This window comes from Leopardus geoffroyi, chromosome B4 (genome assembly GCF_018350155.1).
Source record: "Leopardus geoffroyi isolate Oge1 chromosome B4, O.geoffroyi_Oge1_pat1.0, whole genome shotgun sequence".
NCBI classification, from domain to species: domain Eukaryota; kingdom Metazoa; phylum Chordata; class Mammalia; order Carnivora; family Felidae; genus Leopardus; species Leopardus geoffroyi.
Genome location: NC_059341.1, coordinates 94,713,977 through 94,835,478, shown reverse-complemented (window position 1 = coordinate 94,835,478; position 121,502 = coordinate 94,713,977). Strand labels below are relative to the sequence as shown.

General features: G+C 39.5%; 2 protein-coding genes, 1 long non-coding RNA gene and 1 pseudogene across 5 annotated transcripts; 2 read left to right on the top strand and 2 right to left on the bottom strand.

The window, feature by feature from the left end:
* Nucleotides 1-20,360: 20,360 nt before the first annotated feature.
* On the bottom strand, nucleotides 20,361-85,278 carry YEATS4 (YEATS domain containing 4). 3 transcript variants are annotated; one of them, XM_045464827.1, is made up of 8 exons: nucleotides 84,957-85,266; nucleotides 82,137-82,256; nucleotides 80,984-81,050; nucleotides 80,783-80,877; nucleotides 75,722-75,814; nucleotides 75,546-75,633; nucleotides 26,260-26,308; nucleotides 20,361-20,520 (listed from the first exon to the last, which is right to left on the bottom strand). In XM_045464827.1, the coding sequence occupies exons 1-8, from the start codon at nucleotides 85,005-85,007 to the stop codon at nucleotides 20,430-20,432; spliced, it is 654 nt and encodes a 217-aa protein (XP_045320783.1). In that variant the 5' UTR covers nucleotides 85,008-85,266; the 3' UTR covers nucleotides 20,361-20,429. The 3 variants fall into 3 exon arrangements, with proteins under 3 accessions (XP_045320783.1, XP_045320784.1, XP_045320782.1); XM_045464828.1 differs by lacking the exons at nucleotides 20,361-20,520; nucleotides 26,260-26,308 and adding an exon at nucleotides 45,017-45,354; XM_045464826.1 differs by lacking the exons at nucleotides 20,361-20,520; nucleotides 26,260-26,308 and adding an exon at nucleotides 63,750-64,412 and having other exon boundaries at nucleotides 84,957-85,278.
* Nucleotides 85,279-85,290: 12 nt separating this feature from the next.
* Nucleotides 85,291-104,027, top strand: LOC123591063. The gene is made up of 3 exons (XR_006709099.1): nucleotides 85,291-85,373; nucleotides 85,963-86,042; nucleotides 102,566-104,027. It is a non-coding gene; the product is annotated as an uncharacterized LOC123591063 (long non-coding RNA).
* Nucleotides 95,944-101,411, bottom strand: LYZ (lysozyme). The gene is made up of 4 exons (XM_045464830.1): nucleotides 101,224-101,411; nucleotides 99,072-99,236; nucleotides 97,349-97,427; nucleotides 95,944-96,233 (listed from the first exon to the last, which is right to left on the bottom strand). Exons 1-4 carry the CDS (start codon nucleotides 101,357-101,359, stop codon nucleotides 96,167-96,169), a joined length of 447 nt encoding a protein of 148 aa, XP_045320786.1. The 5' UTR covers nucleotides 101,360-101,411; the 3' UTR covers nucleotides 95,944-96,166.
* Nucleotides 104,028-117,804: 13,777 nt separating the features above from the next.
* Nucleotides 117,805-119,010, top strand: LOC123590705 (annotated as a pseudogene).
* The last annotated feature ends 2,492 nt before the right edge of the window (nucleotides 119,011-121,502 follow it).

The window sequence follows — 121,502 nt, the reverse complement described above, 5'->3', positions numbered from 1 at the left end:
TTTCCACCAAGGAGCTTATAGGGACAGTGAGAGGAAACCTGATCGCAGACTTTGTTTGTCAGGCTCTCGCAGGACGCTAGAGGTCTGTCGCCCAACCTAGTTTATCTAACTAGTAAGTGGTGCAGTCAGGATTTGAATGTGGGTCTGTCTCCTCAGATACTTTTCACTACTTTGCCAGTGGTTCTCAAACTGATAAGTGCATCAAAATTACCCAGAGATCTTGATAAAGCACAGATTGCTGGGGCCCCACCCCTAGAATTTCACTTAACCACACACAGCTAGTGCTTCTCCAGAGATGTAGCCCCTGGACTAGCTACATCAACATCAACATTGTCTGTAAACTTGTTACAAATGCAAATTATTAGGCCCCACTCCAGACCTTGTGAATCAGAGACTCTGGGGTGGGTTCCAGCAATTTGTGTTATAACAGGCCTTGCAGGTTACTCTGATACATTCTCAAGTTATAGAAACACTGCACTCCACTCTCTTGTCTTCCACATTCTCTCTCTCTCTCTCTCTCTCTCTCTCTCTCTCTCTCTCTCTTTTTCTAATGATCCACAACAGGAATAACTCTAGTGAAGCAAAAGTTCTCCCATTGGATTAAATGATGTGTTGAAACACTTTTATTTATGTTTGCTCTCAAAGGGAGATGAGGCTAGAAAAAAATTAGTATTCTTGGAGGATTCTTTTTTGATTACTTTAAATCTGTGCTGAAATTTAACCAGATAATACTGGGTTAGGGGAGGAACTAATCTTATTTGGGAACTACTCTGTGGCAGGGCTTTACACGCATTTTCTAAATCAGTCTTCACTCTACTAATACGAGGTTTTATGGTCTTCAATTTTACAGAAGAGAAAAACTGAGACCTAGGTGAAATGATTGACTTAAGGCCACATTGTTATTAAGGGGCAGAAATCTGGATTGTTCCAACAAAGATTTCTCTAATTGCAAAACTCCTGCTCTCTCCACTCCGTGGCAGGAGCTTGGAGAACCAAATTCCAGTGTGGGCTCCGCCACCCAAACTATGCAACATTGAGTAAGCGATTTAATCTCTATTTCAATTTCTCCATCTATAAATAATGTTATCATAAATCTTCCCCTCCCACACTGGAATGTTAGAACAAATGAGGAAATAAAAGTATAAGCACTTTGAGCTTTTTGAAGAAAAAGAGTAAAAAGGCAAGTTGTTATAGTATTGTATATTTAGCCAAGTGTTGCTATGTGAGCCTGAGCATTGAAACTTTCCTGGTTATCTGCTGATTCACACATAACAGGTTCAAAGGCTATATTTGATGCCAAAGAAAAAGTTGTTTGACTTCATTTGTCAATGTCTCCTAGAAGGTAAAGAAGATGACAGGATTGTGTGTGTCCCTTTCAAACATTACAGGGAATCTCTCACCAGGTGTAGGTTCCAGGTTGTTGCCAAATTGCTGGCCCACCCTCATTTTAGAGATCTTTCTTCCAAACCCCTTTCTTCTCCCCATCATAGGAATCCCTCCACCCTCCTGCCTCCACCCACTAGGCAAAGATTTAAAATTCCTTTGTATTATGTAGAAGGATTTAGCTCTCAGTCCTCCTCTCGGGCCAGACTCCAGGCCTATCTTTGTTGACAGAATCACCAGGTTGCACAAACCGGGGGGTACCATTCATAAAGAATACAACCTGAATGGTGCTCAAGGGGGTGCCAGCTGCCCAAGCCACAGTAGGAATGGTCCCCCTGGAACCGTGCAAGGCTTGGCTCTGGCTTTGTATAGCTCCCACCCCCAAAATGCATTAAGGTGTTTTGTGAAACAATAGAGCCATCTACTTGGGTGTCCACTGGTTGCCAAGCCTTCAAATAATGGGGTTCTTTGTTTTTTATTTATTTTAATGTAGACCTGATCAAGTACTTAACTCACCGGGCTTCAGTCCTGGGTTCCACACTCTGCTACGCATTTGTCACTCTCTTCTGTGAGGTTTGTAAAGACTGTCATATTTTGTCTTCCTCGCCTTTTATTCATGCCTTAGCACAAGTGCTTGGAAAGCATTTGCTGATTTGAATAAAAGCACAGTGTACTTGTATATATGTGCTAGTATAATGGGCAGATATTTGACAGAGGGCCCTTAAAGGTGTTGTTTGACCCACAGACTTTTGTACTAAGAAATAAATTAGGTCAAATTTTTTTAAAATAAGAACTACCATGTAAAATAAAAATCCCAATTGCTGGTGTCTCTTGAAACGTAGATACTCTGGCAGACCGAATGTGCATCCCACAAAGTGTCAGTGTCTTTAGCTCAGACACAGCTCCTTATTCAGGTGGTACATGAGTTGGCCTCACACACGTGAAATCGTCATGGAAGGCACTGAGCTTGAGCCACTGGTGTGTGGGGTCATATGGATGTTTTGGAAAAACAAGTATAGAGGTTTGCCTTGTAGATTTTACATGCGCTCATAACTATTTATTGCAATGTATTTGGGGGCAATTTTAAATTGTTTTTCTGGGATAGAAAATTGTGGGGTACCATGTTGTACCATTTCTAAACAAGCCAGGCAAATGGAGACATCAAATTATAGATATCATTACCACCAACATTTTAATGGCGTTGTAGCTAATGTTACTTGTCAACAGCTTTGGAAATTGAAAAGAAAAATAATATCAAATACTTAAATAAGCTTCACGATAACTAACTTAATGGAGTGTGATCATCTTTCCCCCCCCCCAACCCCCGCCCAGCTGGAGAGACACAAGAATAGCTAGTTCTAGCAAGTAATGGCGCCAGGATTAGAACCCAGGCAGTCTAACTTCACAGACATGGTCTTAACCACTAAATTAATATTTATTGAGCCTTTCCCGTGTGCTACAGCCATGACTGCCTCCCAACTGAAAGAGACTACCAGATTTATGGAAGAGCGCCTGGTATCTTCCTGGTTTTTAATAGGCACTATAATAAATGTACACAGAACCTTCTCATCTCTCTCTGCCTTCCATCCCAAGTCATGTTGATATGTTTATTATCTTCAGTTTGAAGTGTATAAACTGTCAGAAATCTAAAACTTCTTTTAATTCCAATATAATTCTTGCACAAACCCTTTGTTTTTATTGCAAGTTATCACGAACAAAAGATATCTTTCAAAAACAATGGAAGCAATTTGAAGCAATATAATATGGACACTGGAAACCCGTATCTGTAGTTAAATTGTGCTCGTATGGAGAAATGGGAGACAGCAAGGTTGAATTTGAGCAAAAATGTCACATTGACACAAATGCAGTCAAAGTCCAAAAATGAAAAAGAAAATATTCAAAAATCGAGGGCCTAAAAGGGAATGGTCATCAAATTTTAGCATATTTTACATTGAATTTTTGTTGTTGTTACATTGAATTTTTAATTAAACATCAAAAACAAATATTGGAACCGACACCTCCCTTTAAAAGGTTTCAAGAATTAAGCTTCTGTTGTTGTCCAGATCGGGCCATTCAGTGAGTCTCTGGAATTTAAGAGGTTGCATTCTACCTTCACTCTTTCTTATGCAGATGTGGCCCGGTTGACTCTACCTCAATTTCTCTTTCTGCAAAATATGCACAGTAAGTGCATCTTGTACCATAGAGATGTGGTGAGACATAGCTAATAAATGATTATAAAGCACAGTTCTTTGAAGTATAAAGCACTGCATAATTACTAAATACTATAATAATGATCCTCATAATAATAGTAATTTTCAACCAACACATCAACCAGACCCAGATGCTTTTAGTCACCTCCCAATTAGGCAAAAGTGTATGTGCCACCTATGAAATAAAGTAAAAATTGTACACTACAGACTAGCTCCACCCCCTTCTTCTTTCCTATGCAGAATGTGAAGTCAGGCTAACAGAGACCTGTCTCAGTGACAGTGCCTGCTAGCTGTATGACCCAGCTTGCACAAGACAGTGAAATCTCTCCAGTCTCTACTCCTTCAACTGTAAAATGACGGTGACAACAGTGCCCACCTCACAAGATCATTGTGAGAGTTCAAGCAGCGAATACACGGACAGCTGTGCACCAGTGCCCGGCAACTGAAAGAGTGCAATGAATGGCCGTGGTGCTAGGGGCTGAGAAGGACTAATAGTGGGTAGCTGTCCAACCACGTTGCCGAATGGAAGAAAGAAAAGTCAACAGGGGCGCCTGGGTGGCTCAGTGGGTTAAGTGTCTGACTTTGGCTCAGGTCGTGATCTCGAGGTTGGTGAGCTCAAGCCCCGCCTTGGGCTCCTCACTCTCTCTCTCCCTGCCTCCCTCTCTCTCTCGGCCCCTCATGGGATTCTCTCTCCCTCTCTCTCCCTCCCTTGTTCACTCGCACTCTCTCTCTCAAAAATAAATAAATAAATACATCCATACATACAATATAATACAATTCAATACACTCAGTTTGGAAGATGATTTGAGGTTCCCTCCAGATTTCCAGATTATGAGAACACATATGAAATATAAGCACTTAAAAAAAAATTTTTTTAATGCTTTATTTATTTTTGAGACAAAAAGAGAGAGTGTGTGTATGAGCAGGAGAGGGGCAGAGAGAGAGAAAGACTCAGAATCCAAAGCAGGCTTCAGGCTCTGAGCTGTCAGCACAGAGCCGCACGGGGGGCTTGAACCCACGAACTGTAAGATCGTGACCTGAGCCGAAGTCAGACTGAGTCAACCGACTGAGCCACCCAGGCACCCCTGAAATATAAGCATTTCAATATTAAAATTTGGTAGCAAAATAAAAGTTGAGAGGAAGATGTGGTAGAATATACATACATATATATATATATATATATATATATATATATATATATATATACTATAATATATATCATACATATATAATGGGATATTACACAGCCATAAAAACGCATAAAAGAATGATATTGTGCCAATTATAACAACATGGATGGAACCAGAAGGTATTAAGCTAAGTGAAATAAGTCAGACTGAGAAAGACAAATACCATACGATTTCACTTGTATGTGGCATCTAAACAAAACAAATGTATAAACAAACCAAAAAAAGCAGAACCAGACCTGTAAATGTAGAGAACCAATTGATGGTTGGCAGGTTGGCAAAGGGGAGGGGTATGGGGAGACGGGCAAAATGGGTGAAGGGGAAAGGGAGATACAGGCTCCCAGTTATGGAATGAAGAAGTCATGGGAATAAAAGGCAAAACAGAAGAAATGTAGTCAATGATATTATAATAGCACTGTATGGTGACACAAGGTAGCTGCATTTTTTGTGAGTATAGCAGTGTAACATATAGATTTATCAAATCACTATTTTGTATGCCTGAAACCAATATAACATTGTGAGTCAGCTACACTCAAATTTTAAAAATTTAAAAAGTAAGAGGTGAGGCGTTTTGCTTTTCCAATGTGTTTGTTTATTTTAATAATTGTACATGAAATAAATGACTACATTTTGTGTATAAATGATGAGAGGAAAAAAGAGTAAAATGGAAAAAGCACAATGCTCTGCGTTCCCCAGCCCACTCCTCACCACAGGTGGAACCACTGTTAATGATTTGGTATTCTTTCCAGACCTTTCTCGGTGCCTTTACATTCATGCAAACAAAACAGAATTGCCCGATAGGCAGATGAAGCACATAACAAACCAGGACCAAAAAAAAAAAAAAAAAAAAAGGTGAAAAGACTTTGACATTTTTACAAATGCATCGATTTTAAAAATCAGAATTTGTCGGGACTTCCTTACACCTAATTAATTTTTAGCATGGTTTTAATCTTAAAGTAAATAATAGGGATGTTATTTCATATGTACCAGAAGCTTCTTTAGTGCTCAGGACCTTTCTTAAGATCTTAATCCAAGCTTGCTTTATAAGTATATACACACCTATATTTTATAGAACATAAATATAATCGTATTGTTTTGCAACTTGTTTTAGTTGTGTGTGTGATTTTAAACACTGTGACATTTACTTACTGGCAACCCAAATAAGAAGGAACTTTTTCCACATCTGTCATTTTACTCCCCCAAGAACTATCCCTGTATAAGGGCTTTATGGAACAATTCGAGTTTCAAAAGCTTTCTTTCTTGGTAAAGCAAATTTTATTTTCCATCACATTTTCAAGCCAATGTAATACAATCCTTTTTTAATCTCCTCAGAGTGTATGATGGAGAGAAATCCTGCCGACCAGGAGTTTTCTAAATGGTGACTGTGGAGAGATGCCAAGGAAATCAAAGGGTGCCAAGGGCAGAATCCTCAAGTTGCTCTCTAAACCAACAGAAATTCGTTTAGAAGCTGGATTTTACTGAGGTAGGAAGCATTTCACCTACAAAGATAGAGCACATGTGGAGACTGTATTTGGGACCCGAGAATAAAGAAGAAAAATAAAGCTACATTGTACTTCAGGAGACCTTAAGAGGAGAACATTCCCTGAAGAGAAGACTAATGACCTTTTGTGAAGGAAGAAAGAATGCTGAAGCAACAGTTTATAACTACATGTATTTAAAATGTTTCCCTTATAGTAAATTAACTGCTGAAATTTTATTCCTTCAATAAGCTCAAAGCACTTAGAAGTTACAAACTTCTCTGTAAAGAGAGAGATCAAATAGATAGATATAGATATAGATATAGATATAGATATAGATATAGATATAGATATAGATATATAGGTATACTTGAAATAACCCTGGCTCTAAACAAACATTTATTACACACTTACTGTGAACAAGAAAGACATAGGGGGTCTGGTGATACTAAGAACTCTAGTCACAGAACCTGTCCTCTAAGAATCAAAATGCCAGTTGGAGACATGTTACAGACTCATACAGGAGGAACGACAACGGTGCAAAACATCCTGGGGTAAATGCTAAATGAATAATAGAACCACGAATCTTTGTAGACCTCTTCCTTCCTTTGTGGTCTTAGGACCAAGTAAGAGGTGGAGCTTAAATAGTATCTTAAAGGATTTGTAGAAATTATAGGAAAAAGAGGGAAATGAAAAGGATCCCGAGCTTTCAAGAAGGAGAAATAGAAAAGCACAGAGCACATTCAGAAGACTGTGAACAGCTCCTTCTACAGTTAAAAACAAAAACTTTGGGTAAGCAGGTTGGGCCTGTAGTCTGAAGGGTGCTGACTACTAAATTAAGATATGTTGGGGCGCCTGGGTGGCTCAGTCGGTTAAGCGTTCGACTTCGGCTCAGGTCATGATCTCACACTTTGTGAGTTCGAGCCCTGTGTCAGGCTCTGTGCTGGCAGCTTGGAGCCTGAAGCCTGTTTCAGATTCTGTGTCTCCTTCTCTTTCTGCCCCTCCCCAACTTGTGCTCTGTCTATGTCTCTCAATAAATAAATAAATGTAAAAAAAAAAAAAAAGATATGTGGACATTATCTTTTTTAGGCAAAGAACTTAGGTAAAGAAGATTCTCTCAGGCAAGAATCAAAGCTGGTTTCTCCACTGTGAAGCAGTATAATCAAAGTACACTTAAAAAATAAAATAAAATAAAATAAAATAAAATAAAATAAAATAAAATAAAATAAAATAGAGGCGCCTAGGTGGCTTAGTCAATTGAGCAAATGACTCTTGATTTTGGCTCAGGTCATGACCCCAGGGTCGTGGGATCAAGCATCATGTCAAACTCCATGCTGAGCATGGAGCCTAGTTGGGATTCTTTCTCTCTCTCCCTCTGCTCCTCCCCTGCTCCTGTTCTCTCTCTCTCTCTCTCTCTCTCTCTCTCTCTCTCTCTTTCTCTCAAAAAAAAATTTTTTTTGATTAATTAAATCAAATTAAATTAACAGCACAGGAAACAACAAACGTTGGCTAGGATGCAGAGAGAGGGGAACCCTCTTACACTGTTAATGGGAATGTAAACTGGTACAGCCGCTCTAGAAAACAGTATGGAGGTTCCTCAAAAAGTTAAAAGTAGGACTACCCTACCACCCAGCAATTTCACTACTAGATATTTACCCAAAGTATACAAAAATACTGATTTGACGGGGTACATCTACCTCAATGTTTATAGCAGCATTATCAACAGCAGCCAAACTATGGAAAGAGCCCAAATGTCCACTGACTGAGGAATGAATAAATAAAATGTCACACACACACACACACACACACACACACACACACACACACACGAATATTACTCAGCCATCAAAAACAATGAAATCTTGCCATTTGCAACAAAGTGGATAGAGCTAGAATGTGTTATGCTAAGCGAAATAAGTCAATCAAAGAAAGAAAAATACCACATGATTTCACTCATAAGTGAAATTTAAGAAACAAAACAGATGAATATTTGAGAAGAGAAAAAAAGAGAGAGAGAGAGAGAAAAGAGAGGGAAACCCACCATAACAGACTCTTAATGATAGAGAATAAACTGTGGGTTGATGGAGGGAAGTAGGTAGGGATGGGCCAGATGGGTGATGGGAATTAAGGAGGGCACTTGATGTGATGAACACTCGGGTTATCTGTAAGTGATGAATCACTGAATTGTGCTCCTAAAACCAATACTGCTCTGTATGTTAACTAAAACTTAAATTTTAAAAAAAAAAATTTTAAGTGAGAGATATTTGCAAAGCAGGGAAAAGCGTAAAAAATAAAATAAAAGTCACCTGGAAATCTACCATCCAGAAATATGTTACACTTTTATGTTACATTATAGCATTTTTTTTCTGGTCACATATTTGTGCGTATACGTATGTACGTTTGTGTGTAAATTGGGGTTATTCTTTATTAACTCAACATGATTTCGTAAGTATTTTCTTATTAAAAATCATAGCTGCACTGTATGTCATCATATAAATGGAATATATTCTACCTACCCAATTTTCCATGTTTCATCTGGGCACAAAAATCTATTACTCATCCAAGGCTGATTGGAGTAAGGATAAACTGAGAGTGGGAAGAACAGCTACCTCTGCCCAGTAGAGGGCAACTTATATAAATTAAGGCATAGTCACACTCTAAAAGAGTTTCTTATATTACAGTATAACTATTACTTCAAAGAATGATGCCACTCCTTGTATCCTATCCTAGAGTGGTCTCTTGGATATATTTTCTCTTCTCCCCAAGCCCCTTAATTTGGAGTGTCCCAGAACTCAATTCTCTCTTCTCCCCCATCTACATTTATTTCCTCCCTTGGCGATCTCATCCTGACCCGAAGGATTTAAATGTTGTCTATGTGCTAACCACCTGTGGAAAGGAAGGGTATTCTATGTTCAGGGGTGGATACAAGTTTTCTGAAAAAGAATTCAAAATTGTAAATAAAATATGCCTGCTCCACTCCAATGTTATCCAATAGGAGACATTACAAATATAAAATGTGGTGCCCTGCTCTGGGAGGGGTCCCAGAGATGAGGGACCTTGAAGCTGGGCGTATGCTGTAGCCTGAGCAAGGGCCTGGAGTCAGGAGCAGAATGATATGAGGAAGGAATCGGTAAGGGGAGAATACTATCTCAAAGTCAGGGGATGGGGTAGGTGGGGAAAAAATCACCCATCAATTTGGGCAATTTGTTCTTTGACCTCTATTCATTCGGATGTCTACAGAACAATAATCTGAAATATTCATTTGATTCGGCTTCCTAAAAAATGGTACGTTACTCATTGTAAAAGGGGGAAGGGAAAGAGAGAGTTTCTGTGGGCTAATTAACAAAATAAAGGCTCCTGAGATAGCAAGCAAATGTCTGTGATTCTTTATTTCCAATATCATCTCTACATCAAATTTTCTCTCACTGTTTCTCCTGCAAGCTCTGCTTTTCGGCACAGAACACGCTCTGCTAAAATTTGCAAAGAATTCTTTCTTTCCACATTGAAAAGGCCTGGCTACTTTGATATGACTGTAGTTTGCCCCCCGTTATACACGAGTACAAACATGTAAAAATATTTCTGCCTCTCTCCAATCTATAGAAAACCATTTTGGGGTCTTGAAAACAGTCTCTTTACAGATGGGAGAGAATGTGAGAGAAATGCCCTCAGTGTGCTGGCTAAAAACTGCAGTGTCTGCCCAGCACTGTGCTGCCTCTCATAACAGGGGATGCTCTGCTGAATGAGCCCTTGTATGTCCAAATTCAAAAACGTCTTGTTTGCTCCAGTTGAACAAAGCTCTCACAGACAGTGGGATCTGCAGGGTAGCCACCAAGTGTGTTAAACCAATGTTCCCTCCACCACACTGCCGAATAGTTTATCGTAATGGCAGTTCTCACCTTCATGTATAGAGCCCGGTGTTCGCGTTGCCGTCCTGCACAGAGCTCCCACTGACTTCAAAGGAAATGACATAGAACAGAACCCCATGGTGTAAGGAGAAACAGGCAGCATCTGATCAGAATCAGGCCATATTTTTCTTTTCATTCTCTCTGTATAAATGGCTAAATTTATATACAGAATATTTAAAGGCCACCTTTCACTTCAGCAGTTTATGAATTGTCAGACGTACATACACTTATTAGGGAGCTCAACACTGAACTGCTTATGTGGGAGGGATAGGGAGGGGGTGTTATAGAGAAATCCATCCCAATCCCACATTCTTCTTGGTCTACAAGACAGTCCCACCCCCTCAGAGACCAAAGTGATTGGGTCTAGCTTAGTGGCTTGTTTAACTTAAAGCTGGCCTTAAGGCAAACCTTAATGAAAAAGAAGGCTTAAGAGGCAGAAGAGAAAAAGAAGAGAGGGAGACGGAGGAGGAAGGAGAAAAAGAGGTGAAACAAAAAAGGATGTTTATTGAATCCCTGGATAGGGGAGTCTTTTTCTAAACTTAAAACTAAGGGGAGGACGGGGCACCTGGGTGGCTCAGTCGGTTAAGCATCTGACTTCGGCTCAGGTCATGATCTCATGAGTTCAAGCCCTGCATTGGGCTCTGTTCAGACAGTTCAGAGCCTGGAGCTTGCTTCGGATTCGGTGTCTCCCTCTCTCTCTGCCCCTCCCCTGCTCACACTCTGTCTGTCTCTCTCTTCCTCAAAAATAAATAAACAAAAAAAAAAATTTTTTTTAACTAAGGAGAGGAGGAGTCATTAAAGAATAATAAATTTAACTATAAAAATAGAAAATTTCCACATGTCAAATATCAAAATAAGATAGATTTAAATGGCAAATAAAAAACTAGGTAAAATATTGGTGACAACTTAAATAGGTAAAGGATTAATATTCTCCTGAATTTATAAAGAACTCAGGAAACCTGATTCAAAAAAAGAAAAGCACTCCCACAGCTAATATCACATTTAATGGGAAAAACCTGAAAGCTTTTCCTCTAAGATCAGGAACAAGAGAAAGACGTCCACTCTTACCACTTTTATTCAACACAGTACTGGAAGTCCTAGCCAGAGCAATCAGACAAGAAAAATAAATAAAAGGCTTCCAAATTGGTAGAGAAGAAGTAAAACTGTCACAATTTGCAGATGACATGATACTATATAGAAAACCCCAAACATTCCACCAAAAACTAGTAGAACTAATAAATGAATTAAGTAAAGTTGCAGGATACAACTAATATACAGAAATCTGTTGTGTGTCTATACACTAATAATGAAGTAACAGAAAAAGAAATTAAGAAAACAATTCATTTACAATTGCATCAAAAAGAATAAAATATCTGGGACAAATTTAACCAAAACAACAACAACAACAACACTAAAATTCACATAGAATAAACAAAAGGTTCATACAATTCACAGAAACATAAATTAAAATGACTAATAAACATTTGAAAAATGTTCAGGGTTACTTACTAATAATCAATAAAAGCAGTGAAATAAAAAATACTTTCCCTTCAAATTGGTAAATATGAAAAATGAAATTATATATTGTAGTCTTCTCAGATTTAAACAATAATCAGAAAACGTGGCTCTTCAAAAATGCCTTTTCAAAACAGCAACAACAAATAAAATACGAAAGACTATACATATTAAGATGTGCAGAACCTAAATTAAAAAACTCAACTCCCTTCCTGGGCAGAAGAGCCTCATGAGAGACAGGGCCTGCTCAAGGAGGGTATCTTAGCCTAAAAAATGTCAGGAAATTAGCTACCCACCAGGAGATCAAGCAAATCAGTAGAATACTGAGGATAATAATAGGCAAGTTTCTCACTGTGAGAGAAGAGTAGTATAAATAGAGATGGGGTAAGGCTAGAATGAGCCCAGTGGTACTGGACTGGGAGTGGACCGTGTCAATGCAAACACATGGTTTTCAATATAGGTAGATAGATACAGAAATAAATAGCGATGTAAATGTGTGTGTTTATATATGTATACAAGAGTATGTATGTAAATACATATTTCTGTGCATAGGTATATGCATACATGTATTTCCTAGCTCAGTGCAATGAGAAGGGCAGGGAGAAGGGGCACTCTGGTAACTGATTAACTGATCTAGTGCCTAGATCCTGCTTTCTAAATTGTACCATCTCTTCTCCACATAGGCTTTGTTCTTTGGAGAGCACATCCATTTCCTAAGGCTTCATTGTGAAGCCTATACTTATATGTCAAGATGAGACCTTTCACCTAATCTCCAGATATTCAATGTTTTCAACATATTCCAACTGCTAACGTGACTTCTCTACTTTGTTGTCTCATAAACATTTCAAACAACGTAGTCAAAATAGAATGTTTAATTTCCCTGTGTCCTCCCTAAGGGATTCCTCCCCGTTGTCCCAATCTCTGTAAATAATAACACTATTCACTCAGTCACTGAAGTTGGAGGCCTGGGAGTCATCCTAATCTCCTCCCTTTCCCTCACCCTTCATAGTCTACCCATCAGCAAGTTCAAATTTTCTACTTCCAAATTATACCTTGAATTAATTCCTTTGTCCTCATCTCTACTTATGACTATGCTAGTTTAAGCTACCATTCTCCCCCTCCTAGATTTCTGCAATAGCTTTCTAACTAGTCCCTCTACATCCATGGGAACCTTCTTACATTCCACTATCAACATAGCCAGAATGAACTCTTAAAATATCATTGAAGCATGCCTTTCTTCTCCTCAAAACCCTTAAAAGACTTCTTTGATTTTCCAGCCCATTAGAACAAATCCGAGTGCCTAGCTATGGCCAAAAAGACCCTGCATGATCTGGCTACCTTCATACCATTTACCTTATCCCATCAATTAAAACTCTGCAGTCAAAGTTTCTAGAACACACCAAGCTCTTTTCTGTTTTGGGAGTTTTGCATTCGCTCTTCCTTCTGCTTGCCATGTTCTTCTTATAGTTTTTCACATGATTGGTTCTTTCTCAATCTTTTTTTTTAATGTTTATTTATCTATTTTAAGAGAGAGCATGAGGGGGAGAGGGGCAGAGAAAGAGGGAGAGAGAATCCAAAGCAGGTTCCAAGCTGTCAGTGGAGAGCCCAACACAGGGCTTGATCCCATAATTGTGAGACCATGACCTGAGCTAAGATTAAGAGTTGGATGCCTAACCAACTGAGCTACCCAGGCATCTTGGCTCCTTACGATTCTTTAGTTCTTAGCTTAAATATGAGTTACTCAATGCAGAATTTCTTGGCCATCCTATCTAAGTAGGACCCTCTATTATTCCTTATCACAGCCAACTATTTCTATTCTTCCTAACACAGGCTGCAATTGTTTTATTTATTTATTTATTTAGTTAGTTAGTTAGTTTTATTGCCTATCACTAGAGTATAAGCTGTGTGAAGGGAGTGATCTTGTCATTCCTGTTTTCTCTTTTATTCCCATACCCCAGCATGGTATCTGCTATATATCACATAATTGAAAATATTCTATCAAACTGAAAAAGAACTGTAAAAATTTACTACATGTTAGATGAAAAAGAATTCAGAATTAGAACACAAAATTCCCTCAACTGGCTTATAGCCTAGAAGGGAAGTAAATAAGCAATTTCAATTCTACATGATTAGTACTATCATAGGGAAAGTTTCATATAGCAGAGGTCCCTAATCTGAGCTCAAGGCCGATCACAAAAGGCTCGCTGGAGGTTGTGACATTGTAGTGAAACCTGCTGGATAGATGAGTTAGTCATCAAAGACGTAGTGAGGTTGGACAGAGGCAAAGAATAGCATGTGCCTGGAAATAAGCCAGACCTTGGCATATTCAGGAAGCTAAATGCCTTAGGGCTGGAGAGCAGAGATGAGAGTGAAGAGAACGAATGGCAAGAGACGAAGCTACAGAAATAAACCTCATTAAACAGTTTTTACTTCATCTTGAGGGAGTGGGATGGTTACTGGAAGGTTCTATGCAGGGAGTGACATGACCGATTTTGTGTAAAACAAAGGCCATTTTGACCACAGAATACATAATGGAATTCAAGACCAGCCAGAGCTAGGGGGCTATGGCAGCAACCTAGGTGAAAGTTGCAGGATGATAGTGACCAAAACTAGGGCAGTAGTAATGGGAAAATAAAAAATAAGACCAAAAAAAAGACAGACTTGAAGGCTATTTAAAAGATGGCAGTGGAAGAAATTGGCAATTCAATAAGTAATTTGATAAATGATGTGGGGACAAATGGTTAGATAGTTGGAGGAAGACTTAGAGCTCTACTTCAAAACTGCATCAAAATACACTCCAGATCGACGAAATATTTACATTTAAAAAATGAAATTATGAAACTGTCAGATTTCTGGTCAAAATAACACTTGGATACACCCCATCTCTTCCAAACTTACCCACCAATTCCATGATCAACCATTATGTACCTTCCCTTATATACATCTTAAACTACCTTATCCCTTTAAGTTTATTTATTTATTTTGATAGAAAGAGAAACAGAGAGAGAAGCAGAGGGAGAGGAAGAGAGAGAATCCCAAGCAGGCTCTGGGCTGTCAGCATGGAGCCTGATGTGGGGTTCCATCCCACAAACCGTGAGATATGACCTGAGCCGAAACCAAGAACCAAACGTTTAACCAACTGAGCCACCCTTGTCCTTTCTTTAACATGATAAATTCTAGTTAAATCTAACCTTCTGCCTGTTTGTCATCTGGATAAATCCAATTCTCCACTTAACTCACATCTCTGCTGCTGACTGCGGGTGGAGAAAAACACACACACACACACACACACACACACACACACACACACACACAACTATCACCAACTATCACCAATCTCAACTAGGCCCTTGATGTTACTTACCAACAATCATTATTGTTCCCGAGTGCATTCAGTCTCCCATTCTTCTAGACACTCATACTTTCTTCTAATTTTCAAACTCTGACAACTTCTTTCTATCCTCACTCTCAACTGATGATTTGCATCTCATTTAGCTGAAAAACAGAAGAAGCAATCAGAAAAGAATTACCATATGTTCCTCCCATAACATCTACTCACCTATCTGCCAGGTGTTGATATGAACAGACTGTCTGTGGTCCAAATGAAAACCAGTCCTCTATTGTCCACTAGACCTCACCTCCTCCAGCCTATTTAGGGACCTCAGTACAGCAATTGTCTACTTTCTCTCTGGTATTAGTTTTTTCCTCTCTACTGGATCTTTCTTACCATTATGAAACTATGGCTTTATTTACCCCATCTTAATTTTTTTTAATATTTATTTATTTTTTTGAAGGAAAGAGAGACAGAGTGTGAGTGGGGGAGGGGCAGAGAGAGAGGGAGAGACAGAATCTGAAGCAGGCTCCAGGCTCTGAGCTGTCAGCACAAAGCCCAACGTGGGGCTGGAGCTCATGAGCCGTGAGATCATGACCTGAGCTGAAGTCGGAGGCTTAAATGACTGAACCACCCAGGCACCCTTATTTATCCCATCTTAAAAAAAAAAAAAAAATTACTACTAACCTCATTTTCCCTTCCAGTTATCCTTCATTTCCTTTCTTCTCCTTCAGCAAAAGTCCTTGAAAGAGTAGCCTGCCTGTATTGGCTATTTCTAACTTCTCTCCTCCCACTCTCTCTTGAATCCACATTGATCAAGTTTTTGCCCCTCATCATGTCACCAGTTCTCTTGTCGAGATTACCAAAGATTTCCATGTGGCTAAATCGAATGGTCAATATCAGCCCTCACCTTGCTTGACCTATTAGCAATGTACGACCCAGCTGCTCCCTCCCTCTTTCTTCAGACCCTTTCTTTACTTGACTTCCAACCTGGTTTTCTCCCCGCCTTAGTATTTGCTTCTGCTCAGTCTCTTGTGTTGTTTTTTCCTTATCTCCCTGACCTCTGAACATTGAAATATCTCAGTCTTTGGATTTCTTCTCTTCAATGTCTACACTCACTTTGTGGTAGATTGAATTATGGTTTACAACAATTTGCTCCCTCCCTTCTATGAAGATTGTACATTCACACTTTTGGATTTTCCTTGAAATTCCTCTTCAGTACACAGTATACATCTTTGTCTCATCGTAGGACGGGGCTATGAGTGGAATGGAATGGAAGCATATGGTCTATGCCACATACAAAGAGAAGCTTTAAATTTAATTGCATTGTTTAGTTTGGCCCCTCTTGCTTCTGCCCTTTGCCACAAGTATGGCATGTGCCAGATAGTGGCTGTTTCTTCAGCTTAGGGCTCAAATTAGATTACTCTTGAATCAGACGTAGCTGGCTTGCAGCCTAGAGTGGAGCTGTAATCAATCTGTCACCCATATTTAACAAGAGCAAGAAGTAAGTGTTACTGTAATCCACTGAGATTTAGGGGTTGTTTGTTACAACAATGATGTTGACGAATAAAACTCCCTTTAAATTCTCCTGAATGCCTGGCTCATATGTTCAGTGGCCAACTGGGCATCTCCATTTGAATGTCTGTCTTATAGGGCAACTCAAACTCAACAGGTCCAAAAATGAGCTTCTGATTTTTTCTACCAAATCTGGTCTTCTTGAACTTTTTTCATTATTAACTATTAAAAACTCAAACTTTAAAAAACCCCCTAAAGTCATCCTTGATTTTTCACTTTTGCCCAATTTATCTACAAATCTTGTTAATTCTACTTTCAAAATAAATCCAGATTTAGGGCACCTGGATGGCTCAGTGATTCAGCTCAGGTCATGATCTCACGGTTTGTGAGTTCCAGTCTCACACTGGGCTCTGTGCTGACAGTGCAGAGCCTGCTTGGGATTCTTTCTCTCTCCCTCTCTCTCTGCCCCTCCCCTGTTCACTTTCTATATGCCTCTCTCAAAATAAATAAATAAACATTAGAAAAAAATCTAGATTCTGAAACCTTCTCACCACCTTTACCGTTATCACCTTAGCCTGCGCTATTATAATTTTTGCTTGTTTAATGCTATTGCCATACCAATCCCACCAGTGGGTTGCCACCCTTGTTTTCTTCATCCACAGTCTCAGGTCCTAAGTATCTCTAGAGAAAGTTCCTCTAGAGTAGAAAAACAAAAATTAGGGGCGCCTGGGTGGCTCAGTCGGTTAAGCATCCGACTTTGGCTCAGGTCATGATCTCACGGTCTGTGAGTTCGAGCCCCACGTCGGGCTTTGTGCTGACAGCTCAGAGCCTGGAGCCTGCTTCAGATTCTGTGTCTCCTCTCTCTGCCCTTCCCCAACTTGTGCTCTGTCTCTCTATGTCTCTCAAAAAATAAATAAATGTAAAAATTAAAAAATATATTAAAAAAAAAAAGAAAAACAAAAATTAATCAGTAACTACCCGACAAATACTACCCAACCTCAGGTGGGTCACAATTACTCATAAGATGTCTTTTAATTTTTCTTATCACTTCTTACCGCCCCAGTATCACCTCGGTGCAAGCCACCATGATTTTTCACCTAGATTACTTTGGAAGCCACTCAGTTTATTCCTGCTCTTGTCCTCCATAGTGGGCCTCTTAAAACAGGGCACCTGGCTGGCTCAGTTGGTAGAGCATGCAACTCTTGATCTCAGGGTTGTGGGTTTGAGTCCCACATTGGGTGTACAGATTACTTAAAAGAAATAAAATCTATACATAAATAAGTAATAAAATAAATAAAACTGTAATTATGTCAAATTGTGCCACTTCTTTGCTCAAACCTTTCCTTTCTTCAAATGGATTACCATCTTACCGAGATTAAAAGTCAAGTGCTTGTAATGGTCTACAATACCTTTTTTTAAAATTAATTACTTAATTTTTGAAGGGGAGAGAGAGAGAGCACAAGTGAGTGACGAGAAGAGAAAAAAGAGAGAGAGAGAAACGGGGCTCACCCGAAGTGGGGCTTGTGCTCACTCAAAGCAGGGCTCCTGCTCACCAGATGTGGGACTCGAACTCACGAACCACGAGATCATGACCTGAGCTGAAGTCAGATGATTAACCGACCGAGCCACCCAGGTGCCCGGTCTACAACATCTTTTACATTCTGCACACACACCTTCCTTACCTTACTGCTCAAATATCCTCTTTTATGACTCATTTTTCTCATTCATCTTTGGCCACACTGGCCTCCTTGCTTTTCCCTGCATAAACCATTTATGCTCAAACTGCAGGGCCCTTGCATTTGTTGTTCTCTTTATCTAAGATGCTCTTCCACCAAATATCTCTATGGTCTGTTTCCTCACCTTTTTCAGGTTTTACTCAAATGTCAGTCTCTCAGTGAAGTCTTCCTTGACCATCCTATTTTAAGTTGTAGCCTTCCGCAGAATCCCCTAGACCCCTTCACTGCTTTATTTCTGCCTGTAACATTTATCACGGGGTATGTAAAAATCTAATAAATATACCATAAACTTTGCCTATTTATTATTTTTTTAATTAAAAAAAAATTTAACGTTTATTTTTGAGAGACAGTGACAGAGCATGAACAGGGGAGGGGCACAGAGAGAGGGAGACACAGAATCCGAGCTGTCAGCACAGAGCCAGGTATGGGGCTCAAACTCACAAACCACAAGATCATGAGCTGAAGTCGGACGCTTATCCGACTGAGCCACCCGGGCGCCCCAAACTTTGCTTATATGTTGTGTTTATTGTTTGTCTCCCTATTCTAGAATGGATGCCTGATGAACTAAGAGTTTTTTTGGTCTGCCTTGTTGAGAGCTATATCCTCTGAGCACACTAAGTGCTCAGTAAATATTTGTTGAGAGAATCAGTGTAACTAACAAAGTGTAATACCCAGATTATATAAAGTGCTCTTACATGTCAAAGAAAACACAAAACAACCAACTGAAACATTAACCAAGGGTACGAATAATGACCTCACAGAAGAAACACATTAATCCACAAACATAAGAAAAGGGACTCAATCTCAAGTGATCAGTGAATTAAGCAGGATGAGATATCTTTTCATAGCCATCAGGTTGTCAAAAACTTTAAAAGCCTCACAATGCTAAGCACTGGCAAGGATGGGAGCATCAGTCACTCTCACACACCTGCTGGTACAACTTTGGAGATTTGAAGTATCCAGTAAAGACTGGAAATATATATACCCTTTACCCAGCAATTCCAGTCCTAGATATAAACTCAAGAAGTGCTAACAAGTCTTTTTTATGAGCGACATGTAAGAGACTGTGTATGTCAGCAATGTTAATAATGGCCCTAAACTAGAAACTCAAAAGTCCATTAAGAGAAGAATAAAAACATAAATTTGACACATGAAAACAATGGAGCATTTTATAGCAATAAAAACGAGTGAACTATAGCCAAATACAAAATGAAGACTAGATTCCTGACCTACAGAAACTGTGAGATAATAATCGTTTATGAGATAATGTTTATCGTGACCAGCCATGAAGTTTGAGAGTAATGTGATATACAGAAATAAATAAGTAATACAAAAATGGTGGTATTGGAAGGGTTTATTAGAATTACGTAGGAGAGTTTGTAAAATTATTGATACCTGCACTCTGGTATGCTGGTATGTCTCACAAATCGTCCACGGGACATGGGAGAATATCCTATCACTCAGATGTGTCTATGGAACAGTTTGAAAATCATCTAAGAGATCTGAAAAGGTTGTTATTTCTTTGTCCTCCCAAAACGCTAATAAAAATGAGAATTAAAAAATTGCAACCATTAGGGGGTCTGGGTGGCTCGGTTGGTTGAGCGTCCAACTCTTGATCTCGGCTCAGGTCATGATCTTATTGGGTTCAAGCCCCGCATCGAGCTCTGTGCTGACAGCGCGGAGCCTCACTGAATTTCTCCCTCTCTGTCCCTCCCTGACTCCCATGTGCACGCACTCTCTCTCTCTCAAAAATAAATAAACATTTAAAAAATTATAACCATTAAGTACAACAGAATGTAAAATGAGGCAATAGTAGATGAGTGATAGCAACAAAATCTTCAGATGAAAAGCATGTGGAGAAGTAGTAACTGTTGGGCTTTACCTTCTCCATCCTGCAACGTGCCTGCAGAGTGGGGAGCCCAGGAGAAACATTCTGATTCCTGTCACAGAACCTTAGAGGTCTCAGGTGTGTTTCCCTTTACTGCCCTTGCCATAGTGTGGTAGAATCCACGGATTGTCTTGATCAACAACTATTCTAATGCTTCTTGTGTGCAGAGGCTGGCCAGAAAGTTAAAAAAAAAAAATGCAAACTGCTTTACATCTAGTTTTCAAGATATGAATTAAGGTCCAAAAATGAAATGCACTTGCATTAGATCTGGAAACTAGAAATTAGGTGGAGGCCATCTTCTTGTTCCTTTGACTGTTGCTTCTGGCCAGCATGGATACGGAGTCAATGAGTTTTTCTGCCAAATTCTTGGTCCTAGATTTGAGAATATGGAGAGACAACTTCAATGGTAGTTTCATAAGCCTTGGAACACAGATACCAAATTTAGTCTGTTTCATAACTCAGCCCCCTGAAGGCCTAGCCTAGCCTTCTCCCCAAGCTCTTCCAATGAATTTGGAAGCTTCTTATTAGTTGAATTAAATCTCTCTCTGATGAAAAAAAATTTAGATTGGCTTCTGTTTCCTTTAATGAACCATGACTGACATATTCATTCTGATAGAATAAAGGATGTTTACAATCTGGAGAGGTGCCAAAAATGGTACTAAAATATCTCTCCATGGATTATTTGCTGATTGCAAGTGAAAAAAAAAAAAGTAACTTAACAGCGGGGAGATCTGGCTGTTGCCTCCTTAACCCAGTAATAAATGTTAGTGTCACTAAAAGTGAGACAATCAAAAGTATGTGCCTAAAATGTGATGCAATATAAAATACATAGCACTAGTTATGAATATTCCCGACAAAAATGTTTAACTTGAATTGAAATCAGCCTTTATATCTCATCTCCAGTTCACAGGAAATATAGGGTAGATGAACATGTTAAATGACACTAAAAAAGAAACAATCAGGCAAGTCCAAAAAGTGAGACAAAGCTTAGGACAATGGACTCAATTCCGCAATTCAATGACATAAAAAAGAGGGTGGGGACAACATGGGGCTCGAACTTAAAACCCCAAGATCAAGAGTTTCATGCTCTACCGACTGAGCCAGCCAGGTGCCCCCTTTACTTTTCATTATATTAGAAAATTATTGGAAAACTAAAAATAAATTTAGTGGTAGAAGAAAAGACAGTGATGAGCAGTAGCTTGAGGCAGTAACTGAGTCAAGGTTGCTTTTATGATGGACATGTTTGTAAGCTGAAGGTGAAGGAGAAAATACAGACAGAGAGGGAGGAACTGATGGAGCAAAGTCAAGAAGTGGGACAGAATGGATTATAAGGACATGTGAAGAGTTTAGACCCAGAAAAGATGATCACACCCATTTCTCTCAGGACGAAAAATAATGAGTGGGAGATGAGAGTGTTCTAGAGCGGAGACAGCCAAACAAAAATAGCCTTCCACTGGAGGAAGGCTAAGGAGAGACCAAGGATAATGATGGTGGGTTTGGGGACTTCAGGAGAACAAGAAAGTTCTGGAAATGATGCTGGGTAAATTCTGTAGGGATGCATTTCTGAAGAGAGGTGTTACTCAGATGAAGTTAGAGAGCATCCATTTATAGTGAAACAAATCAGCATGATTTTATGATTTCCTTCAGGCATGCTCATCAACCTGGGAATGGAAGAAAAAGCAGAGAAGACTAGATTTGCCCTAAAGTGGAGGAAGTGAAAGTGTGACAGTCCCCAAAATCAAATAGGTGAATGTGGGTGTCTCTAGGTTTTTAGTAAGGCCATATATAACTAGCTGCTTACAGGAAACTCCCTGTATGGAACTTTGAGAAACACTAGAAGAGTATTAACACACTAGGACAAGAAAGGCTGAAAGGGACAGGAAGTCATGTTTGCTGTGAAGGATGGTGCAATCGGAGTGAAGACGTGGGACAAGTAGAGGGAATGAAAAGTTGTAGTCAAGACAGGAATCACAGAGGGTGAAAGTTTGGAGAATATAAAGTTCCAAGTGGTGTTGAGGTCCCAGATAAGGACACAGAGATGTGTAACTGCAGTAGAAACTAGTTGGCGAAGTTATTAGATGAAAATGAACATGGATGGGTGGGTGCTTGGGTGGCTCAGTCAGTTGAGCATCTGACTCTTGGTTTTGGCTCAGGTCATGATCTCACAAGTCATGGGATCGAGCTCTGAGTCAGGCTTGGAGTCTGCTTGGGACTCTCTCGCTGTCTCTCTGCTTCTCCTCCACTTGCACGTGCACACATATGTGCACACACACGTGCTCTCTCTCTCTCTCTTTCTCTCTCAAAATAAATAGGTGAACTTTAAAAAAAAAAAAAAGAGGGGCGCCTGGGTGGCGCAGTCGGTTAAGCGTCCGACTTCAGCCAGGTCACGATCTCGCGGTCCGTGAGTTCGAGCCCCGCGTCAGGCTCTGGGCTGATGGCTCGGAGCCTGGAGCCTGTTTCCGATTCTGTGTCTCCCTCTCTCTCTGCCCCTCCCCCGTTCATGCTCTGTCTCTCTCTGTCCCCAAAATAAATAAACGTTGAAAAAAAAATTTAAAAAAAAAAAAAAAAAGAAGGAAAATGAACATGGATGTGGTACACAACTTCTAAGAGCCCCCGAACATCCCCACTTCTGTTACTCACACCCTTGTAGAATCCTCTCCCTTTGACTGGACCTATTGACTTACTTTTAACAAATAAAATAAGGCAAAAATAATGGGCTGCCACTTCTCAGATTAGGTTACAAACGACTCTGGCTTCCATCTTACCTGCCCTCTCTTGCTTTTTCACTCATTTTTTCCATATGAAGCCAGCTGCCATCTTGTAAGCTGTGCAGTGGAGAGACCAACCAGGCAAGGAACTCAGGAAGGCCTCTTTCCAACAGCCCATGAAGACATGAGTCCCAACAACAACCACATGAGTGAGTCTCGAGTGACTCCTCCCCAGCCAAGCTTTAGATGACTGAAGCCCAGCTTCACTGCAGCCTATGAGAGACCCTGAGCAGAGGATCCAGATAAGTCTTGCCCAGATTCCTGATGCACAGAAACCATAAGATAATAAGTGAGGTTTTAGGCCAGTAAGTTGGGGTGGTTTTATACGCAGCCATAGATAACTAATACAATGGATGTGGATGTCTTGAGAATGACAGGAGAGAAGATGGAAAGGAAAAGCATGCAGCCAGGGGCAGTCATCATAAAGATTTAAAGTAGCATCTGGCCAGTTAGCTCAGTTGGTTAGAGCATGGTGCTAACAAAGTAGAGCTTCTCCAACATTAATGAGCATACATATCACTTGTGGGTCATATTAGAACCCAGACTCTGCTTTGGTATTTCTGTAGCCTGATGTGGGCGAAAGGGGGAGTTAGGAGAATCCAAATCAATATGCTTGTGGAAGGGGTCAAACTGTTTACTAAAATAAGCATGCAGGTTGAGGCACACATAAGCCAGGGCCTAAGGTGAGGCCAGGGAATAATGTAAGAAGGATCAGATAAACAGATCAGTCTGGGTGAAAACATAAAGCACTGAGTATTGCCTAAGACTGGCTTTTACGGGTTCCCTGCGGTATAACGTTTGGACAGGTCTCTCATGGTTAGGGAATAGGATTCTCTTCTCTCTGTCTCTCTCTGTCTCTCTTTCTCCCCCCCCCCCCCTTTCTGTCGCTTAATATCTATCTACATCTATTTAGATGTAGACAGGCCATTAGGGTAAATGGAAAAATAATTCATGTATTCATTCATTTAGCAACCCTGAACTGAGCACTTATTACGTACTAGGCTTTGAGGAAACAAAGTAGATGAGAGAGTCCCTGTCCCAGTGATGAAAACAGAAGGGGAGACAGATACATCAAGGATTACCAGAATATGAGGTAATTGGTGCTATAATAAAGGTATGAAAGTTATGGTAGACTGACAGGGTAAGTGATTCATTTTTCCCAAGAACCCAGAGGTAGAAGAAGCTTCAAAGAATAGGTGAGGGGTGGGGGAGCGGGGCAATTAGAGGAGTACACACTGAAGGGAAATCAGAGAATTCTAAGTAGATCATTTTGTAGATAAGTCTCTCTCAGAACCCTTCCTTGTACCAGTAGCTTATGCTCACACAGCAACAGACTTCTAATCTTTGCTTGGTTTCATTTGTGGGAAGAGAACTTGCAAAGCGGCCAACATAAATATTGCCCCACTTGGCTGCTAGATTTCTCATTGTAAATGATTAAATTGATTTTCGGATACAAACCAGACTGCCATCAGTTTGGGATGCAAGAACCTGTTTTTCTTAGGGCCTGAGCAAGTCAGGATAAGCCAAGATTGAGTGATCCAGATGTACAAGGACAGAAAACCCCGAGAATCTTGGAGGGCACTATCTTTTCTGACCTACCAGTCACTCCTCTTCTGTGCACAGTGAATGATAAACCTAAAGAGGACTCAAGTGATGCTACCATTGTTTACTGAAAGTTACAAAAGGCAAATATCGTAAGATTTAGGGTTGGGGTAAGAGCCTTGAAAGAGAGCCAGCGATGTGATGAACACATCTGAACGGAGACTAAATTTGGGGTACTGCAGCCAGCTGTGTGCATCAACAGCAAGCCTCCAGCGCCAAGTTTCTATGCTTTCAGCCCCAGCAAATACCATTAGAGAGAAGAGAGCTCGGTGAACTGTTTCTGGAGCCTCTTTGAAACCGTACATAAGGTCAGTTTGACATCACACGCTAATGTTCTGCTTGATCAAGTCGGACCAGTTTTTCTCTCAGTTAATAGGGCAGTTCTGTCCCTGCTCTGTGATTTCCCACTGGCCTTGAACTGCTTCAGCAGCAGCGAATGATGTAACCACAAGCCAAGTGTGCATATGCGTGTATGAGCACACTCAGTCACGCCACTGGAGGTGGCCGTGCCCCGCCCCCGTTCTGGCTGGAACTGACTCAAACACTGACATCCCAACATAAAACTGTCACCGTGTCCTTAGTCCACCCTCTTGCGTTGAAGTCTTAAGGTTTTAAGTTCCATGTCTCGTTTACTCTTCACAATATACAATTCTATGTGAGAGTCCTCGGAAGAAAATTCCAAAGGCATTATTTTCCCCATTGCGGTTTTTATGCCACACTTAAATAGGAGATCTGATTCACATACGGTGTCAAACGTTTTGTTGCTTTTTTGTTACTGCCTAGTCCTTGTCAGTACACACATGCATGTTTTTACAGAGTTGAAATCAGGGTGTTCATTATCCTGTTTATTCAGTGGATTTCACATTTGCCACCTTTAGACACAGACACTTAGATACACACTCGTGCCTCAGGGTAGACCAGATTCTTATCATTTGAAGTAGGTACAGAGAATTCCAGTGTATTGAGAGGGCAGGATGGCTTAGCCCTGCCCTTTATTATTGGGTTTTGTTTTGTTACCAGTTTTTAATGTTGTGAATAAAGCTGTTACATACATCCTTGTACAAATTACCCATTTTTTCTTTAGGTTGTTAACTTGGAATGTATTCCCCCAAGGAAGGAGCCAATGGGTAAACAGTGAAGAATCACTGAAGGATTATAAGCAGAAGGAGGGCATGTCATATTTTCATCTTTTTTTTTTAATGTTTATTTATTTTTGAGAGAGAGGGAGAGAAGACAAGAGTGGTAGGGGCAGAGAGAGAGGGAAATAGAGCATCCATCGCAGGCTCTGTGCTGACGGCAGAGAGCCCGATGTGGGGCTCGAACTCACCAACCCTGAGATCATGACCTGAGCCAAAGTTGGACACTTAACCCACTGAGTCACCCAGGCGCCCCAGATTTTCATTTTTAAAATATCTGTCCAGTGAGGGTAACACCTACTACAGGGTTACGTGAACACCGAATGAGGTCACGAAGGTGAAAGAAGAGTGAAGAAATTATGCAGACAGATAATTAGGCTCAGAGTTTTCTCAGGAAGTATACCTACCCAAGCCTGAAGACCATCAGTGAATTTAATCACACAATCACACACTCAAAGTGTTTTTCTTGGGTTCTTATTATACCTTTGTATGCTGAGGACAATGCGGTGCCACTGCAGAAGCAGTGGACCCCCACAAATAACCACTAAAAACAGATCCGCTCTTTGTCTCATGGGTAAGTCCCTGTTTCAGGAACCCAAACTGACCTGAGAGGCAGGAAAGTGGCCTCCTCTGAAGCATGACAGCTTCTGTGACCTGATAAAGAAATAGGAGACATTATCTAGTGTAGACATTGGTTTAGGGGACAGCTCCTCACATTTGTCTTCTGTCTTTTCATTTCATCCATTGGCATGCTCTTGTATTGAAGTCCTGGGTTTGCTTCTCTTTCTGCTCTGAAGCACTCAGAATGCCCTGGCTTCAAGCATCTCTGGGCTCTGTTTTCTATCTTGATGGTCTCTTCCGGCCCTTGTGGCTCTGAGGTCAGAGGTTCTGTGGTTCTGTCTACTGTCTGGATGGCAAGGCCTGGTCTGGCTCCAACCTAAGTGTCTTGTTGCCTCAGTAATTCTCACACCACGAATCCCCGGCTCTCTAGGGAAATCTGTCAAAAGGTGGCATCAGAATCACCTGAAAGTATGCTAAAATGCAGGTTCCTGGGTACAGGCCTGCAGAATCAGAATCTCAGAGGTGAAGCCCAAAGAAGCCGGGTTGTCATCATTGGTGTAATAAAAGGCAAACATGTTTCCAATATATATGGTCACTGCCTTAGAGGAGCACCTCTCCCTGCAAATGCCTTTACTCTTTACCTTTCCAGTCATTACCTCTTATTCGTCAAGGTCATGCTTTCTAGAACAGGTCAAACTGGTCACATCAGAGTCACATCAAAGACAACAGGTTCAAATGATAGGATTGGCATCGGAGAGATGCGCAAGAAAGACTTTTTCAGCCCCACTGATTCTCAAGTTGCCTGATCTGCAGTTGCCTAATCTATGCCATGAAGGCTGATGCAAAATGTGACATTAAAAGACCGTCATAGGTTGAACTGCGCCTCTCCTCCCCAACCCCAAGTTCACATGCTGAAGTCCTAACAGCCAGTATCTCAGAATGTGACCTTATTTAGAAATAGGGTGCTTACAGAGGTGATTGGGTAAGATGAGGTAACACTGGAGTCAGGTGAGCCTCTAATCCAATAGGACTGGTGTCTATAAAAAGGGGAAATTTAGACACAAACAGATAAAGCACACAGGGAGAACACCATGTGAACATGAAGGTAAAGACTGAGGTGATGCCTCCATGAGGTAAGAATGCCCAAGGCTGCCAAAAAATTGCCAGAAACCAGAAGTGAAGCATGGGACAGAAGCTCTCTCCCAGCCTTGGGAGGAACCCACACTGCCAACATCTTGATTTCTCTCTTGTAGCTTCCAGAACTGTAAGACAATAAACTTGTGCAGTTAAGCCACTCGGTTTGTGGGACTTTATCATGGGAGCCCTTCGCAAACGAACACAGAGACCTTGGTTCCATTCCTGGCGTGGCCATGGCGACCTCACCACTCTAGCTCCTCTGAGCTGTGCCACGTCATCAGAAAGACAGAAACCACGTTGTGTTCAGCAATGAGATCTGCGTGACAGCTCCTGTGAAGTACTGACTGTCCATGAGATTAGTATTCACCGAACGGCCAATGGGGAAATGCTGTGGGAAGACCATAAAAGAATTCCTTGACTACCAAGAATTATCTTTACTACGTAAAGAGAGCACCAGATATGTAGATGCCTTCAGTTATTCAAAATGTGCAGTTGTTCTCCTCCAAAATGTGCTCCTGTCCAGAGCCCATCCCTCCGCTTGTATACCGGATCTCATCCCTTCTCACCTGGTCAATAACATCATTCGAGCCTTCTCCCCTTTCCTAATTACTCTTTCTTTACCTCCTTACTGAATCCTCTTTTTCTCCCAACTCATTAACGTTGGCATACTTGAAGGCTCAGTCCCTGGACTCTGCTCTATCCACACTCAGTTCCTTAGTGATCTCATTCAGCCTTTGGCTTTAAATACCATCTGTATGTCAACAACTCCCACATTTCAAACTCCAGCCCAGACTTTTCCCCTGACCTCCAGATCTGTATATCCAACAACTTGCTCCACCTGCAGCCTTCTCCATCATAATGGTCATAGGTATCTAACTCATCTTTTTTTTTTTTCTTTCTTACACATCATATCCAACCCATAGCAACTCCAACAGGCTCTAGCCTCAAGTGTTACCCCAAATCGGACTTCTCACCACCTCCACTATTACAACCTAGTCTATGCCACCATTGTCTCTCTTCTTGATGAGTGAAATTGTGTCCTAATTTCTCCCTTTTCACTCTTGTTCTTATATAGTCAGCTTGCAACACAACAGTCAAAGCGATCTGGTTATAAGAGAGAACATGTCCTTCTTTTGCTCTAAACCCTCTAATAGACTCCCATCTCATTCAGAATAAAAATCCTGTAATGTAGAAGTAGCAGTCCCGGGGCACCCAGGTGGCTCAGTCGGCTAAGCGTTTGATTTCAGCTCAGGTCGTGATCTCACAGTTCATGGGTTCGAGTCCTGTGTTGGGCTCTGTGCTGATAGCTCAGAGCTGGGAGCCTGCTTCACATTCTGTGTCTCCCTCTCTCTCTCTCTGCCCCTCCCCTGATCGCACTCTGTCTCTGTCTCTCAAAAGTGAATAAACGTTAAAAAATTTAAAAATAAATAAATAAATAAATAAATAAATAAATAAATAAATAAAAGTAGCAGTCCCTACGGTGGCCTACAGGCTTGCACATGATCAGGTCCTTGTTACTCTCCCCATCTTCCGTGGTCTGCCCCACCCTCCACTTCTCCAGCCACCTCGGCTTCCTGACGTTCTCCAAACATACCAAGCACACTCCTGTGCTGCCATTTCCTTCATCTGGTGTGATCTTTCCCCACATGCTCACTTGGCCAATCCTATCAACTCCTTCAAGTCTTTGCTCAAATGTTACCTTCTCCATAAGGCCTACCCTGACTATTTAAAATCACAACCAGCCCCCAATAGTTTCAGTTCCTCTTATTTTGCTCTTCTTTCTTTTTCCATGACACCAATAGCCTCCTAGCATACATTATATAACTTATTTATTCATTATGTCTATTTCCAACTATCTACCTTTCTGCACCAGAATGCAAGTTCCCAGGAGGGCACGAATCTGTGTTTTGCTCATTGATTTATTTCAATCTCCAAGAACAGTGCCTATCATAGAGTAGGCACTCAATAAATATTTGTTGAATGAATGAGTGAAAGATTAAGAAAATAGGAATTTATATTTCTCTTTAACAAGGGCTCGTCTTATTTTTTGGTGCAAATTCTCACCCTGAATTGAAAGCTAAAGGACTCATCTGTCAAGTTCCCAGTGAGCGGTTTGGCAATTATATCAACTACAGGCAGGTCCTCTTAGGTCGATAGACACCTGAGGCTATTTATTTTATTGGTAAAAGCTTGGTGTGAGAGCATTTTGGTCCAGTTCACGAAAACAGCAGTGTTCTAACCAGCAGCTCCAATAAATCTTACACATTCTTGAGCCCATAAGTCCTGGCCTCTTGCCTCTCTACACATCTATTCATCCAACTAAGAAGAACCTCTTGTTGGAGCACACAGGAGCACTTGATTAGGAAGCGCGATGGGAAGGAACACGATCTTCTTCCTTTTCTACCCCAGGGACAAAACTTTAGAGCAACCAGGTCTTTGCTCAGTATATACAGACTGTGATGAGAAATATTTTGCATCTCTTTCCACACATACTGGATGACTTGCCCAATGTCCAGAGACAGATAAGGTTAATACCTGGAGCCATACACTGATACAGTCTTATTCCAAGGCAAGTTGTGTTTACCTCTGGGATTGTCAGTTACTGCATGACCATCAGAGTCCACAGATATAGTAGACTGAGAGATGATTCATCTGAAAGAGTGTGTTTTCCATAATTTTCCAATTCCAGTCTTCCTATATATACCTCTTGCTTGTCCTTTGCTCCAATCACTACACTAGCAGCTTCCCATAACTGGAACTACGGCTTATTAATTCATGAACTCTGAATCCAGATTGGATGGGTTGAGTCCCAGGATTAGCACATACCAGCTGTATGAGCTTGGACAAGTTATTTAACCTCTCTGTACCTTGATTTTCTAGACTGTTAAATAAGCATAATAATACTACCTGCCTCATCAGATTGTTGTAAGGTTGAAATGAATTTATATCAATATATATCAATATATACAATCACTTAGCTATATATATATATATATATATATATATATATATATATATATATATCACTTAGCCCAACATCTGGCACATAGAAAGTTATGAATATATATAATATCTACATATTCATGTGTGTGTATGTATATGTGTATGTATGTCCTCCTTTATGTTTGTATATATATTTGTGTGTATGTCCTCCTTTATGTAATTAGAAGCGCTTTGCATCTTGGTGAGGGGACAGAAATTATCCAAGATGATCTTTCAGTGCAATCCCTGCATTATAATGATGAATGAGCCAGCTGTTTGCTGAAAAGATTTGAACAATATGTTAGGGAGAAGGATTGAAACCTAATCCCCAGTGTGATTATATTTGCAGATAGGGCTTTTAGGAGTTAGTAAGATAAAATGAGGTCATCAGGTTGGGGTCCTGTATGAAGAGCAAGAGAGGGGAGCCTGGGTGGCTCAGCTGGTTGAGCATCCAACTCTTGATTTCAGCTCAGGTAGTGATCTCAGGATCATGAGATCAAGCTGTGCATCTGGCTCTGTGCTGGCAGCATGGAACCTGCTTGGGACTCTCTCTCTTTCTCTCTGTCCCTCTCCCCTGCTCACACTCTTTTTCTCTCTAAAATAAAAATTTTAAAAAAAAGAGAGAGAGAGAAATTTCTGTGTGTGTGTGTGTGTGTGTGTGTGTGTGTGAGTGTGTGTGTGTGTGTGTGTATGTGCGCACCCACTGAGGAAAGACCATATGAGGACACAGCAAGAAGGCAGCCATCTGCAAGCAAGGAAGAGAGCTCTCATCAAGAATTGAATTGGCCAGCACCTTGATCTTAGATTTTACAACCTACAGAAGTGATAGAAATAAATTTTTGCTGTTTAAGCTATTCAGTCTATAGTATTTTATCACGGTATCCTGAGCAGACTAAAACAAGGACGCATGCCCAGATGATCCCTGATAAAGGGGGTTTGTTGCTGGGATTTGTGGGGCACCATGGGATGTCCTCTGTTTCATGGCAGACATTCTTGGTCACAGAGTTTCCCAGACAGGTTTATCTATAGGCTCATGGAGAAACGAAGCAAGGGCTCAGCATGGATTGGGATATTGCCTACTCTTTGTTTAGTTAGTAGTTGTATTTCCTGGTTGAGGTGATTTGTCATCCTCCAATACAGACTGAGCCCTATTGGGCGGTTTGACACACGAAGCTCTTCTTGGCTTCCTTCTAACTCTCTCATTTCCATGAAACTTGGTTCCAACTGAGTGTGGCTGGAATAGTAGCAGCAGTGGTTTCATATGGTAAGAAATATAAAAACCGTATACAGAACAAACCACTAGAGACCTATTTCCCAGAAAGCGGCTGTGGGACGAGAAGGTACTTGAAAGTTTCAAGGGTCTCCCCCTTGTGTAGGGCCTAGCTCTTTCTATGACAACAAAGCCTGAGAACAGCAATTTTGAGGTAAATTGTCCTATACTACTCCTTGTATTAGTTTTCTAGGGCTGCTGTAATGAAGTACCACAAACTGGGTGGCTTAAAACAACATAATTTATTCTCTCAGCGCCCTGGAAGCCGGATGCCCAAAATGAAGGTGTCGTTAGAGCCATGCTCTCTTTGAAGGATCTAAGGAAGAATTCTTCCTTGGCTTTCCAAACTTCTGGTGGCCCCCAGCGTTCCTTGGCCTGTGTCAGCATAACTCCAATTTCTTCCTACCTTCATCTTCTTACGGCCTTCTCTGTGTGCATTTCTTGTATCCCCTTCTATTCTTTTTTTTTTTAATGTTTATTTATTTTTAAGAGAGAAAGAGACACAGTGAGAGCAGAGGAGGGACAGAGAGAGAGGGAGACACAATCAGAAGCAGGCTTCAAGCTCCAAGCTGTCAGCACAGAACCCTATGTGGGGCTCGAACTCATGAACCGTGAGATCATGACCTGAGCCAAAGTCAGACGCTTAACCAACTGAGCCACCCAAGGCACCTCTATCCACTCTATCCCCTCTATCCCTTCTATTCTTATAAGAACATCAGTCACTGGATTCAAATCCATTTGAATCTCGTATAGCCTCATCTTATCCACATTCTGCAAAAATCCTATTTCCAAATAAGGTTACATTCTGAAGTTCTGAGTAGACATGAATTTTGGGTGGTGGTGGTGGGGACACTATTGAACTCACTATATTGCTTTAGTTAAGATTCTTTAGTTGAAAATTACAGAGAAACACATGAGCCACATTATGCAAGAAAAAAAGAAAAAAAAAGAGAAAGAAGGAAAGAAAGAAAGAAAGAAAGAGAAAGAAAGAAAGAAAGAAAGAAAGAAAGAAAGAAAGAAAGAAAGAAAGAAAGAAAGAAAAAGAAAGAAAAAGAAAGAAAGGAGGATTTTATTTATAGGACACAGGGGTATCTTACAGAATCCCAGGCCAATAAAGCAGTCAGGCCTCAAGAGGAAGAGTCCAGAACTGTGCAGTTATCCAAAGTATTAGTCCTCTCTCTTTCTTACTCTTATCTCAGTTTCCCCTTGCCTCTCAGCTTTGTTCTCTTTCTAGACTGGCTTTTCTGCACCTTCATGCCCTCAGCAGGCAGCAGACGACCAACTCATTACTTCAGAATTTACATTTCTGTTCAAATAATCAGTGCAAATTGGATACATTTGGTCCCAATTCTAAATTCTCAGGAGAGTCTGATTGGCCCATCTAGGATTAGTTGTACAATCCTGGTCCAATCAATTGTGGGTAGATGGGTGGAGTGATGTAGTAAATCCAACTGGGGAATGGGAAGGCAACTCTCAGAGAAAGATGAATCACTGTGAGCTGGGTGGGTAACCCAGAAAAGATCTACATGTGTCTTGTGTTTTATAGCACCAAACAGAGAACAAAATGTTTTTGTGTATAATCTCATTTGATTTGTGCAAATTCATCCAGAGTAGGCATAAGTGGCCTTTTTGCCTATTTTACAGATGTAGAAACAGACTCAGAGAGATGAGATAACTAACCCATAAAGATGGTCACTGTTTGCAACCAGACACAACATTATGTCTTCTGACTCCTGACCTGACCCTTTCATCTCAACCCGAAACACAGAAATGTAACAGCTTTGTAGTTTGTATTGCAACAGAATGTTACTTATGCATAGTTTTATTATCCAAGTTTACAAATGTACTTTCAAAAATAAAACTAGCGACCTGAAGATTATAGCCATTCTACCCCGTCCAACTCTTCCAGTGCTTCCCGCCTCTCATTTCCCTTCTTTCCCTTTCCACCACCCTCAACACTATTCTCCCAGAAAGTCTTCACCAGGATTTAATACACAAAAAGAAAAAGAGAAATCATTTTCCTTTTCACGTTTTAACCCAAACCCTCCTTCTTTGCATTTCATTATTTCCCTCTTACTAAATCTGATGTCCAGTCTATCCACAGTGTTTGGGGAAATGGGAGTTGTTTTGTGTTTCACGGTCCTCTTATTCATTTCTTACATTTTCTCCAATTCAGTCTCCTTCTCATTTTTTTCACTCACTGGATCCCCCAGTCCTGGGGCCTCATAGTAAATGATTTTGCCTTCTGTTTACTGAAACTCCATTAATTACCCGGGCCTTGTTCAATTCCCTTGAACTTTCTGTCTCTATTTTATATTCAGCTTCTTTCCATTATCTCGGGGAAAAATCAATCCTCTTTCTTTAGAGATAAAAGTTTTCTCTCCTAAAGCTGCCTAGAACCATTAACCTCATATAAATCCTTCTTTCTAACACTTCTCTTTAGCTTTCATTTTTAGCTTATCATTTTTTTCCCTAGGGAACAACAACAATCCAAACCTTTGATAGGCCTCGCTGCCCCTTTCTGTCTTTGCAGCCATACTTCTTGAATAAACGGTCTCCGGCCACTCCCTTCAGGTTGTGTTCCTTATTCCTTCCCTTTTTTCAGTCTGGGGTCCCTGTTCCTCTCCATCACCCTGTTGAAACTGCACTTTTAAAAAACGTCTTCCATTTCTCTCCTCACTTTGTTCATGCTTTCATTTAAATAGTCAAACACAGTTTTAAGAGTTGCTTTAACATTCTTGTCTGCTAATTCCATCCATCTTTATCATTTCATGGTCCTTTTGGGGTGATTATTCTTCTGGTTATAGGTTACATGTTCCTGCTTCTTGGCACACTTAGTAAATTTTTGTTGGATGCTGAACATTGTGAGTTTTACATTGTTGAGTATCTGGATTTTGTTGTCTTCCTTTAAAGACTGTTGTGTTTTGTTATGGTAGGAATAAAGGTACTTGATCCTTTGGGGGCTTGTTTTTAAGCCTATTTAGGGTGGACATAAAGGAAACTTTATTTATTTTTTTAATGTTTATTTATTTTTGAGAGAGAGAGAGAGTGCGAGAAGCTGACAAGAAGAGAGAGGAGGCACAGAATCCGAGGCAGTCTCCAGGCTCCAGCTGTCAGCATACAGTCCAACACAGGGCTTGAACCCACGAACTGTGAGATCATAACCTGAGCAAAGTGGGATGCTTAACTGACTGAACCACCCAGGCACCCCTGTAGCCTTTATTCTAGGAATAGTTTAGTAACATTACTAAAGCATGGCCTTTCTAGGGTTACTGTAGAACACTCCTAGTGAGTGATCAGTGAGGCCACTCTTCTCTGCCTAGTCAGAACTTGAGCAGTCCCACTCCTGTGTATGCTCAGGAACAGTTCAGCCCACAGCTCTCCAACCTCTCTTTACCCAAACTGTTGAGTTTCACTGTATTCAGCAGACTCAAAATAAGCCCATACAGACTTCCAGAGCTCTTTTTCTAGGTAGCTTCCTCCTCTCTGCCACCCTGCCCTACAAACTTCCAGCAGCCTCACCTCTCCTGAACTCTGATCTTTGTCTCCTCAACTCAAATAAAATTATTGTGTTTTACATGGAACCCACTTTCCTAATCCATGGCCAGGTAGGTGCCCCAAGGCAGAAAGTCATGGGCATCTGAGGGCTACCTTCTCCAAGGGATCACATTCCCACACTACCTGTTGTCCAAAGTCTGAAAACAGTTGTTTCCTATATTTTGTCTAGTGTCCTAGTTGTTTAAGGTTAATCCCATTTCCAATTATTCAATCATGGCCAGAAGTCGGAGTGTCTGACACTGCTCTTTTGAAGAACACCAGCGATTGCTTCTAAGTAATTCCAAAGGCACTTCCTTATTCTTTTTGTTCTAGTGGCAACATTTGGGTCACTGCCTTCTTAAAATTCTACTCCCTTAGATCATCCTACCTCCCTTAACATTCCTTCCCTATTTGCTATTATCTTCTCTTCTTCAGAGGGCCTGGTGATTAGGTAAGCACAATTATAAAGCAGGTCACAGTTGATGCTAGCAATTTCCAGTTTGATCAGGGAACATAGTTGCAAGTATCTAGGCACTGGTCTCTAGACTAAATCACCACAGTTAGCATATAACAAACATTTGCTGATTGATGTGGGGACCTCTTTACCCTCATTCATTAGTGGGACAGTTAAGAATAAAGCAGGAAAGAATATCCAATGGAATAAAGACAGTCTCTTCAGCAAGTGGTGCTGGGAAAACTGGACAGCAACATGCAGAAAAGTGAACCTGGACCACCTTCTTACACCATACACAAAAGTAAACTCAAAATGGATGAAAGACCTAAGCGTAAGACAGGAAGCCATCAAAATCCTAGAGGAGAAAACAGGCAAAAAGCTCTTTGACCTCGGCCACAGCAACTTCTTACTCAACACGTCCCTGGAGGCAAGGGAAACCAAAGCAAAAATGAACTACTGGGACCTCATCAAGATAAAAAGCTTCTGCACAGGGAAGGAAACAATCAGAAAAACTAAAAGGTGACCAAGGGAATGGGAGAAGATATGCGCAAACGGCATATCAGATAAAGGGTGAGTATCCAAAATCTACCAAGAACTTATCAAACTCAACCCCCAAAAAACAAATAATCCAGTGAAGAAATGGGCAAAAGATATGAATAGACACTTCTCCAAAGAAGACTGACACATGAAAAAAATGCTCAACATCACTCATCATCAGGGAAATACAAATCAAAACCACAATGAGATACCTACCACCTCACACCTGTCAGAATGGCTAACATTAACAACTCGGGCAACAACAGATGTTGGTGAAGATGCTCAGAAAGCAGGTCTCTTTTTGCACTGCTGGTGGAAATGTAAACTGGTGCAGCCACTCTGGAAAACAGTATGGAGGTTCCTCAAAAAATTAAAAATAGAACTATCCTACAACCCAGCAATTGCACTACTAGGTATTTATCCAAGGGATACAGGTAGGCTGTTTCAAAGGGACACATGCACCCCAATGCTTATAGGAGCACTATCAACAATAGCCAAAGAATGGAAAGAGCCCAAATGTCCATCGATGGATGAATGGATAAAGAAGATGTGGTATGTATATATATATATATATATATATATATATATATATATATATATATATACACATACACACACACACACACACACACACACAATGGAGTATTACTCGGCAATCAAAAAGAATGAAATCTTGCCATTTGCAACTACATGGATGGAACTAGAGGGCATTATGCTAAGTGAAATTAGTCAGTTAGAGAAAGACAAATATCATATAACTTCACTCATATGAAGACTTTAAGATACAAAACAGATGAACATAAGGGAAGGGAAGCAAAAAGAATATAAAACCAGGGAGGGGGACAAAACATAAGAGACGCTTAAATATAGAGAACAAAAAGAGGGTTGTTGGAGGGATTGTGGGAGGGGGGGATGGGCTAAATGGGTAAGGGGCTTAAGGAATCTACTCCTGAAATCATTGTTGCACTATATGCTAACTAACTTGGATGTAAATTATAAAAAATAAAGTATAGGGGAAAAAAAGTGACTGTGTTAAATATGTACATATTTCGGTATTAATGCTACTACTTTCCAATCGCAATTGGGAAACATATGCTTGAATAATTTGAGATTCAAATTATCAAGAGGGTAATCTTTGCTAGATTTATTGTTTGTTTTGTTTTGTTTTTGATATGTCCCTTTCAACTTGTACAATTCCTCTTTGGGTTCTTCCCCAACCAGACCCAAAACTTTTTCTTTTTTCCTTTGTATATGTGTTTTTGTCTTGGGTAGCTTAGCAGTATGCTAAAATTTTCAGATTTTGTTTCTTATTTCAGATAAAATTATGTAGGTTAATATCTTTATTGTAAATTGTGTTTTTCATTAACCTTGGCTAATGATTCCAGACCCCTACAGTTAGAGTCATGCATAAATTCAACATGATTATGTTGCCACAGAGACTGAAGCCTCATTTTTCTCCTGAGGACATTTCCATTAATTATATATGACTCCTACATGTATTCGGTATAAAACAAATTAAACTGCATCAAAAAGATGTCTGTGATAAACAGAATAATGATTAAAAAATAATATAGTATTCCACATCTGTCAAAAGAAATTAACTCAGATACTCTGATCACTTGCTGTAGCTTTTACTAATATTAGATGACATTACGATAACCAAACATTAAGCAAAAGTTAATTATGTATCTTTCAATTATTCTTCCAACTGTCTTTCAAGAAACTTGTCAACACAAGCTTGATGCCTTGGGAAATAATGCGACTTTAAAGGAGTCATTATCAAGCTCAGTCTGACAAGTCTGTGTTGAAAATCAAGGACAATTAAATATTTGCTTATCACGGGCATTTAATTTGCTGCCCTTTAGACCTCATTTCACCTTGTTTACGAATGTTTCAAAAATAGACTGATTTTTAAGAACTACTCCTCATGGGGGCGCCTGGGTGGCGCAGTCGGTTAGGCGTCCGACTTCAGCCAGGTCATGATCTCGCGGTCTGTGAGTTCGAGCCCCGCATCAGGCTCTGGGCTGATGGCTCAGAGCCTGGAGCCTGTTTCCGATTCTGTGTCTCCCTCTCTCTCTGCCCCTCCCCCGTTCATGCTCTGTCTCTCTCTGTCCCAAAAATGAATAAACGTTGAAAAAAAAAATTAAAAAAAAAAAAAAAAGAACTACTCCTCATGGATAATGGTTTACTTAAAAAGAGTTTTTACAAATACTGTGCTGTTTGGCATCCCTGGCTACCTATGTTTGAAAGAATTTAAACTGAGGTGGCATCCGTGAATGCACAATAGATTTCAAAAACGCAACAAGAAAACCAATACTGAATAATAGAATCTTTGTCTTAGCCTAAAAAACAATGGTTGAGGCGAGGTATATGCTAATATAACTGGAAAGAAGATACAATCCCAGAGCATCAAGGGTGAGTAAAAAGGATGTCAATCAGGGATGGAGAAATAGTAAATACAAAGTGGCTCATTAGGGCATTGGCTATGGTTTCATGAGAAAACCTGGCGAGTTACTTGGTCAGGCCATATGGAATCATGGTGCCCAGAGTGGTCCATCAAGGAGGAAGGGAGCTAGTTAATGTGCAAGCTCCTCTTCACCTCCTGTCTTTCTTTGGTCAATGTAGACCTCCCAGGGTGATAAGTCCCTTGCACTCCTGGGCTGTGTAACACAAGACCCCTCCAGGCAGCCACCGGGTAAGCCACAGCCTGAGTGAGGCACGGCGCTGCCTCTGAGTCTGGAAGCGGTGGGAGGAGCCAGAGGCTCCATGAGTCAGGTTGAGCTGGCTTGAGACTCCTGGTTCCACTGCAGCTCTTACTGTGTGGGTGTGATGGGGGCCATGCCTGAGATGTTCCTCACACCAGGGGAGGTAAACACCATCAGGACTCTCTATTAGTGAGCAGCTTGAAGGTCAGTGAGGCAAATCTGGAGAAACATACAAAATAGGTCCAATATTTTCTTTATTATTATTCAGGCCCTCTATCTCAAAATTCCACTTAAAACACTTTTTTTTTGAGCATCTGCTATTTGCCAGCCTTTGTGCCAGGGGCACACAGATAAAGAAAACAAGACCCTTGGCCTCATAATTAACTATGGTTTATTTTATTTTTAATTTTTTTAATGTTTGTTTATTTTTGAGAGAAAGAGACAGAGTGTGAGCGGGGGAGGGCAGAGAGAGTGAGAGAAAGAGAGAGAGAGAGAGAGAGAGAGAGAGAGAGGGAGACACAGAATCCAAAGCAGGCTCCAGGCTTTGAGCTGTTGGCACAGAGCCCAATGTAGGGTTCAAACCGGGGGACTGTGAGATTATGATCTGAGCCAAAGTCAGATGCTTAACTGACTGAGCCACCTAGGCACCCCTAATTGTAGTTTGAATACCAAGACATTGGGACTTCATTTATTTAAGTTTGTTTATTTATTTGTTAAGTAATCTCTGCACCCAATGTGGGGCTCAAACTCACCACCCCGAGATCAAGAGTTGCACGCTCTTTTGACTGAGCCAGCCATGTACCCTAAGACACTGGGACTTTTTTTTTTTTAATTTTTTTTTTATTTTTTAAAATTCTTTTAATGTTTATTTATTTTTGAGAGAGAGAGAGAGACAGAGAGACAGAGCATGAGCAGGGGAGGAGCAGAGAGAGAGGGAGACACAGAATCCGAACAGACTTCAGGCTCTGAGCTGTCAGCACAGAGCCCGACACGGGGCTCGAACTCACAAACCGTGAGATCATGACCTGAGCTGAAGCTGGATGCTCAACTGACTGAGCCACCCAGGCGCCCCAAGACACTGGGACTTTAAATGAAAGAAATGAATTCTGTTTAGGAGGGAACAAGTAAAGCTACAATGATGAAAACATGGATGAATGAGGCAGCCTTGTCTAAGTCGGTTGTGACATGTGGAAAGGAAGGGTAAAGACTGGTAAGAGATATACAATACTAACCAACAGTATGCAACATACCTCTTGAACCCAGAAGTAGAACTATACATGAGTGAAGACCTCTAGCAGTTTAGGATCTCTTGCTTCTTAAACTTTCTACTGTGATGGCCACATATAAGGCAATGTGGCAATTAACAAAAAACCCAACTAATCATGATTTAAACCATGAGTGTACCAATTACTGGCTTGTTAAGTTCAAGGCAGGTATCCCAGAGTGGTTTTGGAAACAAAATGGTGTCACCATAGTTGGTTTGCAACCCCGGGAGTTCCCTAGCTGAAATCTGAAACTGGCCCCTGTACACGGGGGCAAGGAGAGACCAAAGAAAGAGGAGGGCCAGTCCAGATTGGTAGGTGGCAATTTTATTTTATTTTATTTTATTTTATTTTATTTTATTTTACTTTATTTTATTTTATTACAGAGAGAGAGAGAGAGGGGAGGGGGGAAAGTGCGAGCAGGGGAGAGGGGCAGAGGGAGAGAGAGAGAATCCCAAGTAGGCTCCATGCTCAGCATGAAGCCCAACTCAGGGCTCAATCTCACGATGCTGGGATCACGACCTGAGCTGAAATGAATACTCGGACACTCAACCAACTGAGCCACCCAGGCGCTCCGGTAGGTGGAAACTTTAGTAAGTGAGGGGGCTTACATATGAGGTTTGTCTTGGACAGTCACAAGATGAATGTATCTCCATGTCCACGCACCAGAATCTTAAAGGTTTGTATACAGAGGCCTATAGAGGTTCAGGCACATACATAGTTCAGATGGTCTCAACAACACATTACTTTCTCAAGGTTCTGTCCTTGAAACGGCTCCAGCTATGGGAACAGTGGACAGAAATCTACACTCCAAGGACAGGGAAGAAGATGGGGAACCTCTGATTGCCCAAGTCCGGTTTGTGGGTCAACCAGTGGTCGCATCCTCTTAATGGCCTCCTCTAACACCAAGAACCCAAGGTCTGTCTTCTGCTCTGCCATCTTCAATTTGTTGCTTTCATCCTTACCTCATACCATTACCTCATAATCTCAAAATAATTGCTGCAGCTCCAAACGTTACATCTTCATAGAACAACATCCAGAAAGAGAGGAACAAAGGGGAAAACTGAAGCTTTCTTCTCAAGCATTTCTTACTTATCAAAGAACTCTTTCCCAGAGGCTCCTTGTAGACATCCTTTTATGCCCTATTAACCTAAAGTGGGTTGCTTGTTCCAGCCCTAGATCAGAGGAGAAAGAGATTAAGCCTGCCATCATTAACTTAAATCCATGGAGATATATCCTCTGTGGCTGAGTACATAACTGCAGATCAAAACTGACCTCCTTCCTGATCTTCATTCTAGTCAGTGTGTTCTTTCTAACAGGCTGATAATGTCACTGTCGTAGAAATCTTTCTGTGGGTTTTCCTTGTCTATAGGGCAGGTCCAAGTTCCATGACCATTCATGTTTCTTCTCAATAACTCTTCAGTTTCATCCTCTCCCACTCTGCCACCAGCAGTCTGTTTCAGACACATGGAAGTAGCTGACATTCCCAGAATGCGCCATGCCTGCTATTACCGCTAGTGTTTTGTATATATTGTCTCTTCTGACTTTCACCATTGCCTTCATAGCAACTACAATTTCTTTTTCTTTTCTTTTTTATTATTTTAATTCCAATGTAGTTAACATACAGTGTTACACTAGTTTCAGGTGTGCAACATAGTGATTCAACGCTTCCATACATCACCCAGTGCTCATCACAATTGCACTCCTTACCCCCCATCACCTATTTCACTCAACCTCCCCACTCCTCCCCTCTCGTGACTATCAGTTTATTCTCTATTATAACTTATTTTTCAAACATAGACTTAAATCCCCTCTCCTCAGAAAGCCTTCCAGGATGTGTCTCCTCTTTTCCCAAAAGCACCCTGTTTGTACCCCTCTGTGACATTGATAGCCTGTGGCAATTATTTATTTCTTCATCTAATTCCTCAACTTGACTGGAAATCCCCAGGGCTTAGCCTAGTGCCCAGAATGCAGAGCCATTTAAAAAGTGCTGGTTAAATGGAAAATCCCTCTAGATGTATGCTATCAACCTCCACCGGGTCTTTATTTGTTTGACTTGTCACCATTGAACCCTAACCCTGTGACTACTGCAAACACTTCCCACCCTCCGATGGCCCAAGGGCAGTCCTTGCCTCCCTTTTCCTCCACCGGTAATCTCAAGGTCTACTTCTTAGAGTTCACTGATGACATTAAATTCAAGGTCCTTAATCTTCCCTTATTTACCTTAAATCTCATTCTCAATATTTAACACTTCTCTCTTACTCTCTTCATCCCTCTCATCTGAAAAGAAAACGTATTTCTTCTTATTGATCTCATGACTTCCACCTCCGCCTTGGACCTCTCTTTCCAGAAAATTCCATCTTCTCTTTGATACCTGCTAGCACTCCAGTCTCTAAAACACCCAGCAGACTGGTTATATCTCAGAAGATTCCTGTCCTCTCATCAATGCCTTCAAACCTAGCAAAGGCTGCTAGTACAGGAGGCTCAAATACGAGCTCAAATACACCCATACAGTGTATAGAAGTGTTTCATTAGACTCACAATATTTTTTAAATTGGAAAATTTCACTTAAAAATAAGTATTTCAGTCTTCTCAAGGAGCCTGTGTGGCTCAGTCAGTTGAGTGTCTGACTTCACTTCAGGTCATGATCTCATGATTCATGAGTTCAGGCCCCACATCGGGCTCTCGGCTGGCAGCACGGAGCCCACATCGGATCCTCTGTCCCCCTCTCTCTCAGTCCCTCTCCTGCTCACTCTCTTTCTCTCAAAAATAAACATTAAAAAAAAATTCAGTCTTCTCTGTGAAGGTCAGATAGCTGGCTGTCTTGGGTCATGCTTTCCATGAGGCAACAATGGCCTGGGCATGGGTGTGTGGTGGGGCCTATGATCACCATATCATCATGGTCTCTTTGCTCACTTCTGTTACCTCTCTAGTCCTTATAAGCATTTGAGTTTGCAATCCCCTGCTAGACTTTTGGTTTTGTTCCTCTTTCAATTGGAGGTGCCTTCTTGAAAGTTGCCAGTGATTTTCCAGTTATGAGATACACGGGTGTTTCCTCCATTCTCATTATCCTTGAACTTTCTGCATCGATCACCTTTCTAGAAACCACACCCAGTCTGGCTTCCTTAGCCCCTCATTTTCCTATTCTCTTAGATGCCTAATGCTGAAGGATTTTGCTGGCTGTTTTCCTTCTGCCCCCTAAATGAAAGCTTTTCCTAAGATGTCTTCCTGGAATTTTCTATCTAAGACACCACTCACCTCCATGGACTCAGTGAATCATGTGGCTTTTGCCACCCATCCCTTTATGTGAAGAGCTTCCAAATTTCTTTGCCTCTAGTGTCTCTTCCTCATGTTCTTTTCACATATTCCCAAAGGTCTGCTGGAAATATCCTTCTGAATGTGCTTCCAGCACCTTAGACTTAATACAACTGAAATGTAATTCATCATCTTGCCTCTCGCCCCCTCCCCCTTGACCAAAACAGGTCCCTCCTGACTAGTTAACTATTGATGGAGTTCTCACAGTGACCCAGGCTGCAAATCACTTTAGTCCTTTCCTTTGACCTCCACCCAAGGTATTTTTCCAGGCCCTAAAAACTCCTTTGCCCTGATGGGGTTCTCATTTGAATAGGCGAGGACAACGCATAAACATGTGACTATCAAGTATGATGAGCAGTAGAGGAATGCGCAAAGTAAGGGAGGATTTAATTCATGGAGGGGAGACTGAGAATAGAAAAGTGGGCCTCAGAGGATGTGACATTTGAATAGGGCACTAAAGGAAGAAGGGTCGGAGAGGAGGGCAGGAGAAATGATTGATGTGGAACTTAAGTCAACTATACTTACAACTTACTGGCGATTCTGATGGTGGTCAAGCAGCCAGGTAGAAGGATTCGCCCACATGTATTTAGATTTGTGTAGGTTTTAGTTTGGTATGAAACAAATAAACGAGAGTTAATTACCACACGAGGATGTATTCTGCCAAGGGAAATAAGTGGGGGGAAACCAACTGAAGTCACTTCAATTCTTGCTTGTTGACTCTCTCCAAAACATACATCACTTTGTTGACAGGTGAATGTTTTAGACTAGCAGTTATTTACTATTGACAGTTAACAAAGAGAGAGAGAGAGAGAGTTGGCAATTAAGACTTGGTGAAGATCAGAAAACTAGTAAAAAGTGCTCTACCCAAGTTGCAAGTGCAATGTCTGCGGTCCAAATCAGACTTAGATTTTGGAACCCTTCCGTCCTCTGACCATGACTTGAACAGCATTACCACCTGCCAAGGCTGAAGTCACTGCTAAAAAGGCTTCCCTAATGCAAGACCTCACCAGAATCTTTGTCCTTTGACCTTTGACCTTCAGTTTCTTCACTAGAACACACAGCTTTATTTGACTGAGATAAACAAAAAAGCCAGCAACTTTAAATATAACTGATTTTATTTGATCACCTTAACTGAAGTCTCTACATGAGAAAAGTTTCCCCATCAGCAGTTTTGTAAAGAGACATCTGGCTTCAAAAGCTTTTATTGCCTTTTTTTTTCTATTGTAAAAATATTAACTCAAGCATTTCTGGGGAGGCATGTAACAAAAATGCCCACATCAGGCTAAGTCCTGCTGGTTTCCACTGAGACTGTTTCCACAATACGTGGCTGCTGTTGTTTTTACAGAAACACCAATAAATAGGCAGTCCTAGAAACACAGCACATGGGTAGTGATCAATAAAATTAAATACTTCTTCATTTTATTTTTTATTTTTTTTAATGTTTATTTTTATTTTTGAGACAGAGAGAGACAGAGCATGAACGGGGGAGGGGCAGAGAGACAGGGAGACACAGAATCGGAAGCAGGCTCCAGGCTCCGAGCCATCAGCCCAGAGCCTGACGCGGGGCTCGAACCCACGGACCGTGAGATCGTGACCTGAGCTGAAGTCGGACGCTTAACCGACTGAGCCACCCAGGCGCCCCTAAATACTTCTTCATTTTAAAGCGAGTCCTAAAACATCATAGAATGACTAGTGGAGAACACCGATAAACAGACTTGGAAAGGATTTACAATCACGGGAGTCTGAGCCTCCTGCCCACTCAGCCTTTATGCATCGGTAAATAGTTGATCATCCTTTCTCATCTGCTCAGAAGCTTTGAAGGCATTCAGTTGAGATCTTGAAAACTGAAGCCCCGACCCAGTTGGGTACTGATCATCCATCTACCAAATGCATTCTTGAAATCAGAATTAAGCGTTGGAGGTCGGTCATCACACAGCGACCTGAGAGGAAAGTAGACTGTCACAGACGCCTTGTGATTTCAAACCCAGACCCTGGTGAAGCCAGCCTGGGTCACCCAGGGGTGGTGGGAGGATTGCACGGAGGTGGGCAGGGAATGTGATTCACTGAGTGTCTTGGGCTGCCCTTTGAACCAAATCAATGGAAGTCTTTCCTTACTTGTGATAAGTGCCTTCGTACACTGATAAGCACCATTTGGAAATCTTCACCATTCTGATAAACATCACTAGGCCAACAGGACTGTTACAGAATTCTGGGTCTTTCCTTGGGGCCAGACACTCACTTTGCAATATGCCTCCTGGGCAAACTCCAGTTCCCTAGCGAGAGGACTGTAAATATTATAAAACTCCGGAGAATTTCTTTTTCTCTTTATTGCTTGCTAGATAACAAATTAAACACATCAGAGGATTGAAAAGTCTCTAAGTTGTTTCTTGCTGTGTTGTTTTGCAGGCAAGAGAACAACTGATTAACCAGGCTGAATCCTTTGTACCTGTTTGCTCTTTGAAGCACAGAGTACAGGTGAGAGTGGGGGCGGCAGAAGCCGAGATGGGATGCAATGGTGCTTTCTACTCTTTTGCCACTTGAGGAGGTGGGACCGTGGGCCCGGGAGATGCCAGGCCTGGAGGATCCAGCTGCCTCTGGCTTCCAAGGCTGGTGTAATGGCTCTGTTCTCACAGAAGTGCTGACAGAACATGACAAATAGGAAACAGATGTGCACTGACCTCCCAAAAAAGTATTTCAAGGCTTCTTAATCTTCATAGGAATCCTTCAGAGTGAGAGATGCCACCTTCAGGCAGTGACGCACATGACAGTTAAAGAAGGGCTGCTGACCCCTCCTATGTTCTCTGTCTCCCACCCTTCCCCCCTCGGCCGAGGCCCTCAGCTGCCTTGCCCTCACAGACCCCAACCCCTCAGAGTCCACTTCACAAGTGGTCACCTCCCTGCCCACATGCTTTTCCCCACCTGTCTCCACACACAGACAGTCTAGGCGTTTATAGATGTACCACCTCTGACCAAGCATTAAGGGCATTTCTCTCCCATTTCTGGATCCGTAGTTACTTTGAAATGGTCCCTGTCACTGGGTCCATTACCAGCTCCAAATACTTCTGTGAGACTAAATACTGATTTGGAACCACTGAGTACACCGACTTTTGCCCATTTAACAACTTAAGTTAGAAATACTAGAATAGAGGGGTACAAAGGCCAACTGGGGAAACAAGTTTCAGGGTACGTGGCTTTGAGGACAAAGTACTGATCTTTCTGCATGTGGGCTCACGCCTTGCACGATACTATGGCTTTTGAGCTGCGCTGCTTATGTTCTTTGCAGATGTCTAGCTGCATCCCGCAAGAATGTGGGTGGACTTCCCAGAGTTTTGCCCTCCCAATGGCTAGAATATTTTGTGGAAGACTTTCTTCCTTGCCAAGTTGTTAGTGTCTCATAAAACAATTTATGGCAACATTTCTCCCAAGAAAGAAAGCCAAGTAAGCGCAAGGCAGTGCAAGCTCATTTCCATTGCTGCCGATGAGCAATCAACTACGTCCCTCCAGTTGATCCCAAATTAGTCTGGTTTCGATGTCTGGGCACTTCTCAGTGGGCCAGACCAGCTCTTACTCTCGAAGTCCAGGGGATTCTCTGCTTGAAAAGTCAATGCGTTCCCTTACTTCTAGACATCATATGCCAAGAATTTCCCATCTTATTTGGAAGTAAATAGAAAGTTCTGGACTAAGGTGGATGGAGTTTGTGGAGCTTAAACATTTATTCTTGTATCATATAAGACTAAACCATTTATCCAATTTTGGGAATAATCAAAATGCACTTTTTATTGGAATGTGGAATTGTTTAGATGTGAGTTTTGTAAATGAATAGAAAATGTCAAATATGCAGTTTGTGTGCATTAGCTCAGTTAAAGTGATAATAATCCTGAGGTGGGTAACATTATGTTAATTTTATAGAATAGATAAATTAAGTTTATAGATGTGAAATAATTCGTGTTAAAGCTAAGAAATGGCAGAGCAGGATTCAGTTAGGTTTGTCTGTAACAGAGGCTCCAAAAGGATTAGATGGAAATGGGGCAGGGGACTTTTCTTGAAGCTGTGTTTGCATAGCCAGCTCATGGCTTTACTTAGTACACTTATTTGGGTTGGATGGAGGGGGTGGTGGAGATCTGGGGTCTTTAGCCTTTCTACAGCAAGCTGCTCCTTGGGCTGTCATTGTTTCTCTGACTCCAAGATCCACTGTCTTTCAATTGATATATTTGCAGCAGGAGATCCCAGGAAGGAAATATTAAAGACAAATGTGCAATTAGTAGACTGTTGATCCACAGATGTATTAATCCAAAGTTGTATTCGCTGCCTGTTTTTCTGGTTCATCCTCTATCACTCCCCCCCTATACACTTGGGAGATCCAACAACACGGTGGGAGTTTTTTCAGTCTTTCCAAGGTCCTGCTTTCTCACTTCTGGGTCTGTCTTTGTACATGATCTTCCCTGTACCTGGGACATTCCCCTCCTCACTCCTGCTTTCTCCTCTCCCTACACCCACCCATCTCCTGGCAAACAGTTAAATCTCAGCTTCGATGTCATCCCCTCTTTCCCATGTCATACTATTATAACCCCCATCATGGCTGCCATTTTTAAGGGAGGCATTCTGGAACACAACCCTATGTGCTTGAATTCTGACTTTGGCCTGATTGTGCAAGTTTGAGCTACTCACTAACCCTCTCGGGATTTGACTTCCCTCACCTTTAACGGGGACAAACAACAGTGGCACCTGAGTTTTAGAAGTTGATCTGGGTTCACTGAGAAAATACCTTTCAACCTTTTAAAGACAACCTGACTTGTAGCAAGCCATCTATCCATGTTAACCATTACCATTGTTTACAGTAATTAGGGAGGGACTGCCACTAGGCTGGTCACCACGGCATCCCAGCGCACATCACAATGCCTACGAATATTTGCAGGACAAATGAATCTCCAGTTGCACAAACATAGCATGTCCACTGCTCCCAACCTCAACCACCATCATCTCTTATCTGAATTCTGAAATAGGATCCTAACCCATGTTCTGCTTCTATCTTTGTTCCCCTCCAGTCCATCCAGGGGGATCTTTTCCAAACTTAAGTCCACTTACACTGTTCTTCCAGTTTCCCATCTCACTTGGAGTAACAACTGAAGCCCTTGCAAAAAGTCCTCCCCTCTGCCGCTCTTCTCTTGCTCACTCAGTTCCAGCCACGGTGGCCTCTTGGGTGCTCCTTGTAATTGCTTTTGCTTTAGAGAGCATACTCTGGCTGTTCCTTCTGCCTGGATCACTTTTCCACAGATAATTGCTAGCTAACTCCATCCTCTCCTTTCTGTCTTGCTCTAATGACACCTTCTCAACAAGGTGAAAATAAATCACCCTATTTAAGATTGCAACTTTATGACATAAAAGAATAATAAATAGAGGGCAGGAGGAAACTTTTGGAAGTGATGGCTCTGTTAAAAGCATAGAGTGGTGATAGTTTCACTGATACATATGTCTCTTCAAACTTAGCAAGTTAACACATTAAATATGTACAGCTTTATGTCAATCACACACCAGTAAAGTGGTTTAAAAAAATAAATAAAGTTGCAACCTTGTCCCTGCTTAACCCCAGGCACTCCCAACCTTGCTTTGCCTTGCTTTAATTTTCTAACTTAACACCTTTTGACTTCACACTTTAGTTAACTTCTTTATTATTACTATGTTTAGTGTTTATGTGCTGACTTTCTCTCTAGAATGCCAGCACCACAAGCACAGGGACCTTTGTTTATTCACTGATATATTCCCAAGTGCTTAGAAAGGTACCTGGCACACAGAAGGCACTTAATAAATATTCTTGAATAAATGGTTACATGTGTATGCATATGCATACCGATCCAGAGTTTCAGTTTATGGTTACTAAGGGTTGGTAAACTCAACAGAGGCGCTGACTCTTCCAGGTGAGAAAAGCAAAGACTTCTCCATTTGCAGTTTTGACATAATGCCCCAGATAGATTTCATCTAAATGGGTCTTTTCAACAAAAGGGGCATTGCACAAAGCCCAGTCTTTGTGCAGCCTCCACACTGTCTTCGGCAGTGTAGATGCTCCGCCCTCTAGGCATGGCCCCGAACATGTGGCCTTGATGGAATGTCCCGATTAGTTACCAGATGTGCCTGAGCAGCTCTGGGGAGCAACTTGTCCGTTCAGATCTCAGCGCAGAAGCGGTTTTCCTGAGCAGTTCAGCTGCTACCTTCTAGGGCTGTCTCTACCCTGCTGCACCTCTACAGAAACTCTCCCTCAAAGTCTTCAGTGTTTTTTCCCTAGTGACTGCGAAGAACAAGCAATAATTTCTTTTTTTTTTAATTTTAAACTTTATTTTTGAGAGACACAGACAGCGTGAGAACGGAGAAAGGTCAGAGAGAGAGAGAGGGAGACACAGAATCTGAAGCAGACTCCAGGCTCTGAGATGTCAGCAGCACAGAGCCCTAGGCGGGCTCAAACCCACCAGCAGCGAGATTATCATCTGAGCCCAAGTCGGATGCTTAACTGAGCCACCCAGGCGCCCCAGCAATAATTTATTTATAATTACAATGGTCATTTTGACTGAATACTTCAGTCCCAATACGACTATTCTGCAGTACATATAATATTTTTTGTCTTATTTATGTGGACTCAATATAAGACATTGTAACAAATAGAAAATCAGGATATAGAATGTGCTGACTCTTGACATGTAAAATTTCCTGATCATTGGAGATGATTTATATGAAATGTCCAGAAAAGGCAAATCTATGCACACAGAAAATGAGTGGCCGTCTGGGGCTGAAGGTGGGAACTGGGGAGTGAATGCAAATGGAGGCAAGGTTTCTTTTGGGAGTGAAGAAAATATTCTAGTATTAGATTGAATGACTCTGTTAATTTACTAAAAATCACTGAATTATACACAAAAGTGGGTGAATCTTATGGTGTGTGTATTGGGTTGCTAGGGGTGCTGTAACAAATACCACAGATTGGGTGGCTTTAAACAACACAAATTTATTTTCTCTTCGTTCTGAGGCCTGGAGTCCAAGATCAAAGTGTGGGCAGGGTCAGGTCCTTCTGAGGGCTGTGAGGGAGGGATCTATTCCAGGCCTCTCTCTTTAGCCTGCAGATGGTCTTCTCATTTTATCTTCATATCATCTTCCCTCTATACATGTCTGTGTCCAAATGTCCTCTTCTTTTAAGGACACCAGCCATATTGGATTAGAGTCTACCCTAATGATCTCCTTTTAATTGAATTACATCTTGAGAGATCTAATCTCGAAATACAGTTCTATTTGGAGATACTGGGGGTTGGAACTTTGACAGAGGAATTTGGGAGGGTACACAATTCAGCCCATGACAATACAGGTGTGCCTTGCAGACACTGCACATTTGGTTCCAGACCACCGCGACATAGCAAGTCAAATGAATTTTTGGTTTCCCAGTGCATATCAAAGTTATGTTTACGCTATGCTATAGGCTATTCAGTGTGCACTAGCATTATGTCCCCAAAAAGCCAAGGCACATACCTTATTTTAAAAATATTGCTAAAAAAATGCTAACCATCATCTAAGCTTCCAGTGAGTTGTAATCTTTTTGCTTGTGCAGGGTCTTACCTCGATGTTCATGGCTGCTGACTGATGAGGTTGGGGTGGCTGCGGCCATTTCTTAAAGTAAGACCACAAAGGGGGCACCTGGCTGGCTTGGTGGAACGTACGACTCTTGATCTCAGGGCTGTGAGTTTGAGCTCCATGTTGGTTGTAGCAATTACTTAAAAATAATAAAGAAATCTTTAAAAAAAAAAAAAAAAAGACCACAATGAAGTCTGCCGCATCAATCAACTCCTCTTTCATAAATGATTTCTCTGTAGCACGTGATGCTGTTTGACAGCATCAACTAAGTTTGTATAATATTCCAAATCCTTCGCTGTCATTTCAACAATCTTCACAGCATCTTCACCAGGAGTAGATTCCACCACTTTCAGGGTGCCTGGGTGGTTCAGTCAGTTAGGCGTCCGACTTCGGCTCAGGTCAAAATCTCTCAGTTTGTAGGTTCGAGCCCTTTGTTGGGCTCTGTGCTGACAGCTCAGAGCCTGGAGCCTGCTTCGGATTCTGTGTTTTCCTCTCTCTCTGCTCCTCCCCAGCTTATGCTCTGTCTCTCTCTCTCTTTCTCAAAAATAAACATTAAAAAAAAAAAAAAACTAAAAAAAAAAAAAAAAAAGAGCACTTTCTTTGCTCATCTGTAAGAAGCAACTCCTCATGTGTTCAAGTTTTATCATAAGATTGCAACAACTCAGTCCCATCTTCAGGCTCCACTTCTCACTCTAGTTCTCTTACTGTTTCTACCACATCTGCAATTTCTTCCTCCACTGAAGTCTTAAACTTTCAATTTATAACAAACACAGTATCTGTGAAGTACAATAAACTAAAGCACAATAAAATGAAATATGCCTGTATGTACATTATACTTCAATAAAGCTGTTTAAAAAATAACGTATTAATTGAGTACTTAGTAGGTCTAGGTACTATCTAAGTACTTTACATGTATCATCTCATTTGATCTTCTCAATGACAGTATGAGGTAAGTATGTTTCTGCCCACTTTAAATTGAGGAAGGAAGGCACAGAGGTTGAATAATTTGCCTGAGGTCACAAAGCCAGTCAGCAATGGAGCCAAGATTCGAACCATGTAGCCCAACTCCAGAGCCCACATTTTTACTCCCTATGCGAATACCTACATGTGCCAGGCACTCAGGCCTTTTAACACCATCCTCCGATCAGTTTCATGATGTCAACTGTATGCAAAAGAAAACTGAAGTTTGGAGAAGTTAAGCACCCTGCCCAAGTTCCACAAGTCTGTGATGGGCTTTCTCCAACACCCAAGCATTTTCTCAATACTATGGTATTTTTAATTATGTGTAACTGTGGCTCACCCTTTTTGATGGGAGACCTCCAGGACAAGAAAAAAGTCTCCCAGCACAATAGATGTTCAATAAATTGTTGTGGAATGAATGAGAACATATTGAAAAGGACTGGTCTGTAGTTTTAACTTCACAGTGATGGATAAAAGAATCTGCTCATGCTGGAGCCTCAAACCTGCAATTCTGGAGACTGACCACTTGGGCTGCAGATCATTTTGCATGGGCAGTTCATGACACAAACTCCAGAAATTACCTCTTGGCTGAATACTTTTGTATGGGGAAATGGGCACACTCACAGTCTGCTGGTGGGAATGCAAACTGGGATGGTCTTTCCATTGGGCAATTGGCAATTGTCAAAAGCCTTAAACATACACACGCGCACACACACACACACACACACACACACCCTTATGTCCTCATAACTCCTTATCCAAGAACTAATAAGTGTTATGAAAAAAATTGGGGACAATCTAAATATCTAATAATAAAAGAATAATTATGGTATAATCAGAATGAAATAATATGCAGTCTTTATTGATGGTGTCGGTTTTATTATTGTTTTAGATAAAGTTCATGCTATATAATATTTAGTAAAACAGAGCAAAAAATAAAACCTGTTACATGGCAGTTCACAGAAAAAGAAATACAAAGAGCCAGTAAGTGTATGAAAAGATACTTATTTTCATTCAGAATGCAGAGAAAAGCAAATCGAAACAATGGAATATTTTTCACCTGTGAGATCGACAAAAAGTTGGCCAGGAGTGTAAACAGGCACTCTAATGTACAATTGTCAATAGTATAAATTGGTGCAAACTTTTGGGAGAAATTTGGGAATAATATTAAAATTAAAAAATGCATATCCCCCTTTTTGACCTAGAAATATTACTTCTAGCAATTTTACTTTGCCCTATAAAAATACATATATATGCAAAGATGTTCATTACAGAACTAACTGTAGTAGCAAAAAACCTGGAAACAAGTTTTCATCAATCGCCAAATGATGAAGTAAATGGTGGAGATTTGTACAGTGAAACATAAGTAAATAGCTCTTAAAGTAAATGCTGTCAACATTCTGTGCTTATTTGCAAAGATATTTACATTAGTCAGGGTCCAGACAGGGACAGGCAAGTGGGAAGGCAAGGCACAGGCAAGTGGGAAGTTGGGATGGCAGGGTCAAGATAATTCTATCTGAGGCCATTTCTTCTACTCTTCTTTTCTTTGTGCATCAATTTCAATCTCTCTCTATAGACCAATTCTCTATTCTCCAGGCATACAGCTGCATCATCTGTAGTTCAAGTACCAATAATGGCTGAGAATAATCCCAGGAGATAATCTGATTCATCCAGATTGGGTTAAGCATCCACCCAAATATAATCATGTCTGGCCAGGGGGAAGGGCCACAGGATTCACCTCTGTGAATGGTGATTGTAGTTCTCAACCAGAGGAGCCTAGGTTGGGGAGATCCTATCTACTACTGACAATATGGCAAGATGGATCGGTACTGATGCCATTTACCAAGGTAGGGAATTTGTGATGGTGAGAAGATCAGAATAGAGGACAATAACTTAAGTTTTGGACATGTTCAACTGAGATGCTCATAGAACATCTAAACCTATTGTCAAGGAGATAGATGAATGTACAGTCCAGAGTTTAGCATGGGAATTTGGGCTGGATATCCTGGCTTGGGACAATTAGCATACAAACAGTATTTGCAGCCAGGGGTAAGTAAGAAAAAAAATATGCTGGTTCAAGATAGAACCATAGAAAATAGAAAATATTTATAGGATTAACAAAGGGAAAGAAGGAACACTAAAGGAAACAGAAAAATTGGCCAAAAGGACTGGTGAAAAAACAAACAGAAAAAAATCACAGAGAGAGGAGGGCAGAGAAGAAAGAGAGAGGAAGTTTCTAGGAAAAGAAAGTGGTCAATTCAGTTAGATAAGATAAACCCTGAAAATGCCCAGTTGGATATGGCCTCAAGGTCTCTGATGATGAGGGCATCAGAGTGAAGGAAGAAACCGAACTGCAGTCAGTTTAGGAGGTTAGGAAATGAATTCCTCAGACTGAATGCCTTTGCAGCTACTCATGAAGCAGGGAGGTGACAAGCCTCGGTAAGATTAAACAGAAGAAATGAGTCATTGTGCTTAAGCTTCACGGTTCTTTTGCAAATCTCTTTTGTATGGGGTAACTTGGGCTAACCTAAGTGGGCTCAGAACATTGACAAAGGCCCAAACTCAGGTTTTTACTTTGAATTCACAGAGCAAATACTAGAGCTCCCTCTTGGGGTTGGCGATTCTTGTACATTCCTAGTCTTGGAAACCCAAGAATAAGCAGACTGTGGCTCTGGGGCTGTATGTGGCCCTCAGCCTGTTTTCCCATGGCCTGGGAACTAAGGATGGTATTGTTTGTTTGTTTGTTTGTTAATGTTCTCAGTGCTTGGAAAAAAAAAATCAAACAAAGGAAAATATTTTATGATGTGGAAATTTTACGAAATTCAAATCTCCGTGTCATTAAATGCACTTTCGTTGGAACACAGTGCTCATTTGTTTAGGGACGGCCGATTTCATGTTACAATAGCAGAATTGAGCAGCAGTGACAGAGAATGTATAGCCGCCAAGGCCTAAACTACTATCTGGCCCTTTTGGATAATGTTTGCAGACCTCTACCATAGAAGACTGGACAGGGCAGTCCTGACACTTTAGATTGCTCTTAGAGAGATAAAAATAGCTTAGTTCTGGTCATCAAACTCAATAAAAACACACTATAAATTTCTAATTTCCCAAAGTCTTAAGTACAGAAACAACCTCGGCATAAGTAGACCCACATGAATGGTACATTTCAGGCCAAAGTCAGTTTTCACCTTTGGCTTATTTGTGCTTGTGATATCTTGGGACACAGCTGGGCAAGACTCTGTGCCTAGCACTGGGACAGGCTAGAGTAGATGAAGAAAAAGCCAAGATCTGCAACTAGAATTGTGCCCTAGTGTGGAATAGACCCAGGGCAGGTCCTAAAAGTTAAGTGACAGAGAACACTAAAAGGCCAGTGATCGTTTATTGAGCACTTCCTGTATGCTAGGCATGTCAAGTGCTTTATATACAATTATCAAGATAAACAAAACCAACTCGCCCTCTTTTGCCAAGAGTGAAAAAAAGTGTGAAGGACAGTAATAGAAGTATATCATACTTTCACAGCAGGATGAATAACAACACAAAAGAGAGGCAAACAAGATACTATGATGGGTCAGAGGAAGTGAGCTTAGTTGGGAGGAGGGAGAGGGAAATTTGGGCCTGGAAGAAAGGAAATATTTTAACAAAGGAAGAAGATGGAAGGTGTAATAGCAGGAGAGTGCAGGGTAGTACATTTGAGGAACAGCATGAAGGTTCTACTGGTTGAAATGGAGGATGTGTGCAAACTAATTTTTTAACTTACAAATTTATTTTCAGTTTGCCATGAAAGCCTTTCTGACTCTGCCCAACAGGGGAGATCTTAGGTTCAGTTACACCTTGACTCACAACTTGACTATAGACCGCATTTGGACACTCAAAAGGCTACAGCCTGGGAACCACAGACGGCCATCAGGACATGGGCATGTGCTCCCAGGAGTCATTGCAGCAGTCCGTTGCGCATGCGCTGCAGATTCAAGGAAGCAAGGTGCCCATCAGGCAAACATAGAAGCTGCCTTGGCTTACAGGCCCTACTCCCTGCAGGAGCCAGTATCTCTTATAACCACTTCCGAGGTATAGTTTCTAGAGTTCCTGTGAAAGACACACCAATTACTTAGAGTCACAGCACTCAGGGAAGTCCAAGGATGTGACTTCCTGCCTGGACTGATTGTTCTCTCACTCCAGACGTTGTTTACCAAACAGAGATCTCCTCCCCCATGCACAGTGTTGCCTGGCGGCATGATTGACGTACTGTCTTTATCACATTGCCTGAGAAACCAAATTCTCAAGCAGAGTCAAATTCTCAAGCAGAGTCAAATTCTCAAGCAGAAAGGGAAAAAGGTTTTGTTAGCCCTTTACTCATCCTCCCCAACATCTACTCCAATGTCACTGCTATCCTCAAAAATAACTTGTTAATTACTTTTCTAAGAATTTACATAAAGTTGTATACACATCGGTAGGCATTTAGTTTATATCCAATTTTTCACTATTACAAACAAGCAATTAACATCCTTCTGTACATAGGAGAGTGTTTCCTAGTAGTGAAATTATTTGATTAAATGATAAATATACAATCCTAATAGATAATATTACACTGCTATTAATACTCTTAATGCACACCAGCAGTGTATGCATGCCAACCCCCCTATTCACTCTTCTGTGACACTGTTTATTAGAAATCTTTAAATTTTGTCTCTACGGTGAATGAGAAATGGTCTTGCATTCATTTACATTCCCCCAATAACAAGCGAGTTTACAGATATTTTCAAATGTTTATTGACCATTTGTATTTTTCATTTGAATTACTTGGTCATATTCTTTGCACATTTTTCTATTGAGTTGACTTTACTGATTTGTGGATAATATACACACACACCCATATCTATATTATTATATATTATATGTATTATATTCTACATATGTGTACTATGTTAGGCAGTGTATACAATATTACATATTATTATATATAATGTTATATGTTATACATATTACTACATATGGCATATATATTGAAATGTTTATATACACATACAAATATTTGGGCATTTTCAGATATATAATGGGAATTATTAATGATTTTTGATCAGGACAGCTTGGTGCTGGGAGGAGTGATTAGGCATTGGGGTTTTGGAGTTAGACCTGAGTCTGCCCAGTTCAAATGCTTTCTAATATGTGTCCTTGGATAAAACACTTAATCTCCTTGAATCTCACTTTTCTAATTTGTAAAATGGGATAATCATATGCATTCACTGAGTTGTCTTCTTTTTAAATTTTTAAAAAATGTTTACTTATTTTTTGAGAGAGAGAGAGAGAGAGAGAGACAAAGTGTGAGTGGGGGAGGGGTAGAGAGAGAGGGAGACACAGAATCTGAAGCAGGCTCCAGGCTCTGAACTGTCAGCACAGAGCCTGACGTGGGGCTTGAATTCACAAACCACGAGATCATGACCTGAGCTGAAGTCGGGCGCTCAACTGACTGAGCCACCCAGGCACTTCATTGGATTGTCTTTAGCTCAGTTTGGGGTCATAAAGTATTCAGTCAATGGTAACACTTAGCATTATTTTTAAAAATTGAAGTGTAATTCACAAACCATAAAGTGTACAAGTCAGTGGCTTTTTATATATTCACAAGGTTGTGCAACCATCACCACTATCCAGTGCCAGATACATTTTCATCACTCCCAAAAGAAATCCTGTATCCAGTTACTCCCTACCCTCAACCCCCATCCCCTGGCAAACCCTAATCACTCTTCTTTTTTTTTTTTTTTTCATTTTAATTTTTTTAAAAAGCTCTATACCCAATGTGGGACTTGAACCCATGACCCCAAGATGAAGTCACGTGCTCTACTAACTAAGCAAGCCAGATGTCCCTAAGCCCTAATCACTTTCTATCTCTGTTTTTGCCTATTACATATATTTCATATAAGTGGAATGATACAATATATGGCCTTTCTGTCTGGCATCTTTCATTCAGCATAATGTCTATATGGTCTATCCATATTGTAACATAACACTTCACTTTTACTGCTGAATAATCCATTGTATTGATATGCCAAATTTGATTTATCCATGCATCAGCTGATGGACACTTGGATTGTTTCTATTTGGGGCTATAATGAATAATACTCATATAAATATTCATGTACAAGTTTTTCCATGGACATATGTTTCCAATTATCTTAGCTATATACCTAGAGGTAGAATTGCTAGGTCACATAGTAACTCTATGTGTAACTTTTTTTTTTTTTTAAGTTTATTTATTTAAGCAATCTGTACACCCAATGCAGGGCTCGAACTCACAACTCCGAAATCAAGAGCCTCACGTTCCACCAACTGAGCCAGTCAAGCACACTTATGTTTAACTTTTTTTTTTTTAAACGCATATTCATTTTTGAAAATTAGAGAAACAGAGCACGAGTGGGGGAGAGGCACAGATAGAGGAAGACGCAGAACCCGAGCAGGCTCCAGGCTGTGACCTGCCAGCACAGAGCCCAACGCAGGGCTCAAACTCATGAACCATGAGATCATGACCTGAGCCAAAGTCGGTTGCTTTCCTGACCAAGCCACCCAGGCACCCTAATGTTAACTTTTTAAGGAACTCCCAAACTATTTCCATCAGAACCCACGCTGATTTACATTCTCATCAGCAATGTGTGAGAGTTTTTCAATTTCTCCACATCCTTGTAAACACTTGCTATTGTCTGTCTCTTCTATGATAGTCATCTTAGTGAAATAATACCTCATGATGGTTCTGATTTGCATTTCTCTAATAACAAATGATGTTGAGCATCTTTTCATGTGCTTATTGGCCATTTATATTTCTTTGGAGAAATGTCTATAGAAATCTTTTGCCCAATTTTTTATTGGTTGTCTTTTTATTACTGAGTTGTAGAAGTTCTTCATATGTTCTGGATACTAGCCTCTTTTCAGATATATGATTTGCAAATATTTTCTCACATCCTGTGGATTGTTTTTTCACTTTCTTGGTAATGTCCTTTGAAGCATAAAGTTTTTTGGTTTTGTTTTTTAGTTTATTTATTTATTTTTTTTTGAGAGAGAGAGCATGAGTGGGGGAGGGACAGAGAGAGAGAAAGAGAGAATCCCAAGTAGGCTCTGCCAGTGTGGAGCTAGACACGGGGCTCGAAACTATGAACCATGAGATCATGACCTGAGCTGAAACCAAGAGTCGGATGCTTAACCAGCTGAGCCACTCAGATGTCCTGAAGCAAAAAGTTTTTAATTATGAAGTCCAACTTATCTATTTTCTCTTTGGCTGCTTGAACTTTAGGTGTTATATTCGCATTTTATTCTTTTTTATTCAATTATAAATAAAATTGTTTTCTTAATTTTATTTTCAGTTCATTGCTAGTGTATAGAAATATAACCAACTTTTGTATATTGATCCTGTATCCTGCAACCCTGATGGATGCATTTATTAGCTCTACTAGTTTGTGTGTGTGTTTATTTCCTGGGATTTTTCTAAGTACAACATCATGTTGTCTGCAAATAGAGATAATTTTATGTCTTCCTTTCTGATCTGGATGCTTTTTATTTCTTTTTCTTGCCTGGTTGCCCTGGCTAGAATCTCCAGCACAATGTTGAATAGATGTGGTCAAAACAAACATCCTTGTCTTGTTCCTGATGTTAGGGGGGAAAAGCATATAGTCCTTCACAATTATTTATAATGTTCACTATGAGTTTTTCTTAAATGCCCTTTATCAGGTTGAGGAAGTTCCTTTATAGTCCTAGTTTGTTGTGTATTTCTATCATAAGAGGGTGTTGGATTTTGGTCAAATGCTTTTTCTGCATTTATTGAGATGACCATGTAGCTTTTATCCTTTATTCTTTTAATTTGGCCAATTTATTAGTTGGCTGGGGTTGCCATGACAAAGTCCCACAGGTTAGGTGGCATAAACAACAGAAAGTTTAATGTGTCATCAGGGTTGGTTTCTTCTGAGGCCTCTCTCCACGGCTTGTAACTGGCTATCTTCTCCCTATGTCTCCACATGGTCTTCCTAAGCTTTTTACAAGGATCCAGCCATACTGAATTAAGATCCACCCTAATGACCTCATTTTGACTTAATTACCCCATTAAAGGCCCTATCTCCAAATACAGTCATATTCTGAAGTACTGGGCATTAGGACTTCAACTTACAACTTTTCAAGAGACACCATTCCACCCCTAACAGCCTGTAATGCAGATTGGTTTTTACATGTTGAACCAACCTTGTATTCCTGGGATAAATCCCACGTGATCATGAGATCACTTACTCCTTTCTATATGTTGCTGGATTCAGTTAGCAAATATTTTGTTGAAAATTTTTACAAACAGCTAGTGTTATTATTCTTTATTCCTACCAAAGTACTTTTACATATGCTATTTCACTTTTCCTTAAACAGAATTCTATGAGGTGGGTAGGATATTCACATTCACTAGTGCAAAATGAAGCTCAGGAAAAGTGAAGTGATTTTCTCCCAATTATAAATTTGCAGTAGTAGATAGTATAGACTGGAATCAAAACTACAGATGGGAAGAACATTAGCGAGATGAAAGAAAGCAGGATTTGGTAAGAACAAAGAGAAACTTTGTATGGCTGGAAGTTAACAGGGTCAATTTGAATGGCATCAGTGATTTCAATGATGTAAGAACTGAGGTCATCTGCTGATGTGCACAATAAGAGTAAATAGACTTGTGGTTTCAATTCATGCATGTAATTAAACCAAGTAGAGATGACAATTCTCATTAATTTTGAGATCATGATTTGACCAGATTAGCTGACGGAGAATAAGCCAAAGTTTTGATGGTAGGGATTTGACTATGTCAGTAACAGTACACCATTCCTTCATTCTTGGAAAGTTAGTTTCCAAGGTGACTGCCAATTCATACAATCTTCTCTAATCCTTGATGGAGTTAGTACCATGACTGTTCAGTCAGAGAATGCTGAATTCAAATTCTATTTCCGGCCCCAACAGATTGTGTGACTTTGAGTCATTTAATTTCTGCAAGACTGTATTCCCTCATCAAATGGAGGAATTGAATTAGATGTTCTCTAAACCCCCTTCCAGTTTTATGACTCTTATTTAGTGAATAAGGGGAGTGGTGATTCAGTTCACTGGAAATTTTTAAACAGCAATGATGAATTCGCTAAGGGTAGACTAAGGAATTACTAAAGAGCAATGAAGCCTAGAGGGTAGAGAGCAGGTAAGCCAGCCTGGGTGGCCAGCGAAAGTGGGAAAGTAAACAGACTGGGGTGGGTGGGGGGAAGGCTACCCAGAGTTAGGAATATCATGGGGCATATTACACAAAGCTACAGGAATCTAGGTGGTCAATTAATTACAAATAACTACAAATAATTAAAAAGCCAGACAAGAGAGTCCAGGCTGGGACAAAACACAAATAAAACCCCTATCGTTAGCCACCTATTTTTACATCAGGATCATGATGTTATTTATCTCAGTTCACTGAATGATGCACTGAAGAGCAAGGATTGAACCTGAGTCTCTCCAGTAGTTTCTGAAGTCCTGGCCCATCAGCTTCTCTAATCATTCACAAGTCATGTTTCATGTCTCTGAACTGTCACATGACACTTCATAATGAACAGGAGGCAATGTTCTGATAATCAAGACATCTGATTTTCCTTTTCACTTAATTTTATTTATTTTTTTAACTTTATTTATTTTGAGAGAGAGAGAGAAAGCCTGGGAGGGGCAAAAAGAGAGGATGAGAGAATCCCAAGCAGACTCCATGCTGTCAGCACAGAGCGAACGTGGGGCTGGAACTCACAAACTGTGAGATCATGACCTGAGCTGAAATCAAGATTCGGACACTTAACCAACTGAGCCACCCAGGCACACCACCCCCCCCCCCCATCTTGTAGAATATTTTCAAAGTTTGTATAATTCTAAACAAATTTTGCCACTTAAAATGTTTAAAGATTTTAAGATGAAATTTCTAATGTCCATTTAAACCATTTTTAAAATGTACAAATCATTGTTTTTGTATACGCACAAGATTGTGTAATCATCACTACTAATTCCAGAACATTTTATCACCCTAAATAGAAATATCCTTCTCCCCATCCCCTGGCAGCAAGTAATCAACTTTCTGTTTTTGCAGATTTGCCTATTTTAGCAATTTCATATAAATGGAATCATACAATATGTGGCTTTTGTGTCCAACTTCTTTCACTTAGCATGTTTTTAAGGTTCCTTCATGATGCAGCAGAATCAGTACTTACTTCCTTCTGGCTGAATAATGTTTCACTGTGTGGATACCATATTTTATTTACTCCTTCATTAGTTGATGGATATTTGGGTTGTTTCCTTTTTGGCTATTATGCATAATTCTGCCATGAACATTAATGTACGAGTTTCTATATGAACATGTTTTCATTTCTCTTGGTTATACACCTAGCACAATTACTGGGTCATTATTGTAACTAAGCTTAACTTTTTGAGGAATTGCCAAACTATTTTCCTAAGTGGCTACATTTTTTTTACATTCCCACCGGCAATATGTATGAGGGTTCATTTCTTCATATTCTCAACAACTTTTTTGTTCTGTTTTGTTTACAATTATAGCCAGTGTGGTGGGTATAAAAGTGGTATCTCATCATGACTGATGGTTCTGATTTGCATTTTTCTAATGATTAATATTGAGCATCTCCTTACGTGCCTAGTGGCTGTTTATATTTCCTTGGAGAAATGTCTATTCAATCCTTTGTCCATTTTAAAATTGCGTTGTCTTTTTGAGTTATAAAAGTTTTCTATATACTCTGGAGAGATCCTACTTGGATTAAAAGCCAACACAGACATAAGAACTGACAGAGGGCAAAGCTGAGCCATGATGGCGTATTTTGCATTCTTGTATTCATCCATGCATAAAGTCAGACTTACCTCCATGAAGCTTAGTTTTTTGAACCAACACATTCTTGGGGCTAATCTGACTAGAATAATGGAGGGGTGATCTTCCATGCCAGGATCACTCAAGTAGAATGGGACTTTTCCTCCATTAGTTTTTCAGGTCAATCCCCAGGCCCTACCCTATACTGTGGGCATTGGGTAGGAAGCAGGGGAAAGATGAATGATGTCTGGCACAATTAGAAGTACCACCTCCAACCCCATAGGGCCTCTGGTGAAAATTTTAAGACTACAGAGACCTTTGCAAAATCTCCATAATGCTTATAAATTCCACAACTTAAAAATAGAGCAACAAAGTAAAAAGTAAGGCAGATAAATACAAAGTATCTAAAAATGCTAAAGTGGGTAAATACAGAAAATACAGAATCCTTGCATTAGGCACAGACATGGTTGCTATTTTTAAGAGCTCTGTAACTAATGTTAATGTTACATGTTTTCCAAGATACTTTCCTACCTACTATTGTCCCTAGGGTGCCTACACAGATCAGCTGACGTGGCCTTAAGTACTAGTGAATGTTCAAATTACATGAGTCCAAAACTAGAGGGTTTGCCACGTGGATCTGAACAGGACAGGCTAAGGAGAAGTGGAGAAATTAGGGGTCATACGTGAAGCTGATGCATAGCTGCTTCCTATGTATCTTTGGAAAATGTAGGAGGGATGAAATATTTTTCTATGTGAAAATGAATGACACTGGGGTAGTTAGGCAGAGTAATACTTAAAATATGATCTTTGCCATCTCCATGCAAAAATGAGTGCCAATAAGAGATGTGTGATCACAGTACTATGGAGATACATTATTGTAGGAAGAGAGCTACAGGTGCTTCATCAAAGAGGAAGAAACACATCAAGAGGCAGACACAAGATCTGTAAACTACATTTATTGAGTACTTACTGGGCAGTGGGCACAACAGATACAAAAGAGTTATTAGGATGGGGACAGGTAAGAACTTAAAAAATTAAATATACATCTTAATTTACCACTAATTCTACCAGGAAAGTACAAAATTTTTACAACTTACACTTTATAATGAAATTGTGATGCTTGTCAAAAGGATAAGCTATACATACAAAGCGAAAAAATTTTTTAAATTGTGCTTAACATCATTAGAATTACCCTAAAATGGGTTGATAAAATGCCTATTCAGCATTCATTCTCATTACACACATATATTTCACTTCCTTAAACACTGCTTGAAAAGTACAAATACTCTGACTTAATTGCTGAGAAATCTGTGGTCAACAACTACATGTGCCGTTTCTCTAAGAAACATCATGGCATGTGCGGTCCATTTCTCCTTTAAAGTCCATCTTATTTTCAGCTTAGCTTACTATCAAGTTCTCTTAGAACTGTTTATATCTCTTTTGTCTGATCATCTTCTTCAAGTTTCCTGATTTCATTTTTTAAACAATTTATAGTTTCACGACTTGCCTTTAATCTCTCCTTAAGCTCTGCGATTTCAAAGCTTGTTTTTTTTTTTGCAGCTTCTAATTTTTCTCTGGTTTTCACTTCAAGTTCTGCAACTAAGGAAAACATTTTTATCGAACTATTTCATTTTTCTCAGATGTCTAAGGTATGTTATAGAGTAATAAATATGGCATTTCCTTAGGTCAGTTTCCATGATAAAAAATATAAACAACTTAAGATATATTACATTAAACATAAGGAGGTGGGTAGAAAGTGTGAACTCTCATGAGAGAAGCTAAGACATTTTCTACAACTAAGAATGAAATTTGGCCACTCACAGTTTAAAATTTACAATTAAGATGTTAAGACATAATGTCCTTGTTTTCCTTTCCATACACAAATTTGGAAATAAGGGGGCATACAATCCAAGAGACATCCAACTAATAAGAAGAGCTAACTAAATACAGTGTTCTGAGGGCACCTGGGTGGCTTAGTCGGTTAAGTGCCTGGCTCCTGATTTCTGCTCAGGTCATGATCTCACAGTCCTGAGATGGAGTCCTACATAGGGCCCTAAGCTCAACGTGGAGGCTGCTTAAGATTCTCCCTCTCCCTCCGCCTCTCCCCAACTTGTGCACATGATCTCTCTCTCAAAAAATAAAAATAAATGTTAAAAAATTAAAAGCAAATAAAGAGGGGTGCCTAGGTGGATCAGTCCACTAAGTTTCCAATTCTTGGTTTCATCTCAGGACATGATCTCATGGTTCCTGAGACTGAGTTCTGTGTTGGGCTCTGTGCTGGCAGTGTGGAGTCTGCTTGGGAGTTTCTCTCTGCCCCTGCACCCCCTCTTGCGTGCGATCTCTCTCTCAAAATAAACATTTAAGAATAAATAAACAGGGGCACCTGGGTGGCTCAGTCAGTTAAGCGTCCTACTGTGGCTCAGATCATGATCTCCTGGTTTGTGAGTTTGAGCCTCACATCGGGTTCTTTGCTGTCAGCACAGAGACTGCTTCGGATCCTCTGTCCCCCTCACTCTCTGTCCTTCCCTCACTGGTTCTCTCTCTCTCAAAATAAATAAACTTAAAAAAAAAAAAAACCACATACATACAGTGTTCTTAATGTACAGGTGAAACATATAAACAAAATCACACTGGTAAAACAAACCTTTATTTTTTTTCTCAAAAAAGACAGCAATAATTCTTAGGTCTAAATTCCAGCTGTACCACTGATTAGCTGTGCCACTCTTAAGTTATTTATTTTTTTCATGCTCTTTTCCTCACTATATTATGATGTATATTATAATAAGACTATAACAAATACCTCATATTATTAAAAAATATTTTAAGTGTAGTTTTTAAAAAGTTTATTTACTTATTTATTTAGAAAGTGTGTACTCGCATGCCAGTGGGGGAGGGCAGACAGACAGGGAGAGAGAGAATCCCAAGCAGGCTCTGTGCTGATAGCCCAGAGCCTGACACAGGGCTCAATCTCATGAACTACTTGCCAGATCATGACCAGGGCCCAAAATCGAAGAGTCAGACACTTAACTGACTGAGCCATCCAGACACCCTTAACTTCTAGTTTTAATTGTTTCATTTATTTTGCGACCTATTTCTTTCTCCCAAACTAGCCTTTGTGGTTTTACAGAAATTCTGGTAGATAATGTGCTCTTAGTTGAGCTTTTCTATTTTCTTGGTGCTTGTGGAATGACTCCTACTGGTATTAATGACCAGCTAGTCAAAGAGGACCTAGCATCTTATGAAGTAGGGTAAGCAGAGCTGTGAACTTCCATTTTTAGTTGATATGTAAACTTTATTCAAACATTTTAAATGAATTAATGTATACAAAGTATCTGGAATACTGCCAGGTACATAAAAAGCCATCCTAACTACCAATATGACAAAGAAACACTAAATGATATCTAAAACATTCTAGCTGACTACATAACAAATTACTAAAGAAAATATCATTACTGTAAAATAGAATACAACTATTTATTATTTTTAATGTTTATTTAATTTTGAAAGAGAGAGAGAGACAGAGCACGAGTGGGAGAGGGGCAGAGAGGGAGACACAGAATCCGAAGCAGGCTCCAGGCTCTGAGCTGTCAGCAGAGCCCAGTATGTGGCTCGAACCCATGAAGAGACCATGACCTGAGCTGAAGTCAGCCGCTTAACTGACAGAGTCACCCAGGTGAATACATCCATTTAAATATTCCATTTGGATAGTGTAGTATTATGTTTTACAAAGAAAAATGCCTACTTTCATCCAACATTTCCATCTTGTGGGCATTTCAGGTAATTGCTGCTGATGGCTATTAAAGCGTAGCTGTACTTTTGATAAGATATCACTGACTGGAAGCAGCACGGTTTGGAAAACCAGGGCAAAAAAGCCCTGTGAAATCAGAAAGACTTCGGTTCGAATATAACCTTGGCCCCTTATTGGTTAAATGCTGATATCACGTAAGTCTCCCTCAATCTGTTTTCTATTTGGTACAGTTAAAACTGTTATTTCTCAGAGGATTTCTGAAAATTAAGTAATAAATGTAAATCACCTAGCACATTAAAAGCATGCAGTAATATTTCTTTATTTTACTCCTGGCTGGGGACTTTCTTTTTGTGATACATTTTGTAATACACATAAAACTTTATATTGGCAAAACAATCCTTACTTTCTTTGTGATTTCTTTCATTGCTTTTATTTTTAAAATTGATTTTGAAAATAGTAGTACCTACACATGACACAAAATAAAAAGGCTGAAAAATGTAGATGATGAAAAAAGGTCTCCTTTCACTCCCTCCCACACCAATCCCACACTGATTATTCCCAGAGATAGTCAGTTGTAGGTTTCTTTGGTATATTTCCAGAAATAATTTGTTCATAGACAAGCACACACCTAAGTGATTTCTTCTCCTCACTCCCAAACAAGTAGTATCAGACTATATATGTACTGCTCTGCACCTTGCTGTTTCACTTAATATTACATCTGAAAGCCTATTCTATATCTTAGAGCTGTCTTATTCTCTTAAAGGCTGTAGACGACCTCACTAAACGGACATACATAATTTATCTGTCCCCTTTGATATGCAGGGTATTTCCATTTTTTCTTTTACAATGGTAAAATGTATGCTGTGCATAATCATTTCAGTATACTTGTGATATAACCAGTACACCTGCAGGATAAATTCCTGTTAAGTATCATTGTTGGGGCAAAGGATGCACGTACTTGTAACTTTGAAGGAATGCCAAGTGACTCTTTTCTATTAATTTATGGGGTGCCTGGGTGGCTCAGTTGAGAGTCCGACTTTGGCTCAAGTCATGATCTCACAGTTCTTGAGTTCGAGCCTTGCATCAGACTCTGTGCTGACAGCCTGGAGCCTGCTTCAGATTCTGTGTCTCTCTCTCTGTCCCTCCCCCACTCACACTCTGTCTCAAAACCAAATAAACATTAAAAAAAAAAAAAAAAAAAAGGTTCTATCAATTTACAATCCCACTAGCATTGTATGTCTGTTTCCCTACTGTTTCAGCTTTTTGGTCTCAGTTACTCTGAAAGGTTAAAAATGGTATTTCAGAGTAATTTTAATTTGTATTTCTCTTTTACCACTAAGGCTGACCACTAATCTCCCTCTTCCTTTTTATGAATTATGTTTTACCTTTGCTAATTTTTCTATCACATTACTGGCCTTTTTAAAAAATTGAGGTATAACTGACATGTTAGCATCAGGTGTAGAACATAATGATTTCACATTTGTATATGCTGCAAAATGATCATCACAGTAAATCTGGTTAACATCTGTCACCATAGTTACAAAAATTTTCTTTCCTATGATAACTTCTAAGATCTCTTAGCAACTTTCAAATATGCAATACAATATTGCTAACTACAGTTTCCGTGCTGTACATTACATCCCCATGACTTTATTTTGTAACTGGAAGTTTGTGCCTTTTCACCCATGCAGCCATTTCACCAACCTCCCACTCTTGACTCCAACAACCACCAATTCATTCTCCGCATCTATGAGCTTAGTTTTTGTTTTTTAATTCCATATATGAGATCATTTGGCATTTGTCTTTCTCTAACTTATTTCACTTAGCATAATGTCCTCAAGGTCCTTCCATGTTGTCACAAAAATGGCAAGATTTCCTTTTTTTTTTTTTTACGGTTGAATAATATTCCACTGTATATATATTCCGCTGTGTATACCTTTGCTTTATCTACTCATTCATCAATAGACACTTCGGTTGTTTATCGTAAACAATATCTTGGCTACTGTAAATAATGCTGCAAAGAACATAGGGCTGTTTCTGTTTTTGTCATATAAATATCCAGACATGGAATTGTTGGATCATATAATAGCTCTATTTTTAATTTTTTGATGAATTTCCATACTGTTTTCTGGAGTGGCTGCACCAATTTACATTCCCATCAACAGTGTATCGGGGTTCCCTTTTCTCCACGTCCTCACCAACACTTGTTATTTCTTGTCTTTTTGATTCTAGCCATTCTAGCAGATGTGAGGTGGTATCTTATCGTAATTTTAAGTTGCATTTCCCTGATGAGTGATATTGAGCACCTTTTCATGTGCCTGTTGGACATTTGTATGTCTTCTTTGGAAAACTATTCAGATCTTCTGCTCGTTTTTAAATTGGATTGTTTGCTTTTTTTTTTGCTATCAAGTTGCAGGAGTTCTTTATGTTTTTGGATATGAACCCCTTATCAGATACATCATTTGTAAATACCTTCTCCCGTTCATTATGTTGCCTTTTCATTTTGTTAATGCTTCCCTTTGCTGTGCAGAAGCTTTTTAGTTATTGGCCTTTCTTACTGATGTGCAGGAGTTTGTTATACTTTAAAGAAACTAGTCATTTGTGATATGAATACAGTATTTTTCATGGCTTGTCTGTCTTTAGAGTGTTTTACTATGCAAAAATTTTTCTCTCCTTGCTCCCTCTCTCTCCACATCAATTATAAAATGTATACTGAGTGAAAGGCACTTTGTTAGATGCTGAGGTAGAGGAAGAAAATAGACCAGAAAGAAAAATGAATTACAGTGTCATAGGGAGCTATGAGAGCAGACTGGATTCATACCAACATGAAAGTGTGTGTGTGTGTGTGTGTGTGTGTGTATCAAGGAAGGCTTCTTGGCAGCAGTAAAATCTGAAAATCTGAACTGAGTTTTAAAGAATGAGAAAGGAATCAGATGGAAGAAGCGGACACTGCAGGCCCTGGAAACAGCACATACAGATTTGGCAAGCAATAAGAAGTCCTGTACAAACGGCAACAGATAGTTTTAAATGTAGTCAGGAAGACCTGATCCGACTCCTTTGTCAAAAGGACAGCATTCACTGTAATATAGATTCTTGTTGTTTGGCTTAGTCATTACACTTTATTTTTTGACAAATCGTAAGACTGCAAAGGGCATGATATATTTGGAAGAAGACCTGGGCTAATTAACAATGAGATCATAAAGGAAAAAATTCAAAAACTGCTTTTAGCTTGTTTCAGTTTTCTGCTTCCTATATATTAAATGATCATATAAAAAAATGTTTGTTTTGGGGCACCAGGGTGGCTCAGTCAGTTAAACGTCCGACTCTTGGTTTCAGCTCAGGTCATGATCTCACAGTTTATGAATTCGAGCCCCACATTGGGCTCTGTGCTGACAGAATGCTGCTTGGCATTCTCTCTCTCTCTCTCTCTCTCTCTCTCTCTCTGTCCCTCCTCTGCTCGTGCACTCTCTCTCAAAACAAAGAAAACAATTTTTAAAAACTTATTTTAAATTTCCAAATTAAGCCTCAATTTGGAGGAAATCAATCCAAAGAGGAATTATTTTTGCCAAGTCATATAACTTACTAGTTAGTAGAAGCACAAACTATGAGGCTTTTACACAGAGACAGAACAGTTTATCAACAGAAAAGAAAGACAGCATGGATGCGGGTTAAATCCTGGCTTCGCTGGGTGATTTGGGACAAGTCATCAAGTCTCTCTATGATCTAGGCCCTTAACTCACAAAATGGGGCTAATAGTACCTTCCTCCTAGGGTTGTTAGAGGTATTCAAGAAGTTCAGAAATGTAAAGCACTTATCTAGTACACAGTAAGCTCTTATCACATGCGCACTATCGTTTTAATGATTCCTTATAGAAGTGATTAATAGCCAGATCACTGTACTTAAGCAATTTTCTATAAATTTATTGATGTAAATAGGTTCATAAACTTTTAATATGCAGGGCATCTGGGTGGCTCAGTAAGTTGAGGGTCCAACTTTGGCTCAGGTCATGATCTCACAGTTCGTGAGTTCGAACCTTGCATCGGGGTCTGTGCTGACAGCTCAGAGCCTGGAGCCTGCTTCAGATTCTGTGTCCCCCCTTCTCTCTGTCCCTTCCCCACTCACGCTCTCTCTCTGCCTCTCAAAAATAAAGAAATGTGATAAAAAGAAAATTATAAACTTTTAATATGCTACATAACATGCAACCTCTACTCTGAGTATTACTCTATCTAAATATATTGCTAAGTTTTTTGAGCCTAAGTTGTGAAGACTGCCTAGGATGAAGTTCAGGCTCCACCACTAACTAGCCGTGTAAACTTGAGCAAGTTTCTTAAACTCCCTGTGCCTCCCTCTTCCAAGTGGATAACCTAAAAAGTTATTGTAGATTTAAATGAGTTTATACATTTACAGATTTAGATGAGTAAAAACAGTAAGCATTTAATAGCTCTGATTATTTTATTATAACCAAATATTGGGTGTCATGCCCTCAAATTGGTAAAAGTGTACATATCTTTTTTATGTCTTTAAGATTCCAAAATTGCTTTCCTAAAAAGGCTAAACAATTCATGAGAATACAAGGTTCACCAAATCCTTAACATGTACTACTATTAAAGATTCCTTTTGCTAATGTGATACAAATATGGCAACCCACTAATGTTTGGCTTGCATTTTAAAAATTACTAGCAGGGCCAATATTTTCCCACTCTATTCTCTAGCCATCTCTTCTTTCATCTGTCTGCCCATGGCTTTTGTCTATTTGTCAATTGAAGTTCAAAAATTTTTTCTACGTTATCGAGTTCAGGGTTTTAAAACTATGAATCCCTTGCCATATTTTCCACAAATTTATTTTTTTTCGTCCTTCTGAAATGTAGAAGTTAAATATATTTTACAAAGCCAAGTCTGCCTTTCTTTTCATGTAATTTCTTCTAATGTGATTTCTTCTCATACCACAAATTTAGCAAGTCTTCCTTACCAGGACAGAAAGTCACTTCTCTAATTTTTTAAATGACAGGTTGCTTGACTTAAAAAAAAAAAAATTTACTACATTTAATTAAACTGGAATTTGTTTTGTAAATGCTACAAGCAACGATCTAAATTAAGTTTTCCTTCCAAAAGCTTAACAGTTGTGCCAATATCATTTATGGAATTAGATACTATTAAGAAAATAAACTGAATACAAAACATGTAATTTACTGATAAAAACTTCCCGAGGTTATACAACTCCATACCATAAGCTTTAACACATCAAAGTCCTTTTTATAAAACATGTTATCAGTACTACCTACTATACACACCTGAATTAATATTAGTTTGTTGAAAATACAAAAATGTGGGCACTTGGGTCATTATTTTTTTAGTTTATTTATTTATTTTGAGAGAGAGTGAGTTGGGGAGAGGCAGAGAGACAGGGAGGGAGAGACAGGGAGGGAGAGACAGAGGGAGAGAGAGAGAATCCCAAGAAGGCTCCATGCTGTCAGTGCAGAGCCCAATGTGGGGCTCGAACCCACGAAATGCGAGACCATGACCTAAGCCCAAATCAAGAGTCAGGCACTCAACTAACTGAGCCACCCAGGTGCCCCTGTGGGCATTTGAATTTTAAAAGAGAAGTTTACTCTTATGAATTGGGCACATTTCCATAGTATAGGAGAAAGATCTATAATGAAGAGGAAATGACCAATACAAAATAGCATATCAGTAGTGCTTTTTACCTTCTAAAAGTGATCATATACGTATGTTCTATGTTTATAACAAAGTAGTCCAGGTAAATGTTCTTGCAGATGTAAAAAATAAAGCATAAAATTTTTAAAATCAGTGTGATTTAAAATTTTAAGTGACTACCGAGTTGCAAAATTGTAATTAGTATTCAGCTCTTGTAACTCCTAGTCACAGGTTTCATGAAAATACAAACAAAACACCATTACAACCATTAGCAGTTAAACCGCAACCCCCTTCTCTCCTGCATTCTCATCCCCCACTCCCTCTTTTATTGCGTTCACCTCTTGTGGCCTACAATATACTGGCTTATTTCCCCCCTGATATTGCACCCCCTCCCCACCTCTTGACCCCATATCCTGCTTCTGCTACCACTTCCAAGGCTACTACTTCCCTTTATAGCCAAGCTCCAAGACAGTTGCCCCCAGCGCCTGTCTCCATCTCCATTTCTCTCATTCTCTTTTGATCCATTTCAGTTGATCTTCTGTCCTTACCATTTTCCTTCCATTGCTCCTCCTAAGGTCATCAAGAACTTCTACTAGCCCGTTTCTCGGCTCTTACCTTACTTGATCTATCAGCATTGGACCACTATCAGTATCGGTTCTAGCAGTATTGGACAGAGCTAATGACTATTTCCTGATACACTGTCTTCACCTGACTTTACATTATATGCACCTTGTTTTTCTCCATACTCACTGCTATTTCTTAATTTCATTTGCTGGTCATCTCCTTAATCTCTAAATGTTGGTGCCCATGGCTCAGTCCTTAGACCTCTTTTTTTTTATCTTCACTCACTCCTTTGATGATACTAGTTGGTCTTAAAATTTATAAATCCATCCATATACTAACTTCCAAATGTGTATCTTTAGCTTAGACCTCTCCTTAAATACTAGACTTGTGGGTGCAATTCCCTTACCAGCATTTCCACTTTGATGTCTTACAGGCATCCCACATTCAACATGTCCACAACAGCACTTCTAATCTTTCTGCCAAAGCCTGCCCCTCCCAGACTTCCCACCTCTATGAAAAGCAACGATGGTTTTTTTTGGCTCCTTGGGCCCAAAACCTTAAGAGGTATTCTGTCTGTCTACTTCTCTCGCATCTTATTCTTAAAACCATCAAAAAATCCTATTGTATCTATCTTCAAAATAAATCAAAACCTGACACCCTCTCAGCACTTCCACTGCTATTACTCTGGTACCACCTACCACTCTATCATATCTGGAATACTGGAACAGCCTCCTAACTATTCTCTCTGCCACTATACTTTTTGCTTTATGTGTGTTTTCAACACAGCAGCCAGGGTGATTGATCTTTTAAAATGTTTTATAATGTCACTTCTGTTAAAAAACCCACAAACAACTTCACATTTCCTTCTGTTTAATTAATACTGTAAAGTACTTGCAGCTACCCTCAAGTCCCTAAATGACTTGGTCCCTTATTAACTTTTCTGGTCTCACCTCCCCTTCTTGTCCCTTTATTCACTCTACTCCAGTCACACTGGCCTACTCAGATATGCGAGGCATGCTCTTACCTTAGGGTTTTTGCCCTTCTTGCTCCCCTGACACTTAACATTCTTCCCTCAGATAAGAATGGTTCACTTCTGGGACACCTGGGTGGCTCAGTCAGTTAAGTGTCCAACTTCGGCTCAGGTCATGACCTCATGGTTCGTGGGTTGAAGCCCTGTGTAAGGCTCTGTGCTAACCTCTCCGAGCCTGGAGCCTGCTTCGGATTCTGTGTCTCCCTCTCTCTCTCTGCCCCTCCCCTGCTTGCTCTCTGTCTCTCTCTCAGAAGAAAAAAAAAAAAAAAAAAATCATTAAAAAAAAAAAAAGAATGGTTCACTTCCTTACTTCTTTAGGTATCTGTTCAAATGCCACAAATTCAGGGAGCATTCTCTGACCTGATATTTAAAACTTCAACTATCTCCTCCTACCAAAGGTGTTCCCTCCTCTACTTTATTTTTTATCCATATCACCTAACCACTATCTTACACTTTATTGTTCTATTTATTTAATATCTGCCTTTCTTTTACTAGAATGTAAGCTTCATGAGAGCAAAGATTTTGTCTGGTTTGGATACTGCTCTATCTTCAGAACCGAAGACAATGCCTGGCATATAACTGGGGCTCAATATATACTAGAAGCAAATGAATGGAAGATCAAAGGAACAACTGAATGAATGGTGACATAAATGTTAACATAAGGATGGCAAACAGGTTTCACGTTGAGTGCCAAGTGCAAATGCTTGGCAGTAGCTGCACTAAGCGATGTGTAAGGGATTCTAAGGCCATGTTAGCTTAGAGGGAAAATACAACATGACTGATTATCAGTATGTCATTCTAGTACCTACCACCCCAGCATTAATTCAGATTAATAGGGCTTGATCTCACAAACCATGAGACCATGACCTGAGCCAAAATCAAGATTTGGAGACTCAACCAACTGAGCTACCCAGGCACGCCATAGCATACTTTACTTTATTACATGGAATAAAATACATATAAATATACAAAATATGTGTGGACTGTTTACCAATAAAGCTTCCTGTCAACAGCAGGCTATTGGTAGTTAAGTGTTTGGTAAGTGAAAAGTTGTACACAGATTTCTGACCGTTGGGAGGTGGGGATGGGGAGGGTGGATGGCAACCCTAACCCCCGCGTTGTTCAAGAGTCAACTCTAATTGTGTTCTGCAAGGTTCTTCACACAGATTTTATTAGCAAAGACTAATAAACAGGAAATGACTGAGTAACAGATTAAGCAAAATTAGTGAAAAGCTATGCTTAAAAGTAATTAGAGAATAAAAGACAGTATTTCAAAGAATGTGAGAGGCTGTTTTTTACCTTTCTGAAAGTAAGCCTACTTTGGAAACAATTTTTTGTTTTGTTTTGTTTTTTGAGAAAGAGAGAGAGTGCACAAGCAGGAGAGGGGGCAGAGGGAGAGACAGGGATAACCTCAAGCAGGCTCCATAATCAGTGTGGAGCCCGATGCAGGGTTCTATCCCACAACCCAGGAATCACGACCTGAGCTGAAATCAAGAGTCGAATGCTCAACCAACTGAGCTACCCAGGCACCCTTACTCTGAGAACAATTTAAAACATCCTTCTTAGATAGATGTTCTATAGTAATACATTTTTTTTAACTCCTAAAAATTTTACCTTTATATATCTTTATTACCTTTATATATATAGAAAAAAATTTAATACTTACTAATCATAATCTTTTTACCATTATAGAATACATTATTTTTCAGAATAATTATGAACTCATGGCACTTACATTCTGTTTCATGCTTATAGGCTCCTAATGTTAGCTGGCGAGATGTTGTTAATAATTGTTGCATCATTGCTGTTGGGTCTTGAAATATCTAATGGGATAGAATGAAAAAAGACCAATAACTTCAAAGTTCTACAACTTAAAATGCTTTTAAAATTCTCATTATAAAATCCTCTTACCATTTCATCATAGAACTCTGAAACCACTGTCTTTTTTCCCAGCATTGCATTGGTGTCTGACTGAAACAGCTTTAATAAATGATAGAGGGTCACCTGTGAAATAAAAATAGATGTCACACCTGTGCAATGATTTTCACCATCGTGAGACACCATGATTTCTGTAACTGAATTAGAGACTGGGATTAGCTAACATGTCAAATTCAGGATCGTATCTCAATTACAACTTACTGTGTGGCAAATCACTCAAACTCTGTATCTTATTTTCCTATTAGGTATCATTATCCATCCACATCGACTAAACATGAATGCTTTGAAGAGGGTAAGTATGGATGTTACAAAGCGTCTCTACAAAATGACTACATAGAAAAACAATATAAAATACAGCTATAGAAATTAAACTGGAAAATCATTAAGATATGAATTCTTTTATTTACACAGGTAAAACTAGATCAATTTTGACAGCTATTCTGTGAAGATTAAAGTCTACAAATTTACAGGGGGAGGGAAGATTTTATACTTTCAAAATAAATAACCAATACTAAAATGCTCAGTGAATGCAAAATATTTCTTCGGTGATCTATTATTACATAAATAACATAATAAATAAAAGTCAATGATAATTTACTTCTGTAGGAGCAACAGGTCTTCAAAATACCTAAGAACAGGTATAATAGGACAACAAAGGAAAAGCTTTGCAGCATAATGTTTGATTACTTGAACAAAATAAAACCTAGGTAGCAAAACAGCAGAATTGATGTTACAGAAACCAATTCAGAGGCCTCAAAGAATTTTCTAAAAGGTTAGCTAAAATCATTATAAGGAACATGTATGATATACCATACTTAATTTTTTTTTTTTTTCCATTTGAGAGAAGAGAGCGTGACAGCAGGGGAGAGGAGCAGAAGTGAGGAGGGAGAGATAAAATCTCAAGCAGACTCCACACTCAGTGTGGAGTCCAATGCGAGGCTCAGTCCCACGACCCTGGGACAAAATCAAGAGTCAAATTCAACTGACTAAGCCAGCCAGGGGCCCCTATACACCATATTTAAAGCAGATAATTTAACAATTTCTGGAGTAGACAGAAGGGAGAGGAGACTACGTGAGTGGATTAATCAGAACAGAAAAACTCACAACATGAAAACTTAAGGCAGAAAACAGCAGCAGAGGTCAGAGCCAGCACTCCCAGTGGAACCCCAGGGAGGCTCCAAGCCCAAAGTCGGCAGCTATAGAAATCAAGAATGCTGTGTGGTGGCAAGGCCTGTTACCCTTCCCTTCTCCCATCACTCAGAGACAAGAGAGCATATCCTCCTGTGAAACTTACAATTTTTCACCCAAACAATCAAATATGAAGCAAAAATAAAGATATTTTCAGGCAACAATGGTTCAAAGGTTCATTACTCAGGCATCCTTTCTGAAATAATTCCTCCAGCAAAACAAAAAAAGAAGCCTGGAATGATGAAGAAAAAGAACCATCTGTCATCACATGAGGAGGTGACAGTATTACCTAAAATTGAAAAATCAGGAGCACCTGGGTGGCTCAGTCAGTTAAGTGTCCAACTCTTGATTCAGCTCAGGTGGTGATCTCCCAGTTTGTGAGATCGAGCCCTGCATCAGGCTCCGCTGACAACATGGGGCCTACTTGGGATTCTCTCTCCCTCTCTCTGCCCTTCCCCCACTCACCTGCACATGCTCTCTCTCAAAATAAATAAAACAAAAAAATAAAATTGAAAAATCAAACAGATTGAAATATAGCAGATGCATGGAGTAATTTCTAGAGAACTGAAAAGAATCACTGTGGTTCTTCTTGGGAAGGGGCCAGAGAAGGGAGAAAGAAAATGTTATGAGTTAAATTGTGATCCTGCCAAAAGATATGCTGAAGTCCTAACCCTTAGTACTAGTAAATGTGACCTTACTTGGAAATAGGGTCTTTGCAGGTGTAATCAAGTTAAGATAGAGTGGTTAGGCTCTAATCCAGTATGACTGGTGTCCTCATAAGAAGAGAAGACACACAGAGACAACGAGAGATAGGGGCCAGGTGACAATGGAGGCACAGATTAGAGTTATACTGCCAAAACCAAGAAACACCTGGGGCTACCTGGACCTAGAAGAGGTAAGAAAGGATCCTCCTTCTCTTGAGGTTTTGGAGAGAGCATGGCCAACACCTTGATTTTGGACTTCTAGCCTCCAGAACCGTGAGAATAAACATCTGCTGTTTTCGGCCACTCAGTTTGTGGTCCTTAAATTTTTTTTTTAATGTTTTATTTTTGAGACAGAGACAGAGCATGAGTAGGGGAGGCAGAGAGAGAGGGAGACACAGAATCCGAAGCAGCCTCCAGGCTCCGAGCTGTCAGCACGGGGACCGATGCAGGGCTCAAGCTCACAAACCGTGAGATCATGACCTGAGCCAAAGTCGGATGCCCAACTGACTGAGCCACCCAGGCGCCCCAGTTTGTGGTCCTTTATTATGGCAACCCTAAGAAACTGATACAGGAGATTTGTATTTTTTTAGAGTATTTTTTAAAACCGTGTGCACGTTTTACTCTTATAATTTAAGAGAAATTTAAAAGTGCATCATAAAACTGTCCTTCCTTAAATTTATTATTCAGATTCCCAAAAGCATTCATGCAGATATAGGCAACGAAAAACATCAAGATAGATGTCTCTAATTTTGAAGGATGTTTGAAGATTCTTAGAGCAATGGAAATGCCTATACTAGCTATGAAGATAATTCTAGGAATAAAAACCCAATTTTAGCTTTCTTTTAGGAATAACCATTCCTTTTATAATGGCTTAATCTATTAATAGGTTATTGGGTAACAGGAATTAGTCACAAGTTACTTAGGTCTTTCTTCTATATTTTAAATAAACCTTCATGACTTATTTTAAAGAGCCAACAATTAAAAAAGTATAAAGGCTTCATTGTACTAAAAGAAAATGATGGGCACCTAGTTGGCTCAGTCGGTTAAGCATCCGACTTCAGCTTGGGTGGTGATCTCACAGTTTGTGAGTTCGAGACCCACGTTGGGCTCTGTGCTGACAGCTCAGAGCCTGGAGCCTGCTTCAGATTCTGTGTCTTCCTCTTTCTCTGTCCTTCCCCCACTCATGCTCGGTCTCTCTCAAAAATAAATAAACATTAAAAAAAAAAAAAAAAAGACGACAATAGTTTTTGGGTAATAAAATTCAGGTCTATGTAGATCTATATGGAAATTTATTCAATAAGTTCATCACTGCAGAAGTGTCATAACCACTCTTTCCAAGACTGGACTTTGAATGTTGTCTCATACTGAAGTTATATGATACCATGATTTCTTTCAGAGATGTATTTTCCAGTTGAGAGTGGTGGGTGAGACAGTTGAAGAACAGACAAGGCAGCACATTCTCAAAGTAAAAATGAATTCAAAGCAATCTTACAAAGTTAAAAAGTTTCTGCTATAGTAGCATTACTGATTTATTCTCCTCTCTCAATATCTGCTACATTTCTGTGCTCTATTCTCCCTAATAGACTATTTTCATTAAGGACAAGAACAGTATCTCATCTTTGTATCCGACCCCTAGAACAGTATCTTGACAAATAATGGATATTTAATAATTTCTTGCCAAGAAGAATATAATGTCTTTTGAAAGTATTCTATTCTAAGAAGGACAAAAGAATGATAGGAGATCTGGAAACCTTATCACATGGAAAGTATTTAAATAAGCTATAGATGTTATTCAGGAGAAAAGAAAACAAATGTATGAACAGTTATCAGTAAAAAGTTCAAGGAAGCTTACCATAAACTAGAGCTTTCTTACATTTAGAACTACCTAGATCTGAATAGGATGTTTCACTTAATGACAAAAGTCAAGAGTCTGTCTACTGGAGACAACAAGCCCAAACAAGACTCTCATTTGAAAGACTGCCTAAAGAAATTCCTACGCAGGAAGAGTATGGCCTATATTATGGGTCCTAAATCTTACTGTGCACCAAGATCACCTGGGTACTGGCCCCCTCTCCAAACCTACTAAATCAGACTTTCCAGGGGATGGGGCCTAGGAGTCCAAATTTTTAACAAACAACTCCAGTATCTCTGGTGCAGTCCATTAGGAACTAGTTCTCTGAACTACAGGCCCAGGTCATAGCTCCTTTAGAAGCACATACACTTCTAAAAATGTAATCTGATAATTAAAGTGTAAATGTTTGGTGCTAAAGGAATGCACTGAATCTAACAAGATGAAAATTAACGGTGATGACCTGAAACTAGAGTTAAGCACCAGTCATGCATATGTGGAATGAGGGAGCCGTAACTGAGTTGTGACCCTATAGGTTTACAAACAAAACAAGCTGAGTGGACTTAGTCAAAAAAACAAAAAACAAAAAACAAAAAGGGGTCACGGAAAGAATGTGAGGTTTGAGTGCATATAACTTGGGTTCAAAAACTAGCTCTGCCACAGTAACTGTGCTTTTGAGCAATATGGCTTGATCTCTGAATCTCAGTATCCTCATCTCTAAAATGACGGTATCACCAACCTCACAAAATTGCTGAGGAATCAAAGTGAAAGCTTTGAGGGACATTTTACATTATCAAGCAACAATGTGATAAAAAGAGATCAAAAGATGAAAAAGTCAGTGGTTATAAATAAAAATTCATGAATAAAATATAAAGTAAAGCTGCTAGTATGGACAGCAACTTGAAAAAACAAAAAGACTATTGCTAGGGCTTTTAACTATAAAAAGTGGGTATTCTCATTCTTGACAGCAGTTGGACTCATCTTGTTTATTACTAATAACCAAATAATATTAATGAATTTTAAACTTTTTTTTGTTCTAGTAATCACACAATCCCATGATTTCTTTCTGAGAAATGTTCACATTATATCCCATCTTTCTATACTTGAAAAATTAAAGTTTTGAAAGGCACTTCCCATGAAAAATTTTAACTCAAGGCAAAATATACTATGCGATAAGCTTACATAAAGTGTATCTGAATAAAAATGTCAATATATAACAAAGTATTCAAGTATTGTCACATTTTCACAATTACAAAAATCTATTTTATGGTTGCAAAGATTATCATTACTCACAGGTCTTTCATTAGGATCAATGAAAAATATTTTGATGATTATTTCAAATTCACCCCATCCTGTTTCAGTAATTTCATATGGAGGCTTAGTAACAACTGAAAGGAGAGAAAAAAATAATTATAAAATATTTTTAAATTTGTATATTATGAATAAAAAATATTTTTAAATTTGTACATTATGAATAAAAAAACTGTACTGTACCTCTTAAAGGATTGCCATAGCTTTCATGTAATTTAAATTGGATTTTCTTCACATATGCTGACATATCCTAAAATACAGAGGAATTAATTAGTTCTGCCATCTATATATAAAAACTGAGAGAATATGTATGTAGACATTGAAGGTTTTTTTTTTAATAACAACTTTATCAAGATATTCACATACCACGTAATTCACCCACTTAAAGTAACTATTCAATGGCTTTTAGAATATTCAGAGTTGTACAGCCATCCCCATAATCGATTTTAGAATACTTTTATCACACAAAAAAGAAACCTCATACCCATTAGCACAAACTCCTAAGTTCCTCTTCCTCTCATTCACTGGCAACCACCAATCTATCTCTGTGTCTATGGATTTGCCTCTTCCGGACATTTTATAAAATGGTATCATCCAGTATGTGGCTTTTGCTCTGGCGTCTTTCACTTACCATAACATTTCTAAACTTATTCCATGTGGTAGTAGCATGTATCAGTACTTTATTTCTTTTTGCTGCCTAGTAATATTCCATTGTGTGGATATCCTACATTTTATTCACCCTTTCATCGGATGAAAGATATTTGGGTTGTTTCTTTTTTTTTTTTGGTTATTAAGAATAACACTGCTAAAAACATTCATATGAAAGTTTTTGTGCTTTAAAGGGTTTTAAATGGAGAAATATTTGTTCAATTAACATCTACTGAATACCTACTATGTACTGACTGCATTCCAGACATTAGATTCAGCAGCAAAACAAAATTACCAGCAGCCAGATTCTACAGCAGTTTTGCCATTCATCCTTTCTGATGGTCTTTTACCAATTGTTAAAGAATTAAAAAGTATGAACTACTATTCCTGAAACACCTGATTAAATACTAGGCTAACTTAAGATGTGATGATTGGAAGATGTGCTGTGTTTGTAGCATAGTTCTTGTTATCATAACTTAATTTTAGTTACAAAGTTTTGCAAAATTGATTTCTGCTAACAGTTATATGATGACAACTCTCACTTTATTCTTTCAACTTTTTTGGGTTGACATTTCTACAATGGGCCAATTTTATAATCAGGAAGTTACTATAAAATAATATTATAATTTACCTTCAATCAAACACAAACCATGGCTTCAAAACAGTTATAGGAGAAACAAGTGCCTACCTCATTTCTATACGGTTTGACATACACTGTCCACTGATGGGTGTGCCCATCCTCTTCTCTCTTCTTCCCGAAATATCGAGCAACATTACCATAAACTATTGGTTTAACGATAGTAACCCCCTAAAAGAAAAATAATTTCAACATCAATTAATATTGTATTATTACCCAAATGTACAGAATAAGAGCTGTGAAAACCTGTTTTAAGGAATGGCAGGTGATCTAAAAACCTAGAGTTTCCTTATAACGTGGATTTCTCTCAAAAAATCAATTTCAGACGATTATTCTCATTTCATATTAACACAAGTAACTAAACACCAGATTAATTATAATGTTCCCGCTTTGAAAATGTCTATTTAAGTCATGTCAAGTACTTGGAGAGGTTTTTCTTTGTTTTTGTTTTGAAGAAAGGCAAAAGGCTATTTACAAACTTGAAAGTGAGCCTCAGGAATTAAGACCACCAGTTTTGACTGCCATCACCTGATGGTAATAATGTCCTGATTTATCAGCTTATAGCAGTGTTTCCCAAAATACAGTACAAATATTAAAGGCAGTTTGGGAGAGGATTTTAGGCAGAATTAGGGCAAACATTGTTCATTTTATTACTTATGTGTTAAGTTCTGAGATGTAAGTACATGTTTCTCGGCACATCTGGTCAGTGTATAAGTGGTGCGTGTTGACAGATTATCATGGAAAGGAGAAACAAAAAACTTCAAGTCAGGAGAAAATACTGAATGACATGAAACTTCACATGAAACTTGAGACTAGTTGTTCAACAGTAAGAATGTAACTGACTGTGCAAGTGCAAAATACACATGTGAAAAGTGCTATGCCAATGTACTCAACAATTACTAAGAAATGAGGAAAAGCAGCGAACAAATGAAAAAAAACTTTCCATTTTGGCCGGTAATTAACAAAAAAATCCAATCCCTACAAGCCTCAAGTTAGTTCAGAAGGAGGCAAGCAATCTGTATGAGAATTTAAATAGTCACAGGAAGTGCTATTGACACTTGTGGCACAGGTTTAAGGCCTGAATAAATGAGTGTAAGGTGAATAGACAATAGATCCTGTAGCTGTTACCGAGTTACTGGAAACTTGCAGATTTCCTCAGTGACGAAGAGGGGGTTCATTTATCAAGAGACTTTCTATATGAATGAAATTTATCTAAATTTGAAAAAAGATGTTATGTGCCTACACATAACAATCATCAAGAATGAGAAATAAATCCTTAATTTTTTTTTTTTTTTATAAATTTTTTTTTTCAACGTTTATTTATTTTTGGGACAGAGAGAGACAGAGCACGAACGGGGGAGGGGCAGAGAGAGAGGGAGACACAGAATCAGAAACAGGCTCCAGGCTCTGAGCCATCAGCCCAGAGCCCGACGCGGGGCTCGAACTCACGGACCGCGAGATTGTGACCTGGCTGAAGTCGGACGCTTAACCGACTGCGCCACCCAGGCGCCCCAATAAATCCTTAATTTTAAGACTCTACGTGACTAACTCACACTCATTTTTGACAGAAAAGCATTTGAGGACTACAAGCCTCAGCTCCACACCGAGCCCAGAGCCTGCCCCAGGGCTCACACCCACCACGGTGAGATCATGACCTGAGCCGAAATCAAGAGGTGGACGCTCCATCAACTGAGCCGCCCTGGTGCCCCCAAACTTTTTGAACCTTACATGACCACAAGTAGAGAAAGTTTTTTTAAGTTCTCCAAAAGCCAATGTTTTAAACTTCTGGTAGTACTTTCCTATCAACCCAAAATCTTGTGCAAAAAGCTTGGCTAAAATATATTTATGAAATTTCTGGTACTATGAGTTTTACCTGATATTTTCCCCCTTCCAATACATTTTGGTAGTTTTTGAAATTTTCCAAGAACTCCTACTTTTGCATGTGATATGAAAGCACTGTGTGTAATAGTTGTATGCGCATACAGTTAAAATTATGTGAAAGCAGTAGGACACAGAAAGGGACTCGAAGAAAAGCTAGAGTAACTAGATTGGTGCAAACGTGGGTGATCGGTTTTTTAAAGAAGAATCTCCTTTATGCAATAAACCTGAAATCAGAAGGGGTAAACATAGGTGTTCTATCAAGAACCAGTTAGTCCTGCCTTAAAAACTAACGTGCCAGGAGATGCAGGAAGTGGGAGGGAAACATTTAAGTGTCAAACATCACGTTAGGCTCTACAACAATTAAAAAAAAAAAGCGAACATTTACTGAATGCTCTCTCCGTGCCAGCCAGTGTTACGTTCTTTGCATGCCTTGATTCATATCTTGGCGGAAGCTGGGGGGCTCTGTGAACACCACGAACTCTGGAAAGCTGCCTCAACTATCCTACCCTGGGGATAGGGCTCTTCGGCGATCACACTTGCATGTGCCCTGTGGGGTAAGCCTCCGTAAGGCAGCTGGAGGGACTGCATCAGAGAACCGGGGAAAGCGGTTAGCTACGGGAAGCGCGTAATCCAGTATCTGCCACTGTTACTATCCTCACACTCAGGTGGACGGCACCCCGGTTTACCGGTGCCCGGGGCTGGCAGAAGATGACACCAAGCCCTCCAACTGGCTACCTGCCTCGGCAACAATGTCCAGTTCTCCCCAAACCACTACCGGTTGATTTCTGGAGGGAAGGCGGCCAAATGGTAGTCAAAAGAAACACTTATTTTCCCGCGGCAGCTGTGACTCCCCGTCTGGAAACCGCGGTTCAAACCCGAGCTGAGAAGAAGGCGCGAGAGGGAAAGCAAACGGGCCCTCCTCACGCCGCTCAGGGAGAAGCCAAAACGGGAGAACCGCTCCCGGAGCGGAGGCGTGGGCCGGGGACTGACCTTCACTCTCCCGCCGGAGTCAGGCCCAAATTCGGCCATTCTCTTGAACATATTGTCCTACAGAAGAAGCCGCCGCCGCCAGGGAAAGAGACCGGGGCCGGCGGGGTAGCCGCTCCCCTCAGAGGCCCCGCTCCTCCCGCGCGGGCTCAGGCGGAAGGTTTCTGGGTAGAGCGACGGCGAGTCACCGGGGCTCGCGGCGCTGGGGCACAGCAAACTCCTCGCGGCGGGCGGCGTCCCGGAAGGCCGTTTAGCCCCGCGCGGTGTAGCGCCCGATGGAAGGAGGAGCGGTGGCGGCGCCGTGCGCAGGCGCGACGAGCTCGCGCGCACAGTGCGCACGCGCCGGGTCGCAGCCCTCTTGCTGGGCGTGCGGAGGTGGCGGGAAACCGCTGGAGCCTACCCAGACCACCTGGCTACAGAGTAACCGAGAAGTTGGTATTTGGAGCCAATGCCTTGTCATCGCTGAACAGTTCCGATTCTGAAATCAAGTTCATTAAATCTACTCCCCCACCCCAGCTTTTCGTGGTCTTCATCCAGACCTCCACACTTGAACCGCTCATTTCTTATTTACCTCCTTCTCTCCTCCTTACTTTCTTTTCTACTCACAGTTTAGATTCCAAGGTCCATAACTTGATGGCAAACCTTATCTCTATTGCTTGTAAGTGGCACTGATAACTGCAAAGCTTAGTGCAGCACTAAACTAGCGGTTTCCAATTGAAGTTTTAGATGGTAGCCAGTTCTCTCTCCTTTTTCTCCACTAGTTATTTTAAGCTTTTCCTGAGTCTCAAACCTCGGACTCCAACATCAACCCTCTCACTCTTAGCGGATGACTTTGCATGCGTGTCATTTCACAGAGAAAAAGACCTCCATGCCAGCAGACCCAAACATAAGCTTTGGTTTGCCCAATATCCTTCATCCCTTCTCTTCTGTTCAAGAGGGAATCTTCTTCTAGTTTAAAATCAGTTCTTCAGTCTGTGTTCTTGATCTCATTCTTTTTTGCTTCCTCAAGGATTTTGCCCCATCAGTCATCCTCACCCTGCCCTGTATCTGCAGCCTTTCTTCTACTTTGGCTTTTCCCCATAAGAAAAGGTAAGTTTAAATCTTTCTTATTATAAGCAATATGGAGGTTCCTCAAAAAGTTAAAAATAGAACTACCGTACATCCAGTAAATGCGCTACTAGGTATTACCCAAAGGAAACAAAATTACTGATTGGAACAGGCACATGCACCGTGATGTTTATAGCAGCATTATCAACAATAGCCAAATTGTGGAAAGAGCCCAAATGTCCATTGACTGATGAATGGATAAAGAAGATGTAAATACACACATATAATGGAATATTACTCAACCATAAAGAAGAATGAAATCTTGGCATTTGCCATGATATGGATGGACCTAGAGTGTATTATGCTAAGCGAAATAAATCAGGGAAAGACAAATATGTATGATTTCACTTATATGTGGAATTTAAGAAATAAAACACATGGGCATGGGGGAAAAGAGGCAAATCAGGAAATAGATTCTTAACTGTAAAGAACAAACTGAGGGTTACTGGAGGGGAGGTGGGCAGGGGGATGGGTTAAATGGATGATGGGTAGTAAATCCAATTACTACTTTCCCTTAACTGATTTGACTTCTTTTTTTTTTTTTAATTTTTTTTTCAACGTTTTATTTATTTTTGGGACAGAGAGAGAGACAGAGCATGAACGGGGGAGGGGCAGAGAGAGGGAGACACAGAATCGGAAACAGGCTCCAGGCTCTGAGCCATCAGCCCAGAGCCTGACGAGGGGCTCGAACCCACGGACCGCGAGATCGTTACCTGGCTGAAGTCGGATGCTCAACCGACTGCGCCACCCAGGCGCCCCTAACTGATTTGACTTCTTGACAGGATTTGATGCTGTTATCTATCCATTGCCTCTTCTGTGGTGCCCATTCTCTTGGTTTTTCTGTTATTTCTCTGGCATCTGATTACTAGGTAGTTAGTCACTGTCTCCTCTATGTTCCCAAAGTGCCCAAGGGATTGTAACTCTTATCATGTTATATATTAATTATTTGTGAATTCCATGAAGGCAATAACTATCTTATTCACCTTAGTATTCTTAGACCTTAGTAACATTTCTTGTGCCCAATAATGTTTGTTGAACAGTGAGTAAATGAAAACTGGAAAAGTCAAGAAGACTTGAGGCCATTTTTCCAAAGGTAATTGAAACCAATGAGATCTGTTAAAGACACTGTCATACAAAATGCTTCACATCATAATATGGGACTTTTTTTTTGTCCCCTGTACCCTCATCTGAAGTTCACCTTTTCCAAATTATGGCTTTCAAAATGTGATCTCTGGAACCCAAATATGCCCTTTATAATTATTTTTCCAGCTCTCCTTTTTCTTCTTTTCTCCTGTTTCTCAGAGGGTTTTTTATTCTTTGCTTAAAATCTTACCCTAAGTATTTTTAAAGTAAAATAACATTTAATAAAATAAAATTAAACAAATACATAAAACATATTGGAAACTTTGGGGGAAAGATAATGAATTGAATACATATCTTTTGCTTCCCCCCAAAACTCCTTTAAAGCAAGTAAAGAGATTTTCAAAAAGGCATAAACCTTTAAGGTAAGAAGAATGGGAAAGAAGGTGAAACAAAATCTTGAAATCTGGAATACAAATGGCAAGTGGTATAGAGCAGTCCTGAGAGCTGAGCAGTCAGAACTAATAAGCTGCTCAATTTGCACTACAGAAACTTCCCAAGTTTCAAGAATATCTAGTTGTGGGGATCTCTGGAAGTAAGGGTGGGAGAAGATGGAGAAAAGGAGCTAACAAAGACTGTTTGAGAGGCTGTTTAAGAAATATTAATACAATTAAACAATTACATGCTATTTACTGCCAAGGAATAAACAGAGGAAAAACATGGTCTCTATATTGAAGAACAACGGGTAGAGTTGAGGAAGGAATACCATACAGAAAATAGGTAGATTAATGAAACTATGGCTGCCAGGGGCTAAGACCTCTGTCCCTCACTTAACTCTTAAAACACTGGCAACCAGGCCTTTGTTTTCTAGCAGCCAATAGGTAGAGGCTTCTTTGGGGAATCTGACCAGCCTAAGGGAAGAGATCTCAGGATCCCCGATGAATCTCACTCAACCTATCTTGATCGTCCTTCAGCAAAGTACATATGGTCGAATCCACATAAACCCTTGGAACTCCAAATTAAACTTTTATTTTTCAACTCCTAAATTTAAGGAGATAACCAAGGATTACCAAATAACTGAGAAATGCCTCTAATATGAAACATACAATTCAAAATAAACAAAATGACAGATTAGAGGAAACATAGGGAAGTAAAGGTCAAAACAAAACAAAAGAACAGTGATGATATTCAGATAAAACAAAAAATAGTAAACATGACACTAAACAAAGGAAAAAAGGAACATTTATAAAGGAAAAAAGAGCTGTAGGAAATTTGAAATACGATAGTAGAAATGCAAAAACTCAGTTAGGGGCACCTAGGTGGCTCAGTTGGGTGAGCATCCGACTCTTGATTTTGTCTCAGGTCATGATCTCATGGTTCGTGGGATCAAGCCCTGGGTTGGGTTCTGGGCTGACATCACAGAGCCTGCTTGGGATTCTCTCTCCCCCTCTCTCTGCCCCTACCCTGTTTGTGCTGTCTCTCTCTCTCTCTCAAAATAAATAAATAAACATGTAAAAAACTCAATTAAAAGGTCAAATGATAATATCAAAGAAATCTCCCAGAAAGTAGAGCAAAAGACAAAGAAATGGAAGAGAGGACGGAAAACATGAGAACAGGGGCACCTGGGTGACTCAGTCAGTTGAGTGTCCAACTCTTAATTTTGGCTCAAATCATGATCTCAGGGTCATGGGATCAAGCTCTGCGTCAGGCTCCTTGATGACATCTTGGACCCTGCTTGGGATTCTCTCCCTCTCTCTCTGTCCCTCTCCTTCCACCCCCCCCCCCCAAAAAAAAATTCTGTATTAGGTTGCTAGGGCTACCATAACAGAATACCACAGGCTGGGTGCCTTAAACAATAGAAATTTATTTTCTCACAGTTGTGGCGGGTAGAAATCCAAGATCAAGGTGTTGTCACCTTTGGTTTCTCCTGTGGCCTTTCTCCTTGGCTTGCAGATGGTGGCCTTTTCACCATGTCCTAACGTGGCCTTTTATCTGTATATACATATTCCTGGGGTCTCCTCCTCTTCTTATAAAGACACAAGTCCTATTGGATTAGGACCCTACCCTTATGACTTCATTTTATTACCTTAATTACCTATTTAAAGGCCCTACCCTCATATACAGTCACATTGGAGGTTAGGGCTTCAACATATGAATTTTAGAGGGACCCAATTCACTCTGTAACTATATCAGAGGACTAGTCTAGGAGTTCCAAAGAGAATGAAGAAAATGGAAGGAAGGAAATAACTAATAAATGATTCAACAAAGCTTTCTAGTACTTAAGGTTATGAGTTTCTAAGCTGAAGATCCTACCAAGTACCCAGAACAAATATGAAAACAGATCCACATCAAGGCACATCATTGCAAACTTTCACAACCCTGAAGATAAAGAGAAGATCCCACGTACTTCCAGGTTATGAATTCATAATGGCTTAAGACTCCTTAGTAGCAACATTGTAATCTAGGGCACAATGGACTTCCCTGGGTTTGGTTCCCCAGGCGGTCCCAGTTCAATAGACCATCTCCAAATTTCTGAAGAACATTAATTCCAACTTAATATTCCATACCCAGCCAATTATCAACCAAGTGTGAAATAGAAAAAAGACAATTTCAGACATGCTAAGTCTCAAAAAAAGTACCTTTCATGTACCCTTTCTCAGGAAGATTCTGGAGATGTAATCCACCAAAATAAACCAAGAAAGAGGAAATTATGAAATACAGGAAAAACAATAAATATCAAATATGGAGATAAAAGAAGAGGATCCCAAAATGATGTTGAAAGAGCAAACCCAGGGTGATAAGCTATGTATTAGACACAGACAGAAACTATGTCCCAGTTAGATTTGGTGGGAAATCTTTGGGAATTACTGCTTTAAAAAGATGAAATTGGGGTGCCTGGCTGGCTCAATTGGAAAAGAATGAGACTCTTGATTTCGGATTTATGAGTTTGAGCCCGTCATTGGTTATGGAGATTACTTAAATAAATTAATTTTTTAAAAAAGATGAAATTGACAAAATTCTAGCTGGGTCTGAAGCCTTGAGAGATTATTTAAATACTTTTAATGTGTAAATATTAGACCTAGAGTTTGGGAGGTAAACTAATGAGATACACAGAAAACTAAGCAAATTTAAGAATCATACAGTTATTAGCTCTAGAGAAAATAAAATACTGCATAAAAGAAGAAAATAATTGTATTTATGGCTACAGAAATACTGGGTATTGGTCTAACAAAAAAATATATAATTACATTGGAAGGATGGGCATTGGGCACCCTTTTGTGATGGGAGGAGGAGGAGGAGGAAATAGAGCCTAATCCTTAACCCTGATAGTGGAAAGTCAATATCCTAACATGAAAAAATCAAGAAAAATCAATACAAGTCTAATACTTTAAAGCACGGAGGCAAATATAAAAAATTACTATCAAACTAATAGAGTAGAAAGTGATCATGTAAAGGGGGAGAAATGAGGAGGTACATCTTTCATAATAAACCTTGTGGAACTTACCTGACTCTGTAAACATTGAGAATTTATAACCTGATTAAAATTAAAAAATAACTTTTAAAATACAATTGCATAATAGACATGCATTTAATTGAAAAACATTGTATCTATGAATGACATTGGTCACTTATGATTATAATTTTTATTAATTCCCTTTAGCAACTTCTTCTTTTTTTTTTTTTTCAACGTTTATTTATTTTTGGGACAGAGAGAGACAGAGCATGAACGGGGAGGGGCAGAGAGAGAGGGAGACACAGAATCAGAAACAGGCTCCAGGCTCTGAGCCATCAGCCCAGAGCCCGACGCGGGGCTCGAACCCACGGACCGCGAGATCGTGACCTGGCTGAAGTCGGACGCTTAACCAACTGCGCCACCCAGGCGCCCCTCCCTTTAGCAACTTCTAAGTAAATATTTTAAAAATGAGTCCACTAATTACTAGAAATGTGCTCAGGGCTTAGTTATAATTAGTGCCACATAAAGAGCTAAATTATCATTTGGAATATCATTCCGCATTTCAAATAATATCCTAGGGTAAAACTAAGCAATATAAAAATTGAGTTTCTCTCAAAAATGATCAACCATTGATACTGATTTTTATTCCATTCCTGAATAAGAGAAATTTAGTTTGGGAAATTAATTGTATGAAAATAACAGGTAAAGGTAAAAAATGATATTTATCAAAAACATTAAGCAAAATCTCCAACAAACATTGCTTTCGCTCTACAGACAACTTTTGCCAATCTCTCATTGTTTCTTCAGTCAGCCTGTGTTGTATGGTGCTTCCTGGATATAGCCCATCTCTGCATTTAGGCAGTCACTCTTCAAGTCTCTCTCCCCTACTTTGATCCATTCTTTATACACCTCTGGGTAACCTGATATGAATAAACCCATATTTTTTCTGGGTTTATTCATACTAGAATTGTTCCAAAATCTTGAAGCCCAAGGCTGCACCTGTGTTGAAGTCCTCTGCTGCCCTCCCATGGCTAGTCTACACACTACATTCACATAGTCTTGAGACCTGACCTGTGGATGAATTTGTTTCTTTAAGTTTTATTTATTTAACTAATCTCTACACCCCACATGGGGCTCAAACTCACAACCCTGAGATTAAGGGTCGCACAGCCTTCCGACTGAGCCAGCCAGGCACCCTGAGACCTGACCCTTGGAATCCCAGAAGCTGTTGTACTGGAATCATGTGGACCTGAGGAGTAAGAAAAATCCTAGAATGGTAAACATGGAGGAATACACTAAATAAGAAAGAGATTCATTCAATCAACTGTTTATTGAGCATGTATCATGTTCCAGGCACTGTTTTAGGTGTTTGGAATATAGGTGTAAACAAGAGTAAAAAACTCTGCCCCCCTTCCTATTAGGACAGTGACCCAGCATAGCGTGTTAGAGATATAACACAGTTAAGAGGGTGTGCAGATGTGGAAGAAGGAGGAGCCAAAGAAGGGTATCAGAGCCTGAGTGGAGGCCGTCTCTTCCATGCTGTGGCAGTGTTGGGAGATTGGTTACATACGGACAAATTGATCAAATACATACATGTACTAAGGATACATTTTAAGGTTATTAAGGACAATGGATGCCAGCTTTCTCACCATCAGAGAAGGGAGTTCTCTGGGAACAACATGGGAAAAGAGAAAACTAGAATAAACCCTGTGGTGTGGGATTGGAGTTGGAGATACTGATGTGAATTCAATATAAATGGATAGATAGAGTGACGAGTATTGTGCATATCCTCCTTCTCTGGTCATTGACGGGGCCTGGCAACAGTGACACCCTAGTGCCTAGATCTTGTTTTTTAAATACCATTGTCCACTGTGAAGGATCAGTGTTCTTTGGAGAAATGGGTGATTTCAGGGATGGAGCAGGGAAAGAACAAGGTGAGTCTTAGAACATCCTGGGCCAGAAAACAAGAAGGTGCTCAAAGAAGGATGAGAACATGTCAAAATAATGCAGAAGCGATCTTGCAGGAGCTCCACTAGCCAAATCATGGACAGCGTGAGCATCAAAAATAAACGATAGTAATAGATTATAATTCATTATAACTTGAATAAAACAGGAAGCCATGAGTCCATACTGATACAATAAATAAATGCATAAGTTGAAAATTTGATAAGGAACAATCTCAAAGTACCTTACTCTTTGCAAATACTTCACAGGGGAGGTGACTTGCAGACATCACCTTCATCAAATGACTGAAATGAACGTCACCAGTAATAGAACATTTCAAAACCACATGCCACCTAAGAGGGCACAATGAGAACGGCACAGCCTCACTTCCGTGGTACTCCTGCCCAAGAGGCACAGCCTAATCTAATCAGTAGAACCTCAAAACAACCTTGGGACATTTTACAACATAACTGATTTGTGGTCTTCAAAATTGTTAGTTGTAGAAGTCAAGGGAAAAAAAACCGAAGAGATGATCCAGATTGAAGAAAACTAATAAAGACCACCAAATACAATACATAATTCTGAATTAGATATTTTTACTGTAAAGAACTTAGAGGGACAATTGATGAAATTGAATGCGATATGATGATTAGGTGGTAATTATGTAGCACGGTTAACTTCCTGATTTGGGTGATGTTTTGAGGTTATGTAGGAATCACATACTGAACAATTCAGGGCCACATGGGCACCAATTTACTCTCAAACTATTTAGAAAAATAAAAGGCCTTTGTACTGTACTTGTACACTTGGGGGAAATTGAGTTATTTCAATGTTTAAAAAGTGGGAAAAATCTGGGTTTTTTTAAAGATTTTTTTTTAAGTAATCTCTACATCCAATGTGGGGCTTGCGAGATCCAGAGTAGCATGCTCTACCCACTGAGTCAGCCAGGTGCCTCGAAAATCTGTTGTTTTAGAAGTTATATTTCAGCAAGAAAAGACAAAATAATAAATAAATAAATAAATAAATAAATAAATAAATAAATAAATAAATAAATAAATAAATAAGATATGTGGTCTATCCAGTGGCTATAGGCATGAGTCCTGGGGACCTCCCACAGTTAGAAACTAAATAGCAGAGAAAAGGCCAGCCAAGGACTGAGAAGGAGCAATCCGTGAGGCCGGATGTGAATGAGGAGAAGCAGAGGGAGAAAGAGTTTTCTAGAAGTACGAAGTGGTTTACTTCGTCAAGTACTGCTGGGAGATCATGTAAGTTGAACAGAGAATGGGCGATTACTAGAATTGGCCTCAAGGAGTCACAGAAGGAGCCATGAAGAAGAGGTTTCAGCTAACAACTAAGGATAGCAGCCAGGTGAAGAAGGTTTGAAAAGAGGGGCACCTGGGTGGCTCAGTCGGTTGAGCTTCTGACTTTTTAAAAAATTAATTTATTTATTTTGAGAGAAAGAGCATGCGTGAGTGAGGAAGGGGCAGAGAGAGAGAGAGAGAGAGAGAGAGAGAGAGAGAGAATCCCAAGCAGGCTCTATGCTGTCAGCACAGAGCCCAATGCAGGGTTGGATTTCACTAACCTCAAGGTCATGACCTGAGCCAAAATCAAGAGCAGGAAGCGTAACCAACTGAGCCCCCCAGGCGCCCCTGAGCTTCTGACTCTTGATCCAGGCTCTGGTCATCATCTCACAGTTTGTGGGATCGAGACCAGTGTTGAGATTGACGCTAACAGCCTGGAGTCTGCTTGGCTCTTTCTCTTTTTCTCTCTCTCAAAATAAATAAATAAACATTAAAAAAAAAAAAAAAAAACGGTTTGAAAAGAGAAGGTGAGGGAGAAAAGGCAGGTGAGGACATGGAATAGGTGTATACAGATCTCTCATCCCAGAAGTCAGAATGATGTAGTTAGAGACTTGTGTTGGTTAACGGAGGTCTTTGTAAGATGGGAGGTTACCAGGACATTTTGTACAATGGCAGGGATGATCCAGCAAGGAGGGAGAAACTCAGGATGCAGGAAACACTCAGTTAACTTGGAGTAGTGAGAGGGATTCAATCCGAGATTGCATGTGCAGACAGTTATTGGCGGGAGCAGAGGAAGAGAGGTAAGATGTGACCACTGTCATGGTGGCAAGGAGGAGAGAATTTCGTATGAGGTTGCTTCTATTTTCTCAGTGTCATGTGAGGGCAGGTGATATACTGACGAGAGAGAGTGGAAGATGGGTGGTTCGGTGTGTATGCTGAGTCTTTGAAGGGAGGAAGAGAAGTAAAATAGTCATTTTGGAGAGTGGGAACACCACCATAGGAGTGCAGAGAAGTCAGTAAGATGGTCATGCAGACTGAGGGCCCATGTCAGATTTGTGGTTATGATAGTGAGATCTATCAGAATGCTTGTGGGTTTTTCTCCAGCAATATCTAGCTATTTGGGTACAGGTGAAGACATAGGATATATTAAGAGTGCCAAATATATATATTTTTAATACATATATTTTTTCTTCAGAGACACTAGATGGGTCTAAACAAAGACAGACAAAGCCTTTAATGATAATGTTTGTATTTTTTTTACAGCATGCATAATTTCACATTTGTGGTTAATCAGCAATTATTTCAGGATTTATTCATTCTGCATGAATCTAAATTAATAAAATTAAAGAACAGCAACAACTCATCTAGTCCTTTATATTCCTTCATAATCAGAAAAGTGTACAGAAGAATTCTTCAAAGGGCTAAAATAGATTGACACATAAATTGTTAATTTATTTTTAAAGGAGTATGAAAAGCAACATTTTTGAGGAAACATTTAAACCAAGGTCACACTTTAGAAAAGCAAAATCCTTAATTCAGGCTGTTTTCATTTTTGTCATTTAGCATTTTTACTTGATATTGTCCAACAGAGTGTTTTGGTTTGGTTTGTTTTTGTTATTTTTCTGTGTGTGTGCGTGTGTGTGTGTGTGTATTTTGTTTTTGTTTTTACTGTTTTTGGAGATGCCTGAACAGATGAAGGCATCAGATGCCTATGAAGCTAGAATTTTGCCTATGATCAATTTGTTGTAAGACAATCTTCTGTTACATTTTTATAAACTACTGGGGAGTAATAAAGATTAAGTCTGGGTTATTTCTTTAAGAACTGAATGTACTGGAGATGTATTTGATAGGCAAGATTTTAGATAAGCTTTCACCAGCATTATTTCTATTTTTTTTTTTAACGTTTATTTTATTTTTTGAGACAGAGAGAGACAGAGCATGAACGGGGAAGGGGCAGAGAGAGAGGGAGACACAGAATCGGAAGCAGGCTCCAGGTTCTGAGCCATCAGCCCAGAGCCCGACGCGGGGCTCGAACTCACGGACCGCGAGATCGTGTCCTGAGCTGAAGTCGGACGCTTAACCGACTGAGCCACCCAGGCGCCCCTCACCAGCATTATTTCTATTAGCAAACTGAAAAATGTTACAGGATGACTATCAAATAATAAACACATTTGTAAACAAGCCTTTTAGAATAAAGACCATATTTTGCTCCTGCATCTGTAAAAATGTTATTGTTTGAAAGAATGGTAGTGTGACCTTTCACTCAATCACTACTCCCTTAAAGGAAAAAGACCTAGAATGAGCTGAAGAAGGAAAACTCCCAACAGTTACACTCCACAGTTCCGAACATACTGAGAGACATCTTTGTTTCGACAGTGTGTTTTCCACGCCACCCTGTAGAGAATGGTGAAATAAATGGTGGTAAGGTTAAATACACATACTTCATGGTGATAAGTAATACACATACTTCAAATCCTCTGGGAGAACAGAATGTTTTACCACTAAATGGACAACAGGCTACAGACAGATATTGCTATTTATTAAATGGAGAGATGTACACCAAGTATATCGCCTCCCCTGAAGCCCTCACTAGAACACAGAATGCTGAACATAAACATTGATAAATGCATTCTGCAATAGCACCTGCAAAGTGCTTTCCACATTCACTTAACTCCAAAAGTAGTTTCAAGATATGACAAGGAACTGATAGAGTGTTGAGAATTGTAAAAACTCTAGAAATCCTCTAAAATAAATTGAAGAGTAAAAGAGTAAGATTCTATATTTTTAAGTTTTTATTTAAATTCTAGATAGTTAACATATAGTGTAATACTGGTTTCAGGAGTAGAATTTAGTGATTCCTGAGTAAGATTCTAAATCAGAGGAAGTAGATTGTTTCTAGGTAACTTCTTGTTTAGCGTAAGTCTAGAGCTGCAATGTTCACTTCTCAGTAGCATACTTTGGTCTTTGAAAATCCTCTCTCATTTCTCTTTTTTTTAATTTAATTTTAATCTTTATTTTTTACATTTATTTATTTTTGAGAGACAGAGTGAGACAAAGTGAGAGTGGGAGAGGGGCGGACAGAGAGGGAGACACAGGATCGGAAGCAGGCTCCAGGCTCTGAGCTGTCAGCACAGAGCCTGACTCGGGGCTCCAACCCACAGACTGTGAGGTCATGACCTGAGCCGAAGTCAGATGCTCAACCGACTGAGCCACCCAGGCGCCCCGCCCCCCCTTTTTTTTTAATTTTTAAAATGTTTATTTATTTCGAGAGAGAGAGACAGAGTGCAAGTGGGAGAGGGGCAGAGAGAGAGGAAGACAGAATCCACAGCAGGCTCCAGGCTCTGAGCTGCCAGCACAGAGACCGACGGGGGGCGCCTGAACTCACAGACTGTGAGATCATGACCTGAGTGGAAGTCACACTCAGACGCTTCACCCACTGAGCCACCCCTCTCTCACTTTTCTCTTAATCCTAGGGCAAAGTAGCTTTCCCCATTAATGCTTAAACGTACCATGCTTTAATGCCTTGTGGATCACTGACAACCCTCTTTGCACATTTTACAGCTTGACTGATGTTATCTTGCAGCAACTCTGAAAAAGAGATGGTGAGGAATGAGAACAACTTCCAGAGAAATTTCATTGTAAGCTTAGATATAGCCAGCATTATTCTCTTAGGCTGAGGAAAGAACATTAAAGTAATATTCCAAGAGTCCATTTATCTTTGAATGTTGGGGGAAAATTTTGTTTCATTCCATCCCATTTGGCATGAGATAAAGCATTCTGTTTCTCGTTTACCAAAGTCATTGGAAGCTCTGGAATTAACTAATGCAATAGAAGGTTGTCTTTTTAAGTAGGGACTGTAAAAAACACAACAAACAAATAAAAAAACCAAACAGAGACTAGCAACTTTTTAATCAGCAGTTCTACTACCAGAAATCTATCCTAAAGAAATAATAAAAATGCACCTGGAGATATATGCGCAAGATGTTCATGGCATTTAATAAAGGGGAAAAAGCAGAGGAACCTAAGGGCTTACCAGTAAGAGTTGGACCAATAAGGTACGGAACATTAATTTGTGGAATTCTTTTCATCATTGAAAAAGAATACAGCTTTGTATTTGTTGACATAATTTTGTGTGATAAAGAGCAAGTTATAGGCAGTATATGTAGTACAACTTCATTTTTCATAATACACACATTGTTTATATGTTTGTGTGTAGGTTCATTTGTGAATGATATAGCTTTATGTTCATATACATGATTGATACATTTTGTGGAAGAATATATACTAGAAGTTACCAGTGGTCATAAATCTCTGGGTAGTAAAAATTTTTATTCAATGAGCACATATGTTATATAATATATTTTAAAAAATAAATCAAAAATAATTATCTGGATAAAAAATATATTCTGAGATGAATCTTGTCTATTAGGAATTTTAACATTTAAAATTAACAGTATCAATTTTACTATATTTCTCCAATATTTTTGTGCACTAGAGATTCCACATTTATTTCTATTTTTTATATGAGTTCAATAGAATATTTGTTTCACCCTAATTAAACAAATCCATTAATCAACTTGTTAGGTATAACAATAATTATATAGGAACTGTATTTTCTGAAGGTGCAAGTTATATGTTATATGTAAGTGATGAGTCACTAAATTCTATTCCTGAAAACATTATTACACTAAAAATAAGTGTAAAATTAAAAATAAATAAAATTTAAACAATGTCAAAAAATAAATAAAAGGCACCAACAATAAAATAAAATAAAATCATTCAGCAAAAAGGAACATATACATAAAAAAAGTAAATGGCTGTTTATTATACTAACGTCTCTAAATTTCTATGTATTTAGGACATTTCAAAATAAAAAGTAAAAACAATTTTTAAAAAAGGGCCACACAACCAAATTATCCCTAAACCTCCCCAAAGAGAGTGGGAGAAATGACATTCTTTTTGACAAGCATTAATAAATCCATTTATAATAAATTAATATATCATTTCAGAAACTTGCATATATTAGAAAACATCAACTTTTTATGATATAATGAGCTCTTTAATTTCTTAGGGAATTATGAGAAAGATAATAAAGCATTTCTAGACATTGAAATAGAGTTTTTCTAGGTCACTGATGAATCTTTCAAGATTTTTCATTTGTATTGAATCTCTGTTCTTGTAAATATAGCCAGATGAGTCCTGTGCCATCAATCAAATATCATCGTGTCTTACCGCTGCAGGATACATGACAGGCATTTTTTGCATGGGGGGTTTTGCCATCATTACACCAGTAACGGCTATTAATCTGAAATATCCCATAATCAGTGCTTCGGCTTCCAGGATTGTAGTTTGTAGTCTTTGTGTTATAATCACTTTCCCATTTGGCCACACACATCCCTGAAAAAAACTTATTTTTAGTTATAAATATCAATACCACCTGATTTATTTGTCATACCATAATCAGTTCTAATTTGCTATTCTATTGTTAATGACTTACTTTATAAGTATAAAGGTGTGTTTTACTTGTAAATATATATATACATCTATATTTAAGATTTTATTTTATTATTAAAAAAATTTTTTAACGTTTATTTATTTTTGAGAGACAGACAGGACAGAGCACAAGTGGAGGAGGAGAAGAGAGAGAGACACACACACAGAATTTGAAGCAGGCTCCAGGCTCTGAGCTGTCAGCACAGAGCCTGACATGGGGCTTGAACACAGGAACCATGAGATCATGACCTGAGCTGAAGTCGGCCACTTAACCAATCCAGGTGCCCCTAAGATTTTATTTTTTAAAGTAATCTCTACATCCAAAATGGCTCTTGAACTTATAACCCTGAGATCAAGAGTTGCATGTTCCACTGACTGAAGCAGCCAGGCATCCCCAAAAATATTTCAACACTTTAGTGAGAATCCTTTTGTTAGCAAATCATTTTGTAATGCTAATCAACAAGATAGCATACTTTCAAAATATTAAAATAGCTGTTTCTTCCATTGCTATTACCCTTCCCCTGCTCCCATCTTGCAGGCAAGATTTAGCCTAGAATAGGAAAATCAACAGAGTTGTTAAGTGAATTTTAAAATTAATAGCAGATATGTACGCTGATGGAACAATGCTTTTTATCAGAAAAACTAAGAATTTTCTGGGAGAAATAAATTTTCTTAAGATACCTAAAGGTGAATTTGGTTATCAAATTAGAATCTGGTAAACAAGAGATATAGGGGCGCCTGGGTGGCTCAGTCAAATCATCTGACTTCCGCCCAGGTCATGATCTCACCATTCATGAGTTAGAGCCCCTCATCAGGCTCTGTGTTGACAGCTGGGAGCCTGCAGCCTGCTTTGGATTCTGTGTCTCCCTCTCTCTCTCTTCCCCTCTCCCGCTCATCTTCTCTCTCTCTCAAAAATGAATAAACATTAAAAAAAAAAAACCAAGAAATATAAATAAGAAAGACTTTTTCATCTATTCACCCACTCATTCATTCAAAAATAGTTATTGGAGCGCCTTGGTGGCTCGGTCAGTTGAGCGTCCAACTTCTGCTCAGGCGAGTTTGAGCCCCAGGTCAGGCTTGCTGCTGTCAGTGCAGGGTCTGCTTCCAATCCTCTCTCCACCTCTCTGCCCCTCCCCTGCTTGCGTGCGCTCTCTCTCTCAAAAAAATAAACATTAAAAAATTTTTAAACAGTTATTGAGAGGAAATGTTTGAATTCAACCTGAAAAATATAGTGATCACATTGACAAATATGGACTCAAATATAAAATAACTTTTACTTGGACATATCTTGAATTATGTGGAAGAAAATGAAAAATAGTTAATCGACTATAGTGAGAATAGTAAAATGGGATTTCAAGCTGCATTTCAGGGATCCTTACATACACAGTAATTGAGGGGAACTGCACTGAGAGTTCAACATAGGTTCTTAAAACTTTGCTGTTAAAAATCCCATGTCATGGCAGGGAAATTTAAAAAGCAGAAAATACTCATTACTCTAGGCTCATTTTTTTTTGGAACCAAGTTCCAAACAGGAAATACCTGGAGTCAAGTAGAAAGGACTTGATACATATTCCAGGCACTCAAATGTATCTTTTAGTCAGACTTCATCTGCCACTAAACCTGAGGCAACTGGCAAATTCAGCTGCACTCGAAGAGTGCAGTGGGTCCTGGTGTACTTAGAATGGCATAGAATTTTGCTCTCCCATGCCCTCATTCCTTCTTCTGGCATATCTGATTCAAAAGACACGAGTTGATATTTGTAACAATTGTAAGCACACAGACCCTCAAAGAAATAAAAGAAGTCCACTCATTCAAAGCCTCTTTCTTATTACTCATCCTCTGGCTATTCCACACTCGGCTAAGTACTTGCACGTATGGAGAGTTAACTTACAGGTCGCCAGGCTGACACCTTTAAAGCCATCCATCCCAAGTCTTTTCAGAGTTTTGGCCAGCTCACATCTTTGAAAGATCTTGCCCTGGACGGTGACGGACAGGAGGAGAAGCCCCAGAAAAAGGAGAGCCTTCATGTTGACTAGGAAGCCAGATCTCTAGGCTGACCAGGGCAAGCTGGCCTCAGTATTTAACACCTTTTAACTTCCTTCTTCTCCTAGTCCTTTGGGGGCTCCACCCTTTGAGAGATGGGAAAAACAGGAACTGTTTATTGGTTCACTGCCTTTAAAAGTTCTTTTTTGATATTTGAAGAGAAATATTCTGATGTCCTAAGAATTAACCTACAGGAAAATGATGAAATGGCATTAAAGACTTGGCTCAGGAAGCATGGGGAAGTAGGGCTGTTTCCAAAGCAGGAATCGTCTCCTATTTTATTATGAATTTGAGCAACTATAAAGAAAAATAACCTGAACGACCATGTTACACAACTGAAAATGGGGTCCAATTTTTTATTTTGCCTTCACTATGTTGTCTTCATCTTTTTCACTTATAATTATTTTATACACACTTTCCCCCAAAGCACATGGTACGTCACCGATCGTTTTTAATGGGTATGCAGCATGATACCATATTGCTCAGCCATATTCCCACTCTACATTTTTTGTTGCTGTGATACATTTTTTTGCTTATAAATCTATGTTTTCCTATTACAAATAAGCCTCATGTGAACAATTTTCTAACTTTTTGACAATGCCTTATCTCACATTTTGATGTTAGAACATAAGGGGTCATTATATAGCAAGGGGACTTTATAATCAAACCTAAAGACAGGGAGCAGACTATGCCACCTAAAAACCTTCCCCTTTGGCATAAAGATTATTTTGAACTGAAGGCGATTGAGAAGCAGATCCAAGAAAGCTCTCTGCCCTCCGACTATATGCCTGAAAACAGAACCTAAATTTGTACAGAAGTTAATCACTGACAACCCTACAAGACAGCCCCAGAGGACTCCACAGAACAAATTTTACCAACTAGCTATTATCTTCCAGTTTGCTGGAATATTTATCTTCCCACAGTTTGCTGCCCTCGGAAGCCTAAACCTCTTTTCCTCTGTTTTGTCACTCTTCTAAAAATGTATTGTTCTTTGGTGAAGATACTATGTAAGCCCAAATTCTAGCCACCTCCTTGTGTTAGCATCATCCATGCATTTCTCCCAAAGACACATGAGATACACATGTTAATAAACTTATTTGTTTTTCTCTTGCTAATCTGTCTTTTGTTACAGAGCCCCAGCTGAAACCCTAAAAGAGTAGGAGGAAAATGATTTTTCTCCTCTGGTACAGCTTCTGCTGATCAGGATGGCACAGTAGAAAGCTGGATCATTCTACTATCCCTAGAGACTGCAGTGCAGCTATGAGGGAACAAACAACAGACCAACAGAAGGCAAGAATCCTTACCACGTCAGTCTCCCAGATCTCTGACTCTAGTACCCAGTAAAGAGAGGAATACAAACATTTCTCTTTGTCCTTTCCTTTCTAAGCTCATAATGGCAGGAGAGTAACTTTGGTAAAATAGATCTTGAATCATGAATTTGGTTTGGGGTTCCTATAGGTTATGGATTCTTAGCCTCCCAGAAGTTTTTCATGTTTGCATTGTCTGACTTTTGTGTCATTTGTCATGATGAAAATCATGAGAATCTTCATTTGTGTTGTTTTATTACTAAGAACTTGGATCTGTAACTAGTGAGAATATTCTCTCTGGTCTCTGGCACTTGGGGAGGGGGGGTTGTACAGGCTGTTGGGCTTGCATCAGGCAGCCAGCCAGCGGGCTAGGGTACTATTACCATCTCTGTTTTCATTCCCTTGTTTGTGCTGGGAAAATTCCCATTCTGGTACCACCTTTCAGGAAACATAGATTAGTGGATCTGTGAATTAAAATGTCTCACTTTGTGGGAAACAGAACTTTCTTTACCACCTGTGACAATGAAGGTCTTTGCTTTCTTATACTATCTTTGGAGTGGTTCTGCATCTTGAGAGGGCCATATCGTTGGCATTCTCTTTGAGGACACCCCTGTGTCCATGGTTTGCCATAAAAGGCTTATTGATTTTAAGCCATAAAAAGGCTTATTGGTTTGGAATCATAGTTGAAGTAGGTATACCTTTGAAAATTTGGACTTTTACATCTAAAGGATTTTTAAGAGAGCTCTCATCCTAAACAAATGCCCTGTTGGTACTTATAGGAAGATCAGATAAGAAAGAGAGAAAGGAAGGAAGGAAGGAGAGAAAAGAAAGAACAGTTATAGAAGATACATGGCTAGTGTGAGGGAAAAAAAACTTCACAAACTTCCTTAACTAGATTAGGAAGTAGAGATCAGACTCAGAACAAATGCTAAGGACTGCAAAGGACACTCAAGCAGGCGTGAAAGATGAAAATACTGATAGCTGGGAACTAGCTTTGAGAAAAGCACAGAAAAGGCACAAGAAGGCTTGACTTATTGTCCCTTACTCTGTAAGCAAATCCCACGAAGTCTAGGCCTTCCCATTATTTTTGGCTTCTGCTGCAGGCAAAAAAATTCATCAGACTGTCCCTACCCTTAAAAACAAAAACAAAAACAAAAAGCTTCGTAGTAATTGTTAGGATGTCCTTGGAACCACAGTAGAGGGGGCGGCCATCTTGCCAGCGCAACCCAACGAAAAGCCCCTAGTAGCGTGCCAGAACGAATTGGAGGTCAACCAGTCACCAAGCGACAGCACGACCTGTCGCGAAAAAGGCCCTCCCCGACCTAAACCGGGAACCCCTGCAGCTCAAAAACCCCACCCCACCACACCTGGGTGCGACTTCCCTGACTCCTCTCTCTCTCTCTCTCTCTCCCTGAGTCACGGAACCTCGCCCGAGACCTTAGTTCCCAAATAAAGCCTTTGACTGCTAAAATTTTTTAGCCTCTGACTCCTATCTTTACCCTGCCTTACGCCTGACCCTAACAGTAATTACCCTTGATTTTTTTTTTTTTTTTTTTTTTTTTTTTTTTGCTTAGCTAAACTATAAACTATTCAAATACATCAGTTTCCCTATTATTGTTCCTTTTCTGTTCCAGCTTCTTCTAGGATCCCACACTACATTTAATCTTTATTTTCTATGCCCCCTCCACTTTAAAAAATTGGGTTTTCTTTTTATTATTGAGTTCTAGATGTACTTCATATATTCTGGATGCAAGTCCTTTGTTAGACATAAGCTCTGAAATGATCTTTGTCCAGTCTGTGGCCTGCCTGTTCGTCTTTGATTTTTGATAACAAGCAAATATGCCCTTGAGTTCCTTCTTAGATAAACCCTCTATCCTTTCTCAGTCCCTTGGAAATACTAATCTTGCCATGTCTTAGAACTGTAAGTATCCAAGGAGAAAACTGTTGGCTAAAGTAACTCCCAAAACTGGAAAAAACAGGTTTTTAAAAAACAAACTGCTACTTGATATTTCACAGGCTCCCTTGCCCAAAATTTAGTCTGCAGGCTCCACAGGATTATCTATTAAAGGCAAACAAAAACCTTCAAAGTTTTCTCCACAAATATTGGTAAAAGCTGTAGCTATCTAAATGGGTAAGCTTAACTTGTCCCATCTGCCAGAATCACCATTTAGATCTAACTGTTCTTTTAGAAGTTTGTAATACAAGTTTTGTATTATTGTACTTGATATAAAATTTTAAAATGTCATAAAATATTTAAATAAAAGCCATAAGACTTCTGTTTTATCTGTCTGGATGTTTATGTGTAGCAATGTATGTATGTTATATAGATGTGGTATTTTTTCCCATCTGGATGGTATACCTAAAAACTGACTTGCAGAAAAGCTCTATTAATTGGCTTGAAGAAAATGTAAGCACTTACATAAATTAAGACTAGTCAAATTAGCTTCTGTTATCTCTACTAGATATTTGAGATTATAAAATTGTAAATTCAACCTAAGAACAAAAGGTACAATAAAAATGATTTGCTTAATGTATGTCAACATGGCAGAAAAAGCTACGCGTGTAAGTTTTTGTAACTTTTTAGTTTCTTTGAGGAACTAAAGATATTTGGATCTGTTAACATGTTCTTTTTGCCACATCAACAAGTTATACTATGAAAATGCATGTGTAGAAATTACAAAATGATATAATCATAAATATGCTAATCTCACAATGTTAGTATGTAACAGTTCACAATTGCTTACTTCTTGGCTTTCATTGGAAATTGTTTTCTAAAGGTTAAGAATTCTCATGAATATCTGTAAATGAAACCTACATGTAGAAATAATAAGGGTAAAGAAAAAAAACTTTAGGCAAAGCATGCAGGGACAGTAAAATGTGTTTTTGGTAGGGAAAGGTATGAGGTATGAGAATGCATTTTTGTTAAGGGGAAAGTAGAGTAATTTGTCCTAATTCAGAGGTTATTTAAATGTTATTTTAGACTAGAAAAAAAAACCCAAAAGACAAAACCTAAATGGACATAGAAAGTTAGGAAAAGAGAGAAGCACTAGGAAAGGGAGGAAGGGAAGAAAGGAGGAATTGTTATCTTGTGTGGTCAAGCTGCTGCTGAAATTGAATGAATTTATTTTAAGGGCTTTAAAAAGTGAGCTTTAATAGCAATAGTGTGCCTATACAAAACTGGAATTTAATTTTCTCTCTATTGAAAGGAGAAATTTTTCTTGGATTATTGTAAAAGATTTTTCTTTACCAGATAAATAACTTGCCTGGAAAATAAGGACTCAGTATCTTATTAAGATAACTGCCTGTGCTTCATGTTCTTTATCAGATCTTTGATTACGTAAAGATGGAGTCTTAGGGCACCTGGGTGGCTCAGTCAGCGTCTGGTTCATGATTTCAGCTCAGGTCATGATCTCACGGATGGTAAGATTGAGCCCTGCATTGGGCTCTGTGGTGACAGTGCAGAACCTTCTAGGGATTCTCTCTCCTCCTTTCTCTGCCCCTCCCCCGCTCACACTCACTCTCTCTCTCAAAAAATAATAAAATAATAAACACTTGGAGAAGAGGAACTCAGAGGAAACAGAGGCAAAACAAAATAAAATATACATTACAATGAATATATCTGAGAAGTAAAAACATCACATCTATGTAATAAGGAAGTATACTATAATAAATAATCAGAATTTAAAAAGGAGCTCTTGAGATTTAAAAATATGACCACATTAGTAAAACACTTTATAGAAGAATCAAGAGATAAATTTGAGAAACAGTCCCAGAAATAGATAAAAAGACAGAGATGAAAAACAGGAGAGAAACAATGAGAATTAGAGAACAAAGAAATCAAACATCCAATAAATGGAAATTCTTAAAAGGAATTACAGAAGAAAAAATACAAAATAAATGTGCAAAACTGAAGGACACAGATTTCCAGATCAAAAGGCAACCAAGTGCCTGGCATAATGGTGTGGAATAAAATGTATATCAATGCACATCATCATGAAATTTCAGAACAACGGGGAAAAAACAAAATCTTTAAACTTAAGGATAGTCATCTTCAACCCACAGTCCTATATACCGTCTAACTATCTAGTGTGAGAGGAGGAAAAAAAAACCATTCTCAGATGTGTAAGGACAATAAAACTTCACTTCCCTGCACCCTTTATCAGGAAGTCTCTGAAGGACATGTTCTATTTTAAAAGCAAATGAGGGTGCCTGGCTGGCTTAGTTGGCGGAGCATGTGACTCTGGATCTCAGGGTTGTGAGTTGAAGCCCCATGTTGGGTGTAGAGAGTACTCAAAATCTTTAAACAAACAAGCAAAAAAAGATGGTGTAGGATCTAGGAAACAGGGATCTAATACAGGAGAGAAGTGAATAAGATCACCAAGACAAAAGAAGAAGTATTGTACAACATTGACAGCCTTCCCATAGGTTAAAGAGAAGCCAATTCAGATTATAGCAAGAGGGTAAAGGGCTCCAGGAGTGTGGACTCCAGGGGGAAAAACCAAACTTAGAGATGGCTTGGAGTGTCTGAACCTATTGAAGGGAGTTTGACAACCCTGGCGGAGACTTTGGGTAATGAAATAATACATGAATAAGTACAGGAAAAACTAAGCAACCAGAAAAATAAGGTAATTATTAATACCAATAAAACCAAAAATGTAAGCATGGTAACTCACGTATTATGGTCATCTGTGAGTGTTTGAGCATGCTTGTACAGAAGAACAGCAAGGGCAGGAGGAGTTGAGGGAGAGCTAAATCCTTACCTTCTTTGGTGGAAAAATAGAAAATGTCTATGATTGAAAATCAAGCAATAGTAGAATAAACATACTGTTGAGATATATGGCAGTAAATACTAGAAGAAATAGCTAAAGAAGTTAAAAAGAGATTACCTCTAGTGTTGGGTATTAAATGAGAAAGATTAGGGCAATTTTTCATTAAATTTGATTAATTAAATTTCATTTCATTCAATTGTCATTAAATTGATAACATTTTATTTTACTTTAAAAATATACACATATGTGGCACAAAACAGACACTCAGATCAATGGAACAGAATACAGAACCCAGAAATGGACCCACAAACATATGGCCAACTAATCTTTGACAAAGCAGGAAAGAATATCCAATGGAATAAAGACAGTGTCTTCAGCAAGTGGTACTAGGAAAACTGGACAGCGACATGCAGAAGAATGAACCTGGACCACTTCCTTACACCATACACAAAAATAAACTCAAAATGGATGAAAGACCTAAATGTAAGACAGGAAGCCATCAAAATCCTCAAGAAGAAAGCAGGCAAAAACCTCTTTGATTTTGGCTGCAGCAACTTCTTACTCAACACATCTCTAGAGGCAAGGGAGACAAAAGCAAAAATGAACTACTGGGACCTCATCAAAATAAAAAGCTTCTGCACAGTGAAGGAAACAATCAGCAAAACTAAAAGGCAACAGACAGAATGGGAGATGTTTGCAAACGACATATCAGAAAAAGGGTTAGTATCCAAAATCTATAAAGAACTTACCAAACTCAGCACACAAAAAACAAATAATCCAGTGAAGAAATGGGCAAAAGACATGAATAGACACTTCTCCAAGGGAGACACCCAGATGGCCAAGCGACACACGAAAAATGCTCAACATCACTCATCAGCAGGGAAATACAAACCAAAACCACAATAAGATAACACCTCACACCTGTTAGAATGGTTAACATTAACAACTCAGGCAACAACAGATGTTGGTGAGGATACTCAGAAAGTGGATCTCTTTTGCATTGTTGGTGGGAATGTAAACTGGTGCAGCCACTCTGGAAATCAGTATGGAGGTTCCTCAAAAAATTAAAAATAGAACTACCCTACGTCCCAGGAATTGCACTACCAGGTATCTATCCAAAGGATACAGGTGTGCTGTTTCAAAGGACACATGCACCCCAATGTTTATAGCGGCACTATCAACAATAGCCAAAGTATGGAAAGAGCCCAAATGTCCATCAATGAATGAATGGGTAAAGAATATGCGGTATATTTACACAATGGAGGATTACTTGGCAATCAAAAAGAATGAAATCTTGCTATTTGTAACTACATGGATGGAACTAGAGGGTATTCTAAGCAAAATTAGAGAAAGAAAATATATGACTTCACTCATATGAGGATTTTAAGACACAGAACAGATGATCACAAGGGAAGGGAAGCAAAAATAATATAAAAAACAGGGAAGGGGACAAAACATAAGAAACTCTTAAGCATGGAGAACAAACAGAGGGTTACTGGAGGGTTTGTGGGAGGGGGGATGGGCTAAATGGGTAAGGGGCATTAAGGAATCTACTCCTGAAATCATTGTTGCACTATATGCTAACTAACTTGGATGTAAATAAAAAGGGGGGAAAAAAGTGCACCTATGTGATGAGCGCTGAGTAATGTACAGAATTGTTGAATCACTGTATTGTATACCTGAAACTAATATAACACTGTACATTAATTATACTGGCATTAAAAAAAATTAAAAAGAAAAAATATACACATATGTTTTGTGATGAAAAAATGAAATAAATAAGCATTTTGGTTAAGCATCTGACTCTTGATTTTGGCTCAGGTCATGATCTTGTGTTTCATGGGATGGAGACCCATGTTGGGCTCCACACTGTCAGTTTGGGATTCTCTCCCTCTCTCCCTCTTCCCCTACCCCACTCACCTCTCTCTCTCTCTTAAAGTAAATAAAATAAACTTTTTAAAAAGTTTTTTAAAAACTCGTATTAATGGAGGGAGGCATTGGCATAGGTTTTGTCAGGGAATGTTAAACAATCACTAGCCAATGAAGCAGTGCCATTTTCCTGAAGCTGTTAAGGACCTTGGGGGAGTAGCTGTACTCTCCTCTTTACTCTGCTGTTGCTGTCTCTGTGGAGTTTGGCCCAGGGGTGCAGAGGACCTAGTCTCATCTCTGCTGTAGCGGATGGCTCCTAGGACAATATGCAAGGGTGGAAGAGATGGGAGGGTAGGGGTAGGAAGGTAAAGGGGGAACAACACCATCAGGCTGTCCAGGGGCAGGTGATGAAAGGTTAAGGTGAAGTGATTTCGCACTCAGCTAATAGAGCTTCATCTAGCTGTGTAACAGCCTGTGCAACAGACCCATCGTCCCTAGCATCTGCTCCTTGCAAGCCCAGCAGCCTGGTCGCAGGTCAGTGTGGCTTCCTGTGGGAATATTACCTGCCTCAGGAGCAAGGCTTGACCCTAATCCAAAGATAGCATTTTGCTGGCCCCTGAATTCATGGGTCACTGGTATATGGTAAGTGAATTGGGTTTGCCTAATCTATACCCTTGTATTTATTCCCCCACAACTTGGTGATCACTTTCCATTCTTTTAGCTCTCGATACCCCTGTAATTTAAGCTCCTGTTCTTTGCAAAAAAGATGAAAAAAAACAAGATCATTTCTTTTGTGGGTCTCCTGCCACCACTCAAATCATTTAACTTTTGCACTTAATTTAGTCTACGGCCTTGCTGTTGCTGTGCTTTGAGTGAGGTAATGGATTCATACTGAGAAGAAATAATATTTAACATACACCAGAGGAATTATTTCTACTGTAATGCCAATGCTGTGCTACAGTAGTCTCTAGTTCCTGGGCTCTATCACAGAGGCATGATTTACTGAGTATGGAACCATCGCGAAGTCTGATCCATAGGACTAGCCTAGTAGGACCTGCCATACAATCTACCCCCGATTACAGAGAAGATTGTGCCATCCCTGATATGTGCTCTGCAGGGACTCTCTTCTCTGCCTCCACACCTGTTGTTTCTGCAATCCGCTATGCAGACACCGAAAGGAGTGCCAGGATGTCTGGTGAAATATGGCCTAGAGAAATGAGGCTGGAGGGGTGAGCAAGACCAGATCTAGGTGCTAATCCCAAAGACAGTGAGATTTAGGATGTAATCCCAAAGACCAGGGGAGACTATTTGTGAGTATTAAACTGGAGAGTAACAGGATCAAAATCTTTAAAAAAAAAAAAATCACTCTAGATTGGACTCAGGGGCTGTTGCTAGAGAACTGACAGGTAATCCTGATGGCAGACAATGGGGTATGGAGACAACTGAGGGTTCAAGAGATATTTAGGAGGTTTGAATAATCAAGATTACTAATCACCCAGACTATTTGGAGATAAAGGACAAAAGATAGATCAATAAGACCAGCTTTTGTTTATAAGATGTTTATGAAGTGTTAGTCACCCTAAATAAACATTACCTGTAATTTTTACAGGGATCTTAGAGGGAGGTATTATTTCCAATTTAGAGATGAAAAAAATAATGTCCTGTGGGGCACCTGAGTGGCTTGGTCGGTTAAGTGTCTGACTTCAGCTCAGGTCATGATCTTGTGGCTCATGGGTTCAGGTCCCTCATCAGGCTCTGTGCTGACAGCTCAGAGCCTGGAGCCTGCTTAAGATTCTATGTCTCCCTCTCTCTCTGCCCCTCCCTCACTCATTCTCTGTCTTTGTCTGTCTCTCTCTTTAAAAAAATAAACATTAAAAAAAATTTTTTTTTTAATGTGTCCCAGATAAGTAAAGTCATTCACTCAAAGAAATACAGCTGGTCAATGACAGAGCTGGGAGTTAGACTCAGCCTGTTTCCATGGTCTTTTCAATGTACAATAATACTACCTTGTAAAAACTGAAGTGGAAAGAGAAGAAACTGAATATTGATACCCAATTCTCACCCCTTGACAATTATAAATTCTTTGTCTATCCCTTGTCTAATTTTAGGTCCTGACATAGTTTTGCAAGCCCATTTTATATACTTATTTTTAAAGTATGAGTTATCTCGAAGAGGCTAGTCTAACACCTCTTAGATGCCATGGAACAATTAGAGGCTATTTTAAAATGCATATTTCAATACGCTTGGTGTGTGAACACCTAATAAAATAATTCTGGATGGCTTTTTATCCTTTGTGAATACTTTCTAAATACACTATTCTTTCTGCTGTCTTTAAGCTACCACCGCAAATACAGTTAGAACTTTGGCTGGATCTCACTTCCCTGTTTCACATTATAAACATACATTTTCCTTCCCACTTTGGTCATATTATAAAAATCTTTTCTCAATTTACACAATAATTTGGCATTGAACATTGAGAAATTCTGATGAAATACCGAACAGACTTTTCAAATGTGTGATAAAATGCAGTCTTATTTGCAAAGACATGAACATGTTCCCATTTTGATTTCCTCATTCCAGAAGAGCATTCTGATTTCATTTCTTTACTGAGTATGGTCTTTGGGTTTAAGATTCTGTATGATCTTTTCATTTGTTCCAATGCCAATAAATCTCCTTTCATTGAACTAGAAACCAGTGATTTCAGTCTGCAAATTAGCTCTGTAAAATCACAAAACGTTGGAGAAAAAATTGTTGCAAATAGGAGAACAAGATCATATACTCGAGTGGTACTCCTCCTCCACCTTGACAAACATTTTATTGCTACCCTTAACAAGCAAATAAGACAATATGCTTAGCAAATTATTGGTAATAATTTATATGCATACATGTAACGGAAGATAATGCTATCCTCCCTTCTGCATCACTCTAAGTCATTTTGGATGCAGCCATACTATCTTCTCATCCCTCCACCCCCAACCCCAGGTCAGCCACCTTTGTGAGGTGGCTGATTGCTGGCATAGGAATAGTCTACTTCCAACTCAGTCAAGTAGGAATTCAACTAACAAACATCGTGCCATTTGCACATGAGTCTCACAATGACCTGACCCAAAGATGATGAGGGTTCTATTAGTGTCTTACGTATTGAGTTTGGAAAGTAGTTTCCTTGATTGTTGATTCAGAATGATTTTCAATTAAAGAGTAACTTAGTAAATTTAGAAATGTTATAAAAATATAGAATGGTAAACTGTAACCTGCTCTTAAAAATGAGTAGATGTTTGGGGCGCCTGGGTGGCTCAGTGGATTAAGCATCCAACTTCCATTCAGGTCATGATCTCACGGTTTGTGGGTTCAGGCCCCACATCGGGCTCTGTGCTGACAGCTGGGAGCCTGGAGCCTGCTTCGGATTCTGTGTCTCCCTCTCTCACTGCTCCTCCCCCACTCGTGCTCTGTCTCTCAAAAATAAATAAACGTTAAAAAAATTTTTTTAAAGTGAGTAGATGTCTTAAAATCTAGGCACTTAAGATATTTTTAAGTTTCCTCATAGACACATACTACCTTTTAAAACAGAAAAGTTGACACGCACACACACACACACACACGACTACTAATTTTTGTGAAAAAATAGAAATAGAATAAATCTAGGATACATCTAGAAAAATTACACTTAAAATATCTTCCTTATGTAAGAAATGCAGTCACTGCACACTACATATCTCTGTGCACTGTGGTATATGAGATCTGGTGTAGACCTGAATTTCATGATGGAACTACTGACAAGGCTTTCTAAGTAGTCTCCTTACCTCTGGATTCTCTCCCCTCTCACCCACTCTGCACCCAGAGCATGTCAGCCTTGAACTCAGAAGACTCGGTGTTTGTATCACGCACATATCAACCACATGTTATCATAACCTTATTGTCTGTTATTGAGGTTTACTGACATATTGTCCATACATTCATCATCATGAGCTCTTCAAGGGCTTACTCTCCTTTTAGGCCACTCCCTCCACCTTTTCATTTGGAAGAATACTTATGTGTACAATATAGACATTCAACACAACTGATAAATTCACTGTGGAAAAAATGCATTCCACCTACAATTAAGGTGTTACTCTCCTCTCTTGACCACATGTTAAAGTAGGTTTCTGACATTACAAACCATGCAAGAAAGTAATACAAACCTACAAATAAAAACCAATCACACACCATGAAAGGATGTGCTTCTCGAATCTTAGAGAACAATTAGAAAGACTGGAATTTTAAAAACAGGGAGAATTTTTTAAAAATAAAAAGTTAACTCAGGTCTCTGGAATAAAGTAGAAATATGACCATATGTTTGAGACACAGGATTCCTCATGCTAATGTAGGTAAAAGATTTTTGAAGGTATGATTCAACACTTCATTTAAAGGTAGTAAAGGGAAAAAAATCTCCACTTCAATTGCCAAGAAATTATCTATGAGTAATTGTATTACATATGAAGTTCCTGTGTAACATTTTATTATAAAATTTTTATTATAAAATCCACCAATTAATTCAATAATTAATAGAGGTTTATTGGATATCTTCTATGTAAGAGGCACTGTATTAATGCTAAGGATAGCAGGTTGACTGTTTTTTTCTACAGGACATGCAAACTAACAATTACAATCCAATATAATAGTTGCTTTAATGTTGCTCTGTACAAAGTGCTGATGGAGTGTGAAGGGAACCTAAAGTCTGTCAGGAAGAGACCGTGAAGGCTTCACAGCATTTCAGCTGAATGAGATTTTGAGGAAGAATAGGATTTTATTTGGTGGGCAGGTGGGTTAGGAGGCTCATGGTAGAAACTTTTAGTGCTCGCCCCTGTCTGGTTCTCTCTCCTTCCAGGCACAGAGAAGGATTATACTTTCCCACTCTTTTGTAGTTAGGCAGAGCTATGTAACTAGTTCTGTCAGCGGGCTAGGGGTAGAAGTGACATGTGACACTTCTAAGCTGAAGCATTTGATTGCTAGTGCAAAACATTCCAGGACCTTTTATCTGCTTTAACAACTAGTGAAGTTGTAAGTTATCAGAAGGTGTAGTTACCCGATGATGGAAACTGTCAGCCTGGGTGCCTGAGTGACTTTGTGGAGCAGAACCACGATGACATTATGACATGGACAAGAAATAAATTGTGTGCTAAGCCATTAAAATTTGGGGACTGTTTTGTTATTTCAGCATTGCAGATAGGGGTAAAGCATTTAAAAAATAAAAGAAAGGAAGAATAAACCAGTTTCCCATGCAAAAGAATTTGTGCCTTCCAGGAAGTGGAATACAGCTCCACATTCCTGAAGTGTGGGCTGTGCACAGGGACTTCCTTCCAAAGAATACAGCATAGAAGGGAGTGGGGAGGAGAGATTAATTTTGCAGTGGAGAAACCTAACAAATTCTACGTTGGCCAGTGGATCGAGATTAATATTAACAGTGATAGGTTATGTTGATAGCATGCACCCTAGATATGATGTGAAAATTGTACATTCCCTCTGTGGTCTTCCTCTCCAAAATACGTAACCCTAAGCCTAATAATGAGGAAAACATCAGATAAGTCCCAATTAATGGATATTCTATAAAATATATGACCAATACTCATCAAAATTGTCTAGGTCACCAAAAACAACGAAAGTTTGAGAAATTATTACAGCCAAAAGGAACCAAAAGAGACATTACATATAACATATATGTAACATAGTACCCTGGATAGGATCCGGGAACAGAAGAAGGGTATTTGGTAAAAATAAAGAAATCTGAATAAAGTAGGAACTTTATTTAATAATAACATATCAATATTGGCTCATTAATTGTCACAAGTGTACCATACTGATGTAAGATGTTAATAATGGGGGTGAGTGGGTATGGGGTGTACTGAAACTGTCTGTACTATCTTGCAATTTTTATGTAAATCTCATACTATTCCAAAATAAAGTTGATTTTTTTAATAAGGAGTAAGATAGAACATGGTGTGTTCTGTAAATTCCTTTTATTTTTTTATTTTTAAGTTTATTTTGTGTGTGCGTGAGAGAGAGAGAGAGAGCACGACCACAAGTGAGGGAGGGGCAGAGAGAGAAGGAGAGACAGAATCCCAAGCAGGCTCAGCACCATCAGCGCAGAGCCCGATGTGGGGCTCTAACTCACGAACTGTGAGATCATGACTGGAGCTGAGATCAAGAGTTGGATGCTTAACCAACCCAGACGGCCCTGGAAATTTACCTATTTATTTTAAATTGTTTTAATGTTTATTTATTTTCAAGAAAGAGAGACAGAGAGAAGAGCACGGTGGGGGAGGGGCAGAAAGAGAGGGAGACAGAATCCAAAGTAGGCTCCAGGCTCTGAGCTGTCAGCACAAAGCCCAATGTAGGGCCCAAACTCACGAACCGTGAGATCATGTCCTGAGCCTAAGGTGGACGCTTAACTGACTGAGACACTCAGGAGCCCCTGGAAATTTCTTTAAATTGAGGAGTGAAGTGAAGGGTTTTGGTAGGTAAGCAAAAGATCTTCTATGCTATTCAAAGGCCGGGTGAGAAATCTCTAGTAAATCTATGGATAGACTTCAGGGGTATTGCAAAATCTCTGAAATTTTATGAAATTATATTGTGTATATGTATGTTGTTCTCAGAAGAAAGTCAAAAACTTTATTATTCATTTGTTCTTAAAGGGAAAAGGACCTAAAATATGTTAATAATCCTCACTGAAGACAATGTAGAAACTCTGAAATATTCTGAGCAAGAAAATTGACACAATTATATTTTTTGCATAAATCACTTTTTGGTAGTACAGACTAAGGTGATAGCGTGTGCATGTATTTGAAGAAGAAAGGCAGGAATAAAGGCAAGATGATAATAAAGACAGTGACCTTCAAACTTTTTGATTGTGGTCCACTTCGCATGAGGGAGAAATGATCCTATAAATTACCTTACCATACCACTGTCACTTTCCTGAGGAAGAAGAACTGAGTCATTAGGATGAAATGTCATTTTTTCAAAAACCAAGACTTGATGGAATGATCTATATCTATCTATCTATCTATCTATCTATCTATCCAGATATAGATATATATCTACTTTAGCATTCAGGTTGTAAGTGTGCATCATTAGTTCATAAAAATGAAAAAAAAAGGTTCAGTTTTGATCAATTCATACTCTTAGGAGGACTGTGGACTGCAAATCATTCTTTGAGAGACTGCTGTTACAATCTACAAGAGAAATAATGAGACCAAGATAGAAGAAGGTAGGAGGTACAGAGTAGAAGGGACAGATAAGACATACCAAGGGATCAGAATCAGCAGAGTTTTTTGATTGCTTGGATGAGGAGATATAAGGCAGAGGGGAAAAGCTAACTTGATTTTTTGGTTCCTGGTGAACCATTTATGGGGAATTCAGGGTGGCGGATAAACCTGGAGGAGGATAGAGTGGGTAGGAGATGATGAGTCTATTTTGAATGTTTGAGATCCCAAGTGGATACACCTGGTAGGCAACTGGATCCTGGGATCTTTCAGTTCAGCAAAGGGGGTCTGGGCTGGAGCTCTAAGTTCCTAACTTAGGGAAGTGAAACATTCATATCGTAGTTTGATTTCTCTATCATTTACAATAATAAATAGGAATTCCAATTTTTGAAAGAAATTTGATAATACGTCTTAAAATAAAATAGACAATGAGGATGAGGGAGGGAAGAAGTAGAGCCAATTAAGAATCCCTGAGAGGGGCGCCTGGGTGGCGCAGTCGGTTAAGCGTCCGACTTCAGCCAGGTCACGATCTCGAGGTCCGGGAGTTCCAGCCGTGTCAGGCTCTGGGCTGATGGCTCGAAGCCTGGAGCCTGTTTCCGATTCTGTGTCTCCCTCTCTCTCTGCCCCTCCCCCGTTCATGCTCTGTCTCTCTCTGTCCCAAAAATAAATAAACGTTGAAAAAAAAATTAAAAAAAAAAAAAGAATCCCTGAGATATGGCAAGAGCAACTACATATTTATGATTAGAAATTCTTGCTGAATGAAGTTTCCACTTCCTAATTTCTTGAAATTCTGTTCCATGCATCTTTGTATTTCCTTACCAATCTTTCCCTCTTTACATCATGGAATTTAAGTGTTCATTATTTGTTGCTGCTACTGTTGGGACTGTTTTACTATTCATTGATATATAATCTACATCTAGCAAAGTTCACAAATTTTAAGTGTACAGCTGAAGGAATTTTTACATATTTCTGTGTAAATGAACACAACCCAGAAGGTTCACTTATGCCTCCTTCCAATCAACACTTCTCCAAAGATAGCCACCATTTTGATCTGTATTACCATTAGTTTTTCCTGTTCTGAGCTTCATAAAAATGGAATCACAGAGTATGTTTTCTTCATGTGTGGCTCACCTCATTCCACAGTATGTCTCTGAGGCTCGATAATCTGTTGCCACTCTGTTGCAGTAGTTCATTTTTCCTGTGTAATATTATACCACAATTTGTATAAATATACTACAATTTGGCCCTCTCTCTGCTGCCACTGCCAGTGCCTGCACTGGTGCCTGCCACCCCTCCTTGCCTCTCCTCTCCAGGTCAAAGGCTGGGGGACCAGAGCAAGACACAGGGATCATGTTCAAATGCAAGCTGACAGTTCTTGACAACAACAATCCTGCTGGCTTCATTCAACTGTAAAGATGAAACAGAAGTTAGAAACTTTAGGGGCACCTGGGTGGCTCAGTCGGCTAAGCGTCTGACTTTGGCTCAGGTCATGATCTCATGGTTCATGGGTTTGAGCCCCGCTTCGGGCTCTCTGCTGTCAGCACACAGCCCGCTTCAGAAACTCTGCCCTGCCTTCCGCCCTCTCCGCCTCTCCCCTGCTTGCTCTCTCTCTCAAAAATAAATAAACATTAAAAAAAATAATTTAGAAACTTTATTGTTTGGCTTGAAGACCAGAAAACCAGACACTATTAGATTGAAAACAGGTAATTTAAGAAACATCCACAGCAGTGATTGGCCCAAGTTCTTTGAAAAGTATCTCAGAGATGTTAACTGTCCTTTCAAGATTCAAGATGACAAGAAGTAATTGACAGGCTTCTTGGCTTAGCTATTAGACTTGAATATGGAGATAATGCTGAAAAGTACAAGGATTTGGTAGCTGATGATAGAAAAAAATGCTGACAATGCAGCTAAAAATGCAGAACCATTGATCAATTTGGATGTAAATAATCCCAATTTCAAGCCTGGTGTAATGACTTTGGCTGACCTTCAGACTCAGTGTCATGATGATTAACTGATAATCCTAAAGCAATTCAAATTTTGGTCCAGGATGCAGTTGTTAAAGCAAATCAAACAAAAGAGGACTTGCCTGTTGCTTTAGACAAACATATTCTTGGTTTTGACACAGGAGATGCAGTTCTTAATGGAGCTGCTCAAATTCTGTGATTGCTACATATACAATTGCTCAGAGAGCTGCAGACAAAAATTAATGAAGCCATAGCAGCTGTTCAGACAATTATTGCTGATCCAAAGACAGACTGCAGACCGGGGAAAGTTGGAAGGTGAACATTTTAGGATTTCAGCTTCTCACCTACTTAGTACAATTGGGAACCATCTATGCTCTGGCATGTGTTTGGAAATCAAATGTCACGTTTTTGAGGGAAGAATCCTAAAAAATTGATTATGTTCTCGAGATTTACCATCATCGCTCTTTCTTTAATAAAGTTCAGGAAAGTGGGGGAAAATATACCACAATTTATCCATTCTACTATTGGTGGATTATTTTTTCTTTTCTTTTTTTTTTTTTTTTTTTTTTGGTAAATACGAGTAAAGTTGCTATGCACATTCCTGCACATATTTTTGGTAGGCATATGCATGCATCCTCTTGAGTATCATCCAATAAACAGAACTGTTGGGTCTAGCACAGGTGTTTGTTTGGCTTTAGTAAATTCTGCCAGTATTCCCAAAGAGTTGTGCATCCTTTCCCTTCCACCAGCAGTGATTAAAGTTCCCATTTCTCCACACCCTTGGTATTACCAGAACTTTTCACTGTAGTCCATCTGGTGGGTAGTATCTCATTTTTTTCATGTTAAATAACAGTTTTTTTTTTTGAAGTATAGCATACATAAAGTAAACTTCACATATTAAGTGTCCAAATTGATGTTCTGACATATACATCCATGAAACAATCATCACTAAGACAGTAAACATGTCCATCATCTTCAAACGTTTTCTGTGCCCCTTTGTAATGTCTCTTTCCCCTCATCCTCACCTTCCTATTTCTAAGCAACCACTGATTTGCTTTCTGTCACTAAAATTCACATTTTCTGGAGTTGTAGACAAATGAAATCACACTGTAGGTACTCTTTGTTGTCTGGCTTCTTTGAATCAACAATTATTTTGAGATTCATCCATACCATTGCATGTATCAGTAGTCCATGATTTTGATTGCTAAGCAGTGTTCCATTGTATGGCTATATCACAATTTGGTATTCCATTCAGCTGTGGATGGACATTTGGGCCGTTTCCAATTTGTGTTTATTGCAAAAAAAAAAAAAAAAAAAAAAAAAAGCTGTTACGATCACTCGTGTCCAAGTCTTTGTATGGGCATATATATTTTTTCTCTTGGGTAAGTACCCACAATTAGAAAGCCTGGATTATGTGGTAGGTGCATGTTCAACCTTTAAAGATATTGCCAAACTGTTTTTCAAAGTGGTTTTAACACTTTACATTCCCAATACAAGCATGCTTGCCAATACATGGTGTGGTCTATCTTTTTAATTTTCACCATTCTAGTAGGTATGTAGTGGTATTTTAATTTGCATTTCCCCAATGACGAGTGATGTAGAACATTTTTTCATGTGATCATTTGCCATCTTCGGTTCATGTTCTTTGGTAAAGTGTCTTGTTTGCTGAAATCTTTTGCCCATTTTTAAAAATGGGTTTTTTGTTTTCTTATTACTGAGTTTTTTTTTTTTTTTAAGTTTATTTATTCTCTCAGAGAGAGAGAGAAAGCCCAAGCAGGCTCCACACTGTCAGTGCAGAGCCCAACGTGGGGCTCAAACTCATGAATGTGAGATCATGACCTGAGTGGAAGTCGGTCACTTAATCGACTGAGCCACCCAGGCACCCTTTCTTCTTATTGTTTTGAGCGTTCTTTATATACTCTAGAGACAAGTCCTTTAGCAGATATTTGCTTTGTAATGTTATCTCCTAGTCTGTGATCTATGGCTTGTCTTTTAGTCTCCTAACATGCTCTTTTGAAGAATAGCTGCTTGAAATTGTGATGAAGTCCAATTTATCAGTGTGTTCCTTTATGGATTGTGCTTTTGGTCTTGTATCTAAGGTCCCAAGATTTTCTTCTATATTTTTTTCTAGACAGTTTTAGGTTTCACATTTAGGTCTATGGTCCATTTTGAGATGATTTTTATATATGGCGATATGCCAATGTATGAATCCAGACTGATTTTTGCATATGCAGGCACGTGTGCACGCGTGCGCGCGCGCACACACACACACACACACACACACACACCTTACAGAGAAAAAACTGTAATTTCAAAGAAAATAGATTTCTTTCTGGGTGGTGATTGCCATAAGGGCCATTTCCAGAAGCACCTGCTCTTCTCAGTCAGGCCATTGAAATTTAATTCGAGCTGTAGTTGAGCTGTGTCTGGCTGTGTTGTGGTTTTCATCTGATGCAGTTCACCACTGGCTTCAGATGTTATAAGAGTGGGATCAGGACTTTCCTTTCAGCAGACCCTGGGATCTGAAAGCTAACAAGATCCTAGAGACCCACCTGGGTTTTGTGGCCAGGTCATCAGTTTTCAGAACTATGGAGTTATCTCCTTGCTTTACAGCCAAGCTGCCAGGTTATTGGCTTGCTGGGGAGATTATTTTGTTCTTCAGTCTAGCTTCCTTCTTCTGTGCTTAGAGATCTCCTTTGGCCTTGCTGCCCATCCTCTGACCTTTGGAGGGAAGCTACCCTTCTCTCCATAAAGGTCCAGAATGCCTCAGAGGATTTTGTCCCAGCCTGCCTGATGAGTTTTCATGCTTTGGTAGTTGGAAGTCTGGATTGCTTGTGAGGACTCCTGACCCATCTCCAGACCTTCATAGTTGGACCCTGGAGTACCTCTGGGGATTTCTTTTCACTCTCCTAAACTGTTCCTCTTGACTCTAGAAACTGGCTGCTCTGAACTTGTGGGAGACTTTATACACCTTAGGAGGGGA

Excerpts from the sequence above, each read along its gene's own strand:
- YEATS4 (XM_045464826.1), bottom strand. The coding sequence starts at position 85,007 with ATGTTCAAGAGAATGGCCGAATTTGGGCCTGACTCCGGCGGGAGAGTG. Across the intron at positions 82,257-84,956 it reads ACTCCGGCGGGAGAGTGAAG|GGGGTTACTATCGTTAAACC; the intron begins GTCAGTCCCCGG and ends TTTTTCTTTTAG. Across the intron at positions 81,051-82,136 it reads TCAAACCGTATAGAAATGAG|GATATGTCAGCATATGTGAA; the intron begins GTAGGCACTTGT and ends TCTGTATTTTAG.
- LYZ (XM_045464830.1), bottom strand. The coding sequence starts at position 101,359 with ATGAAGGCTCTCCTTTTTCTGGGGCTTCTCCTCCTGTCCGTCACCGTC. Across the intron at positions 99,237-101,223 it reads AGGTGTCAGCCTGGCGACCT|GGATGTGTGTGGCCAAATGG; the intron begins GTAAGTTAACTC and ends AGTTTTTTTCAG. Across the intron at positions 96,234-97,348 it reads CCACAAGGCATTAAAGCATG|GGTGGCGTGGAAAACACACT; the intron begins GTACGTTTAAGC and ends CATTCTCTACAG.